Source organism: Caretta caretta, chromosome 4 (assembly GCF_965140235.1).
Source record: "Caretta caretta isolate rCarCar2 chromosome 4, rCarCar1.hap1, whole genome shotgun sequence".
In the NCBI taxonomy this organism is placed as follows: Eukaryota; Metazoa; Chordata; order Testudines; family Cheloniidae; genus Caretta; species Caretta caretta.
The window spans coordinates 58,713,099-58,857,277 of NC_134209.1; the positions used below are offsets into that span (position 1 = coordinate 58,713,099).

Below are 144,179 nucleotides of genomic sequence, written 5' to 3' on the forward strand. Positions count from 1 at the left end.
ATTGCCTATGGTGACACAGTAAATCTTTGGAACGTCTGGGAATCCAGATATCCTGAAACTCATTTCTATACTTGGACAACTGACCCACCCTTCTTTTTAGCAAAGAAGGAAATTAAACTAAGGGCTAGCTGGTGTCAGCTCAGAATAATGGGTAACAATGGCGTGCCAGCTGGAACATTGTCAGACATACTGCTCCCACTTAAACCCCACTGAAGGGCCAAATGCTGGCCCCACTGAAGTAAGTGGAAAATTTGCATTGTTCTTGAAGGGAAGCAGGATTTGGCCATACAAACTTAGGTGGACTATAGAGCCTTGTGTGGGCCATCACTTTGGAGTGTTTTCCATCTTTTAAAAGAGCAAGTGAGGTTGGAAATCTCTGTTTAAAATCTGATAATTTTTTACTGACAAATCTGAGTCTGCCAGTTCAGATTTTTTCTTTACTATTTTTTTCTGTTTTTTCTCAGACATGTCTAGTAGAAATCCTGATACTCTGTTAGATATAAAACTGGATTTTATTTTCTTTGCTTCCCCATAACAATATGTGCTCAATCTGAGACCTTTTCACTAAAGGATTAATTATACTTTAGCAGTCTCATGGTTAGATTTCTTTGTTCATGATCTTTGATAGAATTAACCACTGTATTTGTTAACCACTGTACAGGCATCTATTCCTTCATAAACAGAAATAAAATATTTCGAACAGTTACATTTTCCCCTGTCACAAAGTCGATAAAAATAGGCATTCATATATTTATGTATTCTGTATTTAATATAAGTCCATTACTAAATCCTGATGTTTCAAAGAGTAAATCATAAATAGGTATAGTGCAATTCTGAGTAAAAATTAAAAAAAAAAGTATCTTTGAAAATTCATCAAACTTGTTTTTACATCTAGGAGTCAAGTTTTTGAGTATCTTTTGGAGGGAGGGACTGTTTTTGTTTTATTTCATTTACGTTGATGTTATGTTATTGATCCAGTTGAAAAATCTTCTTATAAAATCAACAGAGCCGTTTGTATTTAGTCTCTTTCTTTGACAAACTTTTCCATTTCTTGATACTTTTCTGCATACTTTATTCTTTTGCAATAAAGGAAAAGTTTACAAGCCTCTTCTATTTCCTCAGTGAGCAAACTAGGGCTGTGAAATACTAGTTAGTTTTGTCCTGCAAAGAACTGAGAACTTTTTCTTTTGTATTGTTTCATGTAGGTTTGTTTTAGGATTTAGAATTCATAACCAGATTCTGTCCCCTCACTGATTTCAATATAAAGGTGGTGTACCAAGGGATATTTGGGTTTACATTTTTTTTTAAATACCCATTTTAAGTTGAATATTTAGGAGAGGTTTAACTCCCTGTCAGTGGTACGTGGAACATGGGTTACTCAGCCATTTTTTTCTCCCACCTTGCTTATAGCTACTTCTGCTGGTAAAAAGTGGGAACTTCTGAGAGGGAAGGTTACGATGAGGAGGCGCCTTTCCCTTCTGGTCTCTCCTTGCGGTACTGGACATTTAATCTCTCTTGTTCATGGCCAGTTCATCTCGAACCTTTACACTGCTATTTCTCTCTCACCCTCCTTCCTAGTATTAGAACCTTCTCCAGAACGGTATTCAACTAAGGAATCCTAGAAGAATGAAGATTGGATATGTGCTATATTTAAGGCTACGTTTTAGTCACAGCTGTTTTCAGTAAAAGTAATGGACAGGTCACAGGCAGTAAACAAAAATTCATTGCCCGTGACCTGTCCATGACTTGTACTATATATGCCTAACTAAAACTTGGATTGGGGGGGGGGGTAAAGGGTTCTTGGGGGGGGGGCAGTCTGAATGGCCATGGGTGCTCTGGAGGGGCAGTCCAGGGACACCATGGGTGCTGGCCTGGGACCCCCACAGGTGCTGGGGAGACTGGCAGCGGCATGCAGCCTGGGACCCCTACTAGTGCTGGAGAGGATGGTTTGGAGGGGCTGGCAGGCTCCCTTCCCAGCATGTCCCTGCAGCTCCTAGGGAAAGGGAAGGCCAGAGGGGCACCATGTGCTGTCCCCACCATGAGCTTTGGCTCCACAGCTCCCATTGGTTGGGAACCACAGCCTGTGGGAGCTGCAGCTGCAGTGCCTGCAAGCACAAGCAGTTTGCAGAGGCCCCTGATCCCTCCACCTAGGAGCTGTAGGGACATGCTAGATGCTTCTGAGGAGAACCCCCAGGTAGGCACCACCCCACACCCCAACCCCCCGACCCAGCCCTGCACCCCCCTTGCACATCCAAAATGCTGCTGCTGGCCCAGGGGCTGCCCGAGTCTTCGGGCAGCCCCTGAGCGAGCTGCACTGGATGCTGCAAAAGTTACTGAGGTCACCGAATCCATGAGTTTTGTGACATCTGTGACAGACATGCAGCCTTAGCGTTAGTCTATAGGAAACCTACTTGTTCTTGCAATCTTTATTTGAAAACTAAAATGAGACTATTTTAAACTAAAATAAGAATAGCAATGATTATGATTAGGGATCATATTGAAATTCCAAGCAATTTCAAATGTACGGCTAAAATGTATAGTGTGGTACAGTATGTTTTTTATATTTTAATAGGGATGAGAGTTATATCAAAATATTTTTCTGATTTTTTCACGGATATATATTTCATAGTGATTTCATAGAGAATTCTATATTAATAAATAGTTCTTTTTAAATGAAAAACTATGTTTTTATAACAAAAAGAAAAATAGAAGGTAGTGGCCTTATCAGATTTTCCTAAGGTATGATCTTATCAGAAGATAAATGAAACACTTCAGTAATCATTACAAATATCTTTCCAGCTTTCAAGACATATATTAATTGATCTTATCTTCTTTTAATTATGTTTCAGAGCATAATCTTCTGTTGACACAATTCTCAAGGCTCATATCAAACAGAATATGGGTTATACATCCTATTGATTTAACTATCACTTCTAGGAATTGATCTTATGTTCTTATTTGGCAGATTTTAATAGGTACTTTCAGTCAAGCTAACCCTGCAAATCTACATAACTATAGATAATATTATCCCAAGAAGGAGACTCATAATACCTTCTTGAGATGTGCAATAATCAATTAAAATTACATAGCATTCAAATAGATGCCCAGGTGCATTATGTCAGATGCATTAAATATAGAAAGATGTAAGATAAGAGACAATATCTATATTAGACAAGCTCAGCATAGAGCCTACACAGCCATAAGTAAATCCCTTTAGGTTTATCTTGTACAGATTCTGAATACAGACCACACGGGTTTTGTTTCCAGTCTTAGCTTCAGAACTTTGTGGGGTGCACTTTCAGGAATTACTATTCAGGCAGATTATGCATATATATTAATATTGGAATCCTTCTCAATTACTTTTAACTACTGGGCGTAGGTCCAGAATTGTCATACGTAAATTTTGTTATTTCCATCTCTATTTTCTTTCTTCATGCTATGGTCATTATGCTAGTTATGCAATATTTTTTTTTAAAAGACTGTGCAATCACTCAGACCTCAATCCTGACGTCCTTACTTAGGTAAAATGTGCACTGCGTGTGTGTGTGTGTGTGTGTGCGTGTGCACTTGCATGTCTGTGCGCACACATATACAGAGATATTTTGATAGTTAAGGCTGGCTAACACTTTTGAGTAAAGGACGCCATTTTCAGTTGCTTCTAATTTTGCCAAACTTGAATAATTTAGGCCAAAACTTTCCATACAGGTGTCTGCCTCAGGATCATTATTTTTTTAAAAAAGCTTCAGCAAAATAGTTCAACTATTTCTGATAAATGTATAGATATATCTATATCTATACATTTATCAGAAATAGTTGAACTATTTTGCTAAACAGTATATAGTTTTGTCCATGTTAAAAATCCTTACATTTATTGTGTAGAGAATGTCTAGTATCTCCATTCTTTGAGCACAGATTTGAAATTTGGCCATGAAAATCTACCCCAGTTTGGTTAAAGTATTGGACACTGAAAATCTCACTTCACGAATGCTCAGTAAACACCTGTTAGACTTACAGTTTGGCAAAACTTTTTGGTTTTTATGTTTCCTGTTCAACAAAAAGTTAAAATGTTCCATGGAAAGCATACACTTTTTGAAAAAAAAAATCAATTTGATGATATTTACTTGAAAAATAGTTTGTTTGAAAAATCGAAACCAGCTGTTGCCACAATTTAGCCCATAGTATATTACATTTTCTGGTGTGTATCCATTGAGACCAATTTGTTTCAGCTTAGGTGGGTGCCTATAATTTGGTATCTACATCTGTATTTGGTCTCTATTATAAATCAGCACTTAGATTCCTACAACACGGATCTAAACACTTACTTGTAAGCATTCAGATTTGAAAATGACACCCTTTACTATGTGTTATATGCCCACAATGTGCTGTGTGTTGTACAATACACAGAGACAATCATGGTGTTGGCCCAATGGACTTTAAAATCTAGGGATAGTTCCTCATCAAATCGGTTTAGGTCCATTGAGCTTAATGGAGCTATGCTAATTCACAGTAGGTGAGCATCTGGCCCTAAGGTTTCAACTGAGGCATTCAGCCTCAGTATATAGTAAATAATGGAGCAAATAATTAAACAATCAATTGTGAACACCTTGAAGATAATAAGGTGATAAATAACAGTCAGCATGGATTTGTCAGGAATAAATTGTGTCAGACCAACCTAATAGCTTTCTTTGACAGGGTAGCAAGTCTTAAAGATGGGGGAAAGTGGTAGATGTGGTATATCTTGACTATAGTAGGGCTTTTGATACTGTCTCTCATGACCTGCTCATAAACAAACTAGGGAAATACAACCTAGATGGAGCTACTGTAAGGTGGGTGCAGGAGTACTGTGGAAAGGGATCTGGGGGTCAAAGTGGATCACAAGCTAAATATGAATCAATGGTGTAACACTGTTGCAAAAAAAGCAAACATTTTTTCTGGGCTGTATTAGCAGGAGTGTTGTAAGTAAGACACAAGAAATAATTCTTCCGCTCTACTTCACACTGATTAAGCTTCAACTGGAATATTGTCTCAGTTCTGGATGCCACATTTCAGGAATGATGTGGACAAATTGGATAAAGTCCAGAGAAGAGCAATAAAAATAATTAAAGGTCTGTTATAAGAAAGAGGCAGAAACAATGTTCTTCTTTACATCTGAGGATAGGTCAAAAAGCAATGGGCTTAAATTACAACAAGGGCAGTTTAGGCTGGACATTAAGAAAAAACTTTCTAACTATCAGGGTACTTAAACACTGGAATTAGTTGCCTAAGGAGGTTGTGGAATCTCTGTCATTGGAAATTTTTAAGAGCAGGTTAGATAAACATTTGTTAGGGATGGTCTACAATAATATTTAGTCTTGCCATGAATGCAGGGAACTGTAGTAGATGACTATTCAAGATCCCTTCCATTCTTTACAAATCTATGATTCTGTGTAGAAGTAATCCAACTCAGGCAGAACTCCAGGAGACATTGTGTCACAAATATCTACGAGTCAATTTTCAAACAAATTTAGGTGCCTAAAGATGGAAATCAGTGGGAGTTATGTACCTAACTTACTCAAACACTTGTGGAAATCATGTTAAGGACTTATCTGCTGAATCTTTAGTTGTCTACATAACTTTGTTAATCTGTAAAAGTATTCTAGAGAAACATGGAGCCTACAGAAATGTGTTGAAATGTAAGTAGGCCCAAGAATCTAATTCCTAAAAGTTGGCTTGACGATAGTCAAGCAAGGTGTGGTAAAATATGAGTGAAGTAAAGCGAGACAGCTCAGAGGCTAGTTGGAGATAAGTTAAGGAATAACCCTAGGTCATGTGGTAAACATGTTTGAGTCCTAACAGCTTTTGACTAATGTTTTAGATAAAATGTTAATGTTTTGGAAAATGCTGTTTATGTTGGTAGTTATTGGTATGGCATTTATACAGATATTAACTAAAGATGAGTTAGATATTAAATAGACAATGAGGGCATAGAAGGTATTTTAATTCTGATAGCAGAAATATAGATATGGTAAAAGCAAACTTAATGCTAACTAATTAGTGGTGTTGTTATAATTCATTAGAAAAAGAGTAGCAGGCTAATTTTAGATTTGGCCCACACACCCACCATCAAGGTACCCTTAGAAATTATTATACCCATTCTTCCCATTCAAGGACTGATCATCCCTGGATGAATCATTTTATCTTAGAATGTAAGTGTCTGGTTACATTGTAATGCCAGTTTGCTTTAACTATTTTATTTTAAATAATATCTTTAATTTTATTACTCCTTGTTTCATTCAGTCTTCCACTAAATTAAACTATATGTAACCACCCTGGATGCTTGAACCTTAAATAATTTGGTTTATTTTTACTCCTTATCTTTAAACTACTAACTGGGAACACATAAATCAAAGGTTGCAAACAGCAGTATGGCTGCAGTACTATCCTTGGAAAAAGTTCATCGGGTTCTCCCCTCCTCCAGGGCCAATTCCATACACTTCCATGATAGTGGCACCAGACTAGAGAAGAAACAGATGCCACTGTTTTCAGTCCCTGAGGTAAGCAAAAGGGAACAATACCCGGCACTCATTTTCCTAAACCTCAGCATTTGCACAGGGTCTCAGCATCACTGAGCCCTACATAAAGAACAGCATACAATACACAGAATAGCATAGTGTTATTAAATCTCCTTCATGAGTGGAAACAAATGCATCTACTGTAAACTTTTCTAATATTTCTTTTCTTATTCAAGTTCAACAGACTATTGTTTTTTTTTTTTCCCACTTGAAAATTTGAGTTGATTTTACACATAAAGACAGAGAAAAGAAGATGATTTTTTCTGTTATTTCCATATTTCCTGTGTCTGATAATTTTCTTCATTAATTTTTTTTTCTTAACGGAGTTGAATAATTAATTAATGGTGGTTCAATCTCCTAGCTTTGTAGTGGATCATTATAGATCCTTCAGTGTTATCTTAAGGGAAAGGGGGAACTATCTTCAAAAATTTCCAATTACAGGTAAATTTGATTTCCTTTTCCCATAAAACATTCTTTTTTAGAATACAAAATTAAAGAGATCCCTGATATTTACCTACCCCTCAGAAAGAAAATATAACCGAAAGAAACTTCTTTTATGTTTTCTTTCCTAAAACTTTACTTTTCAAAATTAGAAGCATGCAAGTTTTATCTTCACTAAATAAATGAATGAATAATAAATGAACAGATTACCTGTGAACCACCGTGGGACTGAATTTTCTTCTTTGCCACTTATTCTGAAATGTTCTGATTAAAATGTCCAGTTGACAAATATCTCGCTAAGCCTCTGAACACAAGGCTTTTGACAATAGGGACCTTCCTCTGAGATACTACCCTGGCTTTGTTTGAATCATACATTATACAAAAATTCTGAAATATCTGAGCTTAATTTATTAATGGGAAATCAACATGAACTATACAAAGTTATTTAAGCATTGAAGTCAATAGCAAAACTTCCATAGACTTCTGTAGTGTCAGGAGTGCAACCTATATATTTCTGATTTGCATCACTGGCTCTTTTGCTCATTTTACACTAATTGATCAATTTTTTGCATAGACTCCTTTGTTTTTTTATAATTTTTGGCTTATGTTTTTACCATGTAAATGTCAACAAAACAACCACAAATGTGAAATTCTAATATATACATAGGCCTTGTCTACACTACAAAATTAGGTCGAATTTATAGAAGTCGGGTTTGTAGTAAGCGTTTTTATACAGTCAAATGTGTGTGTCCCCACAAAAATGCTCTAAGTGCATGTAGTCAGAGTGTGTCCACAGTATCGAGGCAACCATTGACTTCCGGAGCGTTGCACTGTGGGTAGCTATCTCACAGTTCCCGCAGTCTCCGCCGCCCATTTGAATTCTGGGTAGAAATCCCAATGACTGAAGGGGCTAAAACATTGTCACGGGTGGTTCTGGGTATATATCGTCAGGCCCCCTTTCCCTCCCTCCCTCTGTGAAAGCAAGGGCAGACAATCGTTTTGCGCCTTTTTTCCTGGGTTACCCGTGCAGACACTATGCCACAGCAAGCATGGAGCCCGCTCAGCTAACCGTCACCATATGTCTCCTGGGTGCTCGCAGACGTGGTATTGTATTGCTAAACAGCAGCAGCTTATTGCCTTTTGGCAGCAGACAGTGCAGTATGACTGGTAGCAGTCGTCGACGGAGTCCAGGGTGCTCTTTTAACCGACTTTCATGAGGTCGGGGTGCCTGGGCAAACATGGGAGTGACTCAGCCAGGTCATTACCCTTTTAAGTTTCGTCTCATGGCGATTCAGTCCTACCAGCAGTGCACTGTCTTTTAATCTGCAGCCAGCAGAAGACGATGGCCAGCAGTCATACTGCACCGTCTTCTGCCGAGTACCCAGGAGATGACGATGGCTAGCGGTCCTACTGCACAGTCTACTGCCAGCAAGATGTATAAAGATAGATGAAGTGGATCAAAACAAGAAATAGACCAGATTTGTTTTGTATTCATTTTCTCCTCCCTCCCTCCGTGAAATCAACAGCCTGCTAAACCAGTTTTGAGTTCTATCCTTGAGGGGGCCATTCTGTTTCTTGCAAAGTCACCCCCGTTGTTGATTTTAATTCCCTGTAAGCCATGTTGTCGGTTACCCTTCCCTCTGTCAGAGCAATGGCAAACAATCGTTTTGTGCCCTTTTTCCTGGATTGCCCGAGCAGGAGCAGGCACCAAAGCACAGCAAGCATGGAGCCTGTTCAGCTCACTGCAGCAGTTATGACCATTGTAAACACCTCGTGCATTATCATGCAGTTTATGCAGAACCAGCACCTGAAAAAGCAGGTGAGGAGGTGACGGAAGCACGGTGATGAGGACATAAACACGCTTTTCTCTAAAACCGTATTCCCGTAATTTGGAGATCATGGTATAATGGGGCAGGTTCATGCCATGGAATGCTGATTCTTGGCTCGGGAAGCAAGCACAGAGTGGTGGGACCACATAGTGTTGCAGGTCTGGGATGATTCTCAGTGGCTCCGAAACTTTCGCATGCATAAAGGCACTTTCTAACAGAGGATAACATTCTTTTTCAGTAATCAATTTGGAGTGGGCAAATCTACTGTGGGGGTTTCTGTGATGCAAGTAGCCAATGCAATCACTAAGCTGCTGCTATCAAAGGTAGTGACTCTGGGAAATGTGCAGGTCATACTAGATGGCTTTGCTGCAATGGGATTCCCTAACTGTGGTGGGGCCATAGATGGAATGCATATCCCTATCTTGGCACCGGACCACCAGGGCAGCCAGTACATAAACCTCAAGGGGTACTTTTCAATGGTGCTGCAAGCACTAGTGGATCACAAGGGACGTTTCACCAACATCAACGTGGGATGGCCGGGAAAGGTTCATGATGCTCACGTCTTCAGGAACTCTGGTCTGTTTAAACAGCTGCAGGAAGGGATTTACTTCCCAGACCAGAAAATAACTGTTGGAGATGTTGAAATGCCAATAGTTATCCTTGGGGACCCATCCCATCCCTTAATGCTCTGGCTCATGAATCTGTACACAGGCACCCTGGGCAGTAGTAAGGAGCTGTTCAACTATAGGCTGAGCAAGTGCAGAATGGTGGTAGAGTGTGCATTTGGACGTTTAAGGGGTTGCTGGCGCAGTTTACTAACTCACTCAGACCTCAGCGAAACCAATATTCCCATTGTTATTGCTGCTTGCTGTGTGCTACACATTTTCTGTGAGAGTAAAGGGGAGACATTTATGGCGGGGTGGGAGGTTGATGCAAATCGTCTGGCTGCTGAATACACACAGCCAGACACCAGGGCAGTTAGAAGAGCACAGCAGGAAGCACTGCACATCAGAGAAGCTTTGAAAACCAGTTTGATGACTGGCCAGGGTACCATGTGACACTTCTGTTTGTTTCTCCTTGATGAAAACCTGCCTCCTTGGTTGACTCTAATTCCCTGTAAGCCACCCGCCCTCCCGCCTTCGATCACAGCTTGCTTGCAAAGGAAATAAAGTCACTATTGTTTAGAAAACATGTATTCTTTATTAATTGATTATAAAAATAGGGTGATAACTCACAAGGTAGCCTGGGTGGGATGTGGGAGGAGGGTAGGAGGGAAAGAAAAGGCCACTTCAAAACTTGAATGGCAGCCTTCTGTTGCTTGGGCTGCCCACTGGGGTGGAGGGGTTGGGTGCCCGGAGCCTCCCCCCCTGCATTCTTGGGCATCTGGGTGAGGAGGCTATGGAACTTGGGGAGGACGGAGGGCGGTTAAGCAGGGGCTGCAGCGGCAGTCTGTGATCCTGCTGCCATTCATGAACCTCCACCAGATGCCGGAGCATGTCCGTTTGATCTCACAGTAGCCCCAGCGTTGTCTCATGCCTCCTCTGATCTTCCTGCCACCACCTCTACTCAAGTTCATCGGCCACTGTCCTGTACTCTGCTATTGTGTCCCTCCACACAGCTCTGTCAGTGCCGGACGACTGCATGAGCTCAGAGAAGGTGTCATCGCATGTGTGTTTTTTTTCACCACCTTATCTGAGATAGCCTCTGGGATGGAGGAGGGAGGCTTGAAACATTTGCAGCTGCTGGAGGAAAAAAGGAAGTGCAGTATTTAAAAAGATACATTTTACAGAACAATGGCTATACTCTTTCACGGTGAACAACACTATTCACATTAAATAGCACATGTGATTTTGGTACAAGGTCGCATTTTGCATCTTATATTGAGTGCCTGCAGCTTTGGTGTGAGAAATCACACACACAGTGCCAGGCAACAGAATTCGGCTTGCAGGCAGCCATGGTAAGCCATAGTCTTTTGGCTTCTGCAACCTTCATAACAGCAGCCCCCTCCTCTCCCATACCAAGCAAAGCCCATTGAGTTGGCCATTTAGTGCTGCGGTTTTCTTGTTAATGTGCGGCAGCAGAAACTAAACTAACCCCCTTCCCCCTTCCAATTCTCTGGGATGATCGCTTTACCCATCCCCCCACCACCTGCCTGGTATCAGGGAAGATTCCTGCTAGCCAAACGTGAACAGCTCAGCGGCAATGCCCCCCCCCCCGCATGGCTAACTGCGGGGAGGATTTCTTTTCAGCAACAGGCAAACAGCCCAGTAGGAACGGCCACCTCTGAATGTCCCCTTAATTAAATTACCCCATTTCAACCAGGTTACCATGAACTATATCACTTTCCTGAGGATAACACAGAGAGATAAAGAATGGATGTTGCTTGAATGCCAGCAAACACCGGGACCATACACTGCGAGGCTTTGTCATGCAATGATACCAGATTACTTGCTACTAGCATGGCATGGTAAAGTGTCCTACCATGGAGGATGAAATAAGGCTGCTCTCCCCAGAAACCTTCTGCAAAGACTTTTAGAATACTTCCAGGAGAGCTTCATGGAGGTGTCCCTGGAGGATTTCCGCTCCATCCCCAGACACATTAACAGACTTTTCTAGTAGCTGTACTGGCCACGAATGCATCCCAAGTCCTCAGGGCTACTTAATCATTAAAAAACACTTGCTTTTATAACACGTATTATATTTCAAAAGATACACTCACCAGAGGTCCCTTCTCCGGCTTTGTTGGGTTGGGAGGGTATTTCAGTCAGGGTGATAAAAAGATCCTGGCTGTCGGGAGAATGGTGTGCTGTGTGCTTTCCTCAAGCTCGTTGTCCTCATCATCATCTTCCCCGTCCGCAAAATCCTCAGGCATGGCAGAGAGTACCCCATCATCGGAGTCCACGGACAGTGGTGGGGTAGTGGTGGCGGCCCCCCCTAGAATTGCATGCAGCTCAGCGTAGAAGCGGCATGTCTGCGGCTCTGTCCTGGACCATCTGTTTGATTCTTTGGTTTTCTGGTACGCTTGTCTGAGCTCCTTAAGTTTCACGCGGCACTGTGTTGCATCCCTGATGTAGCCTCTGTCCCTCATGGCCTCAGAGATTTTTTGAAATGTTTTGGCATTTCGTCTTTTGGAACGTAGTTCCGATAGCACGGATTCCTCTCCCCATTCAGCGATCAGATCCAGTACCTCCCGTTCGGTCCATGCTGGAGCTCTTTTTAGATTCTGGAACTGCATGGTCACCTGTGCTGATGAGCTTTGCCTGGTCACCTGTGCTGATGAGCTCACCTGGCCAAACAGGAAATGACATTCAAAAGCTCCCGGGGCTTTTCCTGTACACCTGGCCAGTGCATCAGAGTTCAGAGTGCTGTCCAGAGTGGTCACAATGGTGTACTGTGGGATAGCTCCCGGAGGCCAATACCTTCGAATTACATCCACACTAACCCTAATTCGAAACGGCGATGTCGATTTCAGCGCTAATCCCCTCGTTAGGGAGGAGTACAGAAATAGTTTTTAAGAGCCCTTGATGTCGAAAAAATGGCTTCGTTGTGTGGACGGGGGCAGGGTTAATTCGGATTTAACGCTGCTAAATCCAACATAAACTTGTAGTGTAGACCAGGCCAAACATACCACAAGCTGGTTCTTATGCTCACTTGGTTTACATCTTTTTACTAATGCATTTTGTATATCATCATTCCAATCTAATCATAGCATTATGGAAAAATGCTATTTTATTCATAGGTAGGATAGTGTCCAGCTCTCCATAATATGCCCTATTTTCCTCCCTCTAACAATGTATTGGAGCAACCAATTTGCCCTGATCTTGCAATGAGCTCAACTTGATGCACATCAAGAATATACACATTTTACATTGATGTAGTTTGGTCAGTTTAGGATTAAAGTGTGTTATATGCTGAGTAATCATAATTGAACTATTTTTTTCCTGACATTCTAAATGGAAGGCTATCATGAAATTTCATCGTACTTTTTTTAACAGAACAATAGTTCTGTAACTCAAAAATGCAAATATTGGTAGTGATATAAAGACACTCAAACATAAGGGCATTTTTCAGAGACAGTGCATTTAAAAATAATTAATTTATTTAGTTATGGTCTGGATCCTTGGCACTATCCATACATTCATCATTGAAAGGCTGGTAGGACATTAATATATTTCATGTTTATTTCTCTAATTGTCAAGTCATTTTTATTGTATTGTTTACAATTGTAAAAATATTGTAAACATTATACAATGTAAAACATGTATAAAAAATAAATCTCATTTTTACATTCCAATTCCAATTCATTTGTTATATGTATCAGATTTTGTTCTTGCAGAGAATACTATGTACTTTATGTACATATAATCAAACTGATTCAAATAACATTAATGACTACCTTGAAGGCTTGCTCAGTTTAAAGTAGAGGTGGGCAAACTATTAGGCCGGATCCGGACCAATAGTGGGCCAGATACGGCAGGGGCGCTGGGTTGGAGGCCGCAGCACGCGGCTCAGCCCCGCTTCAGCCAGAATGCTGGGTTGGGGTGCTGGATCATGCGGCTCAGCCCCGCTCCAGATGGGAGCTCAGGGTTGGGGTCGCACCACGTGGATCCCAGAAGCTGTGGCATGCCCCCGCTCTGGCTCCTACAGGCTCCAATGGGAGCTGCAGGGCCGGTGCCTGCAGATGGGGCAGTGTGCAGAGCCGCCTGGCCGTGGCTCTGCGTAGAAGCTGGAGAAGGGACGTGCCACGGTTTCCAGGAGCCACTTGAGGTAAGCACGGCTTGAAGCCTGTACCCCCTGAGCCTCTCCCCATGCCCCAACACCGTTCCCCAGCCCTCATCCCCCTCCTGCTGTCCAAACCCCTCGATCCCAGCCTGGAGCATCCTCCTGCATCACAAACATCTCATCCCTAACCCCACCCAAGTGTCTGCACCCCTGCCCCAGCCCTGATCCCCCTACTGCCCTCTGACCCCTCAGTCAGAGCCCAGAGCACCCTCCTACACTCCAAACTCCTCATTCCCAGCCCCACTCCAGAGCCCGCACCCCATTCCCCACCCCAACACCAATTTTGTGACCATTCATGGCCCGCCATACAATTTCTATTCCCCAATGTGGCCCTGGGGGCAAAAAGTTTGCCCACCCCTGGTTTAAAGTATAATTTGCAAAATGCAGGTTTTAGAAAACCAACAGTACTCAAGTTATGGTTTATAAGATCAGGACCTAATTATGGAGGAAACTAATAGTAGAAGATTGGAGGGTGGTGCTGCTACAGAGCAGAGTTAAGTTTGTTTGGGTGTTCTTCATGGAGTGTTTAACTATTACCATCTATGTTTAAACTTAGTTGTTATTTTCCATAGTTTAAATGTTCGTTGGAGGACATTTTAAATTAAATATGTAATGGTTTGGGGTTTTTTAGAGTGACATTTAGCAACCTTATAACTATTACTTAATAAAGTTTGGTTTGTTTGTTTTGAAATTAAATAATGAAAGATACCAAATCCAGAGATGAATGAGAGATATGAAGCAACAGAGCCTTCTGTTTATATTCAGGTCACAAAACTTTCACTCCAGTTTTTCCGAACATCAGGTAAATAAAATTATGTTAGGATTTTTAGAGTGTTTTAGTAAAAGTAGCTAATCTGTTTAAGTAAAGGTAGTTAATTCACAATAAGAATCAGTCCAAACCTTAAGAAAATCCAATCCTTTAATTAGATTTCAAAACAGATGGATAAGTAGAGTACCATCTCTCACTCCTAGATTCTAGCATTCTACAATTGCTAAAATTCAGGTTAGGGTCTCAGTAGGTCTTGCAATCTCCACTGTTTTCCAAACTTGTTAGTTGCAGGGCTTCTAAGCACAGAACCAAAAATCTGAACTCCTCTGAATTTCAGTGCAGTTACAAGAAGAATGAATTTTTCCTCGTATGCCCATTGTCTATAAGTCTATAACCAAAGCCACAAGATTGGCAAAATCAAATCCCTGCTTGGTTTTGCCCACTGCTGCTTCCAAAGGATTAGAAAGAAGCAATGTATTTCAGGCTCTTTTTAAGAAGAGAAAGAACTACACTATGTGACATTTGAATTGAACATCTGGCCAGAGCCCAATAGGGAATACTAGAAGGAGGAACCGTGACTCTCCCTTTCCTATGACTGACTACCAAAGAGTCTCTTTGGAGTCAAAAGAAGAGTGGGTTTTGGTGTAGTACTGTTGTCTGCTTGATTTTTCTCCCTCTTCTCTTTTTCAGGTTCTTACTGTTAAATCACTGTTCATTTACACCAATTAAATACTGAACAGTCTGGTGGAGTGTTTGATATTCTAGTTGTTCACTGTAGATACCTTTACAGGAAGTTATATTTCCTCTTTACACGTATGTCCCAGAAGTGATGGTTTTGATGTGGTTGATAGCACAGAAAAAGTTTAGAAATACAGAAAATTGATTATGAAGAATTTAAAGGATATTCATAGATGTGAGTTGTCATATTTTTAAAGATGGATACTTACTGCAGGAATTCATTTAAATACAGATGAAATAGGCTACATAAATCTTGAAATTACAACTAACTGAGTTCTAGGCATACACAATTTTAATTCTGGTGCAGTCAGAATGTTCAGAGTAAGTATATCACAAACTCAGAGCAGGAAGGAAATGCAATTCGTATGGGTTCTGCAAAATGATACAAAACTTGGTCCTAGTTTCTGTCACTCATAGAAAGTGTTATTTGAGGGCAAAAAACTTATAGTATATTGAAAACTTGCAATAGCCCTCAGGTGGTAAGTGCCAACGTTTGCCTGTCAAATTTCTGACCACACTGTACATCATCAATAATTGAATACCATTTCTTTGAAAAGTCAGTCATTTCATTTGATTGAGTCTCAATTAGTTTTTTCTGCCACCATCTGCCATCCTAATCAACAATATTGCTACTACATTGAATCTCAGCAAGTACACACCTTTCCATTATTGGCAAATCTGACAAATTCAATTTTCTTTTATTCAATAAAAACTTGCTGTTGCAGCATCCTACAAGTAATTCTAGATATGATGCTTATCCTTTGCAAAACTTTCAAAATGGGTGTTTGGAAAATAATCAGTCACTTTCCCCCCCTAGTATGACAGGTTGATGAATTTTGATTTAACACATGAGTGATAGCTTCATACAGTTCTATCAATAGCTTATTTAAATGTGTAATACCAGATCCTCAGCTGCATTAGGGCAGTTTTGAGCTGCTCTGCCAGAACAAAGGATGTATTGCCAGGGCATCTCCACACTGGGGTGATCCCTGGCTTCTGAAATGACCCCTTGGGTCCATATGTAGCTGACACAAAGCAGCCAACAAACTGTTCTTTGCTGGGCCAGGGAGACTTTTGCAGTTCAGATCACCACAGGGTCAGGAGAACATAATGGTGGCTTGAGGCCACTAATACATCTGAGTCTGGAGCTATGCCATCTGCTCTTAAACTGTAGCTCAAAATCTGGCCAACCATTTCAATTCTCTGCAACGTTTAACCACTGGGGCCATATTGTGGTTGTTTGACAAGCAATTCCATTGATCTCAGATTAACTGCTAGCAAGCAAATAGGATCAGGCCTTAATTGTCTAGACCCCAATAGAACTCAGTGGAAGTTTTGCTATAGATTTCCATGGGAACAATATATGGTTTTTACTTATCATACACATCTGAAAAATCTTATGACAGTTGCTGAAAGGAAAAAGACCACTGACATGCCTTTAAATTACAGGAGGAAAATTGTGTATTAGAATAATTTTGCCTCTAGGTAAATGTGCAAGTGTGATGGTACTGAAATTTGGCTTCATTTCAAAATGCACCAATCTATGGCAGTTTGGTATAGAAAATCTATCTATCTTAGTGTGGAAGAAATGTCAAGATGGGACAAAGGACAAATTTGATTCTTTTCCAGTCGGAAAGAAAAGAAGACATTACATTCTTAGCTTTAAAAAAAACAACCACATCCTACTGATTGTCTTTCTAGGAATATGTTTATGTTAGTAAAACATCCTTTAAGCATCAATTATAAGTTCTTTTTTAAAAAATAGCAGAAATATGTTAAAACAGCCTCCTACTCTATTTATTTAGAGTGCACAAGAATAACTTACAGTACTGTATTACTGAAATATTATTTCATTTCTTGAAAAAAATAATCTTCTCTTATGGACAAATTCCAGCCTTTGACACATATATGTAGCTCTCATTGAAGACATTGAAAGCTCTTCACATGAATCCAAGGTCAAAATTTGGCCTTTAATGTGATGGTAAGTAATTAAATGCTAGCCTGGGTAATAATGGAATTTGTGCTAAGTATGCCTGAGTCCTGAATAAATGTATTCACTCCCCAGAAAGATCTAAATCTCACATGCCAGTAAGTCAATTACACGTAATAGCTGCATTTTCCTAACTTTTAGTGAGATCCATTTTACAAATGAACTACCCCATTTTGTTTGTCACATCCATTTATTGCCTTTGATGTCTATCTCCTTCCTACCAAGCATGTGTTCAAACTATTCTGTCTTCTGCATAAAGTTTAGCCTCGTACAAGTTGAACCAGAAGCAGGAGCAAAAAGGACAATCGTAGAGCATGAAGTTTCCTTGTGTTACCTCATCTGAGAAAGAGCCTGTAGAGGGAGTAAAATTTGAGAGGGAATACATTTTTGAGATAACAGTGTTGTAAATCATTGGTCAGTATGGGTTATGTGTCCCCCTCTGTGCTTGATACATATAAGATAAGGATCTTGTAACCTCTTATTTTATTTATAGTTAATTTAGTAATGTGGTATTATATGTGGGTTCGGTTCTGGTGGATACAATTTCAAGGTCAACAGAGTGAAGTCACTTCTGTTACTTGCTTCAGATTCTCTAGGAACACATAAAGATCAAGGATAGTCACCACACATACATTTACAAGTACAAAGTCTAGTCTGTTTTACAAGTTTTATTAAAGTTACAAGTAAAGTTATGATTACCCAAGCATATAGAAATTCTATAAAGACCTAGGGATAAGTAATAGATATGGTTATACTCACAGCCTCCTAGATAGTGTTAGGGTTTGATGGGTCCCTCATGGATTGATCATCAGTAAAGGGAGGAAAAAGAAAACGAGTACTTGTGGCACCTTAGAGACTAACCAATTTATTTGAGCATGAGCTTTCGTGAGCTACAGCTCACTTCATCGGATGCATACCGTGGAAACTGCAGCAGATATTATATACACACAGAGATCATGAAACAATACCTCCTCCCACCCCACTGTCCTGCTGGTAATAGCTTATCTAAAGTGATCATCAAGTTGGGCCATTTCCAGCACAAATCCAGGTTTTCTCACCCTCCACCCCCCTACACACAAACTCACTCTCCTGCTGGTAATAGCCCACCCAAAGTGACAACTCTCTTCACAATGTGCATGATAATCCCTTGATCATCATGCACATTGTGAAGAGAGTTGTCACTTTGGGTGGGCTATTACCAGCAGGACAGTGAGTTTGTGTGTAGGGGGGTGGAGGGTGAGAAAACCTGGATTTGTGCTGGAAATGGCCCAACTTGATGATCACTTTAGATAAGCTATTACCAGCAGGACAGTGGGGTGGGAGGAGGTATTGTTTCATGATCTCTGTGTGTATATAATATCTGCTGCAGTTTCCACGGTATGCATCCGATGAAGTGAGCTGTAGCTCACGAAAGCTCATGCTCAAATAAATTGGTTAGTCTCTAAGGTGCCACAAGTACTCCTTTTCTTTTTGCGAATACAGACTAACACGGCTGTTACTCTGAAACCAGTAAAGGGAGGGTTCCTGCTAGAGTTTCCTATAGGGAGTTCAATTTTCCTAATCTGGGCATCCTTTTTTTATCCTTTTTAACCCAGCATGGATTCACCAAGGGAAGGTCATGCCTGACTAATCTAATCGCCTTTTATGATGAGATTACTGGTTCTGTGGATGAACGGAAAGCAGTGGATGTATTGTTTCTTGACTTTAGCAAAGCTTTTGACACGGTCTCCCACAGTATTCTTGTCAGCAAGTTAAGGAAGTATGGGCTGGAAGAATGCACTATAAGGTGGGTAGAAAGCTGGCTAGATTGTTGGGCTCAACGGGTAGTTATCAATGGTTCCATGTCTAGTTGGCAGCCGGTATCAAGTGGAGTGCCCCAAGGGTCGGTCCTGGGGCCGGTTTTGTTCAATATCTTCATAAATGATCTGGAGGATGGTGTGGATTGCACTCTCAGCAAATTTGCGGATGATACTAAACTGGGAGGAGTGGTAGATACGCTGGAGGGGAGGGATAGGATACAGAAGGACCTAGACAAATTGGAGGATTGGGCCAAAAGAAATCTGATGAGGTTCAATAAGGATAAGTGCAGGGTCCTGCACTTAGGACGGAAGAACCCAATGCACAGCTACAGACTAGGGACCGAATGGCTAGGCAGCAGTTCTGCGGAAAAGGACCTAGGGGTGACAGTGGACGAGAAGCTGGATATGAGTCAGCAGTGTGCCCTTGTTGCCAAGAAGGCCAATGGCATTTTGGGATGTATAAGTAGGGGCATAGCGAGCAGATCGAGGGACGTGATCGTTCCCCTCTATTCAACATTGGTGAGGCCTCATCTGGAGTACTGTGTCCAGTTTTGGGCCCCACACTTCAAGAAGGATGTGGATAAATTGGAGAGAGTCCAGCGAAGGGCAACAAAAATGATTAGGGGACTGGAACACGTGAGTTATGAGGAGAGGCTGAGGGAGCTGGGATTGTTTAGCCTGCAGAAGAGAAGAATGAGGGGGGATTTGATAGCTGCTTTCAACTACCTGAAAGGGGGTTCCAAAGAGGATGGCTCTAGACTGTTCTCAATGGTAGCAGATGACAGAACGAGGAGTAATGGTCTCAAGTTGCAGTGGGGGAGGTTTAGATTGGATATTAGGAAAAACTTTTTCACTAAGAGGGTGGTGAAACACTGGAATGCATTACCTAGGGAGGTGGTAGAATCTCCTTCCTTAGAGGTTTTTAAGGTCAGGCTTGACAAAGCCCTGGCTGGGATGATTTAACTGGGAATTGGTCCTGCTTCGAGCAGGGGGTTGGACTAGATGACCTTCTGGGGTCCCTTCCAACCCTTATATTCTATGATTCTATGATTCTATTATCTAATTCTGACTATACCTCATTAGCATTTATGCACATAGTGCACTCTCCAATTAGGGAATATTTTAGAAACATTTGACTACTGGATATCTTGTGAGCAAAAAGTTATTTTTACTGTTAATTTTTCACATATCACCCAGTGGTACATCTTTTTCCGTAATCTTGTGACATAGGGTCATTCTTCGGTCACTTATGTCAAGCATTTCTTAAATCTATGGCCTAGTATGGCTAAGCTAAAATCTAACAGTCCTCCGCCTGTAGGCCTTGCATTTCAGCCTTACTTACCTAGGTACCTAATACATAATTATCCCTTCTAACTATTAATCAATCATATAGTTCTATAATCCTACAATTTAACTCTATTTAACATACAATGATTATATATAACATAACATGCTAGTTAACAATAACACCACACAATAAATGAATAATAAACTAAAATCATTGGTACTGTCTGTTATAGCTCTCAGTTGAGAACCTGGTTCTTTATATCATGCTGTAGAGATTCACAGATAGTGCTGAAGGTCCTGGGTTTTCTGCACAGTATCAGCTAAGATGGTGGGTGCACCAAGTGCACTAGGTTTTCATTTGGTTTTGGGACCCCTGGTGTTGGGAGAAGCAGAGTTATTCTGTGAGGTTCTATTGATATGAAATTCAAATTATGCATGGCTTATCTTGGAATGCTGGAAGTTTCATTTTGAAATAGCCATAATTTAAATCTGGGTCTGTAGTCCCTTTCTCTGTTATTAGTGTTTTGTTTATTATTTATTTTTAATCCACTCAGAAATAAGTTATTCCTACTCTTCTGCAGATTTACTTGGTTTTATAGGTGTCATCCCACAGTGACCACATTTAATTCTTGCTGCTACCTTGGAATCAAGTGACTCCTTTACTAAGATTCTGATATCTGTCCATTGCTGGAGCAGGGACAGCAGATAATACTTGCATTGCTTATTATTATTATTCATAACATACTAGGGAGGGATGGCTCATACAACAATAATCTGACCAAAACAGAAATACTGATCTACTCCAGATGAAACTCAGATCTGGCAAGGTTCAATGTTCTCTACTCTGTTCCATATGTATAAGAAATTTTGAAAAAAATAATGTTTTCCATAGTCTTTCTGCAGCAATTTGAAAGAAAAAATAACATTAAGTGAATTCCCAAGTGAGGGTTGCCTAAAAATAAGGCTCTAATTGATTTGAATTTAGATACCTGCAGCAAATCCAAAAAACAGCTGCTATTCACACATTAAAGCATTTCCCCCCTCAGCTTTCCAGCACTGTTTCTGTATGGTATGCAGCTTCAGACATACCGATGCCCTGAGCAGAAAAGCAAGCTCATTTTTATATTTTTGAGCTAAATGCAAATATTCATGAATGTTGATTTGAAGTCCCAGATCAACATTACTAACCAGTTTTTTCAGCCTTATGTTGCAAAAGTCATCCTCTACTTGATTGAACAGGTGGGAAATCTGGTGTTTACTGAGGTTAAAACTACTACTATTATACTTATAAAACTTCATTTTATGCTTAAAATGTGTACTTCTGTAGCATGAAACCTTACTAAGTTAAGGCGTAGTTTTAACTTAGTTGTAGATCCTTGGCTAAGTAGATGGGAGAGAGTTGTGAATCAATTTCTAGGTAGTATGCATGTCTTGAAAAGATAAGAAATATCAGCAGAATAAAAATTAAGGATAACTGAACTAGATGTAAAAATAGGCAGTGTTCACTAATAAACACAGGTACCACCAAAGATCTACAGCTTATGCAACCATCCTCTTATCTAAAAAGGCCAAACAGGTATTTTGGTTTTCATGTGTTAATACACATTTTTTCTTTGGTTTCTGTTCATGTGGGTTCACACATACTCTCTCAGTTTTAAATTTGGATTTGAAAACACCCCTCTTATGGGGTTAATGGGGCTTTACGTGAATTAGGGCGTAACTGGCCCATAATGATTCTGTGGGATACCCCTGGGAGCAACCAGGTGCTCCGGATGATGCCCCTTTAACTACTTAGTAATGAAGCAGCTAAGTTTATTGATAGGACGATATAAAGGGAAAGTTGCTTAGCAGGAAGAGGAGAGAAAAGGAGTCCTCTTTTAAAAAGTGCTGCAGCGGCTGCAGAGCCCAAAGGAGGTGAAGTAGAGCTCTGTGAGGGCATGTCCCAAATGAGGACTTGGAGTTGACAGTAAGAGCCCCATGCAAAATATCAGGGTCCCTGGGGGAGACAGTAGTGGAGAGCCTCTCATTAAGCTGTGGGAAAAGAGCTCACATAGGCCTCCAGACTAGAGTCATCCTGGGAAGGAAGTGAGAAGAAGAAAAGAAATCCGGTAGAAGAAACCCATGGGGAGGAGTACACTCCTTTGGGGGAACCCTGTAACCCTAACTGGAACATTGAACCCTAAATGGAACACTAAACCCAAAATCCATGTCCTTCTGTCTCCTTGTCTTTGAAGGGCCCAGGATCATCAGGGGAAGAACTGTACCTATTTTGGTTACCAGGCAACAGGGTAGCGGAGGTGAAGATGATCAGCCAAAAACACGAAAAGCTTCTGTTCTTCTGCCCACCTCCATCAATGGTGACCAATGCAAAGTAATGCACATTGGAAAATATAATCCCAACTATACATATAAAATGATGGGGGTCTAAATTAGTATTACCGCCCAATAAATCGATCTTGGAGGCATAGTATATAGTTCTCTGAAAACATCCACTCAGTGTGCAGCGGCAATCAAAAAAGTGAATAGAATGTTGGGAATCATTAAGAAAGTGATAGATAATAAGACAGAAAATATAATATTGCCTTTATATGAATCCATAGCATGCCCACATCTTGAATACTGTGTGCTAAGCTCAAAAAAAATATATTAGAATTGGAAAAGATTCAGAAACGGGCAGCAAAAATTATTAGGGGTATGGAATGGCTGCCATCGGAGGAGAGATTAATAAAACTAGGACTTTTCAGCTTGGAAAAGAGATGACTAAAGGGGGATATGATAGAGGTCTATAAAAATAATGACTGATGTGGAGAAAGTAAATAAGGAAGTGTTTACTCTTTCTCATAGCACAAGAACTAGTGGTCACCAAATGAAATTAATAGTCAGCAGGTTTAAAACAAACAAAAGGCAGTATTTTTTCACACACCACACAACTTGTCAACTTGTGGAACTCCTTGCCAGAGGATGTTGTGAAGGCCAACAGTATAACAGGGTTCAAAAAAGAACTATATAAATTCCTGGAGGATGGGCCCATCAGTGGTTACTAGCCAGGATGGCAGGGATGGTGTCCCTAGCCTCTGTTTTCCAAAAACTGGGAATGGGTGACCGGGGATGGATCACTTGATGGTTACCTGTTCTGTTCATTCCCTCTGGGGCACCTGGCATTTGCCACTGTCGGAAGACAGGATACTGGCCTAGATGGACCTTTGGCCTGACCCAGTGTGGCCTTTCTTATGCCCCCAAAGAGAAGCTCCCACTGTTGGAGCTGATGCAAATGGAGAATAGGGCCAGAAAACAACCCCCTTTACACTGCTGGTCCTCCCATCTACCTGCAGCCTATTTTTCATATTTTTTTCAGTGGCTCCAGTTATTATTCTCCAATTGTAGTAGCAGCTCTTCTAGCTGCCACACAAACTCCCTCACTACCTCCTCTTTTCTACTTTTGAGTTCCAAAGTTACCTCCCTTTCTGCTGTTTAGAGTAAGATGGAGCCTTAGGAAAGAAAGGAAGCAGCAGTGATCCAAAAGATCAAAATGAAATCCAAATTTGGACTGGGGGGTTGGAGGTGATGGATTAGGAAAACCGGCATAGGCAACAGTTGCCTCCTTTGCCTTGCTTTGTTGGGGATGGAATAATATTTATTCTGGGAGTATGGAGGACTGATGTATTTCAGAAACCATGAGATACAAGGGAGATTATAGAACCTGGGATTAAGCTGACATGAAGCCTGACATTTGGTTTCCATTGACTTTAATGGGCTCAAGATATGAGATATAACAGAGAAAAGAATCCAAACCCCAGTGTTACAGGTTTTTGCTGCTGTCCATCATGTATACAGAATATGTTTATGATAGACAATCTAGAAGAAAAGAATTGACACTACTAATCCTTAAGGAAATTACTCACCAGAAGGAAAGATGAGTTTTTTTGAAGGTTGGTTGTTATAATGGTGATAGAAAAAAGAATTACTCAGAAATAAATTTCTAAAAAGCAGAGGGGGTTAAAGTGTTGTTTAGACCTTTATAGTAAACTTCCTTGGTAACTATTTGTCTTCTTGACTTAGAAAGAATGAACAATCCTGTGCAGCTAGAATGGGTTTTGAAACTGAAGGCATGTCTACACTTACCTTGATTTAGGTAAGTTGATTTAGCCTGGGGGTGATTTAGCAGGTATAGTGAAGACCCTATAAATTGACCGCAGATTGCTCTCCTGTCGACTCCAGTACTCCACCGGAACGAGAAGTATAAGGTAAGTCGATGAGAGAGTTTCTACCATCTATCCAGCCTGGTGTAGGCACCGCAATAAGTCAACAAAGCTATGTCAACTCCAGCTACATTATCCACATAGCTGGAGTTGTGTAACTTAGGTCAACTTAACCCCGTAGTATAGACCTGCCCTGAGACAGAGCTAACAGAGGGCCTGTCATAAATATAAAGGGAAGGGTAAACCCCTTTGAAATCCCTCCTGGCCAGGGGAAAGCTCCTCTCACCTGTAAAGGGTTAAGAAGCTAAAGGTAACCTCGCTGGCACCTGACCAAAATGACCAATGAGGAGACAAGATACTTTCAAAAGCTGGGAGGAGGGAGAGGAACAAAGGGTCTGTGTCTGTCTGTATGCTGCTCTTGCCAGAGACAGAACAGGAATGGAGTCTTAGAACTTTTAGTAAGTAATCTAACTAGGTATGTGTTAGATTATGATTCCTTTAAATGGCTGAGAAAAGCATTGTGCTGAATAGAATAACTATTTCTGTCTGTGCATCTTTTTTGTAACTTAAGGTTTTGCCTAGAGGGGTTCTCTATGTTTTTGAATCTAATTACCCTGTAAGATATCTACCATCCTGATTTTACAGGGGGGATTTCTTTATTTCTATTTACTTCTATTTTTTATTAAAAGTCTTCTTGTAAAAACTGAATGCTTTTTCATTGTTCTCAGATCCAAGGGTTTGGGTCTGTGGTCACCTATGCAAATTGGTGAGGCTTTTTACCAAACCTTGTCCAGGAAGTGGGGTGCAAGGTTTTGGGAAGTATTTTGGGGGGAAAGACGCGTCCAAACAGCTCTTCCCCAGTAACCAGTATTAGTTTGGTGGTGGTAGCGGCCATTCCAAGGATAACGGGTGTAATATTTTGTACCTTGGGGAAGTTTTGACCTAAGCTGGTAAAGATAAGCTTAGGAGGTTTTTCATGCAGGTCCCCACATCTGTACCCTAGAGTTCAGAGTGGGGGAGGAACCTTGACAGGGCCTATGAGCTTATTGCCCTTCTTAAGTCCCTCCTCAGAGCCTCCAACTCCATGATCATCTGACCTTAGGAATAAGACTAGATCACAATAACTAAAAAAATCTTAGAAATCTCCAAGACAAATAAAATAAATTCAGAACAATAGCCCAATTTCCCAAAGGTTTAAAAACAAAATCTCTACAACTTGGACTGATTCAAAAGACCACATGTAACCTAGATACTCACGTTGTGGAGTAGAAAGGGGCTATATTTTATTATATTACAGATTAAAGGACTTAAAGCTTGTCAACCTTGTGCAGAATGTCTCCAGTTCCATATTTCCTGTTGTATTATATTTGTTTATATAAATTTGTATGAGGAAGAAATGTCCTTGTTTGTTCAGTATAAAGATTAACTTCATAGATAAATGTCAAGAAACTAAGGCAGGATTTTACTTGTTATAACAAGAATAGGACTGTAAATCCATCCTTCTACTTTTTTTTGTGTGCACCACAGCCTACCATGCATGCTCATTGGCATAACTGCATGGTTGCTAACAGGTGTTATATGCACTTAGTGACAACAGGATAGACTCCCTGTAGAGAAAATGTTCTGTAAAAAATAAATGGATCATGGAAATATACGAGAGCTGAAACTTTTGGAAATTGTATTGCATAATAGAAGGGCTCATAGATCCTCCACTCTTCAGCAATTGCCATAAAACAAGGTAATGAATCCTATAGCTCACGGTGCTAAAGGCTAGGAAACAGAAAGTTCTGAGTTCTAATTCCAGTACTGCCACTGTCTTACTGTAAAGGGCCATCATTTGACTTCCCCATGTATAAAATGGTTAGGTATATTACAATATGATGTTGTGAGTTGATTAATGTCTAGTGCACAGTTTTGACAATTCTAAGGACTACATCTCATTAAATGAAATTGGTAAGTACAGTACAAAGTCTGTAAGAAAATAGGGCAGCTATCATGTATTCACTAGCAGCTCACACAGTTCAGAAAATTAGAACTGAAGAAGAAATGCTGGCATTGGTATTTACTGCTATTTTAATCACAAGGTTTCATATCATAGTCCAGATTATGGATAGAAAGGACATAGATTCAAAGAACTTTGCAATGTACAACATTTTTCTTTCTACTCCCCACTAGTATGTGAGAAACGTGAAACAACATAAGTGCTGGTAGTAATAATCATTCATATGGGTAGGGTCTTGTTGTTCATAGTTTTTATTCCTAGACTCATAGATTTAAAGGTCAGAATGGACCATCAGGATCATCTAGGCTGACCTCCTACACATTGCAGGCAGATAATCCACCATTTATACTAGTTTAAAGCTGCAAGTAACCCTGCCCCATGCTGCAAAGGAAGGCCAAAAAACCCACTAGGTCCCCATGTGAAAATGTAATGAAGCTAAACCAGATCGAATCATAAATCCACTTCTGTGAAATTTTTCAGTAGATGTTTCTATATATCCATATAGATCAGTGGTTCTCACACTTTTATATTGGTGACCCCTTTCACATAGCAAGCCACTGAGTGAGACCTGCCCCCCTCATTATAAATTAAAAACACTTTTTAAATATATTTAACACCATTATAAATGCTGGAGGTGAAGTGGGGTTTGGGGTGGAGGCTGGCAGCTTGTGACCCCCCCATGTAATAACCTTGTAACCCCCTCAGGGTTCCCAAACCTCAGTTTGAGTGTTATACCAATAAAATAAAAACCAGTAGGATCTTATTAAAGGGGAAAAGGCAAAATACCACATTTATTGTGAATACAGAAAGAATCATAGTAAGCAGCTAGTTATAGCTATAACATTCCATTCAATCTCATATTTATTCATACATTCATTCATACACACACACACACACAGGTTCTGCAAGGTTGTTATCATAGTTACCAGCCTTAGAGTTGCTCATGCCAAGCCACTGGCCAGATGTCCTGGACATGAGGAGGGAGCAGAGCCTCGTCAGATGCACATCTGATGCTCCTGGAAGTTGGTTTGCAGAATCAGACCCCAAAGTTCTCACTTTCTAGAGTCCATTTTTATAGGAATTTCTTCCTATGCCAGTCTATGGGAATTGCTTCATCATGCTGTTTGCTGAATCAATCAGCAGATGTCACATTCCTGATGGCTCTGTGCTGCCATATGTTATCTTATTCTTTGGTTCTCCCATTCTTGAGGCTGTTGGATGGATTTCAGTCTGCCCTCCGGGGGTCCTCTGGTTATTTCCACTTGACGCCTTCTTCAGCCAATGGACACTGCATTCTTAGGCTGGCACCTCCCTGATCGTTCAATTATTATCCACACCAAGCATCCATCCACATACATCCTCTATCTCTATTTTAATCACAATTGTTAACTAAGCGAGATGAATACAACAAAAGGGCAGGGAGTGTCTGGGTGCTGTTTCTATTGTTACAGAGTATTGCTTTGAGTCTTTCTCTGTGTGAGTGGTTGTTGTTACAAAGAATTGCTTTGAGAACAGACTCTGTCTTAGAATGTACTAACACAATTAGCAGCTTGCAATTTTCACACATAGAGGGAGAGAAACAGTACTAAAAATCAAGAGACCTCTTAATTAGTAATACTCTGGAATTTAAACTATGGGGAAATCAAACTCATTTGTGATTTTAATACACAACTTCTTTAATATGCTCCAACATGAGAATCCCTAATATAGATGAAAACACTATTTCTACAATGATGTCTGTACAGAACTCTGAATATATAGTGACAGACTCTGTTCTCTCTTGTCATGTTGTGAACACAGAGTGTTCCCACTGATTTGAATGAAGTCACTCAGGATTCAGTCCATCTTTCCAAATGACCAGAAAACCCTGATATTCCTAAAGGTAAAGCTTTGTTGCCGGATAACAGATGATTAGCGGCACATCATGAGTAAAGAATTCATGCCTTTAATTATTTGACACTACTTTTTAGATTCCAGTAATGTTCACATTTATGATTTGCATAAGCTGGATGCTAACTGAAAATGTGATTCCTAACATACTAGCTAAAGTAGAAACTATCTTGCTTCCTTGAGTTTTTCCTGTACTGGAAAGCTTTACATATCATAACCTAAACTGTGTTACAGATTCTTTTTACAATCCATTTAACAATAACATAAGCTCCATTTGAGCCCTTTTATGGCAGATATAAGGTATTCTACATAATCTTCTTAGCAGCTTTGCGTGCACTGCTTTATACAGACAGAATAATAATCGCTATATTGACTTGCTTGCCAAGAAAAAAAATGTTATCAAATTAAATTTTCTTCTAAACAAGTATTTAATTAACAAAACAAGATACACTAGTTGTTGGTCAATTAAATGTAATAATTACTCACAATTAGCTGATTAGAATGTGATAAATAGGCAATTAACATAAACGAAACTATGAGTAAAAACACTTAAAACAGCAACTAAAATATACCATAAAGTTATGCTTTTTAATCTTCTTTTCTGTATACATGATTTTTTAGTAGAAATCTTTAAATGGAAATAAACAGCCCCCTTCTTTTTTCAAGTTGCCCTTTGTAAGACAGTAGAATTTGGACTCCCTGAGTGTGCTGGGCGAGCCGGGGGAGGAGGTCGTGGAAGGAGCTGGGGGAAAGTGTTCTCTGAATGGGAAAGGACCAATATAACTACCCTAAACCACATCTGCTGGGGTAACAATGTGAGAAAGTAACAACTGTGTTAGTCTGTATTCATAGAATCATAGAATATCAGGGTTGGAAGGGACCCCAGAAGGTCATCTAGTCCAACCCCCTGCTCGAAGCAGGACCAATTCCCAGTTAAATCATCCCAGCCAGGGCTTTGTCAAGCCTGACCTTAAAAACCTCTAAGGAAGGAGATTCTACCACCTCCCTAGGTAACGCATTCCAGTGTTTCACCACCCTCTTAGTGAAAAAGTTTTTCCTAATATCCAATCTAAACCTCCCCCACTGCAACTTGAGACCATTACTCCTCGTTCTGTCATCTGCTACCATTGAGAACAGTCTAGAGCCATCCTCTTTGGAACCCCCTTTCAGGTAGTTGAAAGCAGCTATCAAATCCCCCCTCATTCGCAAAAAGAAAAGGAGTACTTGTGGCACCTTAGAGACTAACCAATTTATTTGAGCATAAGCATCCGATGAAGTGAGCTGTAGCTCACAAAAGCTTATGCTCAAATAAATTGGTTAGTCTCTAAGGTGCCACAAGTACTCCTTTTCTTAATGTGAGAAAGTGTGTCAGGTGTGAAAGACATTGTACTCAAATCTTGTAAATTAGCTAACCAGGGTCACAGATCAGCCCATAAATTGTCCGAATGTAGAGCAATCTGTGGGACAACTGTAACTTCTGCCAGGGGTTGAGTAGACCCTTGACTCAGCCCCAAATCCTAGATATGCAAAAGTGACATGACGGCACCTTTCACACCCACTCTAGGACTGGTTCATGTGAGACAATACAAAGAACCTATACAGATTTTTTGAGAATCTCCTGCAATCTCCTCATGTAAAATCATTCTTATCAAAGTTATTTATTTCAACATCAACAAATGTATTGATTTTAAGTTTAGCACTTTTGCTACAAATGTATATGCATATATAATGTTATAAATATCAAGTGTTTTTAATAATGGATAAATACATATATACTTTTTAGACCAAGTAGTGCAAAGAGGGGTGATGTAATACTATTATCATCACCATGGTGAATTGATAGTAGACAGGTTTCAGAGTAGCAGCCGTGTTAGTCTGTATCCGCAAAAAGAAAAGGAGGACTTGTCGCACCTTAGAGACTAACATAAACTCACGAAAGCTTATGCTCAAATAAATTTGCTAGTCTCTAAGGTGCCACAAGTACTACTTTTCTTTTTGATAGTAGACATTTACAAATGTTAAGATTAATACAGTTATTGTATTATTCTCGAAAGATGAAGGTCAGCTAATTTTCTTTCTTTATTCTTGGTTTAATGAAATTAAGTGTACAGCATTGTTGTTCGTAAGGCTTAAATAATGGGCGCTATGTCTATTTAATGATATGCTGAGTTAAAATTTTTGAATTTCGCTTCCTAAAGAGTATATTGGTACTTTCAGATGGTTGCTTCTTTCTTTACTGTGCTAGTTATTAATGATTATTGATGCCTAGTCCCATTGTGCTAATTGTCCATCATTATAATCTTATTTAAACTATTATACTTAAAGAGTGAGCTAAAGTGGGGAAGGGATATATTATTTGCCTAAAGTGATTAGGAGACCTTCCTGCTCTTGAATTAGGTTAATCAATCACAAGAAACAAGACTCCACACTAGAAACTTAGAGAGTTCCCATGTTACTAAAGGAAAGCTGCAGGGGGGAAAAAGATGTTAGGGACTCCATCCAAGAAAGCAGGTGTTATGGGAATAGACTACCGCCTGGAGAGTTCATGCCAAGCAAGTTTTTCCAGAGTACAGACAGTAGTTGTAAGGATACTGGCACCAAGCTGAGGATCTGCATTTCATGTCCCATACAGCAACTGGCATGGATTATCAGTTATTTGCAGATAAGGGGATAGAGACTCAGATTGGTAGACATGGAAGTGGGTGAAGAAAAGAGAACTTTGGGGAACAACAAAGAGGGGAGGGAATGAGAGAAAGAAAATGGCAAATAAATGGAAAAGAGAAAAACCAGGAAAAAAAAAACAAAGGCTAAGATTCATAAGCAAATCTTTAATTCATTCATGGTGTTTCACTTTATTTCCCCAGTAGAAAATAGATTATTGAAGGTAGAAACAAGATCTCATTATTATGGGTGGTGTGAGGGAAGAAACTATTCTCACCTACACATCAGTTACTGCTTTAAGAGAGTATTCCCAAATTCACTTTTACTATGTTCTTGTTTAACTTTCCTTGGTCTGTAAATCTGATAGGGTCTGGCTTTCTCTTGAGATTTCTTGCGTTATCAAGAGTACTTCAAGAGCACTGATCTCACAATATTTCTGTAGTTTTGCTTCATTGTTCAGTTGAAACAAAGAATTTTTTTGGGAAAAAAACAAGTTAATTGAACAATTCTGAATTATGGTCAGGTTCAGGTTCTGTTGAGTATTATGATGAGACTTGACTCTGGAGTGCAATCGGAAATCCATTCCATGAATGCTCAGCTCAGACCCACTGTGTAGTAACAGGCATAGGCAGCAATAGGCTGTTAGTCAAGACACAGGGAGTTAGAAAAGCACTTGTGTCTGTTAGCCTGACCTAATCAGCTGAACGTGAGCTCCCACTGTGATGCTGTGGCCAAAAGGATTAATCCGATCTATGCATGTATAAGCAGGGAAATATTGAGAAATAGGCAGGTTACATTACCTCTGCATTTGGTACTTGTGCCAAAAAGCAGCTACTGAAAGTAGAATGTGGTCTCAAGTTTCAACTTTCCATAATCTACTCTACCCAGGAAATGTTGGACCTACAGTGTTTTATGCCTACTTTTTCCAGCCTGCTTGTTGAAACAAGGTATTTCTATAGATAAAATGATCACCCTTATATAAGGGGAAGCAGAAGTAGATACAACCACTGCTAGAATGCTCTGTTCAGTTCTAGTGTTAACATCCCTTTTTAAAGAGTTGACAAACTGGAGACAGTTCAGAGAAAAGCCATGAGAATGATTAAAAAGCTGGGGAAAGTGCCTCATAGTGATAGTCTCCAGGAGCTCAATCTGTTTAGTTTAATAAGAGAAGGCAAGTGGGTGACCTGATCATAGTTTAAGCTCCTACATGTGGAAGAGGAATTTGATAATAGAGGGCTCTTTAGTCTAGCAGACAGAGATATAACAAGATCCAATGGCTGGAAATGGAGCTAGACAAATTCAGACTAGAAATAATACACAATTTAACAGTGAAAGTAACAATGGGGTAAACTACTTACCAAGGTTTGTAGTGAATTCTCCATTACCGGAGATTTTAAAATCAAGATCAGGCGATTTTTCTAAAATATTTTCTCTACTTCAAACAGGAACAAATTCAGGGATGTTATATGGTCTGTGTTATACATGAGGTCAGACCAGATGGTGACAATGGTTCCTGGTTGCTTTATAATCTGAATGAATGAATCTGCACTGGGGTACTCTTTCATTTCTTCTTCGTGAGAAGACTGCTGTGTTGGTTCTTATCTTATCCCAACTTGTTTTCCTATCCATAATTGCAAGTGTCAAAAATAGAAGGTTCCTGATTTTTTTTTCCAAAGATCTTCTGGTTGGCTTCTGATGTTGCACCTGAACATTGAGGGTGTAACTTTGCCAGTTCAGAACATTGTGGGTTCAGATTACAGCAGTTAGATATCTACCAAATTTTAAACCACATAGTCATGTCTAAATACAATAATGTGCACCTACAAATATTTGCACTACATTATTTATGAAAGCATAATTGGATGCCATTTCTGAAAATCCGGCAGTAAATGTCTATAGCATAAAGACAAATGGTCTTGATCCTGGGCTGCACTCTGAATGCCTTATACTATTCCACTGGTGTAAAAAGTGCAGTGATCTTCTCTTAAAGGGTAGAGGAATCTGGCTTAATATACATGAATCTGAGAAAAACAATCCTTTATTCAGCAAGAAAAGCAAATTACAACCTTTTCAATCATAAGGAATACTTGCTGAACACTGTTTGGGTTTTTTTAAAGTATTTTGGGTTTTTGAGGCAATGTTAGGAATAGTACATTAACCCTTTATCCCATCCTCCCATTCTAATTAGCATAACTGCAAACATGCAGCTATTTGGCCTTGCCTCTCAAAATCTAACATTGCTAGCTATATGGTATTTAATTTTCAACTAGCAATAATTAAACACACAAAATAGCTAACTGCAATAATATCAGGTCTAAAATTACACACAGTAATATCAAGTCCTGGGGATTACATTTATGGGCAAACGATATCTCAAAAAATTCCAGAATTCTGTCTAGTCAGGGCAAAAGACGTAATTTGTTAATATGACTTTGGAGAAACCCGGTATCAGAAGAAATTAAAGTAACTTTGAAATTTTAGGTGTGTAGTTCATACTTACGAATCTTTAGCTTAATGGAAATTGGAGCTTCTAGGAAGACAGGTGGAGAAAACGGCAGGGAAACAATGAAGAGGAACCCAGCCATTTAAAATATATTGGAACGCAAATAAAGCTGTCCACAGTTCCTAAATCAGCTCCAACAAAACCCAATGTAGCAGTCCACTGAAAGCCAACTTTAAGTTGTTCAACTTCACATCCCTTAAAAAAATCATGACATTTATATATTACCATAATTGTAGCAAGGTTAATATGTCAGAAGGGATATAATGAGTCTAATGATGTACTAAGTGTTATAAAGCACAGTCATTTTGCATTTTCTGATTAAGTCAATAAGTGTATTACCATGTAAGCAATTTTCTTGACAGAAACTCAATAATTCTTTGTTTAACCTGGATTTGACACAACAAAGGTGTCCAAACCACAAAGCATGTCTAGCGCAATGTCATAGCACAACTGAATCCATAGTCACCATTCTTATTATTAGAAGTGGGTCATATAGGGCTTATGCCCAATTGTATAGCCACTGGTATCTATGAAATAATTTACTTACTGGTGAGAATCAAGTGATATTTACAGTCCTCAGTGTCAGATGTTTATTTTCAGAAGTGACATGTACAGTATCACTTTCTGGGGAGGTAATTCCAGTAATAGGAACCCTTTATTGATTTGTGTTAATTTAACTTAAGGGAGTCTGACTTACCCATTTAAAGGGCCACATCTTCAGCTCATGTAGATTGTTTTGACTTCTGACTGCATTGGAGCCCTGCTGATTTGCATCTAAGGAGGATCAGGCCCCAGAGTCAAACTAGATCATACAACATATAACTTCCGTTTGGAGCATCTCAATGCTTTCTCCTATGGATGCATACAAAGACGCACTCTGGAGAACAAAGCAGCTTGAGCCTTCATCTAATATTTGAAACAGTATTCACTACAAATTTAAACTTACAACACTGAAGTAAATTCCAATCACACATACGCTACCCTGTGGAGAGGCAGACATATTGGCTAATGCTGACTGCCTATTATATTGCAATTCCCAAGAATTTTCATTTTAAAATGAGTTTCTGGAGTGACGGTGCAATATGACAGATACAGAATGTTCCTGGATTTTTTTTTAAAGGACTACCTGCCAGAAGCCTGACAGGTTGGAATATTTCACAAGCTGTCCCTCTTTAGGACAGAGAACTCAGAAAGCTGTAGTGATAGATGTGGATGATTAGGAAAGAGCAACCTGCTATGTAGTATCCTGGCACTGATATCTGATCATGGAAGAGAAACATTTTCTCCCTAGTTGTCCTGATATTTTCAAGAGATCAGAAACCAATAAATCAGACAACCCATAAAGGAGGTGTTACTTCTTTTCATTGTGAACATGCTTTTGGGATGTGTGATTAGGGTGTAACTGCTTTATGGACTTTCAAAGTTGAGTACCACTGCACCTCTTGTAGTTACTGCACTGAAATGCAAACGAGATAATATTAATAAGATAAAATACATTCATAGTCCTTTACAAAACATCTTATAAAGGTCTATACATATTATACCAATCTTACACATAGGGGAACAGTGGTAAAATGAAAAGTCAAGATCAAAAAGTAAATTAGTGGCCAAAATGGGTAAACCAGGTTTCATGATTGGTGTCCTATTCATTATACCAGAGGGCATGCTCAAATGTAAATCCAGATCTGAACCTGCAGTCCTGAATCAGATACAACTCCCCAGTGAGAATTCTGGTGAAATCACTGGAGTTTTTCCTGAGTAAGGGTACAAAAATTGGGGCTGTCATTTCTAATACCAGTCAGGAATTCAAAGAGGAATTCTTTTGGGGACATTCTGTAGACTGTGTTATACAGAAGGTAAGTCTAGATGATCACAGCAGTCCATTCTGGCCCTAGACTATGAATCAATCATCTGTACTTGCTAACTTTTCGGATTTGTTTCTTTAAAAATATAATATGTATGAATGTCATAGTGGAATCAATTAATGGACAGAACCTAAAGTTCTGTGTTACAGACAACTGCTTTTTCATTTAATTTTTTGCACAGTATGCTAAAGCACAGTCAATACACCTGACAACATTCAAATGATTCAGTCGCTATTGGAGAGATACAATATTTTCATAAAAAGAAAAGGAGTACTTGTGGCACCTTAGAGACTAACCAATTTATTTGGTGCCACAAGTACTCCTTTTCTTTTTACGAATACAGACTAACAAGGCTGCTACTCTGGAACCAATGTTTTCATAAGTGACTAGTGACTTTAGATGCCTCTACTTTTGGATGGCTAACTTAGAAAACTTAGGTTTAGAGTAGCAGCCGTGTTAGTCTGTATCTGCAACAAGAACAGAAGTACTTGTGGCACCTTAGAGAGTAAAAAATTGATTAGAGCATAAGCTTTTGAGGGCTAAAGCCCACTTCATTGGATGCATAGAATGGAACATATAGTAAGAAAAGATATATGTATACATACAGAGAAGGTGGAAGTTGCTATACAAACTGTAAAAGGCTAATTAATTAAGGTCAGCTATTAGCAGGAGAAAAAAAAAAACTTTTGTAGTGATAATCAAGATGGCCCATTTAGACAGTTGACAAGAAGGTGTGATTTAGAAATGTTCTTCCCCAGTACATATTGTCCATCATCCTCATTACTTGCTAATGGCCTGGAAAGTATTTCATCGTTGTGTGATCAAAGTACGTCATCATGTTTCTTTTCAAATGTAGAAGAGAAATATTTAGTGAACACTTCTAATGAATCATTAACTATTCTTTCCATCTCCATCAAGTAAAGAGCTCACACCATTTCTAGGATTTCTTTTTATCCTAATACACTTAAACTATTTCTGAGCATCTTTTGCTGTACCCACCTGGGATTTTTCCCTGAGGTCTTAAGTTTCCTATTCAATTTTCTACACGTCACAACATCTTCTTGTTAGTTTATCCACAATGTGCCTCAGGTGGCATGTGACCAGGATTCATCACTGATTTTGGTCTGCTGGCTGGAATATTATCTGGAGGTGTACAGAGAAGCCTTTTTGAGACTGGATCTGGATGAAACTGTTTTTTTTTTTTCTCCAAGTGTCTATTATTAAATATGCAGTCCTCTCTACATGCAAAGCACTTTATCAGACCCCATTTAGTATCTTTATGCAATGCAGCCTTGGTCTTTATTCAGTGCTACAAGCTTGCACCAGAACCAAATCCCTATGTGCATACTTCCAGCTAACACACACAAGTAAAATGTAGGTGGAGTCGTACCAGAAAGTGACCTGTTTGTTTGTTTCATTTTTTGCTCTAGGCATTTCTGCCTTTATCACCTTTATTTATCACCTGCCTTTATTTAAGCAATCAACTTTCTGTTCTCCAAAGGGAGAGATGCACAATAGTTTTACTAGAGGAGAAAGAAGCAATGGAAGCATTGCTTCCCACAATGCTTCACATTTCACTATACAAGCTTTATTTCTCAATGGTAGTGCCTAGAGGACACCAAGGGATAAGAATATCATTAGTTCAGTAATTCAGATCACAGAAGACTGACCTGGCTGTCCTAGTTTTATGTAAATCCAAAGCTTGCTTACACACACACACACACACACACACACACCCTTGCATGGAATGCTTTGCATTTTATTTTACACTGAAACACATCATGCACTTTTAGATATGGATCAACACATTTCTGTATCTCTTGGTGGATCAAGGTTGTCACCTCAAATGGAAGGTATTAGAATTGTTTAGCAATTTTTTCTTATTATAAACCTCATACTCGTAACATTTCCCCCCAACATTTTGTGTTCATGAAGCAATTTTTAAAGTACCTCCATGTACATATAGGAGAAAACTTCTGATTTGATTGTGCCTATAACATGTATGAGAACACAGAGAGCTGGACAAAATATTCACATCACAAGGGGCTAGACTATGTACCCCCTACTCACATTAGTGAAGAGTAACTCCCAGAAATAGTCCTATTCACTTCATTAGGACTACACATGTGAGGGTGTCACAGTCTGTATCAAGAGTCACTAATTGTCTAGATTTCAGAGTAACAGCCGTGTTAGTCTGTATTCGCAAAAAGAAAAGGAGTACTTGTGGCACCTTAGAGACTAACCAATTTATTTGAGCATAAGCTTTCGTGAGCTACAGCTCACTAGCTCACGAAAGCTTATGCTCAAATAAATTGGTTAGTCTCTAAGGTGCCACAAGTACTCCTTTTCTAATTGTCTAGATGCATTTGTGGATCCAGGTCAGAAACTTAATCTTATATCTGCTACTATCCCATAACAATGATAAATTTCAGTTATGTCATTAGTCTCAGATCCCTTTTCCTGCAGCCCAGCAATATGTATCCTAAACTGGTCCCCTTGCAATCCACAGAAATGCAGCAGACCACCAAGAGGAAGAGGAGTTTTTGCGGTGGTAGGATTATCCCATTATAGATTACACAGACCCCACTTATGTCGTGGCACTTTAGACACAATCACTGTCAGGTGCAGGAAATTGCCCATTGGATATATAGTGGACTCATATCTCCGATTAATCATCTAGAGCTTCCTGTCCTCAAGTACAAGACGCTGAGCGACAACAATCCAAACATGATGGGAGATATAAGCTGGATCACTGCCTTCTGCCACTCCCCAGAAAGATCTGGCAGCTACTGTCCTGCTTGCAGCTGCCCACAATTTGGTGGATCATCACTTCTTTCTATTTTTAGTGTACATTGAAAAAACATAAGCAGTGTTACTAGGAGGCTAAAATCTGCATATTCATGAGTAAGGGATTGAAGGTTAAGCTAAAAGCATCCCTTTCTTGAACACAGGCTTCTTTCGGATTAAAATGGTAAAACTAAACAATGCTACACCATTAAAAGTCAACATTTGTGGAGGATAAGGAGATGTGTCACAGAAACTAACAGTAGTTTGCCTGTCAATCTAAATAATGGACTACTGTCAACTAGTATATTATGATAGCAAAATAGATCATGGGATAAGAGGGAAGGTCCTCTCATAGATCAGTAACTGGGTAAAAGACAGGGAACAAAAGGTAGTGAGAAAGGGTCAGTTTTCACAGTGGAGACAGGTAAATAGCAGGATCCTCTAAAGATCAGTATGGGGCCCAGTACTGTTCATAGTCATAAATGATCTAGTAAAAGGGGTAAACAGTGAGGTGGCCATATTTGCAGATGATACAAAATTACTCAAGATACTTAAGTCCAAAGCTGACTGCAAAGAGTTACAAAAGGAGCTCACAAAACTGGGTGATGGGGCAACAAAATGGCAGATGAAATTCAGTGTTGATAAATGCCAAGCAAAGCACACTGGAAAACATAATCCCCAATATACATACAAAATAATGGGATCTAAATTAGCTGTTACCCCTCAAAAAAGAGATCTTAGAATCATCACAGATAGTTCTTTGAAAATATCTGCTCCGCGTGCAGCAGAAGTCAAAAACAGAATCTTAGGAACCATTAGAAGAAGGAGAGATAGTAAGACAGAAATATATATAATACCACTACATACAGCTACGGTACATCCACACCTTGAATACCCTATTCAGTTCTGGCTGCCCCCTCTCAAAAAAGATAAATTAGAATTTGCAAAAGTACAGAGAAGGGCAACAAAAATGATTATGGTCATGAAACAGCCTCCATATGAGGAGAGATTTAAAAGACTGGGACTGTTCAGCTTTGCAGAGAGATGACTAAAGGGGTCTATACAATCATGGGTGCGGAGAAAATGAAGAAGGAGATGTTATGTGAAGGGGTAAATAACACAACTATCGGTCACCCAATGAAATGTATAGGCAGAAGGTTTAAAACAAACATAAGGAAGTACTTCCACAACTCACAGTCAATCTGTGGAACTCATTGCCAGGGGATGTTGTGGAGGCCAAAACTATAATGAGGTTCAAAAAAGAATTAGATAAGTTCATGGAGGATAGGACCATCAATGGCTATTAGCCAAGATAGTTAGGAATGCAACCACATGCTCTCAGTGTCCTCTAACCCAGTGCTTCTCAAGCTATCTGATGTGGAGGACCGGCAATTATTTTTCCAATGTGTGCGCAGACTGGCAGCCGATGGCTCACGGACTGGCACCAGTCTGTGGACCACCACTTTGAGTAGCACTGATGTAACCTTCTGACTGCCAGGAGCTCTGACTGGAGGAGAAGGGATGGATCACTCAATAATTATTCTGTTCTGTTTATTCAATCTGAAGCATCTGGCACCAACCACTGTTGAAAGACAAGATACTGGGCTATGTGGACCATTGGTCTAACCCTGTAGGGCTGTTCTTAAGAAAATACAATATTAGCACACAATTGTCCTGAAGCCCACAGTCACTTAGGATGGGCTACCAGCACTACACATAGTTTCACTCTGAATGACATTCAAACTTTTAGCCCTTCTGTCTTTTCACACATTATCTCTGACTAGGAAAGTAGTGATAATGAAGTCCTAACAACAGTATCATCATGTTAATCTTTCATCTGTAGCTGTTGGTCCCTGACTATTTTTTAAGTTCTTTTTAGTTTAATTCTCATGCTGACTTTATTCATTGGTTTTGTCTCATGCTAGGCAAAGCTCAGTCAGGAGATGAAAAAAGCTTGGAGCACAACAAACACCACATAGACTATCAATTAGTACCTCATTAATACAGAAAACAACAACAAAATGAACAAATAAACAAGGAAAACAGGCTAAGTGAAAAGGTGTTAATTGAGGGACATCTGAAATTCTTGAAAGATTTAACTTAAAGAATTAAGGAAGCAGTGAGAGTGTTCTTGAAGTGAGTGCACCTACTGGTAGGTATGAGCAACTGATGCTGCTATTTAAATTTCATGAATGCTGTGGTGTTAATGAGAGAAAATATATAGTAGTATACAGAGTTGGTGTAGCTGTATTGGTCCTAGGATAGTCGAGAGACAAAGTGGGTGAGCTAATATCTTTTACGGTACCAACTTTTACTATTGAGAGAGACACACTTTTGAGCTTACACAGACGTGAAGAAGAGATCTGTGTAAGCTTGAAAGCTTATTTCTCTCACAACAGGATATATAGTGGCATTAGGAGAATAAATACAATTGGTGAAAGAGGTGGGTGGTCAGGCAGGTTTCTCATTACTGCCTCAGGTGTGCCTATTTGGCACAGTCCAATCCAGGGTAAATGTGGAGCTGAACCCTTTACTGGATGTTTTAGGTGAAGGAAAGCACAATGCAGGCAAGGGGACTACAGCTTTTAAGGAGGCACATTGGGTGTTCTCCAATTGCTGCCCATTGTGCTGGTTCATATAGAGGAAGGTTGGTCCATGCCAGTGGATCCTTCACCCTTTGTTGCCACTTCTGGGGTTGTCTGTGCTCATGGAGCATAGCAACAAGCAATTCTTACACCAAGAAAAGTCCAAGGATTTCAACTGTGACTGACTCATATGAAGATACCCAAGGGACAGAATCTCCTTGCACATTATTTCCATCATTGTTTAATCACAGATGCCAGGCATGATCTAGTGCTGGGCATGAATGTCTATATTTTGCAACACCAAGGGATGCATTGGCAATTTCCCATGAACCTGTGGGCTGTATGTAACATACTTTTTCATATAGCCATATACCGACAATTTTTATCTAAAACCAATACATACACCTACGATATGATCTCATACATACAGTATGTCTTCTGGGATAGTTGAACAGGTACTGCTTATTTGTTCCACAGTCAGTAGGGGTCAAGGGAAAGAAACAAGGTCTCTATGAGAGAAATCAACTAGATTTTTCACCCAAATAAATAAAATAAAATCATTTTTATTCCTATGGTTTCAAAATGAAGATTTATTTCTTTATTTGTTTTCTTTCAAAAATGTCTGGTTCTGATCATTTTTAAAATTTCAATTACCCCTTTCTCTCCTCTTTTCTGTCTTTTTTCATTTTTTTTTTTAAATTACCACTGAAAAATGGAAGCAGGGGAAGGGGAGAAAAGGGCAAACACATTTTTTTTAAATGAGGAGACACCCCCCCGCCCGAACCAAAATTGTTTTTTCCCAAGTTTTATTGAAAAAAAATCATGTAAGCACATTTTTGTGGGGAAAAACATATTTTTATAATACTTATCAATTCTGTTCTGTATCCAGCCCCTGAAGGAAATGAAGAAGAACAAATTAGCATGTCTTTCCTCTCTGCTGCCTTAACAGGACAGAAGGGTGATAGTTACATATAAAAAGTGCAATTCAGTGATAGGAGCTAGGACACGTCTCAGGTCAGTGCATACCCACTTGCAAGGTGGCACTTGGAATCCAGACTAGCACATACTTTTATTTAAATAACACTGTGAAAAATATTTATAATGATCTCAGCCATATGAGAATTTTATGTTATTCTGTTAACTTTTTTTATTGGCAAAACTCACTAAGTGTTATGTGTAAAGATTAGACAAATATGTATATGAAGGTGATTAGCAAAAAAAAAATAAATCATGAAAAGGAATGGAAGGCTCAGATAATTTGTAGTGGAGTACAGGAACTGTTGAATTTGGGTCACATGTTTGAATCCAGCTCAGGTCAGCAGTGACTAATAGTGATTCCCATCTGGTGACTATTCAATTTCTATAGTATGTAAAATAAGCTAATATGACAGTGGACACCTGGCCACAGAACAGAAATCACCATCACAATTGATGCTGATTGGAATCACTGTTGGTAGTCCCCACAGAATTTAAGGACATTAAATGGAATTGTCTCAAGAACTGGTCTCTCTGTGTCAGGGGTGAGGCATCTTGGCACAGCAGTCGGCAAAACCTTGGGCCAGGTCTACACTGCAGACCTATATCGGTATAACTATGTTGCTCAGGGGAGTGGATTTTTCACACCGCTGAGTAACGTAGTTATAGTGAACTAACCTCCTGTGTAGACAGTGCTATGGACTAAGAGCTTCTCCCGTTGACATAGTTGCCACCTCTCAGGGAGATGGATTAACTATGGCAACAGAAGAAGATCTTCCATCCATATGGTAGCATCTTCACTAAAGCACTGCAGCTGTGCCGCTGTAGTGCACTACATGAAGACAAGCCCTTGCACTTCCACTGCCCATGCTGTACCTGGTTTGTATTTTTCAGTTGTGATGGTTGTCAAATCAAATCCTTTCCTGAGCACATAATTCTCTACATTAAAAAAAGTAAAAAAAAATTTAAAATCTTCATTTTAGTCAGTGAATAAAGATATAACAAACAAACTCTTTTCCAAGACCAATTTATTCTGTGCACCCTGTATGCAAACTATCAGAAGCTGTAAATTACTGGTCACCTCAGGCATTAGCAACAAGAGCTCCCATCGAGTCAGTCTTTTTCATCTTTGCTAATTAACACTTTTTTACCATTGCCCTATAGTAAATAATTGAAGCTATCACGTAGGACACGATCCAAAAAGAAAGAGAGACTATTTCAAAGTTGCTGCTATCTTCAAAGGGATCCTTATCTGATTGGCCTTTTCAAAAAAAAAAAAGTCTGAATAATGAGCAGAGACACCATTTTCAGGCTTTAAAACGTCTTTGAAAATCTGTATTAGCTAAACAGTGTGTGTACAGTATGTCTTAATAGAACTAGTAGAGTTCCTCAGGGATTGGTCTTGGGGCCAATGTTAGTCAATATTATCATTAATGACCTTGGGACAAAAAGTAGGAATTGCTAATCAGATTTGTTGGTTATTAAAAACTGGGTGGCATAGTCCATACAGGGGAGGATTGGAATAATACACAGGAAGATCTGAATGACCGTGAAGACTGGAGTAACATAAATGAGACAAAATTCGATAGTACAAAGTGTACGGTCATACACTTAGGGTCTAATAATAAGAATTCCTGCTACAAGCTAGGGGATCATCTCTTGGAAGTGACAGAGGAGGAGACGCACCTGGGTGTGTTGGTCAACCACAGAATGACAATGCACCACCAATGTGATGTGGCTGTGAAAAAGGCAAATGAAATCCACAGATGTATCAGGTGAGGCATTTCCTATAGACACAGAAGTGTCAAAGCTGTTGTACAAGACAGTAGTAAGACCTCATCTGGAATACTGCATACAATTCTTATCACCCAAGTTGAAGAAAGGTTAACAAGTGCAGAAAAGAGCTACTCAGGAGAGAAGGGGAATGGAGAATCTATCGTAAGAGAGCAGACTTGAAGAGCTTGGCTTGTTTAGCCTAGCAAAAAGAAGACTGAGAGAGGATCTGATTCCTGCCTACATAGCCATCAGGGTGTGAGTGAAGAGCTATTTAAGCTAAAGGACAATGTTGGCACAAGAGCAAATGGATATAAACTGGCCAGGAACAAATTCAGGCTGGAAATCAGAGTTTCCAATCATCAAAGGAGTGAGGTGCTGGAACAGCCTCACATTAGCGGCTGTGAGAGCAAAACACTTCATTAGTTTTAACAGAGAGAGAACAATTTATGAGTGGGCTAGCATAATGTGGGTGCCTTCCAGTTTATACCTTATTTTCCCAAAGCTCATGCTTCAGGACTTCAGCCGGTAACCTGCAGGGTACAGGAAAAGCGCTCCCACCTCCACCACCACAATATTGTATTCTTGGGGTTTTTGGTCACCTACTTATGAAGCATCAGATTTGGACATGGCTAGAGTTGGGACATTGGATGAGGCGTGCCAGTGCCCTGAGGTGGCACTGAGCATTCTCTCTCTCTCATGTGCTTGGCTGTCTGATTCTTGTTCACATGCTCGGTGTCTAAGTGATCATATGAGGTCACAAAGGAATTTTCCCATAGGTCAAATTGGCAGTGATCTTGTTTTGGTTTTAACTTTCCTCTGCAGCATGGAGTATAGGTATTATGTGGGTATATCTCACTTAGTCAATTCTCTGCCATTGCAGGGGCCTTGGGCACTGGTGTACCTTGGTCCTTCCTGTTCTCTGACTGGCACATAATTGTTTAGTCTCTTGAGGGCTGTAATACTTTTGTCTAATTTTTGTTGTTGGGTTTAGTGAGGAGTGATGGGTGATGTTGCTGTCCTATGATATACAGGAGGTCAGGCTAAATGATTTGTTGGTCCCTTCTGGCCTTAAATTCTATGACTGCGACACTATAAACTGAAAAAAAGTAGCCAGAGGCTTAATTCCGCATGAAATCAAGATGAACCACAAGACACACCCATATAGTAGAAGGTAGTTGGGGTTGTGGTTCTTCACCTTTCTCCCAAGATTGCTGACTACACTAAAACACATTCTTCTAATGCCAAACAGGAAACTTTTGCTACAACAAGGAAAGTATTATTCTTAAAGATACGCTTTCCCTTCTCCCTTCTTTACTGCCTTGAACTTTCTCCCATTTTAAAGGAGCAATATATATCTATATATCTCTATAGCAGTCCCTTCCATTACTGCTTAGTCCAGGTATAAACTCAGGAATACCCTATGTGAGGTGAGATTGGGCTGCACAACAAGCATTTGGTTAATCTATGATTTAGGAAACCAGAGATTATAGAGTTATATCTGTATTTTCAGTAACCTTAAAAAAAGAGAATCACCTTTACATTAATTACAAGTAATTACAAGTTCTATGGCCTGTGTTGTACAGATTAGATGATCGCAGTGGTCCCTTCTGGCCTTGGAATCTCTGAATCTATTAGATTTTTTCATACTCAGAGAGATCCATTCTACACAAAACAGGTTATTACAACCTTATCTCTATCCCTAAGCAAATATGTAATAATTGGACAAAAACCTGTATATACCTAATTTATTTTTAAAAAAGTAAGAAAAACATTCCAAAATATTGCAACTGATAGGATAAAGACTTATTTGATTAAGCTGTGATAGGCAAATGATGTGTGCAGAAGTCTAACATCAGGGTTGGCCCACAGAGCCTCAGAGATGGAATGCTGTATGAATAAATATAATTAAAGAGCGGGAAAATCTAATGGTAATTTGATAATCCTCTGGAGAATTAAGCAAGGAGTCTCAGAATGAAATGTTGACATTACTATGGTTACTTTACATGTAACAGATGTACCTTTTCCAAAAAGCAAAGCACTTATTAACATTCCTCAAAGGTGACTTCAGTGTTCTTCATTAGCTAAGTTTCAATTGCCCATGTCAAGCTTGTCTTCTTGGCAAAGGTCTCTGTCAACTGTAAAATCCACTTAAGATAATTAGTATTCTGTTAGAATTAGCAGAGAACCTATGAGATAGAAATATAACTAAAGTCAGGCTCGTTTGTCTGTTTTCAAACTAGGGAGTACCCAACTTCTTTGGCTGCTACTGATATGAAAAGCAATCTGAGCAATTAATATCGATGCACACACAGAGCTTAGCTTGCTGTCTCATTTATGTTTTTATTTCTTTTATTAAATATAGCTATCCTTTTCCCTAAGTGCCTGACAAATATATGCAAAAGATTAATTGGTAACTATGCTCAATTCATCCCGTCTATTCAATCTACCTTCTGAAAAAAGCTAAAGAGAACAGAGAGGCCTTTCCATGTGCACTGAAGGTCAACTAACGGCTCTGTCTGACTAAGGAGAGGCTGACCTGAAGAGGAGTTTTCTGTAAGCACAAAAGCTAGTCTCTTTCACCTACAGAAGTTTGTCTAATAAAAGACATTACTTCTCCCACTTTATATCTCCAAAGAGAGGGTATCATTTCAGTCACTAACCCTCATCCAAAATATCCTCCTATTACCTCCCTCCCAAGTACACTGGGGAACCATGAGTTTTATACCATTAGCTGATCTTAACTTCTGTGTTATCACAGAGGGAGAGAAGCAGTCTTGAAAGTAGAAAGGATCCAAACAATTTAGAGCTTTATAGATTATCAGTACCTCAAACTGCAGCAGGCAGAAAAACAAATGAACAGAAAGAGTGTCAGCAGAAGAGGAGGAACAGAAGAGATGATGAAAGAAATTCCAGTAAGGTCAGAAGAGAGCCCTGGAGGACAGGATCACAAGAAATCAACAAAGAGAAGAAGAAGAAGAAGAAGAAAATGATCAAGAATGCAGATGAGTATATATAAGTATGGCTGTCATGCTGATGCTGTTTTTATGCATGTTCTAATTTACATAATAAATGGTGTATTTTGCAACCTTTTTAATATTATTCCGCAGTAGTCCCAGGATTATGGGAAACATCATTTAAAGAGGAAAATAATTAATTTAGCTGAGAGTCACAAATGAGAAGGAGAAACTTTGAAAGAATTGCAAATGAATTTCGTTTTCAACAAGATGGCCACTCCTAACACTATTGTTATAAATGGCAAAAACTTTTAAAATACAGCATCTCATCATTTATATGTGATTCATGCTTCTTGTTGAACTTACATACCACTATATTGACCAATACAATTTTTCCAAGTATCAAACATGTACAGACGACAGTTCTGATATTTTAATTTCCTATGAATATTTAGGTAACAAATTGATACTTTACCAGACTAGAATCATGTAGACCCAGGAAAATAGAGCATATTTCATTGTCTTCAGCAGCCCACACTCACTGAAGTACTATAAATAATAACAAATGGTCCAGATCTCCCAGAGATAAAGGGTGGCAAGTCGCACAGTGGGATTGCCACCTATGATGCAATGCAAGAGCACTGACTGGATGCTATCAACTGAGAAGATTAGTGAAAATCAGGATTATGAACATCTTTCTGTAAAGCAACCACATACTCTATGATAAATTTAGGTCATTGTAAACTATGGGTGGTGGGGGAACAACACTCTTCTATATACTGAAGAAGTATTCATACATACATGTTTCTAGAATAATCATTCAATAGCATTTCTAAAAGTGCCAGGAGCTGTATTGCATATGTATTCATAACCTTTATAAGGAGGCAAGAACACTGTGAGCCTAATTTGCACTTCATAGCTAGAAAGAACATCTCCCCATATAATTTTTGTTATAATTTTGTTAGATCAGAGTTTTGTTAGATCAGAGTTTTGAGTCAATTCCTGTGGGTGAAGCTAGAAAGCAGGATCAATCATTGCAGATTACCTTCTTTTCTAAAAAAGGGCAGATGTGCTTTAGCAATGCTTTAGTTTTTGGGATAAAATTTGGAAGACAAAGATGGAGGACTCATCGTTATATCTACCTCCGCCTTTCTTGGCGGAACCACATGGCCTCTGTTTTTTTGATGCATTATCTCCTGTCATTTAGCAATGGTTCCAGGCTCTTGTGAAAAGCAACTCTGAATCATTTATAGCTTGGAAGTTGCAAAGTACTTGCACTGTTGGATCAGCCATTGTGAATGAGCTAACCACAATGTAATTCACTGAACTCTTCATATCATACCAGAGTATATTTATATAGTGTTTGTCTACAGTATTTTTGCTATAGAGTGTTTCAACAAATTCTGAAAATGAAGGTCCAGTAGCCTTGTAAGAACTTGTAACATCCTATAATTGTTTATTTTTCTACAGCTTTGCTTCTTTTTTTCCAGTCAAATTTAAATTATCCAAACTTTAGCTTTTCACAGGTCTGAGAGTTCTAATTTTCTTTCTTCCTCTCTCCCCAACCCCCATTTTTATCCCCAAACATCAAAACACACTCACAAAAGTAGTGCTGTCACCTGATTGATTGCACTGCAGTCAAATGGTTATGTTTTCAAATCTGACTTCCATTTGTAGGCATGCAATTTTGCATGTGGATACACTTGTATGAGGTATATATTTTGAGTGCTAAAATCTAGATGTGAATTATTCAGTCTTTCAGATGACATACAAATCTGAGAACCTAAATGCCAGTTGTCTTCAAAGAGCCCATGACACATTTTGTAGGAGTGAGATTGTCGACGCTTGGTCAAATTTGCTCTTGTAGCAACAGTCTGTATGCCTAAATTCTCTATGAGCTTTCAGTTGGACACCATGATTCTCTGAACCAACTGATTTGCATTTAGTATAAGCCTTTGTGGCTCTCCAGTTGTATGGCTGGGTTGCACAAGTTTGATCCCAGTCAAGACATAGCAATGTGAAAGCTACTCTATGTTACAGCTGGCTGCCATTGTTCCCAGGGGGCCATTCTGGCAGCCAGGGATCACAAGGCATATGGACCCATGCCAACTTGTCCCTGAGTATGGCTTGAAAAACGGTAAGAAACATTGTATAGGATTAGCTACTGCAGTCCCATTCCACAAGAAGATTTTCCTATGCAGGGGATCATCCCAGGACTATATAAAATGGGGTTATGGCTGATTTATTGTTGCCAGTGAGGCACCAAATGTCTGTGGGGCACTGGAGAATAAATTATAATTATAATAAATATAATATAATAATAATTATAATAAATTATTGTGTAGCATTGCTATATGCTGTCACTACCAATCTGGACTGGCTCCAGACTGTCAATCAAGAGGTAAAAGGCTGCATCTCTCATTACCAATCTGGTGGGCCATTCAGCCTCCCAACTCTTGAAAAACATTGATTTTCTTTTTCATGCCTGTATGGCCTTATGGAAAACGTTCTTGGAGTTTTACTGAATCTCATTATTAATATTATTCTGCAAAAAATCATCCTAGAGATGCAGATTCCATTGGATTTATTTTTTTCATAAATTAAATGACTAATTATTTACTAATAATCTGTTAGTGCAAAAAAAAAAAGCTGGTTTCTAAAAAGCTGGTTTCTAAAACCCATTATGTGGGTCCCTTTTAAAAAAAATCAGTCTCATTCTGGGACCATGCACCAGTGTAACTTACCAAGTTATTCTCGGCAGACGAAGTCTGTGTATGCTAAGAAAAGGTGTTATGAGCGGATTTTCATTCCAGGACCAAAACCAAATAAAGCAAGAGCTGAAAACAAACAGAAATGTATTAAGCTGACAAAAAGTTTTCAGTGGGAAATGGAAGATGACTAGAAACAATGAGGATAACATTTTGATGCGCTTTCATTAGATGTGCAATTTGGGGATGTGCTGAACAATTGCTGGGTATGTGACATAATTGCAGGTTTTACAAATATGTCATATCCTTTACCACTCAGCTTCCTTTTATCCATTGCAAACAACTAGAGATCAGATGCTCTCCATTTAAACTGCAAGAAGAAAACAAGTTCAATCCACAAATAGTTTTACTTTCCAGCATTTTACTGATTAGACCACTCAAGCACAATGGAACTCCAATGTTTATTAATAAATAACAATAAGCACCATGTTGGTCTTCATTATATCCGCACATTGCCAGGCTCAATGTAAAACTGTTAGTGACCTGGGACAACAATTAAAAGGGACATTGTCAAGGCCACTAGATCTAAACTTCTTATTTTGAATATATGTTTGTAAAGTACATATAAATACTGATCATGAGTATTTGAGTATCTTGGTATAATTTTATATATACATAAAATCAAAACAAGTGATTTAGCACCTATGAGCTTGTCTGCAATAACAAAACAATTTTATCACGCAGTAGGTTAACATCAATGTTGATACTTTTTTTTTTCTCTCTATGTTTTTGGGTGAATTTTCATGCTGGTGAAAGGAGATAGATTGACAGCCCTGGAGACTGAAGTCTTCTTTTTATCTATAGCACAGGTACAGCAGGGGCAGAGGCAATGGGAACGCCCTGCATTCTGACAGCTCACCTGGAGGGTCCACATCTAGAAGTCAGAAAGCAGTTTAGACTCCATGTTTATTCAGTTTTTGCCCTTGCTGAGTGTTCAAGATCCCCAGAGATGGTACATTGAGTCAAAACCAGGAATGAGACAGTCAGATCATGGGGGTAATAGCAAGTCAGATATGATAGCTAATCCATTTGTTCAGAGTCTTGGCTGCATCCAGGTTAGAGGCTGCTCTAATCTACTACAACTCCAAAGAACCATTCGCCAGCTGAGAATAGCCAGAAAGCAATAGTAACTGACCATACCCCTTTTCCAGCTCTGGCGCACCACCTATGAGAGGACCAGGAAGATAGGTGGTTTAGGAGATGGTTATGCCAGTTGTATGACAGCTAAGGAATCTCCCATACGGGAAGAATTCAAAGCTGGCAAGATCCAGCCAGTTGCCAGATCATTTCAATCATGAGAATGGCACAAAAGGGCTTGAGCCTATTGTCTTCATACAGCAAATTATCAAGTGTTTGTGTGTGAACCTTTCTAGCACTAATGGGAATTTTGAACTGTGTATTGAAAAAAGTATGTAGCAATAATTATTCTCACTTTTTTGCAACACCAGAGCCATACATTGAAGAATACACACTGCACAATGTCTGAGTAAACATTATATACAAAACATGCACGAGGAGTCATTTAAATTGGATAAAACACCCACTGGGGGTTTTAGAAAATGGAGAAAAATATTTTGTTGGGTTTGTTTGTGGAAGGTTTCAAAATCAAGGTTAGGAAAAATGTGAATGTAGTTATATTATTGTGCCACATTCTTGATAATCAGATATGCAGATATTATCAATATACTGTCTTGTTAGCTCATCAGTTTGAAATAATAAAAATACTGTATTAAAGTGTAAATGGTTGACTAAGTAGTATCTTTTAAAGCATCCATAGCCTCCCATTTCATCCTTTTGGCACCTTTTGCTATGTGACATAACTTGTTTATTTTAAATGGGTTCCAGAAGCAGATAGAGGTACACTACACATTCAAATGACTGCTTTCCCATACTCAGTATATGTCTGGGATGACACAACAGCATATATAATATTACAAGAACTACAAGCAAAGTTTTAAACAGAGGCATGATGGTTCAGAACTGGAACACCACTAGGACTGAACTTTGGAGAAGCTTGGATATGAGTTTGTTAGATAAGACTCATCTCTAATAATAACAATTATTATTAAAATTTCAGTGTTGCCTAAGCATCCCATTCATGGATCACAACCCCCTTGTGATAAGCACTGTACAAATGCAGACCAAAACACAGGTGCTGGAACTAGGGGTGCTGGGGGTGCAGTAGCATCCCCTGGCTTGAAGTCTTCCATTATATACTGGGTTTACAGTTTGGTTCAATGGCTCTCAGCACCCCCAATATAAAAATTGTTCCAGCACCCCTGGACCAAAAAGATGCTCTCTACCCCAAAAGAATTTACAATCTAAGTATGAAACAAGATACAATAGGTAGATACAGATAGACAGCACAAAGAGACATCTTGGTCACCATGATAGGCAGTGGTTACAGCACATCAGGGGCTAGAGCCACAAAGGCAACTACGTTCCTAACTGCTACTTTAGGTGGCCAAATCTAAAATTTAGATCCACCATCCAGCTGCCGCCTAACCTTCTAGGTGCCTAAATTCCCTAGGTGCTTATGTTTCCAGTCCACCAGTAAAATCTCATAGGTGCCTAAATTTCTGCTGGTAGGCATATGCACAGCCATGTACCTCCTGATGGTGCTGAGTCCCCCGTGGGATTCTTGAACTAGGTGTTTCCCCCACCTATCTTACCCAAAACAGTAGGTATTCTCACAACCTACCTGAAAAAAAACAGACACAGTGGTTCCCCCAATACTTGCTAGTTCAGTGGTTATTCCTCACCCAGATGTGAGAGACCCATGTTCAAGCCCCTAGATTGTCTGATGTGGCACAGGGATTGAACACAAGTTTTCAACATCCCAGGTGAGTGCCCTGCCTACTGGGCTATAACAATCTCAATTTCTTCGGTTGAAGCTGTAGCAGTTTTTATAAAATACTTAAATATTCATGAGGGTAAAGAAAGAGACTCTACATCTCAGTGGTTGGGGCACTCAGCTGGACTAGGGGACATTTACATTCAAGTCCTTGCACTAATGAGGACTTAAGTATTTTATACAACGTTAGGTACTCCAATACCAAGTGTATGTCCCCTTTGTGCATCTAGTCCCAGATGTCTAACTGTTGTCAAGTATCTTTTCGGCAAAATAAGAATATGCAAATGTATTACAAGCATGTGAAAATAAGTAACATACAAAAACCTGGCATTTTCAGGAGCAAAAGCAGGCTTTAGTGCATGAAGCAATCCTTGTCACAGTTTGGGTCTTTATATCTTTTCTTTACATTAGATGAGCAAATTCTGTCCCAGATCTAGGTAATGTGAGAGTATTAATAAGATAGAAATAAGATAATTTAAAAGGAAAACTATATTGTGTGTAAGTGATGGGACATTCACCCCACACCAGGCCTGAAGGGGTTAAGGTGGCTCAGAAGCAACCAATTAACTTTATAGGCCTCACCTGGGGGAGAGTCAGGCTTGACTAATAAGCACTAATTGAAGATTAAGTCCAACTGGGCAGGAACAGGCTGGGCTTGTATAAAGCCAAGAAGTTGAAGCTACTGGAGGGTTTTAGGGAGAGAATTAACAGCTATTCTCTGAGCACAGGGAGTGAGGAAGTCAACCAACACCCACCCAGGAGCAAAAGCCCTGGGATTCTGTCCCTCATGGAAGAGGTTTACCCAGAGGATTTGTGGGGAAGAAAGCCTATAGAAGATGGAGTATTCAGAAGCCCAGAGAATGAACACTGAAGGTGGAGGGAGAGTGTAGACATTGGTGACTGCTGCTGATAGGTCCCTGGGCTGGAACCTGGAGTGAGTGGAGGGCCTGTAGTTTCCTATCACTCACTAGGGAAGTGGCACAGACTGGGATTTGGCATGGAGGGCTATTTGTGACAAAGACAGTTGGTCTGGAGAGGCTCTGGTAGCCTAGAAGGGGAAGACTATATAGTTACCTAGTTGGAGGGCTGAGTCAAGAAGAGAGAGAGCATCCTGAGCCATAGTGAATGAGTGGGAATGTGAGGTGAATGATGGAAGGGGCTTCTAGACTGGATGGCAGCTGATCTGCAGACCTAGCCACAAGGCAGTGTTCCCAGTGGTGAGTGAACCCTGCCATAGCGTGCCACATGCAAATGGCAGTTACGTTATAATCGACTCTGAGGTGGCTGTACAAACCAAATGCCTGCATCAAACTGTCATGCAAACTTAAGGGTATCTTAGATCTAAATCCACAACTTTCACTTTCTTTCAGACAAGATATGAAAAAAGGGATTAATAACTCATATGAATTACAGTACTATGAAAGTATAAATTCATGGTAACTCAGAACTCTTGTATAGATCTTTACATAGAATACGTTTTGTAATATGTAACAATAGGTTGTTTGTGATCCTTATAGCTGTAAATGATACTCTTGCTGTATTATTGTCAACCCTATGAAAACAAAATATACATGTATATTATAAAAGTTCAAATTCTACTAGGAGAGTAGAGTTAAGAAGGTAAATTCCATCCCATTGGCTGCTTAGATGGCAGAGAGCTATAAATTGACGATGAGGTGTATTTCAGGGGAGGGTAGGCAGATCTGAGGAACTCTGTGCTGAACATTTCTAAGTCTGGTCATAATCTCCTTTAGGGTTATTTACTGCATTATTATTGCAATACTGTGCTCAAGACAAACTAAGAGTCCAGTCAAACTAGGATTTGTTTGACACTAAGGTTAAAATAAGTTAAATGAACCAATGTGAACGTAGAACTCTTGTGCAAATGGAATATCAATCTGAGGCCACGTTTACACAGTTAACTTAGTAGTGTATGAAAACTTTCTGTGCAACAGAAAGACTGAGACTTTTAAAGACAAGATTCATTGTAAATGTGGAAATTACATATTCAAGCAGCAAATAGGCTTCCCCATTAAGAATGGAAGTTTAACCTATCTTATTTGCTTTATGTTCTATGTATGACAATTGATCTGTGTAACAAGGTGTTTATATTAATTGTAAAAAGGCACAATTTTTATGCCATTTGAATACAATGCTGGGAGAACCCAGATGGTCAAATGTGAACAGATATATGAATTACTTCTGGTTTTTGTCAGAGTAAAATCTTATCTTTAAAATAAATAAAACAAAGAATAACTTGTTCTGGAATCATTCCAAAATAAGGAGGATATTACTCCTCCTCCTGTGATCTTTTTATAATACGATCTATTTATAGCTTCAATAGGCTTGGACTTTCTCAGAATAGGTTTCAGAGTAGCAGCCGTGTTAGTCTGTATTCGCAAAAAGAAAAGGAGTACTTGTGGCACCTTAGAGACTAACAATTTATTTGAGCATAAGCTTTTGTGAGCTACAGCTCACTTCATCGGATGCATACTGTGGAAAGTGTAGAAGATCTTTTTATATACACAAAGCATGAAAAAATACCTCCCTCCACCCCACTCTCCTGCTGGTAATAGCTTATCTAAAGTGATCACTCTCCTTACAATGTGTATGATAATCAAGCTGGGCCATTTCCAGCACAAATCCAGGTTATCATACACATTGTAAGGAGAGTGATCACTTTAGATAAGCTATTACCAGCAGGAGAGTGGGGTGGGAGGAGGCATTTTTTCACGCTTTGTGTATATAAAAAGATCTTCTACACTTTCCACAGTATGCATCCGATGAAGTGAGCTGTAGCTCACAAAAGCTTATGCTCAAATAAATTGTTAGTCTCTAAGGTGCCACAAGTACTCCTTTTCTTTTTTCAGAATAAGTTAGTGAGCCATTGTCCTGAGATCCAGAGCCTTTCCTGCTGTTCGAAACTGGATTATGACTGGATAAATCCTGTAATTGGAAATATGTACATTATGAAATGCTATGAAATAGGTTTTCAAAAATCAAATTGTAATTAAACCAAATGTAATGGCTAAATCTTCCAAAGTCACTTTTAGTAACAAATTTGAGACACCAGAAAGCAGCCAGCCTTTCAAAGGTTAGCTCAATGTTGTTAAACTGGAAAATCTTGGCCAATGTCTTATTGCAGGTATTAGTTTGAAAGGTTGTGGCAGGGAGGGGGGAGAGAGGGGATTGGAATTCTTCACTATAAGAGGGCTCCACAGAATAGTTATTGTCTGACTGATCTGCATAGCTGCTGTTCTGGTGATGTGCTAAGAGTTGGAGCCCTCAGTGGGCAGTATATAAAAGTTAATGGGTATCCTTTTATGTTGACTTTTTTATGATGTATGCTTTTTTTTTATGTACAAAAAAGTTTAAGAATGACAGCTGCACTGTGGAATTTTCTGCTAGGAAGATGTCTAAAACTTGAGCAAGCATTCGTCTGAAATTCTGGGATTTACTGAAAAAAATCGTAGAAGGCAACTATGGTTTAAAATGAATTTCACACTCTTAACAGTGATTTTTGGAAGTCTTAGAACATTAAGCATGTAGAACCACTAAAGTCAATCTTCATTGCAATAGCACTGTTTACATTTTAAGACCTTCTTTGTCACAGCACAGTCACTGCTCTTTCTTCAGTGAGTGCAGATACTAAGATACCACTTGCTGTTTTGTTAATATACTCTATTGAAACACTCTCACAACTTCAGTTCCAAAAGAGGTACCCTTGTGGGCTTTGATTAGTTTTATTACCAATTTTAATCTTTGATACTTGAGGTATACTGTTTAGTTAAACTCTTGAATGATGCATGTGTAGCCTAAATCCAATTATGTGGACTTGTGCCTTAGATGATTTGGCCCTGTTTGACTCAAACTTTCCTAGCTTCTTACACCCAGTTCCAGGGATTCTCCTGTCCTGTCAAGGTCCCCAGTTACTGTCTGAGCAGTTGTCTTTTATTTTGTAAGGCTGCACTGTGTTGACTACATGATATGGTGCAGAACAGCTGGAGGCTGCTCCCTGACCGGACACTCAGACACAAGTAGGCCAGGCTGAGGGAGGAGAGGAAATGGTGCCTGCTTTCGAAAGCTATGCACTGCAGCAGAATCAATGTTTTCCATTTTCTTCTCAGGTCAGCATAGCCTCCCATTTGCTACAGCACAAAAGAAAATGGGGATGGAAGAGGGACTGTAACTGGATAGCTAACTCCTTTAAACAAAATTGGACTCAGCTTTTCTGTTCCAGTCAAAGTGCAGCCTAGTTCAGTGTAACAAGGAGGGTAGGCCTGCCTTTGGGAGTTTTAAATGAATTCAAACCGCATAGTCCAGAATCATGACAGTATTGAAGGACAGTTAGGTCTTGTCTACACTTCAGAGTTAAGTTGATTTATGTTATGTTGACAATCATATGCCACTTTAATTACATCGGTTGTGCATGTCCACACAATGCTCCTTGTGTCAGCGGAGTGCGTCCACTGTCACTGCTCTTGCATTGACAGAGAGAGTGTTGCACCGTAGGTAAGGCTAAGATTTTGTCAGGGATATTTTTAGTAAACGTCATGGACAGGTCACGGGCTTTTGTGTACTTTTGTTTATAATTTCACAAAAGCCTGTGATCTGTCCATGACTTTTCACCTCATTTTGTCAGAGATATTTTTTGTAAAAGGGTCCAATGCCCAGAGCTGCTGGGGCTCCAGGGTCCCTCCTGCTAGGGAGGAGATGCCCCTGAAGGAGGAAGCACTGAAGGACTTCCTGGTTGAGCAGAGGAGTCAGATCAGGCTGGTGAAATGGTGGGCAAAGGGTCACCTACAAACTTCATCAGGTCAGAGAGGGATTGTGACACAGACCCACTGGTGCCAACTGACAAATGGCTCACTGTTCTGCAACAGTGACTCCTAATTGGCCTGACAAATGAACATCTAGCATGCTGCTTTCATAGTATTTATCCAAAAAGAGTAATGAAAGCCAGGATCATGCTAATCATTAATATTGGTATGAAATGTGTGTACAGATACTGTATAAATTATGTATATGCAATGAAAACACATTCCTAAAGGCTGAACTTTAGGACAGGGCTAACAAGCAGGTTTCTACCAGACAAGGAATGTACATTCACCTGTCTGCCTCAGTTATCTTACAGTTCTTACTTCGTACGTTAACAGAATGGGGATTCATTTTGAAAAGACACTTGCCATAAGATAAGCTTCTTTAGAGTGTTTGTTAGCCTGTTAAAGTTAAGTTTAGTTCCTATGAATAGTTTTGTCTCATATGTAACCCTTCTGTTTCGATCATCCTTACTCACTATCACTTAAATCTAAATCTTTGATAAACTTTTTTGTTTTCACTATAAATATCACTTTGCTGTGGTATACAAGGAGCTGGTCCTAAGCTGAATCTGCCAAGCTGGAGAACACTGTTCTTTCGGAGACAGCAGACCTGGTATTACTGAGTGCTCAATGAATAAGGGACAAGGTACTACAGGAGAATGCTTCAAAGGGGCTTAGGGAGTAGGATGCACCTACTGTTAATCTGCTAGGCAAAGTAAAGGCTGCCATAGCCCAGAGAAGAGTACTTGAGTGGTTGATGAGTACTTGATGGTGTCAGGGAGCTGACACCCAGTTAAGCATCAGCAAGTCAAGGGGTAACAAGCAGACTCACTGTCCTAACACCCTAAAAATTGTCACAGGGCTGAAGGCTGAAAGCTGCAGAGGGAGTTGCCTGTTCGGCTCTGAGGGTATGTGTACCCTATGAAATTAGGTCGATATTATAGAAGTCAATTTTTAGAAATCAATTTTATACAGTCGATTGCGTATGTCCATCCTAAGTGCATTAAGTCGGTGGAGTGCATCCTCACTACTGTGGCTAACATTGACTTATGGAGCAGTGTACTGTGGGTAGCTATCCCATAGTTCTGGCAGTCTCTGCCACCCATTGGAATTCTGGGTTAAGCTCCCAATGCCTGATGGGGCAAAAACATTGTCACGGGTGGTTTTGGGTTAATGTCGTCAGTCACCCCTCCCTCCATGGAAGCAATGGCAGACAATCGTTTTGCACCTTTTTTCCATGAGGACGCAATACTGCTTTCAGCACAGTCCAGTAGGACTGCTAACCGTCATCATCCACCACTTCCGATGCAACTCTGCTCTGCTGCTACTGTATCAATAGTGAATTTCTCCATGTTGTCTGTCATGGGCTCCCAGGTACGTGTTCTTCCTCGGGAAATGTGCATGGTGCTAACCGTCATCCTCCACCGCTTCCGCTGCAACTCTGCTCTCCTGCTCTCATGAATCCACCTCACAGGTCTTCTCGTCGTTGTCTATAAATATTTATTCTCATGGTATCCGTCGTTGGCCACCATTTCTGCTGCAGCTCTGCTCTCCTGCAGATGCCATATTATGGCAAGCATGGAGCCCACTCAGATCACAGTGGCAGTTATGAGCATTGTAAACATCTGTGCATTATCATGCAGTATGTGGAGAACCAGAACCTGCAAAGGCAGGTGAGGAGGCAACTGCAGCACAGTGACTAGAGTGATGAGGACATGGACGCAGACTTCTCTCAAAGTACGGTTCCTGGCAATTTGGACATCCAGGTGGCAATGGCGTAGGTTCATGCTGTGGAACGCTGATTCTGGGCCCAGGAAACAAGCACAGACTGGTGGGACCACATAGTGTTGCAGGTCTGGAATGATTCCCAGTGGCTGAGAAACGTTGGCATGTGTAAGGGCACTTTCATGGAACTTTGACTTGCTTTCCTCTGCCCTGAAGCACAAGAATACTAAGATGAGAGCAGCCCTCACAGTTCACGAGTGGTGATAGCCCTGTGGAAGCTTGCAACGCCAGACAGCTACCGGTCAGTTGGGAATCAATTTGCAGTGGGTAAATCTACTGTGGGGGCTGCTGTGATCCAAGTAGCCAACACAATCACTGAGCTGTTGCTATCAAGGGTAGTGACTCTGGGAAATGTGCAGGTCATAGTGGATGGCTTTGCTGCAATGGGATTCCCTAACTGTGGTGGGGCCATAGACGGAACGCATATCCCTATCTTGGGACCGGACCATGTTGGCAGCCAGTACGTAAATTGCAAAGTGTACTTTTCAATGGTGCTGCAAGCACTGGTGCATCACAAGGGACACTTCACTGACCTCAACATGGGATGGTCGGGAAAGGTACATGACGCTCGCATCTTCAGGAACTCTGGTCTGTTTGAACAGCTGCAGGAAGGACTTACTTCCCAGACCAGAAAATAACTGTTGGGGATGTTGAAATGCCTATAGTTATCCTTGGGGACCCAGCCTAGCCCTTAATGCCATGGTTCATGAAGCCATACACAGTCTGCCTGGACAGTAGTCGGGAGCTGTTCAACTATAGGCTGAGCAAGTGCAGAATGGTGGTAGAATGTGCATTTGGACATTTAAAAGTGTGCTGGCGCAGTTTACTGACTTGGTTAGACCTCATCGAAACCAATATTCTCATTAAGAAAAGGAGTACTTGTGGCACCTTAGAGACTAACAAATTTTTTTTGCGCATAAGCTTTCGTGAGCAATGCTCAAATAAATTGGTTAGTCTCTAAGGTGCCACAAGTACTCCTTTTCTTTTTGCGAATACAGACTAACACGGCTGCTACTCTGAAACCTGTAAATATTCCCATTGTTATTGCTGCTTGTTGTGTGCTCCACAATATCTGTGAGAGTAAGGGTGAGGCAAATCGCCTGGCTGCTGATTAAGCACAGCCAGACACCAGGGCGATTAGAAGAGCACGCTAGGGCATGCTGTGCATCAGAGAAGCTTTGAAAACCAGTTTCAAGACTGTCCAGGCTATGGTGTGACAGTTCTATTTGTTTCTCCTTGATGAAAACCCACCCCCTTGGTTCACTCTGCTTCCCTGTAAGCCAACCGCCCTCCCCACTTTGATCACTGCTTGCAGAGGCAATAAACTTGTTGTATCAAAATCATGCATTCGTTATTAATTCATCACACAAATAGGGGGATAACTGCCAATGTAACCCAGGAGGGGTGGGGGAGGAGAGAAGCACGGGGTGGGGTGGTGGATGAGGGGAGGAGGGAAGGACAAGGCCACACTGCATTTCAAAACTTATTGAATGCCAACCTTCTGCTGCTTGGGCAGTCCTCTGGGGTGGAGTGGTTGGGTGCCCAGAGGCGCCCCCTCACCACCTGCATTCTTGGGCATCTGGGTGAGGAGGCTATGGAACTTGGGGAGGAGTGTGGGTGGTTACACAGGGGCTTCAGCAGTGATCTGTGCTTCTGCTGCCTTTCCTGCAGCTCCACCAGACGCTGAAGCATATCAATTTGATCCCCCAGAAGCCTCAGCATTGCATCCTGCCTCCTCTCATCACGTTGCTGACACCTCTCCTCTTGCTCCCTCAACCTCTCCTCTTGCTTGTCCCTCCTGTCCTCGCATTCATTTTCTACTTTCTCGGACTCTGCCATTGTTTGTCTCCATGCATTCTGCTGAACTCTTTCAGTGCAGGAGGACTGCATGAGCTCAGAGAACATTTCATCATAAGTGCGGTTTTTTCATCTTCTTATCTGCGCTAGCCTCTGGGACAGAGATGATAGGGGGAGCATTGAAACATTTGCAGCTGCAGGAAGAAAAAAGGGAGAGTAGTATTTAAAAGACACATTTTAGAGAACAACGGGTAGACTCTTTCACAGTGAACCCAGTTGTTAACATTACATAGCACATGTGCTTTCAGTACAAGGTCATATTTTGCCTCTTATATTGAGGGCCTGACGGTTTGGTGTGAGAGATCACGCATGTAGAGCTGGGCAACAGAATTTGGCTTGCAGGCAGCCATGGTAAGCCACAGTCTTTCGGCTTCTTCAGCCTTCATAACATGTGGGAATGTTTCAAACAGCAGCGCCCGCCTTTCCCATACCAAGCACCTGTTGGGTTGGCCATTTAAAAGGAGGGGCTGCAGTTTTTGGGTTAAGGTGAGGCACAAACCTAACTAACCCCCCCACCCAATTCTCTGGGATGATCGCTTCACCCCTCCTCCCACCGCGTGACTAGTAGCAGGGAAGATCCCTTCCAGCCAAACACGAACAGCTCCCCGTGAACAGGCCCCCCCTCCACAACCGTGTGGCTAAAAGCAGGGGTGATTTCTTTTCAGCCACAGGCAAGCAGCCCAGCAGGAACGGCCACCTCTGAATGTCCCCTTAATAATGTCCCTGGAGGATTTCTGCTCCATCCCCAAACATGTTAACAGACTTTTCCAGTAGCTGTACTGGCCACGGATGCATCCCAAGTCTTCAGGACAAATTAATCATTAAACATGCTTGCTTTTAAACCATGTATTATATTGACAAAGGCACAGACACCAGAGGTGCCTTCTCTGGCTTCATGGTCTGGGAGCCCGCCTTGGGAGGTATTGGCTCCAGGATGATAAACAGTTCCTGGCTGTCAGGGAGAACGGTTTCTCCACTTGCCTGTTGTGTGCTCTCCTCCTCTTCCTCCTCATCTCTTCCTCATTCCCAAAATCCTCATCCCTGTTGTATGAGACTCCCCCCTTGCAGGTGTCCACAGACAGGGTGATAGGGGCACCCCCTAGAATTGCATGCAGCTCATCATAGAAGCGGCATGTCTGGGGCTTTGACCCGGAGTGGCTGTTTGTCTTTGTTTTTTTGGTAGGCTTGCCTGAGCTCCTTAATTTTCATGCGGCACTGCTGCGGGTCCCTGTTATAGCCTCTGTCTATCATGCCCTTGGAGATTTTTTTCAAATATATTGGCATTTCATCTTTTGGAACGGAGTTCTGATAGCACAGATTCATCTTCCCATACAGTGATCAGATCCAGTACCTCCCGTTCGGTACACGCTGGAGCTCTTTTGCGATTCTGGGACTGCATGGTCACCTCTCCTGATGAGCTCGCCACGCTGGCCAAACAGGAAATGAAATTCAAAAGTTCCCAGTGGTTTTCCTGTGTACCTGGCTAGTGCATCTGAGTTGAAAGTGCTGTCCAGAGTGGTCACAATGGAGCACTCTAAGATAGCTCCCGGAGGCCAATACCGGTAAATTGCACCCACACTACCCCAAATTCGACCCAGCAATGTCGATTTCAGCACTAATCCCCTCATCGGGGAGGAGTACAGAAATTGATTTTAAGATCCCTTTAAATTGACAAAAATGTCTTCATCGTGTGGATGGGTGCAGGGTTAAATCAATCTAACACTGCTAAATTTGACCTAAACTCATAGTGTAGACCAGGGCTAAGAGCTGGACGGAGAGCTGAAGACAAAAGGCCTGAGAGAGCTGAATAATGGGGCACAGGGGTGGGGGGGATGGGGAGAAGGTTGAGCCTATTGCTGTCTTCCAGGCAAGAGTTGAAGCTCCTACTTGGGAAGGAAACCAAGCTGGGCAACTTCCCAGGTAAAGAGATGAAGGGAGGTGTGGTGACAGAGGCTGGACTGATACTTAGTGATGAACTGTTGGGATAACTGTACAGTTTGGACTGTAATAGGGCAATTCTGATTCCTGTTAGTGGGACTTTTGATAATTACCCCTGCAAAAATCCTATCTGTGTACTCAAAGGCTATAGTGAGTTTGAGGAATCAAGGGGGAAACTGTGGTGAGGACTACTTGCAAGGCTGCCCTGAAATAATGAGGGAGTACCGATAAGGAGGGGTGTATTTACAAACTGAATGGTGGGATTGGGAGATCACACAAAAGAGCAAAGGAGCAGGCACACACTGCAAGGGGAACATAGAAAAGGAGTGAACATTGAATGGAGGGGGGCCTAGAGGGGCAGAAGGGGGAAAGATATTCAATTGTAGAAAAATGGGAGGAACCTCAAACATGGTCATCTGCAATAGGAGAAGCCCCAATCAGGGGAAGAAAAAAGGGGAAAACCTCTTCATTTCTTCTGTAAAATCCCCTTGGAGAGGAGAAACCAAGCTTTCCTTAAGAGAAGGAACTGCTGAAGGAGAAAAGACCTTATCCTCCCCTTAGAATGACTGTGTCCTCTCCCACAAAAGCACCCTGTGGGCTGCCTACCAAGAATACACCTGCAGGAAGGGGGACTTGTTGCAGGATGGTGTTCCTGGAGATTGTGAGGGCTCCATACTTCTGGAACAATATTCAAACTAATGGATCTTTATAGAGACTTCTTCTACCTTATTGCTGCTCTGAATTAGGATATTCATATTTAAATTAACTTAGAATTCATCTAATTATTTATACAACTTCCTGGTGGCCTGGGGACTAGTAACTCCTTGAGTTATTTGGAAACATGTCCATGGGGGGAAGTGGGGTGGGGGCTTGACAAAGTTGACAACTGTTTTAAAAGATAGGAGGAAAAAGTTCACTAACAAAGGGCCTATTCCCCAAACCTGTACATAGCTTACCTAATGCTATGCAGCTGCCTTGGGGTTTCCACCACACTCTCCCCACAGATTAGCCTGAGACAGTCATACCCACTCTTTTTAACATGCCCCCTATCCAGAGAAGACAAACGTCTGTATAACAGATCTTTAAACCCCATCCCTTGCTCATTCGCAAGCAGGAGGCTGCCATGGAATTAAGTTCAAAGGTGCAGGTAACATCTCTGCACTCCTAAATCTTCTCTCCCTCCCCCTTCCCCAGCCCAACTTTCCCAAGCAACATGAACTCATAAGTTCAGTTGCCTCTTCTCATACAGTAGAGATACCATTTGCTCCTCAGACTAAAATATAGTAGAACTGGGTGGGTCAGGACTTTGGAAATGGGACACGGGGGGCAAATTTTTAATGGTTTTTAGGGCCCTAAAGATGCAGATATGTGCCTAGTGGCCTTTTTTTTCCTAGAGAGCAAAAACCCATTTACTCTCATAAATCCCATTAGGTGCCTAAATACATTTAAAAATGTGGCACAATAGTACCTGTGTTAGGTTTTCAGTCCAAATATGTCCACTGGGGAGAAACCAAGATCGTCTGTCTGTCCTCTGGCTTATATACAATTAATTTGGTTGTCAATCAAGTTCTTATTGGGCAATGTGTCCCCACTGCAAGAATGGTACTCTCTGTAGAGGTCTCTCCAAAGACTGGATTGAAGGTTCATGGAGACTGACCTGAAAGGATACATCAGTGTTGATGGGGCAGTGTAGGAAAGATTTCATTGCCACTGCCCATGTCACAACTGTACATAAACAGAGGGATTTCACCCCTATCTTTAGCTCTAGTAACAACTTTCATCTAGCGGGGTCCCAGTTCATTTTACTTATTGTATATAGGGATCTGTACAGTCACTCTAGGGTGAAATTCAGAAGTTGTTTAATAGTGGCAGCAACACTACAGAAGTTTTAGGACATAAGTTATTCTTCTGTACTTCATCTAATTGAAACTACATGGGGAAATTAAGTAGGCAGAATGTAATGACTCAAGTTGGAATTTGGTCATGTAAATATTGAAACCTTTTTTAAAAAAAGTTAACTACACAGCTTCGTTAATATATCTTCAAATCATAATTTAAATAGACTAGAAAAGGGGGAAATTTAGCAGCTTATATTAGGATATACTGTATTAACTACAGAGGACAAGAATGAAGGTAAATAATTAACTACATCTGTTATTATGGGATAAGACTTTGATCTATCAATTCCATCTCCACTGAGCCTCCGACTATAAAAATACAAACCCACACACTGAAGTATGTCTGTTTTGCCTTTCATATGACAAGCAGATATCACAACAAAGGAAACTCACCATAAAGCATGGGCAATAAAAGATGTTTAAAAGAATAACATAGGGCAATGATTTTCATTAGGAAAAAAAAAATAGTGGAGCAGTGAGCAGATTCACAAACTAGCTTTTTCTTTTTTTTCTTTTCTTTTTTTCCCCCCAGTATACAGCTATAGAATCATCAGACTGGCAGGGACCCTTCTTACAAGATCCCCTTCTACTCTGGTCTCCTGCACTGAGGCAGGACAAAGAATTATCTCTAGACCATCCCTGACACCTGTCTGTCTAATCTGTTCTTAAAAACGTCCAGTGATTACTTGTTCCAGTGCTTAACTACCATTAGAGTCAGGAAGTTTTTCCTAATGTCTAAACTAAATCTCCCTTGCTGCAGTTTAGGCCCATTACTTCTTGTCCTGTCCTCAGTGGATAACAATGCATTTCCCTCCTCTTTACAATAGCATTTTTACATACTTGAAGACTTATGTCCCCCCTCAGTCTTCTCTTCCCCTGACTAAACAACCCTTCTCCCCCCCCCATCTTTCCTTTCCTTAGGTCATGTGTTCTAAACTTTAAATTATTTTTGTTGCTTTCCTCTAGACTTTCTTCAGTTGGTCCACATCTTTTCCAAGTGTGTTCCTAGAACTTGAGACAGTACTGCAGTTGAGGCCTTATCAGTGCTGAGTAGAGTGGAAGAATTACTACTTGTCTTGCTTATGACACTCTTACTAATACATCCCAGATTGATGTACACTTTTTTGCAACAGTATTACATTGTTGTCTCCTATTTTGTTTGTGATCCAGTGTACCTCCCAATCCTCTTCTGCAGTACAATCATTACCCATTTTGTATTTATGCAACTGTTATTCCTTCCTAAGTATAGTACTTTACATTTGTCCTTATTGATTTTCATCCTATTCATTTTTCCTATAGTTTTATGTTAACAGTTTTTAGTGCATATGGTTATTCCTCATGATAAAGAAATTGACATGACTATAACATCTGAGCTCTAATTTTATTCCAATGCAATTAGTCTTTTTTTACATGCAGCTACTTTACACTAATAGTTCAGTTTTCCAGAGAGGGGCCAGTCTTCTCATGGGCTCTCTCTAAAAGCCTGCACAGGAGTACTTTTTGTGGAACTTTTAAGGATATTCAGTTCATTTTAGGGTGCCTGTATGTTTTATTAGCATTATTTTGATTGAATGGTTTTGTACAACCAAACTTCTCTGCTGTTGCTAATTAGGGCTGAATATCAAAAGGTTTTGAATTCTGTTCGCTTGGATGTTTATCTGAGTTTAGTCAAATTGTCTAAATCTTAGGCCCAGATTTTTAAAGATATTTTGGTGTTGCTATATCATTTTCAGAAGGGATTTAGGCACTTAGTCCAAATTCCATTGACTTATTCATGGGATTTAGATTCATATGCCTAAATCCTTTCTGAAAATGAGATTTAAGTTTCTAAATACCTTAGGTGTTTTGTTGGTAAACACAATATCTCAATACCGTTTAAAATATAGGATTGAGTCCTCAAAACTTGAGCAGAAACACCATTAAAGCAGGCTCTCATGAGACTTGTAGCACAACCACCTTCTGTCCCAACTGAAAACAAGGCACACTTACCATCCAGCCAGTAAAAGTTTTGTTGAGTAAATTTTTAAAAATTGGTGAATGATCAGTGGTGGGTTTCTTATTTTTTTGAAAAAAGAAAAGGAGTACTTGTGGCACCTTAGAGACTAACCAATTTATTTGAGCATGAGCTTTCGTGAGCTACAGCTCACTTCATCAGATGTATACCGTGGAAACTGCAGCAGACTTTATATATACACAGAGAATATGAAACAATACCTCCTCCCACCCCACTGTCCTGCTGGTAATGGCTTATCCAAAGTGATCATCAGGTGGACCATTTCCAGCACAAATCCAGGTTTTCTCACCCTCCACCCCCCCACACAAATTCACTCTCCTGCTGGTGCTAGCCCATCCAAAGTGACAACTCTTTACATAATCAAGTCGGGCTATTTCCTGCATAAATCCAGGTTTTCTCACATCCCCCCCACCCCCATACACACACAAACTCACTCTCCTGCTGGTAATAGCTCATCTAAACTGACCACTCTCCAAGTTTAAATCCAAGTTAAACCAGAACATCTAGTTGGGGGCTGAAAGTGACCGCTAGTGGCGTTCTGTTATTTTCTTTGTTAGGCCTGTCCTGTAGTAGGTAACTTCTGGGAACTCTTCTGGCTCTATCAATCTGTTTCTTTACTTCTGCAGGTGGGTATTGTAGTTGTAAGAAAGCTTGACAGAGATCTTGTAGGTGTTTGTCTCTGTCTGAGACTGGACCAGGCTGAGGTTGGTGGTGGGATGGAACTTTGTCCTTACCCATAACTATTTCACATTTGGGGACAATGTATACCTTCAGATCAGCGGCACTGCTATGGGTACCCGCATGGCCCCACAGTATGCCAACATTTTTATGGCTGATTTAGAACAATGCTTCCTCAGCTCTCGTCTCCTAAAGCCCCTACTCTACTTGCGCTATATTGATGACATCTTCATCATCTGGACCCATGGAAAAGAAGCCCTTGAGGAATTCCACCATGATTTCAACAATTTCCATCCCACCACCAACCTCAGCCTGGTCCAGACAACACAAGAGATCCACTTCCTGGACACTACAGTGCTAATAAACAATGGCCACATAAACACCACCCTATACCGGAAACCTACTGACCGCTATTCCTACCTGCATGCCTCCAGCTTTCACCCTGACCACACCACACGATCCATCGTCTACAGCCAAGCTCTGCGATACAACCGCATTTGCTCCAACCCCTCAGACAGAGACAAACACCTACAAGATCTCTGTCAAGCTTTCTTACAACTACAATACCCACCTGCAGAAGTAAAGAAACAGATTGATAGAGCCAGAAGAGTTCCCAGAAGTTACCTACTACAGGACAGGCCTAACAAAGAAAATAACAGAACGCCACTAGCGGTCACTTTCAGCCCCCAACTAAAACCCCTCCAACGCATTATTAAGGATCTACAACCTATCCTAAAGGATGACCCAACACTCTCACAAGTCTTGGGAGACAGGCCAGTCCTTGCCTACAGACAGCCCCGCAACCTGAAGCAAATACTCACCAACAACCACATACCACACAACAGAACCACTAACCCAGGAACTTATCCTTGCAACAAAGCCCGTTGCCAATTGTGCCCACATATCTATTCAGGGGACACCATCACAGGGCCTAATAACATCAGCCACACTATCAGAGGCTCGTTCACCTGCACATCCACCAATGTGATATATGCCATCATGTGCCAGCAATGTCCCTCTGCCATGTACATTGGTCAAACTGGACAGTCTCTACGTAAAAGAATAAATGGACACAAATCAGATGTCAAGAATTATAACATTCATAAACCAGTCGGAGAACACTTCAATCTCTCTGGTCACGCAATCACAGACATGAAGGTCGCTATCTTAAAACAAAAAAACTTCAAATCCAGACTCCAGCGAGAAACTGCTGAATTGGAATTCATTTGCAAATTGGATACTATTAATTTAGGCTTAAATAGAGACTGGGAGTGGCTAAGTCATTATGCAAGGTAGCCTGTTTCCTCTTGTTTTTTCCTACCCCCCCCCCAGATGTTCTGGTTTAACTTGGATTTAAACTTGGAGAGTGGTCAGTTTAGATGAGCTATTACCAGCAGGAGAGTGAGTTTGTGTGTGTATGGGGGTGGGGGGGATGTGAGAAAACCTGGATTTATGCGGGAAATAGCCCGACTTGATTATGTAAAGAGTTGTCACTTTGGATGGGCTAGAACCAGCAGGAGAGTGAATTTGTGTGGGGGGGTGGAGGGTGAGAAAACCTGGATTTGTGCTGGAAATGGCCCACCTGATGATCACTTTAGATAAGCTATTACCAGCAGGACAGTGGGGTGGGAGGAGGTATTGTTTCATATTCTCTGTGTATATATAAAGTCTGCTGCAGTTTCCACGGTATGCATCTGATGAAGTGAGCTGTAGCTCACGAAAGCTCATGCTCAAATAAATTGGTTAGTCTCTAAGGTGCCACAAGTACTCCTTTTCTTTTTGCGAATACAGACTAACATGGCTGTTACTCTGAAACCTGTCATTATTTTTTTGAAGTAGTTCAGTCACCCATAATTTTTGTAGGAAGTCTCCTGGAAGACTTACCACATCACCAGTTAATATATTAACTCATTGTTGTCCTTCAAAACCCTCCACAAAACTCATTTGTCGTGTCTAAGAAGAACTTGACAATTGTTAGTCTGGTGTACTGAGATCATTTCCTATCATACTACCCCAATAATGACTTAGTGTTTTCTGGTACTCCCATTTCTGTATCCATCTCTCTCTTGTCTAGAAAGCTCTTTAGGGCACGGTACATCGTTTATGGGATTTTTTTTAACACCTCCCACAATAACTGTGTGAACACAATCATCCATGACTAGACACTATGGTAATACAAATAATACAAGTGATAAATTCTACACACTACCATGGATTTCCTTCCCCTTCATGAAGGCTGCTCGTGATGAGCCAGCCAAGATCAAGAAACTATGCCAGCCTTGAGGCAACGATGGCTTACCCTGCATCGTTCATGTCAAGGTTCCTTCCCCACTCTGAACTCTAGGGTACAGATGTGGGGACCTGCATGAAAACCTCCTAAGCCTACTTTCACCAGCTTAGGTTAAAACTTCCCCAAGGTACACATTAATTTTATTCTTTGCCCCTGGATTTCCACTGTCACCACCAAACTTTAACTGGGTTTACTGGGAAATGTAGTTTGGACGTGTCTTTCCCCAAAAAATCCTCCCAACCCTTGCACCCCACTTCCTGGGGAAGGTTTGGTAAAAATCCTCACCAAGTTGCATAGGTGACCACAGACCCAAACCCTTGGATCTGAGAACAATGAAAAAGCATTCAGTTTTCTTACAAGAAGACTTTTAATAGAAGTAAAGGAATCACCTCTGTAAAATCAGGATGGTAGATACCTTACAGGGTAATTAGATTCAAAACATAGAGAATCCCTCTAGGCAAAACCTTAAGTTACAAAAAAAGACACACAAACAGAAATAGTCATTCTATTCAGCACAGTTCTTTTCTCAGCCATTTAAAGAAATCATAATCTAACACATACCTAGCTAGATTACTTACTAAAAGTTCTAAGACTCCATTCCTGTTCTATCCCCGGCAAAAGCAGCATACAGACGGACACAGACCCTTTGTTTTTTCTCCCTCCTCCCAGTTTTTGAAAGTATCGTCTCCTCATTGGTCATTTTGGTCAGGTGCCAGCGAGGTTACCTTTAGCTTCTTAACCCTTTACAGGTGAGAGGATTTTTCCTCTGGCCAGGAGGGATTTTAAAGGGGTTTACCCTTCCCTTTATATTTATGACAGTTTGCTAGATGGAAAAACTATACTGAAAGGGAGGAAGACAAATGATTGCCCTTCAAATGAACATTAACATAGAATGCGAAATACTTTCAGGCTGACACAGCCAGAGATGTCTGAAGTCCTAATGATACTCTTCGCTTGTATGATTTTCATTCAAGGATTTCAAAGTGCTTTACAAAGTTTCTCTTTACGTAATTATTAAAAGCATAGAATTGTTCAGAGCCAAATTCTGTTTTTAATGGCATTATCTTATCATAGAATCATAGAATATCAGGGTTGGAAGGGACCTCAAGAGGTCATCTAGTCCAACCCTCTGCTTAGATTTACACTTCCATAAATGAGACCAGAATCTGACCCTGAGTAAATATGGCCTCTTTCAGTGTGTCAGAACAACTCAGTGGGCTATCTGAAAATAGAATCCAGACTTTGTGGCCCTTGGTTTGGTGGTAAGTACCAATGGTGAGCTAATCCCCAGCTGCATTTTTAAGCCCATTAGCATTCAACATTTACAGCGTGGGACCAACCCTGCACCAACTACCCACTGGGGCAGGAGAGTATAAAAACAAGTTTGATGCCAGCTTCTACACTTCTGCCCTTGGCTTGTATAAATGAGGCCTACTTGGTGTAGCATGATGTCCCCTTCTGGTGGCAGCTAGATCAGCCAGAGGTTGAGCCTGCTACAATCTTGGCTAAGAGATTGTTTTTTTAGCTCATGCAGTAGAGGCTCATGCATTAAACTCCAGAGCTCCTGGACTGACCCTGGCTGCTGACAACCAGGATCTGTCGGCAGCACACTTGCACTACATGCAATCTGATGATAGCAAAGGGATAATCCAGACTCAGAAACACAACGTTCCTGAGTCTGCTAGATCTGGACAGAACTGCCATTCAACAGTTTTGTCAAGATTTCATTTTGCATTAGCAGAGCCAGTCTGCACAGGAGCAGATCATATTGCTTCCCGTAAACTGCCACAGAACTTTTTGCCACCTTCCTTGCTCCCAGGCCAGCTATATGTATATTATTTGAAATGTACCACCTAATTTTCATTGAGATATAAATTTTGCATAATAGTCTCCATAGCTGTCAGAGGGGCTCATCATTTTGGATCTGTCAACACAGTTGAGAAAATTTCTTCAGGGAAAAACGAGTTTAAAAAAAAAACTACTTCTACTTCACTTTTTAGGTTTAAATTAAAGTCAGCCTATAACAAGGTCATAACAGTAATGAGGTGGTATCCTATGGGTATTACATTCTGTAGCATTGTTTACACAAGTTCAGCTCCACTGGTGGTGGCAATGTTGGGAGGGCTTATGTAGGCAGTGTGTCAGTGGCCTCTGCTGTACCTGGTAGCATGTGGTCGAGACCTCCGCTGAACTGATGGTAGAAATGGTGGGAAATTGTAGCAAAATTATCTTAAGAGTGCACAAACTTTTGTATGGATGGGCGTAAGAAAATGTTGCAGGGACTCTTCAAAGACGGTATGTTAATACTTTCCCTGTCAAAAAGTTTAGAAATTCAGTATGTTCAAATAATCTGTTGGCATATTACCATATATAAAACATATAAGGTAAAATAGCTTCTATATATTCTTGTTTGCTTGTCCTGTGATCAGTTTTCTTTAACTTCCTTCATCTGTTCCTGTGTATTAAAACTATTGTTTCTTTCGGTTTTAGTTTTTTATATATTATAATAAAATAGGAAAATCTCTAAGTAATTTGAAATAAATTAAAACTATGGAAAACTTATTTCCCACTGGTGTGATGCAGGTTTCCTTCATTTACTGAGAACATAAAGAGGTTGCCTCTAATATCTTATCACACTAAAATAAGTACTGCTACTAAAATCAGCTTACACCTCAACCATAACAAGCCGGCAAGGGAAAATTTTGCATTGGAAAAGCTGTAGGAACTAAGAATTTTGTTCCTTGTCCCTCACTACCAATATAGTAACACAGCGAGTCTGAAGAAATATACTGCCACAGATGTCAAAATTCAATGGGACTATCATGTGCCAGTACTGAGATTTACAGTTCTACATAATTATAGCTGCTATTGATTTCTGCACATCCCTGTCTTTCATGTCTATTTGTGATCCATCAGAGGTTTTCTATGAACATAGAACAATTAGGTGTTTGCTAAGGATTAGTATCTAGAATGAAAAGGTCAGATTGTACATTTATCCCAGATTCCGCAGATTCGCATGACTTTTAAAAACGGAAGCATCTAAAAACGCCTCCATAATCTGTATTTGAAAATGTCTACATATTGTTTGTTTCAGTCCCCAATACAATCTTCTCTTATGCACATCTGCACTACCATCTACTGGAAAGGTGAGTAACTATGTATCAGCAATCACTGTTTCTATCTGTTTTTACTAACACCAGGGCACAAACTGAAAGTTATGCTTCTCCCACCAAAAAAAAAAATGCATCTTTTCGAGCAGTAAATTGCACTGACTCTTACAATTTACACTTTTTATGAAGATGTACTAGAAATACAAAATTATATATACTCAATCATGTTTCTTAAAGTATTGCATATCATCATTTTTGTGTGTTAAAGAGCAAGCACACAGCTACTTCTCATGCAAATAAGGGACTAACAGCACTGAATAGAGGAGTGCATAGTGCTGATAGCTCCTGTGCAAGTTACTCATGTATGACTGCTATTGAACATTAGTAACTGCTTCCATTCCAGAATATCCTGGAACATTTATGACACACAGGCCGAATTATGTGGCTTAGTAATGTGGAGAAACACCTTCAGGTGTTGGATTAGACCAGTGGCTGTCAATCTTTCCAGACTACTGTACCTCTTTCAGTAGGCTGCTATTTGTCTTGTGTATCCCAAGTTTCACCTCACTTAAAAACTACTTGCTTACAAAATCAGACATAAAATACAAATGTGTCACAGCACACTATTACTGGAAAATTGCTTACTTTCTCATTTTTACCATATTATACAATAAATCAATTGGAATAAATAGTGTACTTACATTTCATGGAAAGTTTATACTGCTCTATATACAAGTAACTGTATGAAATTTTAATTTGTACTGACTTCACTTGTCCCTTTTATGTAGCCTGTTGTAAAACTGGGCAAATGTCTAGATGAGTTGATGTATGTGGTCTAGACATCTGCATACTCTCAAGGATACATATACCCCTGCTTGAGAACTACTGGATTAGACCATACATTTCATTTTCACTTTTAATTTAGTCAGCATTCACTTATTTAGTCAGATACACATACATGTGTGCCATGAGTATGCATCTATATATTAAAATGTTACCTACCTCTTGAGGAACCATTTGTACAGCTTCTATCCCTCTTCAATGTTACCAGCTTTCTAGACAATTTATATTACATTTGATATTGGCCATAGCTTTTGCTCTGCTTTTAAATTTCAAAAAATACAGTTAAAAATAATCCATGACTGCCAAACATGCATGGGTAGCAGCAATAAGCGATGTGCTGGAGTGTAAGATGAGCTTACATGAATGAAAGGCAGAGGATGGCAGCAGTGTTATTAGTTTCATCTGCATAGAAGGAAAATGGCTGCTTTCTCTATACATATAAAACTACATCTATGATAGTGTCTAAAGTTACTTTTAAAGAACATCATCCTATTCTTAAACACAAAGTACTGCTAAAATAAATAACTGATTAAATATTAGATAAGGAATGAACATATTTGGGTATATATCAGATGATGAAATGAAAAGATAGAGAAGTTGTCCAATATGTACTTTAAAGATAAGAACAAGATAGGTAACATTTCTAAAAAACAATTGCTGAACTCTTTTTATATATGAACCTTCCTACTTCCAGTAACTTGCTTCCAACAGCTAGAGAAGAGCCCTACCCTAGTCCCTATTAGCATAAAGCAGAACAGGAACCCTCCTCTGCCACCAGGAACCAGTTCCATAGCTGAACTTCCTGGGTGTGGGAGCTTTGGAGCCCTGATTCAAGAAACAGCATATCATTCACTTTTCTTGACCTCTTTCTAGGAAGAACCAGAGTGGAACCCCTCTTCCACAGTTAAGTACCCTAGTCAGTATATAGGCTAAAGCACCCCTTCTTGCCTCCAAACTGGACCTGTTTAAGACTCCTATATGCAACTCTGCTTTTTGCTATGCTGGAGTGAAGCTCACAAATTTTGCACCTTCCCACAGTATATCACCAACACAGGACCCAGGGATGTCAAGTGTATTTCCCCAATGGTCTTATCACCTAACCTCCCTCTTACACTTTCCCTCAAACTTCACCCTCACTTTTCTCCTCAGAGTCTTTTTTTTTCATGAGGTTCCTTCATCTCAAAGTACAAGTATGCTTTTCTTAAAGAAACTTATCCTAGGTTCTGTCTCACTCTCAAACAATCATTTCCTCCCTTCATCTACAAGCTTCTCAAATGTGACATCTATAACCCTTGTCTTCAGTTACTTTTCTCCAGTTTCATCACTGACTCTCTCCAAACTGGCTTCTGCTATGGTATTCCATAAAATTGCTCTCACCAATGTCCGCAATGAGCACTTCCTGGCAAAATCTCAGGGCCTATACTCACCTTTGTTCTCCTTAACCTTTTGATGGCTTTTGATCTTGTTGACCACTCCCTACTTTTTGAACGTCTATTCTCTACTGGCTTCCTTGTTGCTGTCTTCTCATGATTTTCCACTGCCTTTTTGATAACTTCATCAGTCTTATTTGGTGGGCCATTGTTATCCTGTCTCCACTCTTTCTGTGCACTTCTCCAAAGGCTTTATCCTTGGACCCTTTGTTATCCCAAATTTGGACCTCAGACACTTTAATATTGGCCTGCCTATAGCCATAAATTGTTAATTTATTCTGCCCAAATGGGTAATAAGGTGGTGGTCCAATCCACAGAGGACTCCCCAGAGCCGGTTAATCCTACTAACCCCTGGGAAGATACAGCCCTCTGCTCAAAGGATTGTCTCCAAGCAGTAATTCTTCAAAAATAAAATATTTCTTAAAGGAATTAAGCAGTTACAAAATAGTCAATAAAGCAAGAAAATACATCATACTTTAGAAAGAATACATTTAAAGCAGCACAATAAAATGAAACACAGACACCATAGGAAATGTAGCATACTTTGCAGTTACAATGTAATACTTAAAGTACATAGATCTTTTATACACATGTACAGAGGTTTAATACAATGTTATTTCAATACTGTAGTTAAGCAGAACTTCTAAACATAGGTATAAGAAAGCATTACGATATTACAATACAAGAAAAATAGTTACTATTTAACACTATCATCCTGTGAGCAGTGGCCAAATGGTCACAGGATGGATGGGGTGGGTCTTGATATGCTGTTTCTTGAATCAGGGCTCCAAAGCTCCCACACCCAGGAAGTTCAGCTATGGAACTGGTTCCTGGTGGCAGAGGAGGGTTCCTGTTCTGCTTTATGCTAATAGGGACTAGGGTAGGGCTTCTATAAATACAGGTATCCAGCTTTATTTACATGCACACCCAGTCATTCTTGTCAAAATAGACAGAAAATCAAACTTACACTCCTTTTATAATCCCTCTGTATCCTCTCTGGGGGTCCTTCTCCTATGTCAAGGTAATAAAAAATGGTTGACAGGACTGTAGGGCTCCCAGTTGCTGCTACTGTCTCCAGTTGCCACCTCAGACTGCTTCTTCGGCGTCTGTGGGTGCTGCCTTCTAGAAGTTTCTAGTTGCCTCAGAAGCTTTGGTTGCTGCTGCTTCTTCAGGTAGCTGCTTCTCTTTTCCTTGCTAGCTGATCTTTTCTGCTTTGTTCCACCCCTTACCCCTGACATCAGCCTGCCAGCTGTCAGCCTTGTATTCAGTGTCTGGCCTTCTTTGATTGGTTGCTTTGCCAAGCTCAGAAATTAGCATAACTGCTCCCTGCCTAATTATACCAGCTCAGCCAATCAATTTGAATTTATCAGCATGTACCCTAGTCCTGTCTAGATCCTCCTCCTAGCTATTAGCGGAAGTCCTCCTCCTATCTCCACCCTTCAGGCATTTTGGAGAGGAAGTTGGGTCATGTGTTGAACTCTACTTCAACCTCATTTCTTATCTGCAGATGGTCAACTTAGTCTGGGTCCTACATTTTGATGTTTTATAATAGAGAATCAATGGCAGTGGCCATTTTGGATTTTTCCCTAGAAATTATTTGTTACTTATCTAAAGCCTTAATTCTAAAACTAACTATTGTTTTATGCAAGCTAAAGCATTATGATACTGTCACTATCTTTGTTATGCAAACTTGGAGAGATGACTTTTATGATGTTTTAAACCCCTCTTTCTAACTAACTTTTTTTCACCCCTGCATATCTCTGTCCTATGTGCTGCAAGGGTTTTCTGAACAGCTAAAAGCAAAATCTCTGGTTTCACCTTCTTCTCCTGCTACACTATTTATCTAGGTGATCGAATCCAAAAGCATTACACTGACTTCTCTATACCAACGAGTCTCAAATCTACCTGTCTGCTGGTAAGCTTTCTCTCTATCTTATCAAGGATCTTAACCTTATTTTTACATCTATCATAAATGTCCAATCATCTTGAATAAAACATAGATAACTAAAACTGAACTTTTGATCTTGCTGTGTTAGCCCGTTCCTCTCCCCATTTTATCTATCACTCTGCATATCATCACCATCCTCCCTAAACATACAACCCAATAACCTTGGCATCATCCTTGATCTGATCCTTTCTAGACCCAGGTAATCAGGATGATGTAATTTTGTATCTTCTTCCTACACAACATCTTTAATATCCAGATTTTCCTCCTCCTCCAACTAAAACTCTTGGACAGTCCCTTATCACTTTGTATTTTGACTACACCAGTCAAAGATGTTGCAGTAAACACACAAGTTAATTAAAAATGCTGCTGCTAATACCATTTCTCTGGATTGTTGCTGAGATTACACAAACCCCCTCTTTGAATTCTGTATCAAACACAAACACACTGTCTTTACTTTTAAGACCATTCACAGTTTAGCCCGCCCTACAGGATGATCTATTGAATTATCATTATGTTGACCTCCACTTTCACCCTGTCAACTCCCAGCCTTTACCACCCAAAGAATACAAATAAGATGGGAAAACATGCCCTGATATTATTCGTACAAGATCTAGATTTTCTTCAATCCTTCTTGAGACTTTCCCCTGAATGATGAGGCTTACAAAAATCTAGCTGCTCTTTGCTATTAGACAGGTGATGTTCTTGTTTCCTCCTCCTTCCTTTTTTCTTACTCCTGTGTTCTTATTGACTCCCTTACTCTTATTAAATTATCCATTCCTGCTATTCCTCATCCTATCTTCATCCTCAATTCAAAAATGGAGAAAAAGTAACAATCCCAATGCCAATTCTTCACCATAGTCATATGTTTGTATATTAGTCATACATTCTTACCTTCATGCCTTTTGTGCCCTTTTAGTGTTTATGCCATCTGAGCTAAGCATTCTCTTATCCATGCTTGTACCGTAACTCTTACAATGGTGACCTATTTTTTACTAAGGACTTTGAGAATTGTCATAACTTAAATATTTATTACTAATATTGATACCCTGGGCATCTAGCATACTTCAAGACCTTCACAGATAACTCAACTTAATTCAACCCCTGGATAAAACTGAGCAGTCTCATCATTCCAGGTATTTGGCATAGCACTAGATCTCAATTTTGCCAATTTGACTGCTGGCCTGTTTTCTTCACCAGAACAAGTCAAACATGAAATGTGTTGCCTAGAGTACTGAAAATTTACTGTGTCCACTTTTTTTTTATTTTTATACATCTTAGAAGCAAAATGCTAACAGAATGCTGGGAGTCATAAGATAGGGATAAATAAGAAGACAGAAAATATCACATTGCCTGTATGTAAATCCATGGTGTGTACACATCTTGAATACTGCATGCAGATGTGTTTGCCCCATCTCAAAAAAGAGATATTGGAATTGGAAAAGGTTCAGAAAAGGGCAACAAAAATGATTAGGGTTATGGAACAGCTTCTGTATGAAGCAAGAGAAACAAGACTGGGACTTTTTAGCTTAGAAGAGATGACCAAACAGGGATATAATAAAGGTCTGCAAAATCATGGTGTGGAGAAAGTAAATAAGGAAGTGTTATTTACTTCTTTCCATAACACAAGTTCTAGGGTTCACCAAATGAAACTAATTGGCAGCAGGTTTAAAATAAACAAAAGGAAGTATTTCTTAACATACCACACAGTCTCTTTGTGGAACTCTTTGCCAGAGAATGTTGTGAAGCCCAAGACTATGTTCAAAAAACTAGATAAGTTCATGGAGGATAGGTCCATCAATGGCTATTAGCCAGGATGGACAGTGATGGTGTCTCTAGCCTCTGTTTTCCAGAAGCTGGGAATGGGTGATGGGATGGATCACTTGATGATTATCTGTTCGGTTCATTCTGTCTGGGGCACCTAGTGTTGGCCACTGCTGGAAGGCAGGATAGTCGGCTAGATGGATCTTTGGTCTGACCCAGTGTGGCTGTTCTTATGTACTCCATTTATATTGATAATCACCATTAGAGATGGGCTTGAATTAGAACCTGAAATCCAACACCCCTGGATTTTAGTAGGCAAAATGATTGCACCACAACTAAGGTGGTACAGAGTTTGTCTGGGCTTATCCAGGAAGGGCAGCTCTGCTTTGTGTGTGGGCGGGGAGGAGGGAAGGAAGGATGTCAGAAACTGCTGTAAAAAAGGTGGTCGGTGTTCAGCTTTGCAGCAGTGATTCACCCCCACCCCCCAGGAATGTGCATAAAGGTACAAAACCTGGGTGGGGCAAGTCTTTGCTCCACACAGCGAGGAAGCCAGCAAACAGGATTGTGAAGCAGCATGGCTCCAGGGGCATGGAGAAGGGTGAGCTCAGGGGGAAAAAGGGGGCTGTGTGAGGGGTCTGCACATGGGCTCAAGTTTGGGCAGCAGGACACAGGCAGGCCCACGGCAATGGTAGCAAAGCCCATGTTGGGAATGAAGCCCCTGGGCACATGGGGACTCATTGGCCATCAAGGCATGTAACCTCATGGGACACAGTAGAGACTCCTGGGGGATCTGTGGGGAAGCAGAGCTCTGCAGAACTCCCTGCATGCCATCCTGAGTATGGTTATACCAGGGTGGTTGACCCAATGGGAATTCACCTACTCAGTACAACTAAAGATAAAATCCTGAGAGGTGAATACGTGGATATATTATCCCTGTTGTACAGGGAGGTGTTGACAGACAGTAAACATGGGCAAGGCAAGCAAAACAACGAACTGCCCAAGAGGCCAAGGGTGCTTAGAACATGGAAAATCTATGTGGGTGTTATAGTACAGGCCTACTCAGAGAGGAGCCCTGCCTTGGTTAAGGATATAATTAGGCGGGCACACTATGTTTGGGGGCATGTCCTGCTTTGATTTTGATGAGCAGTTTCGATTAAGGGCAGCAACACAAACTGGGATAAGATGTGACATACCTCATCACACACTGTAGTTGGAGAGGATGACACCAAGGGAACCAGGAGTTGACATAGACAGTGGTTTGTTCATACCACAAGAAGCTTGGGAGGAGCCCCAGGCATGTAATAGTATTTGCTGGGCATTTAATGATGGTGGTTGTTTTTGCAAACCCTGTAGATACAGGCACGTTTGCGAGACATGTTTTGGGACCCATTCAGCCCATTCTTGCCAGAGCAGAAAGGAAAGATCACAGGGAGAAAACAGGAATGGGGGTGGTGCAAGCATCAAAAATAGGTTTGGCGTGGGTGGAACAGGGTCTGAGACACAGAGCATAAACTGGGGAGGGGAATGAGCTGGGGGTGGTGCATTGGGTGCGAGCGCCAAAGCGCATTAGACTGGATGTGTTAGGGTAATCCCATAGGAGAACACTTAACAGGGCAGATGGGGCATATTTATGGGAGGGGTTTACAACAGGATTTCAGATCCCTTTTGTGGGAGATTATTTTTTTTAACATCAAATGAATTCTAAGTCAGTAGCTGGGATGGGACATATTGTTCAAAAAAAAAAAAAGATTGCACAAGAATTAAAGGAGGGCAGGATAGCTGGGCCATTTAATCAATTGCCTATAGCTCATTTTAGATTTCCCCCCCAGAAGTTGGTCCCCAAGAAGACCCCAGGGATATACTGATTAATTCATCACCTGTCATACCCACAAGGTGGCTCTGTTAATGCTGGGATAGACCCGGCACTATATTCCATACTCTATTCCTCCATTGATGAAGCCATTCATATCATTAGGCTGGGTGGCCCTGGGGCGCTAATGGCTAAATGTGATATCAAGTCTGCTTTTCGACTACTGCTGATGCACCCGTTGGACTTTGACCTGTTGGATTTCTGTTTTGGGGGCAATTTTACTTCAACAAGGCTATGCCCATGGGCTGTTCAATATCCTGTGCAGCTCTTGAGAAATCCAGTACAATGTTGCACTGGGCAGTGGTGTGGTCAGTGAGACTAAACCAAGTAGTGCATTATTTGGATAATGTTTTGTTCGCAGGGCAAGCCGGGTCAGATGAGTGTCTTCAGCTGTTGGACACATTTCAGGCCCTGGCTAAAAAATGGGGGCACCCCTGGTGGAGGAGAAAACAGAAGGCCCTTCCACTGCATTGACCTACCTGGGTATTGAGCTGGACACCAGGGAGGGTGTATCTCAGCTCCCTCAGGATAAGCTTCAGGAGCTAATGGGGTTGCTCCAGAGAGCACTGGGGGCTAAAAAAACTCAGGCTGCAGGAACTGCAATCTATTATGGGGCACCTGAACTTTGCTTGCAGGGTTGTTGCCCCAGGGCGGGCATAGCCAGTCTACACCATTACATTCGATTCACTAGAAAGATGAAGGAAAAACTTGAGGGTGTAGGAAAGTTTTCTGAGTCAATTTTAATGGGGTATTGTGAAGGGAGGAATGGTTATTACAAAGGGGGTTAAAAATCCACTCACATGGGGCACGGGGCACAAATTTTGGGATTTTTATTAAAGCAAATGGTGAGCACAAAAATAGCCCGCCATCTGGACACACAATGGGGTTGTGCGTGACATGACCTTCTTGGAATTTTTACCCATTTTAGTTGCAGCGGTGATTTGGTAATCAGAGCTGGCTAATAAAAAGGTGAGCTTCTGGTGCGACAACATGGCAGTGGTACAGGTTATCAATTGCCAAACTTCCAGATCGCACAGGGTTATGAAGTTGAAAAGGGCGTTTGTTCTCCAATGCTTAACCTTCAACATCTATTTTTCTTCCAAGCACATGCTGGGGATAGATAATGGCATAGCAGATGCCTTGTCTCATTTCCAGTTTGACAGATTTTGTGAGCTTGCACCAGGGGCTAGCAGTCAACCCGAGCAGATGCCGCTGGCTCCCTGGAACCTCGGAATGTGATGTGGTCGGCAGAATGGAGATTTTTGGCTCCAGCTTACAAGTTGTTTGTTTTCTTTTCTTTTAAGGAGTCTTGTCAATTCAAGGATCCAGAGAATGGGTCACCTATGCGGTCCTCCATGGAGGGCGGTTGTTGCACTACCGGGTCAAGGACAATGCAGCTGCTGGTGCCCCTTGACAATCACACATGGGACAATGGGTTCTTTCTCCCCAGTAGGGCTGCTAGGCCAGAGGCCATTTGGAGATGTCTGGGAACCTGGAGGCCTCCTTGCTGGCACCTCCTTGTGGCGGATGTTCAGTGTAGCTACCCCATAGGGAGGGCAGCCAGTGACCAGATAACTGTCCTGGTAAAAGACTTTAAAAGGAGGAACTGGATAAAGGAACAGAATGGGGGAGGGGGTTGGGGACTCCTCTGATTGGTACGTCAGGGAGCCAAAACCCTGCCTCCCCGTTCTCATAGCCCTCCATAACCCTCTTATAAGGGTGGTGGATGGTAAGGTCCAAGCCTGGGGGACCTGAATGGAAACAAAGGGGGGCTGGTGGAAGCCCCGGAGAATTGATTTGAATAAGCATGTATTTGCCTGCACTGTACACTTTATCTGCCGGGTAGTCCCAGACATCTATATAATAAAGTTGCGGCCTGATTAAAACCCATAACAAGTCACCTGTCCTTCTTGCAGTATACCCAGACAAAGGATAGATTTTATTCTCCAGATCTGAAAGCGCGTCTGTGGTTTTGTTTTGTTTTTCCTGGATGTATCCAAAACTGATAAATTAGTTTTCTGCAACTGGTTCAAAAGTGATTCTAACTGATCAGGAATCTTTTTAAATCATGTGAGAATTCTGCCTGTTCAAACAATATGAGAACAAGTTGAGAACTTGTGGTGCTATTGAAAAGAAAACTGTTCATAAACCAGTCGGAGAACACTTCAATCTCTCTGGTCACGCAATCACAGACATGAAGGTCGCTATCTTAAAACAGAAAAACTTCAAATCCAGACTCCAGCGAGAAACTGCTGAATTGGAATTCATTTGCAAATTGGACACTATTAATTTAGGCTTAAATAGAGACTGGGAGTGGCTAAGTCATTATGCAAGGTAGCCTATTTCCCCTTGTTTTTTCCTACCCCCGCCCCCCCAGACGTTCTGGTTAAACTTGGATTTAAACTTGGAGAATGGTCAGTTTGGATGAGCTATTGCCAGGAGGAGAGTGAGTTTGTGTGTGTGTGTGTGTGTCCCGGGGGGGTGAAGGGGGGGTTGAGAGAGCCTGGATTTGTGCTGGACATGGCCCACCTTGATTACCATGCACATTGTAGGGAGTGTGGTCACTTTGGATGAGCTTTTACCAGCAGGAGAGTGAGTTTGTGTGTGTGGTTTTTGGAGGGGGGTGAGGGGGTGAGAGAACCTGGATTTGTGCAGGAAATGGCCCACCTTGATTATCATGCACATTGTGAAGAGAGTTGTCACTTTGGATGGGCTATTACCAGCAGGAGAGTGAGTTTGTGTGTAGGGGGGTGGAGGGTGAGAAAACCTGGATTTGTGCTGGAAATGGCCCACCTGATGATCACTTTAGATAAGCTATTACCAGCAGGACAGTGGGGTGAGAGGAGGTATTGTTTCATGATCTCTGTGTGTATATAATATCTGCTGCAGTTTCCACGGTATGCATCCGATGAAGTGAGCTGTAGCTCACGAAAGCTCATGCTCAAATAAATTGGTTAGTCTCTAAGGTGCCACAAGTACTCCTTTTCTTTTTGCGAATACAGACTCACACGGCTGTTACTCTGAAACCTGTTTTAAATGGACTTCAAATGCATTCACGAGTGACATGCTTATAAAGCCATCTCTAATCAAAATGGAGTAACTGCTCCAGCAAAGCAGCATTCATACAAAATATACATTATCACTAAAATTCAGTTTTTGATAAAAACATATTCATGCTTTAGCATTGAGGAAAATAATATGCATTGGGAAACAAAATGTTTTCAGAAGTAGAATTTTATTGTATGCAAAATGTACTAACATGAGAAGAAACAGTTGTGAGAGGAATCCAAAATACTTGTAACCAAATTACTTTTTTTTTTGAGGGCACCCTTTGTTTTTGATGCGCGCTCTGTGTGTGTATGTGTGTGTAAAATGCAGATTTGGCAACACCGAAACTTTTTTGTTGATTCACGTCAGTTTTGTCAAACTGTCTCAATCAGGATGGGAAAACACTTTTTTAAAGAATCAAAATAGTTCACTTTTACATTTTTATTTGAAATGTTTTGATTTTTATTCAACTTTTCTTTAAGGAACTTCCTTAATTTTAACTTTATTTTAAAAAAATAGAGTGCTTTAAAATGCTCAAAAGAAAAAGAAAATCAGGTTGAAGTTTTGATTGATCCAAAATGATTTCCCCTCAATGATTTTTTTTTTTTGGGGGGGGATGTTTCAGAGTGCTGGCAATTCCATTATTCACCCAGCTAGTCTTACATGTGCCTCACAACAGTCCTGTGAAGTGTTATTATCTTTATTTTACAGATGGGGGAACTGAAGCAGAGACCAAATGACTTGACTGAGGTTATGTAATGCATCTATGGGAATTTAAACTGGGTCTTCCAAGTCCCAGACTAGTATCCTAACCATTGGACCAAGCTTTCTCTCCTTTTCAAGGACATAGGATCCTAAACCAAGAAATTACAGCAGTATCTTATCAAAAAGAAGCTAATCCTAAAGCACACATTTAAAATCTGTATAACATTATGCCTACACTTTCTAATATGTTCATAATGTTCTAATTAATACTGAGCCAAGTTTCAGACAGCACATTCAGACTGAGATAAAATTTTATTTGGATAAGCTATTGCAAATTTGGAGGGGAGGGGATGTTTGCTTGCATAGCTGTGTAACTTAAATGTGTGTCCGTTAAATGCACACAGTTTGGATATATTTGAATTTGATCTGAAATTTGGGTAGGTGATACTTAAGACAAGAACAGGCAAAATGGAAAATCTACATAAAATTTTCTTGTAAGCGATGAAACTCTGTTTTTCATCTCTGTAGTTTCAATGTGGGGGGGAGAAGGGAAAGGACAATCCAGCTTTGTTGTTTTTAATAGATAAGTATTAAGATATGCTAAATTGTAAAATATTCACTTCATACAGAAAATTGAGAATTTGTACTGCATTAAGGACTCTTACATCCAGAGTGACATGTCAAAACAGACTATTTTTTGAAAATGTGTGGGAGAGATGTTTCCTGTGACTTTCCAATACTCAGAAGGAAGGAGTCTGCAATATAACTACCACAATAGTCTTATAAACAGGATAAAAACAGTAAGTGAGATGCTAGGTACCTTAAATTAGGTTGTGGATAGATAATAGTACATAAATATGGTACATTTTTGATCAGAGTAAGATTATGCCCAAACTCAATGCGAGCAGTTTGAGGGTCCTTTGTGAAACACCAATGCTGCTATTGAGACGAAGGAAGTATTTGGAACCTTGAAAGAGGAAAAGGGAGACAATACACATAGTCCTCCTTGAAACTCATCAAATTCTAGACTGTATATATTATAAGTAAGAAACAAGTGTTTTATATATGTATATATAAATTTAGCCAAACAGATCAAATTATTTTTGCTTTCACTTGAATCTAATTATCTGAAGACCTATTTATTTGTAACATGCATATAAATGTGTTTTCTTCTTTTTATTTCTGTGCATAACCTATTCACCACGCTTATTCTTCTGGACATCTTAATATATATAAATGAAATAATCAGAAGTGATTCTGATTCTTCTACACTCATGCAGATTCCTTGATCTTCAGATTTTTCTATTGAACTATCTTGCAACGTTGTTTTTGTAAAATTATTTTCTAACGAGGGAGGGAAACAGAACTTCAAGCAATATACTATTTTCCTAAAAATATTTTAAAATAGTTTGTCTGCCATTGCCACATCTCTTATTTAACATCTTAGTCAATATAATATGTAATGAAACAATTCAAATTCAATAGCCTTTCTTGCATTGTATTACTAATATTTGCTGCTTGAAATTTGTCATTTCACTCATTTGTTTGGATTGCCTCACCTCAATATGTCTACACTATATGTATTGCATCATGTGGAAGATTTCTTTTTTTTCTTGATATATGTTTAGGCCTTGCCCAAGTTGACAACAGAAATTGCATGTCCTGATTGTCACTATCCATGAGCTCGCTAGTCATATTGCAGGTAGCAGGAAGAGCTAAATCAATAGGGCTGCATCTCTTTTTGTAAAGTGGGTGGCAGGGATGGTGCAGATCCTTGGATTCCCTTTCTCTTCCCCCTGACCTCCCCTAAAGTATGCTGATCTTCAAACTGTGTCCCCCAGCTCTGCCACTTGCTTGGGGCTTACTCCTTAATAGAAAATCTAGTTCACATAAAGACAAAATCTCTGCATTAGAGGTTTATTTTTCCCTTGCTCGGACTAAATCTGTTTTATTAGCCTTCTCATTTCAATGTACTACTTAATACTATATTGATCATCTTCATAGAATATCAGGGTTGGAAAGGACCTCAGGAGGTCATCTAGTCCAACCCCCTGCTCAAAGCAGGACCAATCCCCAACTAAATCATCCCAGCCAGGGCTTTGTCAAGCCTGACCTTAAAAATATCTAAGGAAGGAGATTCTACCACCTCCCTAGGAAACACATTCCAGTGTTTCACCACCCTCCTAGTGGAAAAGTTTTTCCTAATATCCAACCTAAACCTCCCCCACTGTAACTTGAGACCATTACTTCTTGTTCTGTCATCAGCTACCACTAAACAGTCTAGATCCATCCTCTTTGGAACCTCCTTTCAGGTAGTTGAAAGAAGCTATCAGATCCCCCCTCATTCTTCTCTTCCGCAGACTAAACAATCCCAGTTCCCTCAGCCTCTCCTCCTAAGTCATGTGTTCCAGTCCCCTAATAATTTTTGTTGCCCTCCGCTGGACTCTTTCCAATTTTTCCACATCCTTCTTGTAGTGTGGGGCCCAAAACTGGACACAGTACTCCAGATGAGGCCTCACCTATGTCGAATAGAGGGGAACGATCATGTCCCTCGATCTGCTGGCAATGCCCCTACATATACATCCCAAAATGCCATTGGCCTTCTTGGCAACAAGGGCGCACTGTTGACTCATTGAGTGAGTCATCAGTGCTACATAAGGTCCTATTTTTAGATGCTCCACTCAAGATATATTTTTGTCCTTAAGAAAAAATGAGAGAGAGGTATACAGACATACCTCCAGTTTCTCAATTGACTTCAGTTCAGCTGAGCTATACTAGTTTATATCATGGAGGATCAGGCCCAAATAACACAAAAATTCTTCTGTTCTTAGAAGGGAAGGAATGTCCACTTAAAAAATTCTAATTGTAGTTAACTATGTATTTGTACAGTCTGAGATATTATATGTGTCAAGAATATATAACAGATGCACTTATTTGGAAATTTGAATGATGTTCTATGTGAAAATTGCCAAGGAACTTGGCCTGGATGAAACCTCTGGTATTTGAGGGCAAACTAAACACTTTCTCATCATAGTAATAGTAATGATATAAGTAGTTACTGTAAGTAGACTAACATTAGATGTAAATCCCTGTAAAAGTATATAAAAGTCTACATACTGGACTAAATCCTGCTTCCATTCACATGTAAGGAGCTGATTAAAGTCAAATCAGATGCTTAGGAGTGATTGAAATTAGGGCTGTCAAGCGATTAAAAAGTTAGTCGTGATTAATTGCATGATTAAAAAAATTAACCGTGCTATTAAATGATAGAATACCATTTATTTAAATATTTTTGGATGTTTTCTACATTATCAAATATATTTCAGGTACAACACAGAATACAAAATGTACAGTGCTCACTTTGCAATAAAAATAAATATAAATATTTGCCCTGTAAAAAAACATAAGAAATCATATTTTTCAATTCCCGCATTACAAGTACTGTAGTGCTCTCTCTTTATCATGAAAGTTGATCTTACAAATGTATAATTAGGTACAAAAAACATGCATTCAAAAATTTAAAATAATGTAAAACTTTAGAGCCAGAAGTCCACTCAGTCCTATTTCTTATTCAGCCAATTGCACAGACAGGTAAGATGTTTACATTTACAGGAGATAATGCTGCCCGCTTCTTGTTTACAATATCATCTGAAAGTGATAACAGGCATTCACATGGCATTGTCATGTTTGGCGTCGCAAGGTATTTACATGCCAGATGCACTAAAGATTCATATGCCTCTTCATGCTTCAACCACAGTTCCAGAGGACATGCGTCCATGCTGATGACAGGTTCTGCTCAATAACTATTCAAAACAATGTGGACCAATGCATGTTCATTTTCATCTGAGTCAGAAGCCACCAGCAGAAGATTGATTTACTTTTTTGGTGGTTTGAGTTCTGTAGTTTCTGCATTGCAGTGTTGTTCTTTTAAGACATCAGAAAGCATGCTCCACTCCTCGTCCCTCTCAGATTTTGGTAGGCACTTCAGATTCTATCCTTAGAAATCTCACATTGTTACCTTCTTTGTGTTTTGTGAAATCTGCAGTGAAAGTGTTCTTAAAATAAACAATATGTTCTGGGTCATCATCCAAAACTGCTATAACATGAACAATATGGCAGAATGTGAGTAAAACAGAGCAGGGGGCATACAATTCTCCCCCCAAGGAGTTCAGTCACAAATTTAATGAATGCATTATTTTTTTAACCAGTGTCATCAGCATGGAAGCATGTCCTCTGGAATGGTGGCCGAAACATGAAGGGGCATATGAATGTTGAGCATATCTGGCATCTAAATACCTTGCAATGCTAGCCACAAGAGGGCCATGTGAACACCTGTTCTCACTTTCAGGTGACATTATAAATAAGCGGGCAGCATTATCTCCTGTAAATGTAAACAAACTTGTTTGTCTTAGCGGTTGGATGAACAAGAAGTAGGACTGATTGGATTTGTAGGCTCTAAAGATTTAAACTGTTTTTTGTTTGTTAGTTTTGCATGCAGTTATGTACCAAAAAAGATTTACATTTGTAAGTTGCACTTTCACAATAGAGATTGCACTACAATACTTGTATGAGGTGAACTGAAAAATACTATTTGTTTTATCATTTTTACAGTGCAAATATTTGTAATAAAAATAATATAAAGTGAGTACTGTGCACTTTGTATTCAGTGTTGTAATTGAAGTCAATATATTTGAAACTGTAGAAAAACACCCAAAAATGTTTAATAAACAATCCCAAATGAAATGTAACATTTAAATTTAAATTTAACAAATAAATTGGTTAGTCTCTAAGGTGCCACAAGTACTCCTTTTCTTTTTGCGAATACAGACTAACACGGCTGTTACTCTGAAACCTGTCATTATGCAAGGCACTGCATTTAGCCGTATGGCGTGGAAATCTATCAACAGCATGAAAAAACTTGTACAGATACAGACAGACATCATCTTCATTTCCAAATGCAAACAGATGGACATCGTACCAAAAAGACTGAAGGTAAAAAATCCATTACAATCTACATACCTCACAGACTATGCTGACAGCTTGTGCCACACACTCTCAAAGAAACTGCGGAACCACCTGATCAACATCCTCTACAGCAAACAGGGAAAGATAAAGAATGAGCTCTCAAAAATGGATACTCTCATAAAAAAACAACCTTCCACACAAACTTCCTCGTGGCTGGACTTTACTAAAACTAGACAAGCCATTTACAACACACACTTTGCTTCTCTACAAAAGAAAAAGGACACTAAACTTTCTAAACTACTACATGCCACAAGGGGCCACAGCAATGGTTCCCTCAACCCACCCAGCAATATTGTTAATCTATCCAACTATACTCTTAGCCCAGCAGAAGCAGCTGTCCTATCTCGGGGCCTCTCCTTCTGCCCCTCCACCCCCACGAACATGATACAGTTCTGTGGTGACCTAGAATCCTATTTTTGACGTCTCCGACTCAAGGACTATTTCCAACATACCTCTGAACAACATACTAATCCACAGAGACCTCCCTACCAACACTACAAAAAGAAGGATTCTAGGTGGACTCCTCCTGAAGGTCGAGACAGCAGACTGGACTTCTACATAGAGTGCTTCTGCCGACGTGCACGGGCTGAAATTGTGGAAAAGCAACATCACTTGCCCCATAACCTCAGCCGTGCAGAACACAATGCCATCCACAGCCTCAGAAACAACTCTGACATGATAATCAAAAAGGCTGACAAAGGAGGTGCTGTTGTCATCATGAATAGTTCGGAATATGAACAAGAGGCTGCTCGGCAGCTCTCCAACACCACTTTCTACAAGCCATTACCCTCTGATCCCACTGAGAGTTACCAAAAGAAAATACAGCATTTGCTCAAGAAACTCCCTGAAAAAGCACAAGATCAAATCCACACGGACACACCCCTGGAACCCTGCCCTGGGATATTCTATCTACTACCCAAGATCCATAAACCTGGAAATCCTGGGTGCCCTATCATCTCAGGCATTGGCACCCTGACAGCAGGATTGTCTGGCTATGTAGACTCCCTCCTCAGGCCCTACGCTACCAACACTCCCAGCTACCTTCGAGACACCACTGACTTCATTAGGAAACTACAATCCATCGGTGATCTTCAGGACTTCCACACTCATTAGAAGAGTCACAAAGAGAAGGGATAAATTATTCTTCATGGGGCCCAAAGGCTTATCCTGTTAACAAAGGCTCAAATGAACAAGAGCTCATGAGTAGGGAGGGCCCAGGCTTCTACAATACCAGAGAGATAGGAAAGGGAACTGTAGAACCAGTAGAGCCCTCAATAAGCCACCTGGTTTTCCTCTGCAAATATTGGGGAAGGAGGGGTGTAAAAGCATAAGGGATACCGTCCCTCTGGGTTCAGAGGCCTGGAGCTGTCTGTCTGATTAACCCCACCTGCTACACCTGAGAGCTGGAACTTAATTAGCTGAGAGGTCAAGAGTGGTGCTCCTAATAGACTGCTGCTGGAGCTACTACAGAGAGGAACTGTTACAGAAAAACCCAACACAAGAGGGTTTGTTTGGAGCTCTGAGGTAAGAGTCAGGAAATCTTTTACTGGTGTGAGACATATTAGGGGAAAGGACAACTTTGCTTGCATAGACTTCGAGGGAACAGTCTGCAAAAGTTTGATAGGGATTGTTAAGAAGGCATAAATAAAGCAACTACCCCCTTGGATTCCTTTGAGGGGGATTAACCCCAGGGATAACCTGACCCAGCAGGAACAAAGTTTTGATAGGAGTAGAGAGCTTGAAGACAGGACACCCCCTTTTACAACGGGGGTAAAAAGTCACTAGGCATTCTCTTTCCCTTCATCCCCCCCACTCCGCATCTTCCCTCAAAAGCTGAATGTAGAGTGGGGCTTGTCCAAAATAAAAAACAGTCTTTTCATCAAAAATAGGGTGTTCTCTAAAAACACTTTTTAAAAAGTTTTTTTTCCTTTAGGATAAACTTTATTTCAAATTATTTAGGCCTTAATAAAGCAAAACACATTCTGCCCCCCCTCCCTCAAATTTTCATTAAAAAGAGAAGTTTTCATTAAAAAGAGACCAATTTTAGTACCAGGGAGTTTGTCACCTCATTTTGCTGGTGTATCCTGGGAGTATTTTTCCGTTCCTATAGCCCCCCTATACCAACAGGAGAGTTCCTGTGACTGCTGGGAGAGTAACGTGTGGTCAACAGCAGCTAAAACCAGCCATTGATGATTTCAGCTCCTGTTTGATTCTGTCAGCACAGCACATCTGACAACAAAGTTGAATGAATGTTTCAATACTATAGTAAATAGCATAAATAATGTTCAAAACCATTCAGTCATATTGAGATGGCCGAATCCAATACTCATGCAATTTAGGAAATTGTTTGATTCAGCCTTCTGTTTTTGTAGTGGCCCATCTAACTATATTTAAAGGTGAATGTCAAAGCTTTTGTACAAAATTTTAGATTTCCTAAATGGTTAACAGAATACATGCCAATCAACCGCCTTCTAATTTTTCACTTCAGTTTTGCACACGCTATCAATTATGGGAAGAGATAGTGGAATTGTGGTGTGTCTCACTGATTTGTGGATGCAAATGTTTGTCCATATTTTATTATTTGTACCGAACTGATTGGAGACCACTTACTAAAATGTAATCCTTACATGGATATTGTTTCTGATGTAAATAAATGAGGGGAGAGGCTATATTGTATGTATGTATAATGGGCCAGAACATTTAAAACTAGATCTATTGTGGGAGGGGGAGGAAATAACTGGTTTGCAAATATTATTTTTAAAATATATTTATTAGACTTTTTATATCTAAACATTTTCAGTTATTGATTTCAGATGAAACTTGTATTTTGTGCAAGCCTTAGAAATTATTTTTTTACCAAGATGCTTAGCCAAAAATCGGGTAATTATATGCTTTTAAGATTTTTGTATTGCTGTGCCTAAATGCTTTCCAGTTGGATATGTCTACAGTTTGTGCTGGAGATATGATTTCCAGTTCCAGAGTAGCCTGGGTAGTGGCAAGTGGCGGTATGGGCTAGCCGTGCTGAATACAAACCTGTGTGAACCCCCGTAAGGACATACTCAGCATAGCGACCTTGTGCCATTGTTCTCTGCTAACGGTACTACTCTGGCTACACTACTGTTTTTAGCACACTAGCTTGATGAGAGTTAGCATGAGTATGTCTACACAATCTGGGATTCACACCCACACCTCCACCTCCAATTACTGGCATACCCAATGATCATTTTTAAAATAATAATGCATAACCATTCATATTTATGTGTGGTAATCTCATGATTTTGGCTGGAGAATGAGCAGGGATACAAATACAGAAGGAATGTTTTAGGTCCCAATACAGAAAAACACTTAAACGTGCTTAACTTTAATGTTGACATATTAAACATCCATTCATTTCTCCATTGGTAACTTCTGGTGGGGCTACGCATGTGCTTTTCTGGATCCAGGCCTTAGTCTAGCATACCTTATCTTTGTATTTTCATATTTACTGGTGTTTGTGGCTTTTTAAAAGCATAACCTTAAAACTATAATATAGAATTTCTTGGCTTTCAGATTTAAAAAAAAAAAAAGACAAAAACCCTATCATGCAATGTTCTATAGATATCTATTTCCATTAAGTCAGGAGTTCTCAACATATTTTTGGTGGCCTCAGAGTGCGGACACCAACTCTTGCTGGTGGCTGCTCTGAGAATTTTTCCTAAGATACTTAATTGACTTTAGGAAAAACAAATATGCACATGTCTAGATCATTGTAATTTATTTATGTAGGGTTTTTTTTTCTTCAGACTCTGTAATAAAAATGATATACAGTTGTCTCTCTTCACTGGACCTAAACCGAATAGAAACAAAAATAAGGTGCTTTGCAAGTTTTGATTTTTTTAAATTTGTGTGTGTGTGTGGTAAGATGACCAGTGATATGTTAATATCAATTTTCACAGCAGTCTTACTCAGCGCTGGCATGGTGGGGGGACAAATTAAGCCCTGGATGAGGAGGTGGGTCAGGAGGCAGGAGGGCCAGGGACAATGGGGGTCTGGAGGAGGCAGTGGGGTTGAAGTGATGGCAGGTGAGTCCAGAGGTGAGTCCAGGGATGGATCCCAAACCTCTGCAGTTGGGGGACGGAGGCCACTCCTGCGTGGCCAGAGACTGCTGCCCCCCAACCCAGGGCGGAAGCCTGAAGCCCGAACCACACCGCCCCTGGGAAGGTGGGGAACTCTCACTGGTTGCTGCTCCTACAGCGTTTGTGGCTCCAGAAGGCATAGGGACCAACCCCTGCAGGCAGTGCCAGGGGAGGAGCTGCTGCTTTGCCTGCCTCTGCCTCCCATCACTACCTAGGAGGCTGCGGCTGCAAGAAAAGGCCCTGGCAGCCACATTTGAGAAAAACTGCATTGTTATGTATATGTGTGTGTATATATATAACTGCTGAACTATAGCTTAAGTGAAATTTCTAACAGTTTCACGTTCAGTACTATCTTTGGTGTACTAGGGCAAAGTAGCCTTAGCTGGATCCTATATCACTGAAGTTAATAGGCATTCTGTCTTTGACATCAGTAGGAGAAGGATCAAGCCCTTAGCGAATGAAGCAGCAGGTTTAAAACAAACATTTGGGCCTTATCTTCTTCTCTCACCAGTATGTCTGGAGTAACTCTACTGAACTTGGTGGAACTGCACCTATGTAACTGAGATTTGAATCAGATCTCCAGGCTTCCTGCGACTGCAGGCTACCATCCAAGCAATACTGACTGTTGCTCTCATACTTCTGAGGTAGATGAATTGAATGTCACATACTTTACTCAAGGTTCTTTAACTGAAATCTTCTCTATCCTGCATGCAGATTAAAGATCTCATTGCACTTTTTTTGTAAAGGTAAAGTTTTTTCCCTAATTTCCTTGGCCAAAGTTTCCTACACAACATACACATCATTGGGAAGCATAGTGTCTGCTTTTTGACTCCTGCCCTCTACCACAATGGTGGTTTCTTCTTCAGGAGTGCTAGTATATGTAGTTTTGTGAAGAATATTCAGCTCTTTCAAGTTGAAAGGTAGTGGTTTTTTAAAAAAAAGTTAGATTTGTATCTTTCCCCTTCAGTATTACTCTGCATGCAGATATTCAGAGATCAGGCAGAGACTTGATCAAGTGTTGTTCTGTACTGAAGGAACATTATCACTGGTTCCACAGTGGATACTGAATATAGTTTGATATTAGGGAAGACAACTGAGAACTAAGCTAACCTCAGAGTTCAGTTCCAATCAGTTTAATTGCAGCTCTTTTCTGGGATCAGAGGAGGCCACCTTATAGTGATCTGTATTGTCATTTGCAATACAAGCATCCACTTTGTTCATCCTTTCTAAAGCTATTTATATGTTTGGATTAGGATTCACAGCATACTATCTTTTGCAACCTATTTAGGAAATATTTGCTGTATATGTCGCAGTCAATGACTTTATAATTTATTTAATGCTATTGCCAGTGTTGGGCTAGATTAAATCCAGTACTGATGGGCATTTAAAATTGTTCCTTTTTGCTCCAGAAGAACCCACTGAATTTTCTGTGGGGTTCAACCTTCAGGGCATCAGGCAGTGTTTTCACCCCACCCTTTGCCTTCAGCATAGAGATCGGGACTTATTATTTTTAATGAAAAATAGCTTTTTCATTAAATGGAATTTGGGGAGGGGGGGATTTGGGGTTTTTTGGTCCAAAAATTCAGGTTTCTGTTGGGGAGAAGAAGGGCAGGGAAATCAATTTTTGAAAACCAAAGAAAAGTTATTTTTTTGTTTGACATTTTACACCTGTGTTTTTTAAATGTGAATATTTCTTGTTTTGTTTTCAGGAAATAAAGTGTTTTTTAACAGCTCTGTTCTGGGAGGAAAAACTTTAGTCTCTATTCAGGGAGTTCCTTAATGGTGAAGGTTGTTGGTTTGGGGCGGATACACTCGTTCATCACATCTACCTGCCACATTGGCTATATCTCCTTCCTATACAGCTCAATCACTATAAATACTGTGCTGGCCCTTTCTGAGCCCTCTGTTAAAAGAGAGGTTGCAACCATTTTGTTGCTATAACTGTCTCATTTTGACTTTCTACTGCCAAGGACGCCATACCTTGGTTTAATATCACTAGAGCTTCAGTAAACCAGAGGTTGTGTTTCTTTACTTGTTCAAAATGTTTACAGCAGACATTAAAACCACAGCTTTGTTGTTTGGGCTTGTGTGCATTTTAACTCTGCTGTGGCCACTGAGCCAGTTCAGAAAGCAGTGGCATCAGATTGTGTCGATTCAAGAGATGGCACCTTTGGTGTTCACAGTTACCTCACCTGGTTATCCTTTCCTTGTTGCTGAGTTAACTTAACTGTGCTCTCCTCAGAGCTATTATTTCCTTTTGATTCCACTTCCAAACTCAGTGTTTTGATTTTAAATCTGATGGACAGTGTGATCCTGTTGTATGCCTCTGAAAGATACCCCTTTGTGATCACAAAGGACAGTTGTTGTTTTTCCAACAGTCCTGTCTGTTTCTTGGGAAAACTCTGTAGTGTTTAATTTTCTTTTTGTCATCACAGCTGCCCACATTCTGGTACACAAGAATAGATCTGTAATGGTATTACTTAGTCTCTCTTGTGGTTGTGAATCAGGAGTAAAAAGCATATTATAAGACATGAACACATAAAAGCACCTGTTTATATAAATCAGTTTATATCACATTAAATATATTTTTGCAGCATTAACAATAGACAACATATATTTAATTTGATTTAAAGTTATATCTTTCATTTGAAGGGAATGCAGTATATTTTAGTGACTATCGAAGTGATGCTAAATTCTAAGCTGCTATGGCCACCACGGCAGTTTTAATTTTAACCACCAGTGGTATGGGGAACTATTGTTAAAACTACTGGCAGACTATTTTGCTGAGCTAAGGCTGCAAAAAGATAAAAGCAGTTAGTTTTTGCCCTTACTATTTAGAGTCAATAATTTGCATCACTTGCATCCTAGAGGAGTGACAAACTAGTCATTGAATGCTATGTCAACATGTATCTCATCTTCCATTATTATACTTGCCTGCTGTTTTTATACTGTCAGAAGTAGACTGCCCATTGAAATCCATAGCAATATGGAAACTGGGATAATTCGAAAACAGTAATTTCGTTCTATGAAGTTCCATAGAATTATTTTCTCTACCTTCCTTAGAAATAAACTATTATGAAACCTTCTGATTTGCAATGCTCAGTTTTTACTTCTTGCACGATTCTGAGCACTTAAATTCATTTCTATGAAAATGTGGTTGCAGACATTCAGCCCCTATCTTTTATGTGTAAGAGGGATCTATAAAATAAATTATGGATTACTGAGATCTTGGAGGTGCAGGGGAAGCTAGACCATGTTCATTCTCATTGCTTTCTTTTTTTGATTTATTTTTTATATATGTAAAATTGAAGGGTGAAATCATTTCCTCACAACTTCAAAGAGGTCAGGATTTCACCCATATTGTCTGTGTGCCAAGTACTGAAACCAATCCTTATTCAGTACAGCAAATAGCTGTTAAAAGCCCACAGAAATCTTAGTTTCCTTAAAAGATTATTTTTGTAGATTACAATCCTCCCCCCCCCCCACCCCCTTAAGCAGCAAAATCCTGTGTTCAAACAGGTGTAGTTGAAGATCCAAGCAATGCACTGGGAGTTTGGCTATAAGCTGGAATTAGAATCCAGGAGTTCCTAACTCTATCTGTGATCCCTGGCAACTCACTTCACAACTCTAATTCAATTCTCCTTTTTTAAAAATGGAGATATAAAAATGTACCTACCAAAATAACCTGTTTGCAGAATTTATTGCCTTTGGAGTCCCACTATGAGGTTGCATGCCCTGCTGCAGAGAGATGGATCCCACTTCAAAGCAGTTAGGGTTCAAACCATGAAGATGCTTAGGCATGCAAGTCCCATTTTTAGGCACTACTGAAATTCACAACACTCCTGGTTGGCTGCCACCTAACCCTGTAGATGCCTAAACTCATTCAACTCCTACATTTTTGCCTCTGGACACACCCATTGCCGTCTCACTGTACGTGTCTGGATGTGTATCTTCAACCTAAGCCCCGAAATGACTCACAAAGTGGCTGCCTAAATCATGAGTGGGGACTGAAACAAAACAGCTGGGAGGAGCAGGGAGAAGGAGAACCTCCATTACAATCTTTAGGCTAGTGGCTAGGATACTTAACCAGAATGTGGGAGATCCCCCAGTTCAAGGGTCCAGTCCTTATTTATAGAATCATAGAATATCAGGGTTGGAAGGGACCTCAGGAGGTCATCTAGTCCAACCCCCTGCTCAAAGCAGGACCGATCCCCGACTAAATCATCCCAGCCAGGGCTTTGTCAAGCCTGACCTTAAAAACTTCTAGGGAAGGAGATTCCACCACCTCCCTCGGTAACGCATTCCAGTGTTTCACGACCCTTATTGTCATTCTTCATTTTTTTCCTCTGGCCCAATTAATAGTTAAAGTGGTGACATTGAGGCAGACTTGCATCAGAATATTGCATAACCTGATGGTTAGAGCACACACAAGAGAAGTAGATGATCTCTGTTCAAATCATTTCTCCCCTTCATGAAAAGGAGTGACTTGATGTGGGGGGGAGGGAGGATCCTCCCACATCTGGGTAAGAACCCTATATGTTAGGCTAGAAGTTATAAATGGGCAGCATTGGTTGCTGCTGGTAGTGGTTTCATTTTACACTTCATGTTACTTAAGCATCTGAATACCTATATTTTCCTCGTTTGTGGATTGCAAACAGAGATAGGCATCTTATGGCAGCTAAGATGAGGCAGGGTTTACTTTACATCCTCCTTGGTCATCACTGCCTATTGGCTAGCTTGTTGGCTTTGTGGATCACGTTATATGGTGCCTGTCTCTTCCCATTTATTATGTAAGTGCTTACCTCAGGCTCCATAGGATTACAGTATTGTTCCTGTGATTATTTTTTTTTTTGTTTCCTTCAGGTTGCAGGATGCTGATGGTCACCTTTGCGGATCTGGCCCCTAGCATTTGGGGGAGTTTGTGCATGCCCTTCATTCAGCACTGTAGCTGCTAGGGGTAAAAAGCACCCTCTAACTGACTTTCAGTTTCTTTCTAACACTAGGCACATCCATTAAATCTTTGAAATAGTTGAGAAGAGGTAAACATGTATTTGTGGAGGCAATATTGTTTTGTACAGTTATAAAGTGAGCTGCACGTAATAGCCTTGTTGACCTCTGGGTAAATGTTGTTTCCTCAAGTAAAATGAGCTTCAATGTGTTTGGAACAGGAACTTCAGCTAGCATTTAGCCTGAGGAACTATACTAAAGGATCAGGCGTATTGGAAACTGTACCTTTTATGCCCACTTGAAACTCCATCATGCCCTGCCACTCACCTCCCTTTATGCTGGAGATGAGGCTGGCATGTGGGGCTTCACTGGCTATTTTCACCTGCTGTAAAACTACTTAATACCTCTTATGTCTTAACTGATCACGTGTTCCTTCTGCTAGCTTCATAATGAACACTATTGCCAGAATTTTTTTAAAAGAGCTCATTGTAATTCCCAATGCCATTTGAGAAACATGTAGTTTATTTTCCCACTGCTCCATTTTAACTCCAATAATGTTTGATAAGGGACATGTCAGCAGATTGGAGAAGTATTCTCTAATTATTAAAGGAAGTTTTTTTTTTCCCTACTGAATTTTGAACCTGGAAATTACAAGCAGTGAAGATGATTCTTTTTTTAAAAAACAGTGTTACAGCACCATAACAGGGATGAGTGTCCAATTTGACACCGCTCTACAATTTAAGCCAAAAAGAGGAAATTTTTCTGACTTTAGTGTTGTCAGATTAGTATTTATCATATGACCTTGTCCTTCACTGGGATGTCACCTGCATTATAGAAGGGGAAATTGAAGCAGCACTATCCCTAAAACATAAACAGAAGAGGAGTCATGAACCTCAAATACCTCTGTCCATTTTTCTACAACAACTTAGTTTCACTGGCTATTCTCCTGACTCCGTTATTAGACTCTTTAAAACTGTCTGGTTCAAAACGTTCTTAAATTTCTGTAAAATCCTCCTTGAAAGGAATGCAGGGAATATTCCCAAGCAAATTTATTAAACATTTAGTAAGAAGATTAATTTATAAAACGCCATTAGTTGGCCACCTCTTGATTTATTTAACATCGATTCTGAAAATACAATATAAACTTTAGTGCTCTTTTAATCACTCTTTCTTTATATTCCAGTTGTACTGAGTCTAAAGTTTATATGATTATAATCACTATGTTCAATATAAAAGGGATTTTCCCTTTGCCTTCCATTCCTTAAATTGTTTTTAGATTTCCCATGAGGTACATATTGTGCAAGATAATGATCAAGTTTTTATGGTAATTATGTTTCTTTAGTAGGAAACTGAATGTTTTTGAAGTTTACATTCCCAAGAGCCTTTGGAAGAAATAGAAGCTGTGATGCCTTCCTCTACATCTGAGTAGACCATCTGTCAAAAATAAGAAAGGAGGCTAGCATATCTTTGTGAACCACAAGTCAATTTTTCACTTAATATATCTGCTTTTGGTTGATTAGAAGATGTCTATAACAGAGCATTAACAAACACTGTAATTTGCTGGGGTCAACCAGATCTGTAGCTTTGTGACTCTGAACCCTCTTAAATTATGCTATCAGGTTTCAAAACCTGATTAGGCTTAACTCATTTAGGCACCACTAGCTTCTCGGAATCACCAATACACCTCTAATCAGAAAACCGCAGAGCAGCCAATTTGCTGCTATCAGAAACCACAGTACAATTTTGTGTATTAATATTTCAGAAAGCATGTAGGAACACATGCTCCCTGCTGAGCATTACAACCAGTCAAGCTACAGTAACAGCAGAGACTGATTGTCAGTATACCTGGCCAGAGATGCTTACTGCTGTCTCTTGTCTGGCTGTGGATTCCGTAACCAAAGAAGGGAAAATGAAATGACTTACTTGATTTGGTTTGTGATTGATAAATTCCCATAACTGTCAAGTAAAACGACACTCGGTTGTATTTTTTCCAGGAATAAAGAAGTCACTAACATTTAAGTTAGCATCTTCCTAAAGTGGGCTAACATTGCTTTTGTGCTGCTGTTATGGGGTGGGTTTTACAGAGCCTTGCTTTCATTCTCTCTCCTCCCCTCATAAATAGAAAAGGATTAGGCATTCTGCTTATATCTTGGGTATCACTGTGAGAGCCACTGAGAAGGCAGGTGGGTGGACTGGGAAAGGAAGGAAAGAAAGAAATAGAAATAGTAAAACAAATATGACTATGAATGAGAAGAAATACTAGCAATGTCACCAGGAAAATAATGTTCACACAGACGGGAAACAGTATATTTTGAAAACCAAAATTGTCAGTTACTTTTTGGCAAAATCACACTTAGTACAACAAAGGACAGGTCTACATTATAAATTTAGATCTAGCTAGGTCACTCAGGAGTGTGAAAAATCCATAACCCTGAGCAATGTAGTTAAGCTGACCTAAGTCACCAACTAGGCAGCGCTAGGTCAATGGAAGAATTTTTCTGTCAACCTAGCTACTGTGCCTTGGGGAGGTGATTATCTACACCAACAAGAGGGGTTTTCCCATATGCATAGGTAAGGTCTACACTGAAGGGCTGCAGCTGTGCTGCAGTAGCATTTCAAGTGTAGATAAGCTCTAAGTATAGTTTGACTTTATTTTATTTGGAATAGTTATTTTCTGAAAAGACAATATTTGAGTTTCTATTCACTTGTCAACAAGGTCAAGATTTTAGGTTTAACAAAGCAGATGAAGGCCATTAGCATGGCTTTTGAATGGAAAATGACCACAACAATTTAAGAATAAGAATACCTATCTCCTATGTAACACTTTTTTCTTCTATAGCTCTCAAAGCGCTTTGCAATTTTAATGTATTTATCTTCGAACACATTCCACACACCCTTTACATTTTGTAAATGAGCACCATCAATTTAATAGTTGGGTTGTTGAACACAAGGACTCTTTGCTTCTTTTAGAAGAATGTAACAGTTGTCACTGCCCAGTGGTGACTATGTATAGCTATTTTGGGCACAGTACAGTGCTTATACTAATGTATAAGTTGCCCTCCACATTATTTGGTACATGGTTTTCTCACAAGGCATCGTAATAGCCTTGCCATTTTTTGCAATTTTATTGCAAGTCTCCTGATATTTAGTGTGTTTACTTAAAGCCCCAGCTCTTGGACTAAAGTAGTTATAGGAAAATCTCAATTTTGATTTAATTTAATTTTCACTCTAGGCCTCATGGATGTAGGAAAAATCTTGAAACATATATCTTTAAAGGTTCCCAGAAGACACATAACAAGAACCACACAAACTTACAAATTATTTTTAAGCCAATTTCTTTTTTTTTTTTTTTTTTGGTGGCCTGACATGATTTTTTTATTATTATTTTATTTATTATTATTTTTAAGTTAGGGTTAGTAATATTGCAATCTACCCCAAATTCTGCATTGGCAGAGTGTGGGCAAGAAAGAGCTAACTCTTTAGAAGTATTTTCTAAAGTGATGATGATGAACTGGAAAAAAAGTTCAGAATATCTAAACTCTTTCATTTTGTTTAGAAACCTGTAAATTACTTTGGAGTAAATATAACTCTCTGCTTATAGCAAATGTGTCTTTGTTAAAGGATAACTTTTCTGTTTAATGCTGACGGTCATTATTTACATGTGTAAGTGATAAAATACCTACCATGTTGCTTTATTACTACTAAAGAACAAATATTTGTACAATAATTTGAGTTTCCTAGCATTATAACCAACTCTTTCTGTTACTTTTCTGGACAGTCCCATTAAAGTTATATCATAGAATATCAGAGTTGGAAGGGACCTCAGGAGATCATCTTGTCCAACCCCCTACTCAAAGCAGGACCAATCCCCATTTTTTGCCCCAGATCCCTAAATGGCCCCCTGAGGGATTGAACTCACAACCCTGGGTTTAGCAGGCCAATGCTCAAACCACTGAACTATCCCTCCCCCCCCATATCTAGATTTCCTTTCTGAACACCTGCTCTACTAGTTTATAACTTGTTTGTAAGTGACACCAGGCTAACACTTAGAATACAAAAATCTTGAACTGGGAATTTTTTAAAAAAATTCTCAAAATATAATGAAATCAGCTGTTTTAAAGTTACCTATATTATAAGAAATGTGTCCAAAACCCTGCCAGCATGGGCTGAGCACTGCAGTATCTACTAGTGCTTAGCTTGATCTAGTCTTGGGAGAGGGGCAGTGGAGAGTGCATTTTAAAAACACTTAAGCAGCTGAATATAACTGATTCAAATCTTATGTTACTTTTACACCAATTTTAGTTAACTTCAGCAGCTGTAGTATAAATGAAGTCTGGTATGTGATTAGAATCAGGCCCCATGTCTCTAAAGTAACAGTTCTGTCCAAAAAGACAAATATAAAGTAGTTTCAAATGTACTAGTTAACAAAGCTTTCCTGGGAGATTAGAATAGTTAAACAATATTATTTCCAAATGCTTATTCATATTGCATTTTATTTATAAATTCAGAATACTAATTATGACTTCAGTTCATAATGAAACAAAATTTTAAAGAAAACAACCTAAATTGTTTCTGATTTTATGGCATTTGGCTAGAAATATAAGGCCTCAAATCTCAAGGAAAAATGTAATTTACACATCTCAATTTTATAGTGTTTGTCATAAAGTAATTATCTTTGCTTGGATTAGTAGAAAAGTAATCGAGAGGTGGGAGGATTGTGTTAGAACTAACTCTGCTCACTTTTTTTCATATGACTTCAAATGAATATTTACATATTTTCATTATTTCAATAAGGAAAGGAGAAATAGTTAATACCGCTAATAGTATGCCTATTTTTGTGGTGGTGTTGCTAGTCATGGTTTACTTTTCAATGCTGAATACATGAAAATTGTATTGTTTAATTATTCATTAAGGTATAAGGGCTTGACTACACTAGTTCAGACTAAGGTAGGGGGTGTAATTTTAAACCACAATAGTTATTCCAGAATAACTCCATATGGACTCTTATTCTGGAATAAGAGTGTCTTGCTCCAGTTCATTTAATAGCTTAGTCCAGTGGTTCTCAACCAGTGGTACATATACCCCTGGGGTACTCAGAGGTCTTCCAGGGGGCATATCAACTCATCTAACTATTTGTCTAGTTTTACAACAGGCTAAATAAAAAGCACTAGCAAAGTCAGTACAAACTAAAATTTCATATGGACAATGACTTTTGTTTATACTACTCTGTATATTATACACTGAAATTTAAGTACACTATTTATATTCCAATTGATTTATTTTATAAGGATATGGTAATCAATTTTTCAGTAATAGTATTTTAGTTTCTGATTTTAAAAGAAAATAGTTTTTAAGTGAGGTGTACCTTGGGCGTACACAAGACAAATCAGACTCCTGAAATGGGTACAGTAGTCTGGAAAGGTTGAGAGACACTGGCTTAATCCATTGTGCATTAAGTATAACCAGAACAAGGCACTCTTATTCCTGAATAAGTGTTACAACATGGAGTTATTCTGGAAAAGCTATTTATTTATTCCTCAATAACTCCATGTGTAGATACAAGGATAAGATGGTTATCAATGTGTCAATGCCTGGCCCCAAAACTGCCTATTAGCTGTACAGGTATTTTTAGCTGTATGGTATGTATATAATGTGGTTCATCTTTCATCTCTGACAAAGTAAAAATGAACAAAACCCCTTTTAAAAATAATTTACAAATAGAGGTAAATTCACTTAGTTTAATTCCTAACATTACATCCATCAAAATGCAACATAGTTGTTAAACAGAAGCCACAAGGTATGCACTAGATAAGGAAGATTCATTGGTTGCTGTCATGCATCCTGAGTGCAGACAGATGAGTTTCTGCAGCCTAGTGAGTTATGCTGATAATCAGTTGACTTATTATTTGTTATCAAGAGAAAAAAGTCAGATATTTCATGGCTGATCTCATCAGTAACTTTGCCTGGCAAGCAATATACAGTTAGTGGTTAGGCATTTGTAACTTGGCATGCAAAGTGGGTTTTTTGTATGTTTGTTTTGTTTTTTTGCACTGCTGAATAATGAATAAACAATATCTACCAGTGAAATGTTTAAATAAATATTTTGATCATTTACTTCAATATTGGAGGGAGAGGTGTTTTTTTAAAATTTCATTCATTTTTTTTGAGAGGTTTCAGAGTAACAGCCGTGTTAGTCTGTATTTGCAAAAAGAAAAGGAGTGCTTGTGGCACCTTAGAGACTAACCAATTTATTTGAGCATAAGCTTTCGTGAGCTACAGCTCACCTCATCAGATGCATACTGTGAAAAGTGTAGAAGATCTTTTTATATACACACAAAGCATGAAAAAATACCTCCTCCCACCCCACTCTCCTGCTGGTAATAGCTTATCTAAAGTGACCACTCTCCTTACAATGTGTATGATAATCAAGGTGGGCCATTTCCAGCACAAATCCAGGGTTTAACAAGAACGTCTGGGGGGGGGGGGGTTAGGAAAAAACAAGGGGAAATAGGTTACCTTGCATAATGCCTTAGCCACTTAGCCAACAGTTTCTCGCTGGAGTCTGGATTTGAAGTTTTTTATTGTGTGTCCATTTATTCTTTTACATAGAGACTGTCCAGTTTGACCAATGTACATGGCAGAGGGGCATTGCTGGCACATGATGGCATATATCATATTGGTGGATGTGTAGGTGAACGAGCCTCTGATAGTGTGGCTGATGTTATTAGGCCCTGTGATGGTGTCCCCTGAATAGATATGTGGGCACAGTTGGCAACGGGCTTTGTTGGTCATGCGATTACAGACATGAAAGTTGCTATATTACAATAAAAAAAACTTCAAATCCAGACTCCAGCGAGAAACTGTTGAATTGGAATTCAATTGCAAATTGGATACAATTAACTTAGGCTTGAATAGAGACTGGGAGTGGCTAAGTCATTATGCAAGGTAACCTATTTCCCCTTGTTTTTTCCTAACCCCCCCCCCCCCCCCGACGTTCTTGTTAAACCCTGGATTTGTGCTGGAAATGGCCTACCTTGATTATCATACACATTGTAAGGAGAGTGATCACTTTAGATAAGCTATTACCAGCAGGAGAGTGGGGTGGGAGGAGGTATTTTTTCATGCTTTGTGTGTATATAAAAAGATCTTCTACACTTTCCACAGTATGCATCTGATGAAGTGAGCTGTAGCTCATGAAAGCTTATGCTCAAATAAATTGGTTAGTCTCTAAGGTGCCACAAGTACTCCGATTCATTTTTTTGAGAGAATGGAAGCTGTTGTCTCCTATCTTTACCCCCCACCCATTCTTTTGATTAAACTGTGACAAAATGTAAACGGTTCAATGAAATGTGAAAATGTTTATCCATGTGGCTCCTAATAATAATCTTCCTCTGACCCCTGCTTTTTGAGAGGCTTTTTCTAGTGGTCTGTTAGGCCAGAACTCCTAAAAATCTACATCCTACTTGGTCACTGTGGCCAGGTTCTTCAGAAATAGGTGCCTAAAGTTAGAGTAATAAATAAATATGAGATCAGATTTGTTCAGTAACACAATGCACTTGTAACTCTCTATGACTTCATGTGGAGTCATGGATGCTTAGCACCTCTGAAGATTGTGGAGAGTGGACCAGATGATACGTCTGAAGGAAGGGAGCAGAAGGAGACTCCACCGATTGGAAGGCATGAGATGCACTGTCCTAGGGATGGGGGTTCCACGACCACCGCTCCCAAGAGAAGGAGGTGGGTGGTGGTGGTCGGGGACTCTCTCCTCAAAGGGGACTGAGTCATCTATCTGCCGCCCTGACTGGGAAAACCGAGAAGTCTGCTGCTTGCCAGGAGCTAAGATTCGCGATGTGACAGAGAGACTGCCGAGACTCATCAAGCCCTACCTACCCCTTCCTGCTTCTCCATGTGGGCACCAGTGATACTGCCAAGAATGACCTTGAGCAGATCACTGTAGACTACATGGCTCTGGGAAGAAGGATAAAGGAGTTTGAGGCGCAAGTGGTCTTCTCGTCCATCCTCCCTGTGGAAGGAAAATGCCTGGGTAGAAACCATCGAATTGTGGAAGTCAACGAATGGCTACGCAGGTAGTGTCGGAGAGAAGACTTTGGATTCTTTGACCACGGGATGGTGTTCCATGAAGGAGGAGTGCTGGGCAGAAATGGGCTCCACCTAACGAAGAGAGGGAAGAGCATCTTCACAAGCAGGCTGGCTAACCTAGTGAGGAGGGCTTTAAACTAGGTTCACCGGGGGAAGGAGATCAAAGCCCTGAGGTAAGTGGGGAAGTGGGATACTGGGAGGAAGCACGAGCAGGAGTGCGTGAGAGGGGAGGGCTCCTGCCTCGTACTGAGAAAGAGGGGTGATCAGCGGGTTATCTCAAGTGCCTATACACAAATGCACGAAGCCTGGGAAACAAGCAGGGAGAACTGGAAGTCCTGGCAAAGTCAAGGAATTATGATGTGATTGGAATAACAGAGACTTGGTGGGATAACTCACATGACTGGAGTACTGTCATGGATGGATATAAGCTGTTCAGGAAGGACAGGCAGGGCAGAAAAGGTGGGGGAGTTGCACTGTGTGTAAGAGAGCAATATGACTGCTCAGAGCTCAAGTATGAAACTGCAGAAAAACCTGAGTGTCTCTGGATTAAGTTTAGAAGCGTGAGCAACAAGGGTGATGTTGTGGTGGGAGTCTACTATAGACCACTGGACCAGGGGGATGAGGTGGACGAGGCTTTCTTCCAGCAACTCGCAGAAGTTACTAGATTGCACGCCCTGGTTCTCATGGGAGACTTCAATCAACCTGATATCCACTGGGAAAGCAATACAGCGGTGCACAGACAATCCAGGAAGTTTTTGGAAAATGTAGGGGACAATTTCCTGGTGCAAGTACTGGAGGAACCAACTAGGGGCAGAGCTCTTCTTGACCTGCTGCTCAGAAACCGGGAAGAATTAGTAGGGGAAGCAAAAGTGGATGGGAACCTGGGAGGCAGTGACCATGAGATGGTCAAGTTCAGGATACTGACACAAGGAAGAAAGGAAAGCAGCAGAATACGGACCCTGGACTTCAGAAAAGCAGACTTTGACTCCCTCAGGGAGCTGATGGGCAAGATCCCCTGGGAGAATAACATGAGGGGGAAAGGAGTCCAGGAGAGCGGGCTGTATTTTAAAGAATCCTTATTGAGGTTACAGGGACAAACCATCCCGATGTGTAGAAAGAATATAAATATGGCAGGCAGCCAGCTTGGCTTAACAGTGAAATGCTTGCTGATCTTAAATACAAAAAAGAAGCTTACAAGAAGTGGAAGATTGGACAAATGACCAGGGATGAGTATAAAAATATTTCTCGGGCATGCAGGAGTGAAATCAGGAAGGCCAAATCACACCTGGAGTTGCAGCTAGCAAGAGATGTTAAGAGTAACAAGAAGGGTTTCTTCAGGTATGTTAGCAACAAGAAGAAAGTTAAGGAAAGCGTGGGCCCCTTACTGAATGAGGGAGGCAACCTAGTGACAGAGGATGTGGAAAAAGCTAATGTACTCAATGCTTTTTTTGCCTCTGTCTTCACGAACAAGGTCAGCTCCCAGACTACTGCTCTGGGCAGCACAGCATGGGGAGGAGATGACCAGCCCTCTGTGGAGAAAGAAGTGGTTCGGGACTATTTAGAAAAGCTGGACGTGCACAAGTCTATGGATGCGTTGCATCCGAGAGTGCTAAAGGAGTTGGCGGATGTGATTGCAGAGCCATTGGCCATTATCTTTGAAAACTCATGACGATCGGGGGAGGTCCCAGATGACTGGAAAAAGGCTAATGTAGTGCTCATCTTTAAAAAAGGGAAAAAGGAGGATCCTGGGAACTACAGGCCAGTCAGCCTCACCTCAGTCCCTGGAAAAATCATGGAGCAGGTCCTCAAGGAATCAATTCTGAAGCACTTAGAGGAGAGGAAAGTGATCAGGAACAGTCAGCATGGATTCACCAAGGGCAAGTCATGCCTAACTAATCTAATTGCCTTCTATGACGAGATAACTGGCTCTGTGGATGAAGGGAAAGCAGTGGATGTGTTGTTCCTTGACTTTAGCAAAGCTTTTGACACGGTCTCCCACAGTATTCTTGCCAGCAAGTTAAAGAAGTATGGGCTGGATGAATGGACTATAAGGTGGATAGAAAGCTGGCTAGATTGTCGGGCTCAATGGGTAGTGATCAATGGCTCCATGTCTAGTTGGCAGCCGGTGTCAAGTGGAGTGCCTCAGGGGTCGGTCCTGGGGCCGGTTTTGTTCAATATCTTCATAAATGATCTGGAGGATGGTGTGGATTGCACCCTCAGCAAGTTTGCAGATGACACTAAACTGGGATGAGTCCTAGATATGCTGGAGGGTAGTGATAGAATACAGAGGGACTTAGACAAATTGGAGGCTTGGGCCAAAAGAAATCTGATGAAGTTCAACAAGGACAAGTGCAGAGTCCTGCACTTAGGACGGAAGAATCCTATGCACTGCTACAGACTAGGGACCGAATGGCTCTGCAGCAGTTCTGCAGAAAAGGACCTAGGAGTGACAGTGGACGAGAAGCTGGATATGAGTCAACAGTGTGCCCTTGTTGCCAAGAAGGCCAATGGCATTTTGGGATGTATAAGTAGGGGCATTGCCATCAGATCGAGGGACGTGATCGTTCCCCTCTATTCGACATTGGTGAGGCCTCATCTGGAGTACTGTGTCCAGTTTTGGGCCCCACACTACAAGAAGGATGTGGATAAATTGGAGAGAGTCCAGCGAAGGGCAACAAAAATGATGAGGGGTCTGGAACACATGAGTTATGAGGAGAGGCTGAGGGAACTGGGGATGTTTAGTCTACGGAAGAGAAGAATGAGGGGGGATTTGATAGCTGCTTTCAACTACCTGAAAGGGGGTTCCAAAGAGGATGGCTCTAGACTGTTCTCAGTGGTAGCAGATGACAGAACAAGGAGTAATGGTCTCAAGTTGCAGTGGAGGAGATTTAGGTTTGATATTAGGAAAAACTTTTTCACTAGGAGGGTGGTGAAACACTGGAATGCATTACCTAGGGAGGTGGTAGAATCTCCTTCCTTAGAAGTTTTTAAGGTCAGGCTTGACAAAGCCCTGGCTGGGATGATTTAATTGGGGATCAGCCCTGCTTTGAGCAGGGGGTTGGACTAGATGACCTCCTGAGGTCCCTTCCAACCCTGATATTCTATGATTGCACCCATGAACACAGTTGGAGCCTCTTGAATGCCTCAGTATGGGCTTAAGGGTGTACATTTAGGCACCCATTCAATATTTTGGCTCAACAGCTTTCATGGCTTGGGAACATCATCTAAAACTAAACTATACCATTAAGACACAGTCTGCAGTATTGCATTAATGAAGGACATCATCACAATAGGGGCTTCTTTAGGCACTATGCCTTCAAGAGGCACATAAGGGTTAGGATGTGCTATCTCTCTTCACCCTCACCCCCATGAGGCCAGCACAGAGAAGGAGAGATCATTAGTACTGTCTCCCCTGTGCCCTTTGGGCAGTGTAGTGTCACTGGCAACACTAGCCTTACACAACCCCTCCACGCAAGATTCATCAAGGACTATCATGCTTGGCCTCTGTATAGGTGTGCTAGGAGGGAAACCTCCCTCACTTATAGTGCAGTTGCTCAGATCCTAGCCTTCACTCTCTCTGCCTCATTTCTACATCTGTAACCAGGGGAGAATCCTTCTTTTTTACCTATTCACAGGGGGAGATGTAAGGATTAAACTTTTCAGAGACCTGAAAATCAGTTCAGTATGGATGTTGTGTTGTTTATTCATGGTAGTGATTCACTGAGCACCTATTTTGGTAGCAACTAGCAGAGGAAGCATTTAGATGTTAATTTACAGTGTTAGTGTGTAATTAAATCAAAACTACCCTCAAAGAGCGTTGTATGGTAGTGTTAGAGAAACTCTGTTTCTGTCTATAGTGATGTTAGCAAATGTTGTCATTTTATCTAGTATTAAACAAAAGCTTAGGGGGAAAATATCAAATGAAAGCTAGATTTACTTGGTTTATCTCCTCCCAGGTTAACCTCTTGTTTGTGGTGTCATGATGTGTGGATTTTCCCCTCCCCCTCCGCGCACACACGCTTTGGAGGGAAAAACTCATTGAAAAAACTGTAAAAAGAAGCATTTGCTAAAAGGAAGCTGCAAGTGGGATGGAGGAGATTTAATATTAAGAGAAACATGTGAAGGGGGGACTACTTCAACATTTAGCAGTTTGGAACTGTCATGTTTTTTGCTAATGATACGTTAAAAGATAAAATAGGAGCCACTGGTGCTGTCTTTCCAATGAGATGTAAAACAGGTTTTGTGAAGGTAAAGAGAGCTAATCTTTAAATTCACAAGGACTACACAGACTTGTGAGGATAACTCATTCATGTCAGTCTGACAGAGGCATAATATAAAGCCATCTAATGGCATCCCAGCTCATGTTCCTTAGAATTAGACTAGAGGAGTGGACTATATTGCTTCTCAGTTAACAAAACTGAGCCACATTCTAATCTGTTATGCAAATCTTTGCATGACAAGATTATGGAAATCCCCCAGTTCACCAATTTTCCAGGATTGGATCACCCGAGTTTCAAACTCAAATATTAAATTAAGAAGTGTTTTCTGTGTGAACAGAAAGAATGTCACAAATTTATTATGATCATGTAACTTACTCCTGTGAGTAATCCTTATGCAGGCTAGCAGACTCACTGATTCAGTTCTTACTCATGCAATTACCGTTATCCCATTGCCATCAATGGTGCAGCTGGCCTGAGTAAGGATTAAAAGATCAGGCACAATGGAATTTCTGGAATGATTAAATGTATTAACTCTTTCATCTTTCTTTTCTCTTCTGGAAAAGTATCTATATCAACCTAATAATTCTGGGAGAAATGTATTTCTCCTATATTCCTAAATTAATCAATGCAACTAAAGCAGAAAAAACTTTATAGGAAGTAACCTGTTTTTTTGGTGGTTTTTTTTTTAAGTTGAAGAAAAAATTATTTTCAATTTTTTGTATAAGAAAAATGTTGAAGGAGAAAATGTAAATGAAAGATATGAAAAATATTTTAATATAGAATCATGCATAAAAAACCCATGATCATGCTATTTTGCAGAAGTGCTAAGGAAGTATGCTCTAAAACCCACAGATTGAAAATGACAGATGGTTCTAATTCTTGTTTTACAGTATTTTCTATTTTCTCATTCAAGAATTATCCTGACTTAGTAGGATGTTGCAAATTTAAAAAACAAAAAACAACTCTTTACATTCTTGTTGAAGAGTGAAGGAATACATTTTCAGGCCACAGTTTAAAAAATCCAAAATAAAGGTTTAACTAAGGTGTTAAAAATAAAAGTAGCCCAGATCATCCCTTCCAACAGGAAGAACTCAGACTGGGGGGATGTAGGACACGAAGACCACTTAAGACTTCCTTACAGAGGTCCCCCCCCCCCAATTATTCTGTTTAAAAGTGGGACAGGTTCGCTTTTTGCTACAGAAAAGGTGGATAATCCCTTCAAAAAATATTTTAGGTCTCTAGACTTCAGCTGACCAAACTGGATCAGTCTGCAATGGGGCCCAGCAGAGTATTAGGAATCACTATTCTGATGATAGTGGCACCTTTCAAATGCGATGTAAACCAAGATTCTTCTTGCCTCTGACAACTTGTGTGTTAGAATCTGATGGCACTTTGCACAAGAGGAGTAGTTTGTAGAAGCAGGAATCTTAATTTCAGGAGGACACTTTACTCGTGCAGCTAATGCAGACCTAGATGGATGATGTGAATGAAGTGTGTGCTTTCTTGCAATCCATCACTTACTCGGTCTTTCTTCCAACTGCTAATAATAACCTCTTGAAGCCAGACTTTTACAGTATCAATACCAATGTAACTGCAAACTTCTGGGAATCAAAATACACTTTCTTTGCCTAATTGACACACATCCTGTTATATGCACATTAAGTTAACTATTACCTACATGGTCTCATTTTGTTCACTGTATCTCACGAATGATTCTTGATCAGTCTCTCTCTGCTTCTTCAGTTGTGTAATTTTGCAAACATCCAGACAAAGGTGTCGTGCTTTGAAATAAAAATATATGGATGTTCAGTTGTCTTGCTGACATTACTCTGGCTCAGCTGTTTGAACAGAAGAAATGCTTTGGCACCAACCATCCCAGACAAGCCTGCCCATATGGATTGGGATAGTATTAAAAGACCTGCAAATAAAGTAATCAGATGACATTCTTTTAAGACAAAGGTTTGGAGCCTTGAGGAGCTCAGGACATAAGGTCTGGATCCTGCACCACTGAAGTTACTGAGAGAGATGCTATTGACTTCATTGAGAGCAGTATCAGGCCTCTCACATTCTGTAAGCAGGTAGTGAGCTGTAGCTCACAAAAGCTTATGCTCAAATAAATTGGTTAGTCTCTAAGGTGCCACAAGTACTCCTTTTCATTCTGTAACCACTTGCACATGTGTGTATCCCCACTGAGTTCACTTGTATAAAGTAGTCACCTGCATAGGTGTTTACAGGAACAGGGCATTAATTACCAACTTTTCATTAAGCTAAACAGAGTGCCTAAGATCCTTTTGAAAATGGGACATAGGCCCCCTCTTAATTTTTTTATTATTATTATTTTAAGGTACATTTCATGTCCCCGTTTTCTTCAGTCCTACAGAGCAGTATTGACAATGTGAAGGTTATGTCTGGAAAAGATAATGGTCCAGGCCTTTGTAATTTTAATGAAATGTAAAAGAACTTGCTTAATGAAAATTATTGTTAGTATGATTAACACTTCTACATGGACATTGTGGCATGATTATTTTGCATTTCTCTGTGTCTTTGACACAGTTTTTGCTATTTCTGGTCTGACACCCTTTAGCACTAACACTTTATATGTGGTTACTTCTTCCACAAATAGCTATATATAGTGCCATACCTTCCACTTGTGATCAACAATAATTTGTTCTGGTAACTGCTTGTAATAGGATATGCTACTCTGGAGAGCTTTCTTTCTCTAGATTGGTTGTTTGTGTAGATTCACTTAAGCAGAACTGAATGAATTCTAAACTCTTAGTTTTACTTATTGCTGTCCACACTCTTAAATATTTCCATTCCAGACAAGGAGACACATCCTCTGCTGAGACCTTCTACAAAGTGCTGATCACCATCAATTCTCATTAACATCTGTGGGAGTTGATGTACCGTCAGCAACTTGCAGGAGGTACTCAGCACTTTTCAGGATTAGGCCCAATGAGGATATCAAATATGTAACATCAATGTATTCAGACAATTTCTGAATAGCTATTAATGGTATTTCACCAAAGCAAAATTAGAAATGCAATTCTGGTCAGATCAGCAAGTGACATTCCTATGTAACATCAACAGCAGAGATTAAAAAATGTGTGTTACTGATTAAATGTGCAGAAGTTAGTAATCAGGCTAATGATGATGTTGACCTGTAGGCTTTCAAAGCATAAAATATAACTTGTATAAACATCAAGATCAGAAGTAATGAAATCGAAAAGCTGCACTCTTCAATGAAAAATATTCATTTTATATTGACAGATTAATTCTTTGAGTGACTGGAAGCTATCCAAGATCTAGTTTATCATTGTCAACAAATGCTGCTGCTGATATCCTGAACAGCTATTAAAGCTCAGGTTTTTAAAACAGCCCATTTACCCCTACAGAAAAATGTCTGTACACCTATATGTGTGTGTCCAAATAACACAATTGGACACTAGCAGAAACAAGCATATGTAATTGTGTGCTTCTGTATGTACGCTGGTATATACACAGATACATCATCACACATGGACAGAACATATGTATTGTATTACCCATGTGAAAAATTGCAGAGACAACTGAACAGATGCATATATTCTGCACCTGTACTTCACATATGCATCCACAGTTTCTAGAAAATGGTGTACATTAAAACTCAAAGTTCATATGTGAATTAGCTTTTTAAACTTTTATTTTGGTAGAGAGTATCTGTCTGCCATTGTGTACATGCTGTGTACCCAGATCATATATATAAGCTCTCTATTATACATTATAGAGCAAAATTGATCAAAGCACAATTTAATTGGCCCATAGTGTGTATATATGTATATATGTAAAAGTATGCGCCTCCCCTCCCCCCCGATTTTTTTGATTGCACCCCCTATAACCGAGACAGACTGGAAGGCCCACTGAGGTGAGTCAGGGGATGAAAGGGCGCTCTTTCCAAGCCCTGCCATGCACCACCCTCCCCCCTGAACATTCCTCTGCAAGACCCAGGAGGGCATGCCCACACATTGAAAACCTCCATGGGATGGTCACATGCCTCCCCCCAAACTTTTAAATTATACCCACCCCACTATCAACAGTTGTGTGTTGCCCCTGAATGTGGCAGAGAAAAATTACCAAAAATAAAAAGGTAGAAGAGACACATATGATAGCTCACTCTGGGTGCTAAAATGCCTAGTTTCAGCTCTGACTGATCTAGTTAAGTTGGTGAAAACCCTCTCAGGGCTCATTTAAAAACTGCTTTAAACCTTGCTTTAAATAGTTTAAAGTCAGTAATTTTCTGACTTCAGTTAAACTGATTTAAACAAGGATTATGCTGCTTGAAGTGCATCAGCATAGGAGTTTGCACCAGTTTAACTTGATCAACTCAAAAATAGTTAAACTATTGCATCTTTCCTTGTACAGTCAGGGCCAAAAAATGGGGATCACCATGAAAACAAGTAACCTTATTTCTCCCCGATACGTACAAATGGTGGTTCATTGGCTATGAAATTTGAGAGACTGAATCTCAAATGTTTGGCAATTAGGTGATGTTCTCCTGATGGAATGTTATCATATACTTCCATTCGAGAGCATCTTTATTTTATTAATATTAGATACTTCTCATAGCATTGTAGATTTACAGCACATTCATGCAAATACGGGGATTGACGTTAAGTGCAGGTCAAATAATACCTAGCTTTTGCATCAGTCAATCTCAGAATGCCTCACAATTTTTATTAGATTTTTATTAGATTTTATCCTCATGACACCCTTGTGAGGAAAGGAAAATGGGGAACTGAGGTACAAAAAGGCTAAACAATTTGCCCAGCGCCACACAGACAGCCGATGGCTGAGTAGGGAAATGAACTTCGGTCTCCCAAGTCCTAGGCTAGTGCTCTGACCACTGGACTATTCCTACCCATACAGACAAGTGAGGATGTCTAGCCTGCAATTGGGAAGTGTTACTGCATTATTGGGAAGTGTTGCTGCATTATAAGTTGACCTTCTGAACACATGCTTGAGTGGCCTCCATCTGTGCTTCCACAGCTGCACTGCTATTGTTCAAGATAGCTTTGATGTATTCACACCTCCCATTTGCAGTGTAGACAGAAACTATGTCTTAGAGAGCACCTACACACTGTGGGAGCTACAGTAATAGAAAGTTCTTGTTATTATGGTAACACTGAAAAGCACTGACAAATTCTAAGCATTGTAAGCCTGATTTCCCTATTACGCTGTGCAGTTGTTTAAATCTGTTCACAATGGGTGTAAAACAATATCAGATGAGTCATGCATTCAAAGCCACCCTCGCATTTTGTGCTCACTTTGCATGGGTGTAGATGACATAAGGTAAAAGGCAATGGTAAATCAGTCCCAGAATGTCTTCTCATAACTGTCCTGACTAGGGCAGTCATGAGAAAAGGAATTCATACTTCACTTGTAGCTTTCTTTTGTTTAAAAACGCTTTTATCATGTCCGGTGAGAAACCCTCGAACATTAGAACTTTGAACTGGTTGAAGGGACTTCAAGAAAGAAGGGTTATTCACATTGCCTGCCTGCCTGCCTGCCTTACAACTAGCAGAGAATTTACTATTTGCAATTATCTCCTGATTGTGCTTTACAATTAGCACAGCATGGCCTTCTGCATGTCAAGTTACATGAGCAATACACACTCAACATTATTCGTGAGAATCCCCTGCACAGCTGCATATGACATGCAATAATCTACTAACCACACTTAATACATCTAGCAGATCATGAAATGAAGAGAGAGAAGGTGGCTAATTACTTAATTATCACTTTTTGTGTGTGTGTGTACGAATGCCATTATAGCGCTACATTGGTAAGGAGATGTGTGGAGACCAATTTTATTTAGAAGAAAAAAAAATCAGATGCTGTATTGTCGCAAGACAATGATATTTTGGTCCTCTAACAAGTAATTAATTCATGCACTGTAATGTAATCTCTCCTTTTTACTGAAAATATTTCTGATACACATTTTGTAGGATTTTATAGTTTTATAAAAAAACATCCATGGGTTTTGTCAATATATATTAAAGGAGAGACTTGGATGGTTGATGGGAATTGATAAAGGTATATGAAGCTTTTTATGTTTAGTTCAAATCCAGTCTGAACTGGTAATGACCTGAAATTTGTGATTATTGTGAGCTCTTTGAGACAGGGATTATATCTTTGAAGAGTGCCTTGCACATTTTGGGAGCTGCCATAATTGAGAAGTGCTGCTGCTGCTTTTGGTAATCTGGCACTGCTGAGAGGCCCCAGTCTGAATCAGTAGTGCTAGGTGCTGTACATGCTGTACCTATACTGAGGGGAAAAATGACCTTAACTAAATTGTAAGTTATTTGGAGAAGGGACAAGAGGCAACAAATGAAGATTAACAAATAATTGGAAGGAAAAGAGGGGGGACAAGGAAATTCCTAATAACATTAACAAGCTAGACTCAGTTACACTAAAGCTTTTCTTTGCCCCCTCACAACAGATGGAAACATCACCCTGATAACATCCTCTCCGGAGTAGGCCTCACCAAGTTGTGTAGAGCTAGCATAAAGATAGCCCAACACCCAGTCCTCATTTTAAAGCCACTTTGCTTTCCCATTCACCTATGCCTCAAGCAGACAAATGGAGTAGGTAAGTATCCAACCTCAAGCATATACAGACTAAACAATAGGATGCAGATAAGAAGTCTGTAATGGCCATCCGCCTAGCTATTTTCAATATGTATTTTCTCATAGGCATCATGGTAGAAGTGGGTCTTAAGGAGGAATTTTCAGGATGAAAGAGTAGTGACTATAAGGGCTACTTCATGGATGATCTTCATGCCAAAGAGCTGAAGATGCTTGTAAGGGAATCCAACAACTGGACGATAGAGGCTGGCATAAGTGGAACAGCAGAGTGGGGCATGAGATAAGGCAATAAGAGACTGAATATGTAGAGATGGGGTGAAGACATTAAACATGAGGACCAGAATCTTGTCTGTATGTGGTGAAGAAATGCACTGGATGTACATGGAGAGGCAGGTGGGGGTTACATAGTCCAAAAGGCTCAGGAAGATGCTCTTAGCAACCTTTTAAATGGATGTGAGGAAAGTGAGGTGCATTTCAGGAGGGCCAGAGAAGATGCTGCAGTACTCAAGATGGGATAATGAGGGCCAACCAGAATTTTAGTCATTTGGGCAGACAGAAAAAGGGAGGAAGAAACATCAAGATTTAGATATGTCCCAGATGTGTTGGCCTAAGGAGAAGGAGGAGTTGAAGATGACATGCAGGTTGTAGGCCTAATTGAAAGGGAAGATAGTATTTTCACCAGTGATGTGGAAGAAGACCTGAAGTGGCCTTCCAATCTTCTCTTGGATAAGATTCTGCAATAAGACAGGGAAGGTTCTAGAAAGGATACCAGGTGGTGAATAAATTTTGTGTTTTGTGGGATTCCGTGAAGGTTAAAAATCATATAATATGTAGAATAGATTTATTTATTTATATTTAAGAACAAAATACTATTATCCCTTCCTACTTATAAGGTTAAGTTGTAATGAAGGTTGTTTTTGTTTTTTTTAACGCTTTTCCTTTCTAAACACAGTTAAAGGTATCTTAAAGATTTTATCAATAAGAAAAGCTACTTAGGCAGCTAAATCCCTACATACTTGTCAGTTCTCCAGTAAGTTTCACTTATTTTGATGGGAACCCACAAGACACACACACATTTGAAAGTATAAATAATATAGTGAATCCTTGGAGTGAGAAGGAAAGCCTGTTTCCAAGCATCTGTGCCACTCTATGAGCATACAACCAGTGTGTCTGAAAGGCTAAAAGTGAGACGCTTCTGAGTTGGCTGTACGGAGAACTCTGGATGGGAATTCTGGCTCTTCCCCAAGAGCAGCATCTGTCAATTAGGAAATGAAAACAATTTATTTAAAAATCTTCTAAAAGCCTTAGAAGTGGCAAATAGAAGGAGCTATATTAGGGACACTGAGCATATTTTGCACTTCCGCTTTTCTGCAGTCTTGAATTGGCTTAATACAATATTGTTCTAGATAACAAGTCCTATGCAAGTTACTAAGATCTTCTACATCATTGTCACAAATCTGAATCAAGCTGACCTTAGTTGCACACCTAAATCTCTTGATTTCTTATATATCTCGATATAATGGTAAATTAGGAATGAACTGTTCAAATGCTTCCTGTTATCCAAGAGTATCCTTCACAACACCTATATACTGTATTCCTGTTTTCTCTAATTAGTTGCTTTGAGATCACTTCTTAGTGTTCTACTTCCAGAAGGTGTCATTTCCACAAATGCTGTCATAGCACCATCTAATCCAGCAGTTCTCAATTTTTCCAGACTACTGTACCCCTTTCAGGAATCTGATTTGTCTTGTGTACCTCAAGTTTCACCTCACTTAAACTTCTTGCTTACAAAATCAGACATAACAATACTCATGTCACATCACATGAAAAATTGCTTACTCTCTCTTATTTTGTCTGTGTGAAATTTAAGTTTGTATTGACTTTGTTAGTGCTTTTTATGTAGCCTGTTATAAAACTAGGCAAATATCTAGATGAGTTGATGTACCCCCTGAAATTCCTCTGCAAACCCCAAGGGTTATGCATACCCCTCGTTGAGAACCACTGATCTAATCAGTACATGTGTTATCAAGACTCATCCATGCTTTGTTTGACATGAATTTAATGTCCTCAATAATTTTGACAAAATACTCACAAGGTGGGCTTTGGAGAATTTTCTCAAAAAATTGACATCAATAGTAAGTAAATGTTTTTTTGGGGGGATTTTTTTTTGTTTTTGGTCATTCACCCATACTCCCCTGTGGGAATCCTCTTTAAAGTCTCAATTTTAGACCTAAAACTGAAACTTCTTTATAAAACTAGCTCAGAAAGTAATAGATCTAGGAGTGAGGTAACTAGACTGGATATTTTAAGACTCTATACACACTTTCACCTAAAATTCAAACTGAAGGGTTAGGCAAATTCCACCCTCCAATTATTTTTCTACATTTGCATGATTATCCATTCCATTTCCATCTAGAACTAGAAATTACAATGATATAGTAGAACCCATGGATTTTCTGTAATAACTTTGGCTCAGTGACATAAACCTCTCTTTTTTAGTTTCTCCATCTGTACCATAGGCTGGCAGTGAAGCTTAGTTCATTGAAATTTGTAAAGCACTTTGTTATCCTCAGGTGGAAAGCACTGTAAAAGTGCAAAGTACTGTAATATTAGAATTCCAGGAGAGGCTGTTTTCCAGCCCAGTGAGAAGCAGGGAAGTCCAGAAGTCATTCAAGGAGCTGTATTTCATGAGACTTGCAGCCTTTGTTGATTGACCCCAGAGTTCAAATCTGGTTCTAATAAATAAAAGATCTTGGCTCTTGAATAATGAGTGAACCTCAAAAGGATCAGTCTGAAAGAAAACCCTTTGATGGCATTAATTCCTGCCTCTGAGTTGCAACTTTCTTGTAAGAATAGTTGTCTTTATGCTAATCCCTGGTAGCCTAATAGTTAGCCTGGATGCTCTTGAAGTTGCCTAATCATTTGTCCCTGTCTTGACACTCTATTCTTACTAGAAGTCTCATGTTTCCTTATTTTCACTATTTACGTTGGAATAGTTGAGCACAGAAACCTATGACTTGTACTGTAATTTTATTATTTGTTTGTAGCAGTGGCAACTAACATGAAGCTCTGTTGTGCTAGGCACTGAAAAAACTAGTCAGGCAGTCCCTGTCCTGAAGAACTTGCATTTTGAATACATAAGGATGAGAAATCGTGAGAGATTAAAGATGTAAACTGTAAAGATTAGGAACTGAGAGTATAAGAGATTTGCACAGGGTCACACACCAAATATGTGGCAGAGCTGGGAACTGAATCCAGATCTCTTGAGACCTCGTCCAGTGCTTAACAACAGGATCAACCTTCCTCCCAAAATACACGAAGAGACTATGCTGAGAAAAGCAGCCGTTTGCCAACCTTTTGAAATAATAAACTCACTCCAGGATATAAGAATACTTTAAAGCCAAAAGGAGATGAAACATTTATAAGGCTCTAGTTAAAGAGGGCAGGTACGTGAATCAATTTAATCCTTAGGAGCTGGCCAGTCCTGAGGGTTTAAAAACCCTCAGCATTAACCAGAATCCTAAGTGTCTGGGAAAACCTTGCCAGAGAGGGGAGTGTTTTGTGTCTGGCTGTCAGGTTTGGAAAGTAGGTAAAGCTATCCTCTTGTGGCTCCTCCATGGAGAGAATAACAAGACTTACTGCTACTGTCATTTCAAGGAATTCACCTTTATGTCATGTGGCAGAGGTCTGTAATTTTGGAGCTTGAAGGACTTGGATTTGAACCCCAGATCCTCAAGAGTATTTGGGGGTGTGCACACCTGCATGTCTGCAATGTAGTAATGCAGTTTGTTTGTTGGTGATGGATTGGTAGATACTCAGGGAAGAGTTTCTCGGTCAGGTTTCCATGGCAGAGTCAGTCCTAGCTAGAGTGGTTTTGTTTGTTTCGTTGTTTTTTTTCTAAGAGGGCTTTTTGCTAACTGAGGGAGACACCAGTGGATGGATCTTGAGAGACCGATGTGATGGGGAAGGCTCTTCTAGAAGTATAGCTGGATGGAGAATTAGGCTAGAGTAAGTGGGTAAGAAAAAGGCATGGGAACAGAGAAGAAGCAAGAGAGAGACAGGAGCTAAATTGTCTCAATACCTAGATCTCATCTTAGAAAGTTAAGACACATTTACTCATCCTCAGTGTTCAAGATTAAAAAGTGCCAGGGACTCTAGTGTCCTTTTACAGCAAAGGTTTAGGATTTAATCATTTGTGGAAGGAAAAAAAAAACTGTCCTAAAAGGTCCCAAAAGGTATAATTTTTTTGAATGTTACTTTCCACCAATAGAAGGACCTTAAATGACCGCTAAAAAGAGTATTTGTTGTACCATAATAGCTGTGAAATACTGGCTACTTTGTACTTTTGCTATTGCCTAGACCAGTGGTTCCCAAACTTGTTCCGTCGCTTGTGCAGGGAAAGCTCCTGGCGGGCCGGGCCGGTTTGTTTACCTGCCGTGTCCACAGGCTCGGCCGATCGCGGCTCCCAGTGGCCGTGGTTCGCTGCTCCAGGCCAATGGCAGTACGTCCCTCAGCCCACGCTGCTTCCTGCAGCGAACTGCGGCCACTGCGAGCCATGATCAGCCGAACCCAGGGACGCAACAGGTAAACAAACCAGCCCAGCCTGCCAGGGGCTTTCCCCACACAAGCGGTGGAATAAGTTTGGGAACCACTGGCCTAGACCCCTAGCAGATGAAAGGTGAAACTGCTGGAGGTGTTTGAAAGTTTGGGGATGAAAAGTTTAGTTGGAAAAAATGACCTTTTTACACAGACAAAATGTTTTATTCAAATTTAAAATAAAAAAAATCTGATTTAGTGAAAAATATAGTGCCTATTCTATTTTTTTTTTCTTTTCAAAATGTAATTGAAAATGTTATAGAAGGGGCTATGGGATTTTTTTGTTTACCAAAAGTGGTTTTTAATAAACGAAAATGTTTAACTATTTTTGATCAAAATGTTGGGGGGAAAAATGGCAATTAAAACCAACAGAAGAGGATAGATTTTTTTTTTTTCAAGCACTGGCATGAAAACAACTTTTGAAATTTTTTTCTTCATGGAAAAGGAATTTGTCAACAAGTTCAATTACAAATAACAAAGGTTCTGTCTTTTATTTTGCAAGTGGTAGTGACATATATTCTGTTTGGAAGAGAAGGGCCTAAATCCAATATATGATTATTCTCATAAAATCCAAAGTGTCTTCACTAAAAAGTAAAAAGCAGCAAAAAGACAATGGTGAATTCCTGGCTACCCATGTAGCCATTATACAGTATTTATTCTTTTTAGGGCACAATCCAAAAGCCATTACTTCATTTTAATAAGAGTCTTTCTCCATACATTTCAATGAATTTTGGATCAGCCCCTTAATCTGTAATGAAGCATATGTCATTACCAGTGAATCTCACGTTACGTTGAATGTCATACATTGTGGGTAATAAGCAATCATCATCTTTGGATATGACAAGACTGTCAGAAATTTTAAGAAAAACACAATATTTTCAGGATTGGTAACCATGATCTGCCAATATATGATTAAAAATTCAGTGAAACAGATGGGAACAGAGCAAATAGGTACTGTGCATGCCTGACATCTCTGCAAAACATGGTTCACCAAATACTCAAATTAAACTACTATTTCCACTTCTCTAATTCACATCTAATTTCAGTCATCAGAATGCTTTCAAGATATATAGTATGGTTTGTTTCCCAGAAATATGGCTTTTTGAAATGTTTTTATTGCCTCTGGATTAAGGGAGAAGCTACTCTTTAGCAATCAATTGGATGTGCAAGCATTTACAGAATGGATTGAAAGTTTCTTCCCTCTGACAAATTCAGCCCATGCCAAATGTATTTAAAGGCAAATTCTTTGTCATTGCTTTTAACCTGTTACTTGTTTCCCAGTGGAAACTGATATTCTGTACAAAGAGGGATTTAATTATCTAAGGAATGATGTAGTGACTTAGTGTAAAATGAAATATTCCTACATCTCTGATCTGAACATTTTGCTGGTGTGTGTGCTTTTTATAAATATAAAAATACACACTTGACATAAGATATGACACATTGCACCACCACAATATATTGCCTGGTTATTTCATCATTGTGTCCTATTCACTAAGGAAGATCTTCATGCATTAGCTTCCTTATTTCTTTGCTAACATTTACACCCAGAAAGAGAGTTCATATTGTAAAATATGAAAAAAGAGCAAAGTAGAACATTAAGACTGGCTGCTGGGTATTGACTGTGTTTAGGCAAAGAAATATTTCACAGATGACAGATGCAGGGTTATTCTGGGATGGGTAAAATAGCTCAGTGTCCTTTTCAATATACTATATGATCCATTTTTATGCCACCACTGGCAAGTTCTTGGAAAGAAGTGCTTTATTATAGTAGAGCTGCAATGAGCTGATTGCCAGAGACAAATTCTGTTGGACAAGCCTCTCTAGATTAGCTTTGAAACTTTAACTTTCCCAACTTTAACTCTGTCTTGAGCTTAAAGGAAATGTAAACTCTTCGAAGGATTATGAATTTACATTTGGAAATTCACTTGCTTAATCTAATAGGATTTGTGTGGTGCAGTGGCATCCCAGCCATACCCACTTTTCCCTACTGCACTGGTAGCATCGGGGGGGGGGGGGGGAATAGCAGAAGAGCCCCTATGCTCGATGTGGGGGGAACCTCAATATTGATGCAAAATTATTTATTTATTATAAGTTATTAAAACTTGCCTTTACTGAATATTACAAATATGATAACTACCTTGCTTATGAGCCCAAATATTCAGGTTAGTAAGGAAATTCCCATTAAATTTCTGCTTTCTGTCAACAATAGACAGGCTCTAAAGTGACAGAGAAGGGGACACTTCCTCAGCCATATAACTTTTATTTTGCTTTATTATTCTATAGTATTTTCTTTTACAATATGTTTTGAAAGATGTACAAAGTGTCATTGTGACTTTTGCCTTGTACCGAATAGTTGATCGGAGTCTTTAATTGCAAGTTGTAAATTTTACTACAATCACAATCTATAAACTTCGTAGTGAAAAGGCAAACAAACCAACAGGAGTGTCTTTTCAAAGGACAGGGTACATCCCTTATCTCAGACACCTGTCTGGTGTAGAGATTCTCTATTTCAAGAAAACAGATTTTGTATGGATGCTGTCTATTCAGGATCAAAGAGAAGTGATGCTTAGGGTTGTCTTGTCTTAGAGCTGTAAACTAGGTCATAAAAGTGAGCTTCTCTTTTCCCCTTATTCTTTAAAAATGAAAAACCTTAGTATAAACCCATATAAGGAATTTTAGAAATATCCTTATTGAAATTTAATTTCTTTTCTAAACACTTTAAAGTTTTCATTCTTTAAATGTTAGAGAACATTTGTGGCTGGAAATTTTTTTACCGAAGATATTGGATTATATGTCCACTTAAAGGAGAAAATCTTTAGCTGTTAAAGATGACATAAGCTTCTTTAGAGAGGTATATTTGCAAACATGTTGTTTCTAAATTGAAGCTTTTGTGTAATAAGTTGTCATGTGAATAGTTGGGTATTTTATGTACAAAGGTAGCTGTAACTGCTTACGAAAATAAGGAGCCCTTTGAGTATAGAGATATGTTTATTGATTGGGAATGAGATATCTGGCAATGCTCAAGCAAACACTCACCAAACTCAAGAGAAGAACTCACAAAAGAATGGTAAAAGGAAAAAAAACCACAATAGCTTATTTGATCATTTGAGTTTAAAGACTTTCTTTGAGTCACTTAATTTTAAAAAATATTTTGAGAGCTGAAAGACCTTTAGGGAAAAAAAAATATGGACTCATTCGAGGTGGGGAAAAATCAACTTCTACTAAATCCCTGATGTTACTGAAGGAATATCTCAGAAAATGCACCGAATAAAAGAAAGAGTTCGAGGTTTAACTGTAAAGATGTCCAGAGAGTTACTTGCCACAAAGACGCAAGGAATTACAACGCTGTTGCCTATTAATTAGCAGGTTGTATATGAATGAGGCTTTCAAAGCCGTCCCACAAGAGTGTTCAGCCAATGAAAGGTGACAACAGCTGATATTTGAATCCAGCCATGCCCCTGAGGAGGTGGGCCTCCCACCTTCAATAGGATGATGGAAAGAGAAGAGTATGAATTCCTCTGAACTGAACATACATTGTCTTACAGTCACACTTGTTATACTCTGACACTCATAATGTTATCCATAAGTGTTCTTAGCACTTCTCTCGTCTCACCCTGTTCACCTGATCTCTAGAAGCAATTTAACAGCAGCAACCAGACAGCTAAGAATGAAGAAGCAACCTTTCAGCCCAGCACTGCTTCTGAGCATGAAGACATCAGACTGCAGGGTTACTGGACATGGAAAGGGATTAGATTCAAATTTTCTTGTAATAATTTTAAGGGTATGTTTTAATGTTTGTGTAGTTTGACAGTTTTCCTATTAAACACCTGATCATAAGGGCAGTGATGTCTGGAAAGAAGACATAAAATAACTTTGGTAAACAGAAAGAAGTAGTGGGATTTAATTTGAAATTAAGATTCTTAAGAGTCATTTGTTTGTCTCAGGACTGGTCCTTGAATGGCTTATTTTTAAGTAACTGAGTTAAAACCTTACTTCAGTTTTATAAGACTTCCTTAAGATCACTTAACTCTGTCCACTTAGAAACTTGTTTGATTTATCCTGGATAATCTAAAAGGAGTCAACAACTTTTAATGGAATTCGTTTTTCCATCTATGAACTGTTCGGTATCCACTGACAGAACTCACTGTAGATTTTGAAAATCATGTACTTTGGTTTTAATTCACGTTAAGTGTGTCCCGACCAGGGTAGATCCACTCGTAATGGTGTAATCTCTCTTGAAAGCTCTACGCAGTGAGAAATACAGAAGGAATTGTCCATAATCTCATTGCTGCAAATCCATCCACTCTGTCCTGAACATTATGGAGAGTCATAGTCCTAAGCAGCAGGAGATGATTAAATGGTATTTCACACTTGCATGACGACAAACCCCACTTTGTGAAATCATTTTGGAGTTGAAAAAGCCACTGACCAGAAGCACTTGGTGTTGCAAGCTTCCACACTGCGATTACCACTAATTTCTGAACGGTCAGTGCAGCTCTTATTCTGTTGTCCCTGCACTGGAGGGCTGGTGTGAGCATGACAGAGATCCAGGAAGGTGCTCTTGCACATCCAAATGTTCTGCAGCCATTGCTTATCATTCCAAACCTGAATTATGATATGATCCCACCAATCAGTGCTCTTTTTGCAGACCCAGAAGCAATGCTACACAAACTGTAGCTGCTCCATGAGCACCACCAACAACATTGCATTAGTTTTTGCTGTGTCTCACAACAATCTGTCATCCACAAAATCATGTTTCCTTCCCTCCTCCCCCACAGTTCTCTGGTATTTGCTGAGCCACAGGACATTTGTCCTGTGTTTGCAATGCTCATGACAATTAGTATAGAGCTGAGCAGGCTCCATGCTTTAGTCAGAGATGGGGGACAGCAAGAATTGTCATGCATTCTGTGGGATTTTTTTTAATTGTGAAAATTATGGGATATAGATGACATTATGGAATGGAGAAAATGGCATGGTGGGAACTTGACCCCTTTTCCCAGTCATCCGTTAGCGACTTTTCTGCTCTGCTAAGCACAGACAAACTTTCCCAAAAGACAGTGCAACATTCTGTGGTGAGTTGCACACTGGGGATACTAATCCATGGTACACCACACTATGCATCAACCCAAGTGCTTCTGGTGAGTACAAGTAGTGTTGATGCAAGAAGCCAAGTATGCACATGCACAAGTAATATACTAACTGTGGTGGCTTTATGCTGATGGAACTTGGCCAACCAAAGTTTGTAATGTAGACATGGCCTATGCTTCTGTGGTGCCTAATGTACTCTAAGAATAATTAAATAGAGCTTCCAGGGGAAAAATATATTGAGTACTGTAGTATTCAACAATTCCATAAGATGGCAAAGTCTCTTTCTCTTATAAGAGGAGATGAACTTCCTAGGGATGAGCAAATCAACTCATACAGTTCTCAGATATTTTAAATTGGAGATGGTTGAATTCATAAGCACAGCTGTACAAATATGAGCAGAGAGGGAGAGATAAAATACTGTGGGGGCGGGGAATTGTGTGTATAATATTCCAACATGCGCGTGCGCGCACACACAGCTTGTTAACTATGATGGAGTTAAGTTACTGCTATGTACTTTCAATTTTAAAGTAAATAATGTTGTGGGGGTGTTTGTGATTTTTCCGTATCTAAGCATTCAGAAATCCAAGCATATTAAGATATGGAAATGCACAGTTAAGACACTCAAACAACCCTACAAGTTCTGTAGTGATACCATGAGGAACAATAAAAATAATAAAGGTATATTTAAAAAAGGAAGTATCATTAAAAATTTCCTCCAAGCCAGGGTGATAAGTGATAAAAATATATTTTATATTTGTATGATTATTGCATGGTATCATTAACACGGCAGAGTTAAGGTTTTGTGTGCTGCAAGTGTGCATTTCCATACTCTAATTCTGACTTTCTGGGTTTCTAATGCTTATTTTGGGGAGAATCACAATATCACTGTAATGTATTCTATCTCTAAATTACTGATATATATTTCAAACCTTAAGACCATCTTGACCCTGGTGGCTTTTTGGTTGGTTGGTTTGACTTTTCTGGGGATGAAGCAAAGAGAAGTATGGAAATATATATTCTATAATGTAATATACAGTGTGTTTGAACATATTTTATGCATATTGTATGATGGACACCCACCGATTGATTCCATTGTTTTTAAAATAAATGCCCTTAAAATACCCTTCTTGACTGGTGTATAATTTCCTGGGGAAGAAGATTCTCATACTGATTTTAGAAAAACCCAGAAAATAATTTTGCACAAACCTCACATTTCAAACTGCACAAGACACACCATTCCCAGCCTGTGTATCAGAGGTATTAGAGTTCAGATGGACATTCTTTGAACCATTGATATTAATAAAAAGGAAAATTTTGTAATTATGGTATGACACTGTTGAGACCACATCAGTGTGTCAGTTTCCAACCAAAAGAGTAGCTTATTAGTGTTTTTGTGTTTTTGTTTTTTTTTAAAGCTGGTCTTGATTACCAGACACCAGGTAGAGCAAGAGAAGTACCAATGAGTGCCTTTCTCCTTTAGGCTGTAAAATCCAGTATCAGGAGCCACCAAGTTACTTTCCTTTTTCCCCAGCTCATGGGGTGGAATGAGGCAGAGAAGAACTACACTGCTTCTCTGCCTTTTAGCCTCAGCAGAGATTAATGTAGATCCTCATACCATACTCTTGTCTTCCCATCTTCAAATGCCTGGGAATGGATAGGGAAATGGATTCTGGCCTGATGATCCCTTCTTAATATATGGGCAAGAGGGTGAGAAAAGAAACTTGACCTGACACCTGTTCTCTGAAGAGAAGTGTACTAAAGATTAATGGGAGCAGAAAATAGGAATTCATGGACCAGGAGAGGGGCCATTCAGCCAAATTGAATAGCATCCAAATTCCCCAAAGATATAAGGCTCAACATTTGGCAAAACACTGTTACCACTTTATTGAGTGGCTAGACAATGGTTGGGGTCCTGGGGTTCCAGCTAAAACTAGAAATTGATGGAGTCTGGTATTTTTCTTTGATGCAAATGTGTTTGTTTACAAGGACTGGGTGAAATCCTGTGTGTTTGAATGCAGGAGTCAAGAACAAAAGCAGTTTCTTAGGCTCCAGCGCCCAAGCTTTTTTACCCAACATGAGATCCAAAAGTGCTTTCTCTAACATTTCCAGGACCACAGTGTGATTACAAGCTCCTGCTTGGTTTCCTTACTTCTCCATCTCTTTCTGTTCTTATCTGTTCTCAATTTTTGTGTGTGTTCTCTTTCTACACACACATCCCTTCTGTCTTAGGGGTGTGGCGGGAGGGGGGAGGGGTCATGCTCAAGGGAATTTTAACTCAACGCAAAACAAGGTTTCTCTCAGTTCATAACCATTCAAAATAGCCAAATACTGGGCCTTATGCAAATGTGTAGTAATTTATTTCTAATAGATACACAGTTTTTAATATGAGTATTTTGTTTTGAAGCAGGGTGCCCCATAGCCTGTACCTTGCTTCCATGTCCCAAATAAGAGAGCTTGGGGTTCAAGAATGGGTCATTTTAAATCGTGCATAGTCATGCCTAGGCGTGCCCCTGTTTAAACATTTAAATGATGTTAGTGTTTTAAACAAACATCTTGCTTAGACTACAATGCTGTGTATGTGGACCAGTCCTGCAGACTAATTGAAAAATTTATGGCATAATTACAACTGAGAATCTGACATCGCACATATTGATTTTTCTGCTCTTTATGATATGATAAAACTTAATTCCTGTCTGTGTGTTTTATAAAATAAAGTTTAAAAAAGAAGATTCTGGCCAGTTATCACTTGTTTTAAGATGTGAGCAGTGTTAGTGATTGATTAGTTTTTTACTGTAATTATTAGTATTCATCATTTATCTTAGTTTGTGGTGAGTGGACAATAAAATGCATTTTGTTTCAATAATAAATGGATTCTGGCTTGTCCAGTGTCCTAATTTAAAACAATTTAATGACTGTTCAAATTTTTAGACTCATTTAGCTCTCTTCTAATGAGCAAGCAATTACTGTTTCCTTGGTAATCCTATATCTCCAGTATTGTTTAATACTTCAATTATTTATTTCATAAGCAATTTAAATCAGTTGGAGGAAAGTGCTAGTTTGTGCCATTTGTTTTATGATCTCAAGATTTGTGTACCTTTAAATCAAAAGAAAAGTGCCTGAATCCAAAGTACTGGGGGAAAAAAAGTGTGCTTTGTATATATGAAGCTTTAAAAAATGGTCAAATATCTAGCTATAAGATTGTCTGTTCCTTGAGGACTTCAAAATAAATTTTTGTATGTTAATCTCCTCTCAAATGATACCAGCACCGGTATGCTACAAGCTGCATATTCTATATGTCTGAGCTTAATACTCCCAAACCCCATTAAGAAATATTGCACATACCGCCTTGTATCAGACACCAAGCCAGGCACACTTCTGACACTTACCAATATCACTCTTTTTTTTTTCTTTTTTCTTCTTTTTTCAATCTAGACTGAATTTCAGCCAACCCACACTCCAGACTAGTCAAGCACTGAGAAAATGAGTTAAGCTCACCATGTGGATCCCATGAAAAAGAATAAGTAATTGAGCTGAGTGTCATCTACATTTTGACAAAACAGCCCAATTCATCTCATCAACTCCCAGAACAGCTTCACATAAACTTTGAACAAGAGAGGTAACAGAGTGGAGTACTGTAATACCTTCAAGAGAGAGTCCTCAGGGTAGATAAGCAATGTCCAATATCACTCTCCGAGATCTTTCAGAGAGGAAAGATGGAGCCACTGCATTTATTTTTATCCATCCTTGCCAATGTCTGCAGATGACACTTCATGGTTAATATTAACAAAGGTTGCTGAGTGACCTAAAATCATCAGCATAGAAATTTGACCTCTGTACTTTGCCAGGAGATGATCATAGATCAATTAAACAAATGCAGAATCTGTATCATACCCAGGCTGAAAGCTACGCTGAAGAGTTTTGGAAGTCCAGGGTTCCAGATAGCACAAGAGTGGTTTCCACCACCTTCTTCAAAAAAAGAGAGGTCTAGAGAGAGGGATATAATTGATCAGATTGCAAATGGTTGAGCAAGGAAGGCAACTGCTTATTGGAAGGATGCTGGCACTCTGCACTCCTATATAGATGAGAACAGTGGAATCGAAAACATGTTTGTTTTAACCTGTGTTCTGTTACCTCATGTGCTGTAAAATAGTCTCATGCAGCCTAATTTCACCATGCATATCATATGACTATCAGAATGACAATAAGTCTGAAAAGGTCCAGAACTCTTAGAATTGATCCATCCACCTCCCAGTCCTCCAATCCCTAGCTAGCAGAAAGTAGCAACATGTAGAAATAATTTCAGGACAGCAACATAAGCCCTTTGTCCACATTTCACATTCTAACATTCCTTTCAAATCTTCAGATCTTATCAAATTGTTTCTCCAGAGATGTTGTCCAGTGGATATCACTCAGCTATCCTCTTTGAACTGGGTTGAACCTAGACTGTGGCTTCTCTCTACATGTAATAAGTACTGGGATTCTCTCCAAGACCTCTTTCCACTCAGCTCCCCAGCAACTCAGTTTGACTCCAGATTTTGTCACTTGGGAATCTCTATTTGGCATACAGCAAAGCTAAGTTGGGTCAGTCTGGATCAGACTCAAGCACGGGGGATGGGTATAGGGTATACCATATATCCAAAGTTACACAGAAAACCTCTTCATTTGTATACATTTACACATTCCATTTCATTTACCTCACATTCTGTTGGTTACTTTGTAGGAACCAATCCCTGAACAGCATGCTCTGTCCACACTGTCCATGTACAATTTTACATCATCTTATGTTCCAGGCTTATCTTGTCCACTGAAAATGATTTCTTGAGAATTCCCATTTATCTTCGCTAGTACAGACTTTGTCTCTTAGCTTACTGACCCATTTACCTTAGTTTGCACAAACATTCTAATACTAGCCTACTGATCCATTTACCTCTATAATGCTGTCTCCCCAAAAATGAGGTCCCGCCCACGTCTGATGTCTCATATCAAGCCAGGCCTACAGTAAGCAGTTATGCAACCATTTCATATTGTTGCAGGAGCCATTTTGTCCAAAAAGGAAGTAGAACTATATTTTTAGAGAGTGTGTTGTATTTATCTTTTCTTTCCTTTTTTTAAAAAGAATGTTTGTTCAGCAGCAAATTTTTGAAACAAATTGCACACATTGTAAAGGATTGAAGAAAGGGGAATCTCAATATTTTATTTTCTGAGAAACAGTGGGGAGTTAGTTTTACTTGTATATGCTAATCCATAGATTTTTAAGGCAAGAAGGGGCCATACTGATCATCTATTCTGACCCCTATTTAGCTGGGAGGAGGGATAGCTCTGTGGTTTGAGCATTGGCCTGCTAAACCCAGGGTTGTGAATTCAATCCTTAAGGACATCATTTAGGGATCTGGGGCAAAAATTGGGAATTGGTCCTGCTTTGAGCTGGGGGTCTAGACTAGATGACCTTCTGAGGTGCCTTCCAACACTGATATTCTATGACCTGCATAACATAGGTCATAACATGAAGTGAGCTGTAGCTCACAAAAGGTTATGCACAAATAAATTTGTTAGTCTCTGAGGTGCCACAAGTACTCTGTTTCTTTTTGTGAATACAGACTAACACGGCTGCTACTCTGAAACCTGAGTAGCAATTTATGTTTCAAAATCTGTAGTTGTGGTTGAGCTAGAGTGTATATTATAGGGGGGAAACCCCTACCAAATCATGATTTTAAAAGTTCTAATGATGGAGAATCCACCACAACCCTTGGTAAATTGTTCCAATGATTAATTACCCTTACTGTTTAAAAAATAAAATAAAAAATTACATCTTATTTCTCATCTGAATCTGTTTAACTTCAGCTAATGACCAGTTTTTTAATTTTGTACACTTTTTTTTTTTAGGTCAGACCATACAAGAATAATCATCAATAAAGAGACGTTTTGGGAAAAGAAAAGGGAAGGAGAAAAGCCAGAAGTTTTCTTCACTGTACTGAGCAGGATACAGAAAGAAAAGCAGAGGTGAGTTGAGTTGGATTTTTTCCCTTTTAACTTCCTTCTAGACTTTACATTAAAATATAACCATTTAGAGAACTGCAGGTGTGTTCTCCTTTTTCACCAGTTATCAATGGTATCCTTGCAACAATAGCCGTAAAAGGAGTGTTTCACTGTGACAAAGCAGAGGTTTAATGTGCTCCCTTTGCTTTGGTATCCTGTGGAGCTAATAGATATCAGACAGGAGCATGAGGTGACAGCTTTTGCACACATGCATTTGTTTTCAGCAATGCCAATATGTTCAAAAGATAAGTCACTGTGGGACATATGCTTTTTTTTAATGTGATGATCTTTTGTCACATCAATTGAGAAAGGAAGTAATCACTTGGGAATAGCTACTTTATACATCTTCAAAAGACTTCCAGAAGAGAAGAAAGCCATGTGTGACTATAAAATATAGTAAATGCCAGAAAAGGTGGGTCATTCTCACTACAAGCAATAAGACCCCTCAGGCCAAATTCAACACTGGTATAAATCCATTGAAGTGACTGGAGTTATCCCAGGATGAATCAAGTTCATCATCTGTGAGGGGAAAAATAAAATAGAGAGAACATTTGGAATATAGTCTTTTATGCCAGAATGTGCTATACCTGTGTGTACTCCAGAAACAAGTGGCTTGTCTTGTCTAGTACTATAAACCTTCTTCCCAGATAGTGTTGGTTAGGTGTTTGCTTGACTTAATTAAACAATACTTGTCAATCATTCTTGTGTATTGACATTACTTAGGCTGCAAGGGATTTGGCCAGACATTGTCCCTTTGTTCTGTGTCTATACAATGCCAAGCCCAAAGGGGTCATGGTCCATGACTAGGATTCTTGGTGCTTCTGCAATTCAGTGACTAAATAATCATAATAGGTGTGGGCAAACCACCCAAGGTAAAATAATGCTCTTCTCCATGAGGACAGATTCTGCTATACTTATTCCCATTTTGTAGTAACTTACTCTATAAGTTGAAGTTTATCTTATTAATATAAATGTAATAGTCAGACATTGTCATCCATTTAGACCTTCACTGTGGAATTCTGCTTGCCTCGCTTCAGACCCATATAGAGACTGCATAGTAATTCTGGTAGTAGCGCCACATGCAGACAAAATAGTCTCCTCCTATAGATCAGAGTGGATAGTTACCGCTGCTGTTGACCAGGACAGGATATTGTGGAGACATAAATCCATATTTCTGTAGATTCAGTGGCACCAATACCCTCACAAAACGAGTGTAGAGAGGCTGTGGCTACTATTACAAGCCTATTTTCTTACGATGGGATTTTCAAAAGCACTCAGCATTAGCCTAAATCTGCTTCCCCTTCATATCAGTGGAAATTTTAATGCTGAGCACTTCTAAAAATCCTACCCTAAACATATAAGGTCTCTGAGCAACATACCTTCTTGTTTGTGTGGAAAAATTTAACTATTGTATAGGGCCATGTACAAATAGAGCACTAACAGATTTATTTTTTAAACTGATAGCATTGTATATATGTCCAACATTTTACCCAGTCAGAGTGAAACGTACTTTCAGCTCTGAAACTTTCAGTTCAAAATGACTCAATCACAAGTTGAATGCGTTTGGTGATTAATTCCTTGGTGGTTCTCATTTTTGAGTGTCAAAAACCATTCAGTGGTCTAGATTAACAACTCCTGCATAATAAAAGTTGGGAGAGGGGTCTCAGAGGCATTTTCTGCAAAGATTTCTTCAAGAGTCCCGCATAAAAACCTCCTTGGGGTGGGAGAAGCACATCTTCATTTGCCCTTCAACAGAAAAGACCATGGAGCCTGCCTTCAAAACTGGCAGATACTCACAAATCCATGTGACTCTGATCCTGGTAGCCCACTTTCCTTTCCCCTTAGGTTCCTGGCAACACATACCACTGCCTCCCTTTGGTCACAGGATCCACAGGGAGAGAAGAACTCTGCAGAAAATATTAGACAGTAACTTTTCTGACTTACTTCCAAAGGGCTGGAAGGGGGGAAAGTTGTGCATTTCACTCCTGTCCCAGGCCTAATCAATTCTCACTCTTAGGCCAACATGAATGCTAGACTAGGGCCTGGAGTTCTATGAAAGGGAAAAGGATAGTGCTGTGGAAGCAATTGAGCCTCACTTCAGCACCAAATTGGGAAATCGGATGCCTTCTGGTTGCAGATGTAGAGGGAATGTTCTTGGCCAGTAGGATGTTCTTCTGCTTAAAAGAGGCCCAAAACTGGACAAGCAAAATGTTGCATCTCAGGAATGTTTTGATCTGTGGGAGCTGAACATCTCTCCCACTTCCAAGTTATAGCCTGACGCTAGTTTCTCATGTTAAAGAGCATGGACTGCGGATTTGCTAGAACATATTTTGTATACTAGAACCACATAATTCATTGTCAATGAGTACTTTGGGAATGTATTGCTAAGATGAACTTCTGCCCTTGCAGGCTGTTTTGTGGCAATTAACAGTGAATATACAAGTCTACACCGTATATTGCCTATATACAGGTATGTAGTTGTAGATGTTTTGTTTTTCAGTTCAATACAATAATTAAAATTAATTGTATCATTTTTCATTTCAAACTTGTGTCAACTACTGTGTGTTACATTGATTTGGAATTAGCAGTCATAACTATCTAGGCATTCAGAGATGTTGAATTAGCATTAACTGTAATGGATCAGAACTATTTTTTTTTCTAATATGTATCTTAACAAGCTATTCAAATTCTCCTTGCACTCTCTTTACTGAGTGACAGCATGTACAGACCTTATTTAGTTTTTATTTATTTTCTCTTTTAAAACCAAATGAATGAGCTTGTAAATTGTTTTTTGGGGGGAAATGGTCTCTATTCAAGCAGAGGTGTTTTTCAAGCAGTATAAGTTTTATAGTCTAATCATTTAAGACTTCATTGTCTACTTAATTTACATATTAGTACTTTCTATTCTGGCTTTTTCAGGATTCTTTATGCTACAATATACCTGACTTTATATAAATTTGTCTCCTATTCTAGTTATGTACATAACATTATCAGTCTGTCCACATTTTGATAAACGTAGTCAAACAAACACTAAAAACTTCACTAGTGCTCCAGATTTTACTATTGCTGTTCTGAGATTTTTCTCTGCTATAGAAATATAAACATATTCCCCAGGGTTCCCAGAAAACATCACCCCTGTGTTTCTGCATGTGTATTTCAGCAAAGGGGCTCCAGCAGCAATTTTGAGTGTTTGCAATTTTCAGCCCAGCTGGTAGCAGAGGGGCTACAGTGACAGAAATGAAGCCAGTACTATGGTTTACAATAAACACTTTGTGAACTCCTTGATAATTAAATGCACTCTCCTCTAATTCCTACTTTTCATTCTGAAGAATGCAATATTATCTACATTATCTAAATGCACTTTCAGTTAAAAAGCAATAAAATTAGCATTTTAGGCGATAATTCAAATCAACGTGTAATTCTTCTATACACTACTTTTTCTTTAAACCAGAGCAATCTGGGGAAGTTGTTTTGCTGTCCTTGGTCAAACTTAGTATAATTAACACCTTGCCCCATGTGCTTCTTTATTGTCCATAATACAACATAATGGCTATGGTGACCCAGTGATCACACAAGCAAAATGACAGATTGCTAATCCTTTCACATTTTAATACTGCCTTTCTTCCTATTTCAGTAATTATATAGTTTACTTCTCTGGCTCTACAACAAAGTCAGTTAAAGAGCTAAATTATTTCCTGGTATCACAACCCTTATTGAACTATTTGTATGGGCTTTTCTTCCACTTTCTAAATGTGTGAAAATAAACTGCGGAGAAGCAATTTACTTGAAAACCATACACTGCTTTTAGTTGCTTCCCAGTTCACATGATGGAAAATTTCTATTGCATTTTTGTTTGATAAAGTAACAAATTGAATTAATTTTACAATGTAGCCCAGTTACTATGCAATCAAGAAAACTCATTTTGTTCTAAGTTGCTCCTTTGGTCAGAGTTAGACACCAGAGATCATTCCATGATTCTCTCTGGTGCTAAGGTCATTTACAATGAGCAATGGGAAAGCACTAATCCTGCCTCATAGCCCTCCATCTGCAGGAGCAGATGACTATTCATTTCAGAAATTTGTCCCAATATAGGGCAAAGTGCACATCTGCTTAATCATCCAAATGGCCTATTTTTATAAATAGATTCTTTCTTTGGTGGAAACACAAACACACACATACAGTAGAGTTTGTTTGTAGTTTCAACTATTGATTTCATTATTTTAATGGGTGATAATCCACATTATGGAGTAACACAGATCTTTCTGAGTAAAGCTTTCTCAAACCCCTTTATTAGAATATGCTACTTAAAATGATTAAGTATTAGTATAATTTTGTTTGAATACCTGAATTGATGGACATTGGCAGTTGTTTGCTGCTGTAGGCAGAGAAAGAATTGCATATATAAGATATTCCCAATGACCCTAAATGGTGCATTCACTAAGGAAGATGTAATATGATGTTGGTGGGATCTTTTATTTGAAAAATTGCTTCCATAAATCACCATTACAACCTCCCTCCTCAATTCTGTTACTTCATGCTAGAAGGCAACTTTTTTCATCTAAAGGAGATAGATGAAGAGCTTTGAAACAATTTTTATGCACACAGAATCGGAACATGCTGGTTCTACTGATAACAGAACACAGTTGTTTTGTAGTGAAAGTGCACTAAGGGAACTATATTGAAATAATATGAGGGTGTGTATCATACAGAGTTGCTGTGGAAAAAGCAGCATCCATCAGGCAAGTTATAGTAGTATTACAGAGCTATGTGCTTTTCAGACATTAACAATATTTCAAAGGAATACAAAGTTATTAATGCATTAAAAAGATAGACCCCAACCCTGCACAGTGTTTCAGACACAGTGAGTCACTCCACCAGTGCAAAGAGAGAGACCTTAAACTGACAAGATATGGTTCATAAAGGATCTATACTGGTTTTATACCACTGTATGCACACTATGCTGGCTCCCCAGTGCTCCCGGGCTAGATTAATGCCCTCCTGGCAAATACAGTTGACCCCAGAAAGACCAGAACAGATCTGTCCCTAGATCTGTCCCTATTCTTTGTGTGGCACAAAATTGTTTAATCTCCTAAGGGCTGTATTACTTTGGTCTAATTCTGGTTGTTGGGCTGGGTGCATACATGGCAAGACTTGCCTATGGTGTACAGGAGGTCAGACTAGATTATCTGCTAGTCTTTAAAGGTCTTAAACACCATGACTGTGAGGGGCAGCTTTGTACTCTTCCCAGGTTGCACTAAGCTCACCTCAAATATAGTGAAGTATATGCCCCCTAACTTTTTTTTTCTGTTAAAAGTGCTATATCTTGTATTAGAATGACTGAGGGGGTACTGGTAACTAATGGGATATGTTAGAACTTTTACCGGATGTCTGCTTCACATTCAGTCCAGGTGGGTAATGGTAGGGGGGGCTTTTTATCATTTAGTATAAACAATATCTAATGTATTTTTGTACATTATATTCCAAAATAAAGTCATAAAATGAAGAATATTTTATACTTGTGTTAGCAACTTACCATGAATTTTACTTGAATGGTTTACAATAAAATGTTAACAATATTTTACTTGTCATAGGGAGAAAATACAGCAAAAAGGTGTATGAATAAATGAGTATAATTCACTCATGCAGACCATATTTCCTCCAAGCAGTGCCAGAATTGACATGTTGTTAGAGTTTGGATCTCTTACATAGCAGAAAGATCTAAAAAATCAAAGGTAGATCTCTTTGTATGACATGCATTTGAGAAGGTGTGCGTATCATTAGTATCTGCCAATGTTGGTATAGCAATGACCCATTTCCTTTATTTTCAAACACATCTAACCAAACAGCAGGTTGACCAGATGTCCCAATTTTATAGGGACAGTCTTGATTTTTTGGGGTCTTTTTCTTACATAGGTTTCTATTGCCCCCCCACCACCACCACCCCAGTCCTGATTTTTCACATTTGCTATCTGATCACCTTACTAAACAGATACTTCAGAGAAGGACAGAATCCTGAAAGAGCAATGCTTACCTCATCCTTACCTCTAAGATTACTCTGCATTTTGTTGAGAAGCACGTGCAAACCTGATGACAGAACTGAATGAATCATCATGAATAGAAAGGGGAACATAGAATAATTATAGATTTCATTTTGAATAAAGCAACGGAGATGGTTGATGCTAGAGAAATGTAAGCATTATGGCTTATCCAAAAGTTTCTGACTGCAACATTGGGCCAGAAATCACATGAGAACAAATTTTCCCTGATAAAATTCCCCTGAGCTGAAAATTAGAGGAGCATCCACTCAAGTAACCCTGAAGTTCTTGTCAGAACTTGTCAAGTAACCCTGAAGTTCTAAGTGTTAGACTGAGCCTTCGGGTCCAGCCCTGCATAGTTTGAAAGCTGCACAGCCCCCAAACTCACCTCTGCCTATAGGGATGATGTATTTTGCAACAGCCCTCTTTGTCCACTCCTGCTCCTCTCATTCCTTCCGGGGAAGAGTAATTGGTGTGTGGCTTTCTACTCAGTGTCTGGAGTCACAATCTCAGTGAGTCTGTCACAGCACTCTGTACAGCGTGAAGGCCTTGCTCCCTTAGATGCGTTGGACAAAGCTGCAGTCTAGTTGTAAAGCAATATTAAAGAGTACAGACTCTCATTTTCAGCAGTGTATGTTTAAATGAATGTAAGAATATAAGAATGGCCATATTGGGTTAGACCAAAGGTCCACCCAGCCCAGTATCCTGTCTGCCGACAGTGGCCAATATCAGGTGCCCCAGAGGGAGTGAACCTAACAGGTAATGATCTAGTGATCACTCTCCTGCCATCCATCTCCATGCTCTGACAAACAGAGGCTAGGGACACCATTCCTTACCCATCCTGGCTAATAGCCATTAATGGACTTAACCTCCAAGAATTTATCTAGTTCTCTTTTAAACCCTGTTTTAGTCCTAGCCTTCACAACCTCCTCAGGGAAGGAATTCCACAGGTTGACTGTGTGCAGTGTGAAGAAGAACTTCCTTTTATTTGTTTTAAACCTGCTACCTATTAATTTCATTTGGTGGCCTCTAGTTCTTATATTATGGGAACAAGTAAATAACTTTTCCTTATTCACTTTCTCCACACCACTCATGATTTTATATACCTCTATCATATCCCCCCTTAGTCTCCACTTTTCCAAGCTGAAAAGTCCTAACCTCTTTAATCTCTCCTCATATGGGACCCGTTCCAAATCCCTAATCATTTTAGTTGCCCTTCTCTGAACCTTTAGAACCTCTGAAACTGTAGAAATTATTGAAAAAAAACTTACTGAAGTAAAATGTGATTGGCGGAAAGGGGAAAACTCAGTACTATGACACTAATGTTCCAACTAAACAATAAAAGAGGAGTTAGAAATCTAAGATGCATTGGTAAAAGAAGGATCTGAAAAGCATAATCAAGATTGTGAAAAAGGCATATGCTAGTCATCTAATTCAATATAAGCTTTCGTGAGCTACAGCTCACTTCATCGGATGCATACTGTGGAAAGTGTAGAAGATCTTTTTATATACACACAAAGCATGAAAAAATACCTCCTCCCACCCCACTCTCCTGCTGGTAATAGCTTATCTAAAGTGATCACTCTCCTTACAATGTGTATGATAATCAAGTTGGGCCATTTCCAGCACAAATCCAGGTTTTCTCACCCCCCCCCCCACAAATTTGGATTTGTGCTGGAAATGGCTCAACTTGATTATCATACACATTGTAAGGAGAGTGATCACATTAGATAAGCTATTACCAGCAGGAGAGTGGGGTGGGGGAGGTATTTTTTCATGCTTTGTGTGTATATAATAAGATCTTCTACACTTTCCACAGTATGCTTCCGATGAAGTGAGCTGTAGCTCACGAAAGCTTATGCTCAAATAAATTGGTTAGTCTCTAAGGTGCCACAAGTACTCCTTTTCTTTTTGCGAATACAGACTAAGACGGCTGTTACTCTGAAACCCATCTAATTCAATGTTACCTGTGCATTCTTGCAGATATTTCTGGGGGGGGGGGTATGATTTATGCAATTATATTTTCAAGTTTGACTAAGTAATTACATATGCAGTTTCAGAAAAATAATTTAAAATTCAGTATTTTCAACTACTATGAGTTCCGATCTCATCTGCCAGGTGCTAAGCCTTTTGCAGTAGCTTAAGGATTCTACAGATGTATTATGGTTTTAAATTTTATACAGCTGTGAATACACTTGCTTCCCTTTTAAATGTGCACATTCAACTAGATTTCTATGTTCTTCTCCAAAAACACCATAATTGCATAAAAGACATACAGAAGAGAATTGTGAATGAAGTAGTACTCCCTGGATCTGTGAAATTAACAAAGATGTGCAGTAAATATTGTTCATTCTGCATCAAAGGGACACGAGGTAAATACAATGAGTGTTGAGAAGAGGTCTAATTGGTAAGTGGTTTGTGATAAATATTTAATCCATAAGGGAGAGACTAGATAAATCTCAACATAAAATAAATGACTTTTTTTCTAGCTTTCTATTGTTTTTTTTTGTTTTTGAAGGGGTGTTTAATAATTCTTTTTTTAAAAAAATCCAGTAAAAATGTAATTGTTGAAAACTGCTGTGGATGCCAGTAAGGGACAAATGTAGAAGTGTGTTTTGGTTTTAATTTCCCAGATCAAAATGGAAAAATCTGAGTTGGATACAATTCCAAATGACTAGAAATACTTTTTGACAATGTTGTACTACTAAGCTGCACCCGTATTAGAAGCACTTTGCTCTTGTAGCATACTGATATAACTGTGTAGACCTGGCCTTAAAGATATAATCAGTATATTTATACTCCAAGAAATGTGTAGGTGAAAAAAAAAAATATGGATAATAGCAAAATGTTGGGAAACATCAGTAAATAACATTACTCAGATTTTCCATCATCTACGTTTAGGAAAAAAATTGAAATGTAGTCAGAACAATTTTTAAAAGCATAATTATCTTGACACTGTCCTTTTGTTGGTCCAACTTAAAATTCAACATAATTTGACAAAAAAAGTATATAAATACTGTTAAAAATTGTCTGTACTGAAGCAACAGAGCATGAGTCATGGACTCTGTATAACTTTAAAGTGGTTTCTAGATAACATATTTTGAAATATATTTGGTTAACTAGCTACAATTCTAAACTCTGAATAAAACACTAGAGACAACTGAAGAGTGAATGTGTGTGTGTTAAAGTAGAACATTTGTTCAATGTTCTGTGCATTCTTATGAGGATAATAGTATTATAAGCACTTGCCAAAAATGTAAAATCTATTTGTGTGATTAACTGAATTTGGTTAATAACTGGCATTGCTTTAAGGCTCGTTTTAGCAGTGATGTGCTCATAGAAGTCTCAATTTACATTCTACCACCAGACTGAAGGAAGGGTCAGGCTGATTTCCTTCATTCTGCTGGAGTCCCCCAAACCTGGATTTGGATAGTGTGCAGGTGAAGACCTATCTTTGGAGTTAACAAATGCTTCTGAAGAACAATTATTTTGCCCTCATAAGAGTCCAGATTGCACCCAACGACAGTTTTTTAAAAAAGGCTGCCCTTCCCATAGCACATCCACCTCATTTATATGAAGTTTATCACAACTGTCACTGGATTTCAGTGAGGTGTTCATTTTATTGTATGTTTTAAGTGCCATTCTAACCTTTGGGCCAGAAATTGTCATTTACTACAGATTCTAGCACAATGGGGCCTCAAACAGAGATGTTTCAGTAGCACTGCAATGTAAACATTTCAAACAAAACAAAACCAACAAAAAAATCCTATGCCCTTGGCGACATCTTTCTCTCATCTCATCTGCCACAAAGCTGCAGTGGTAGGATTAGGACCTTCATCTCCTCTTTGTGAATTATTCTGTGATGGGTTTCCCCTGGGGTGCCAGTGAGCCCCTCTGACCCACCAGCCTGGGCTCCCTTTACACTGTGTTGCTGTGACCAGCCTGCCACATACAGGAAGGGACACCCCCAGGTTCTAGCCTGCACACATACAGGAAGGGACACCCCCAGGTTCTAGCCTGCACACATACAGGAAGGGACACCCCCAGGTTCTAGCCTGCACACATACAGGTAGGGATACACCCAGCTGCAGTTACATACAGATGCTGTGATCAACTCTGCATGGGGAGGCACAGCTATCCCTAGGTGTTTAATTCACAGGTTAAACATCTCTTAAACTGGGTCCAGCAGTTCAGTCTTTGTTTCTCAGGTGTTTCCAGGAGTATCTCTGGGTGGGGAGTCAGTGAAGAACCACAATTAAGTCACTCCCCTGCCTTAAATAGCTTTTGCATATGGCAGCAACCCTTTGTTTCAAAGCTTGGTTCCCACGCCTGTCAGTGGAAAAACAGTGGTATTCCAAGATGAAGTCGAGCACCAGGTGACCTGGTCACATGACCTTGTAGTGTCATAGCCACCATGAGTCAGGCTGTTTAAAGCATCCTCAGGAAGGCTTCCCAGTGGGAGATTCTTTTAAGGCCTATTTTATTCTCCTAATGGCCCTTTAACCTGAATGAGCCCTTCACAGCCAGCCACCTAGACTGAGTGCATTCTTCCTAGTTCCATTCCCAGATGTAAACACGTTTGTAATACAGCTATCTAGTCAATATTCCTAGCTTCAGATACAAAAATGATACATGCATACAAATAGGATAATCGTATTCAATAAATCATAACCTTTCCAATGATATCTCACATGAACTAAAATACATCAGAATTATGCCATAATAATATCATATCACATATGAAGAATATGGGGTGCAGTGTCACAACTTCCTTTCTCACTTTCCCATAATATTTCCCCTTTGAAGGTCTTGTATATGCTTTTCTAACACATTCATTCTAGATGTCCATGAACATTCTCTCTTTTTTCTTTTTCTTTTTCTTTAAATTTTCCCATCTTAAAACTGCTCTTTGCCTCCATGTCCTGTGTCCTTCCATAGGTGGCTTAATTTTTCATAATTATTTTAGAGCAAAACGAGCCCACCACTCTTCTTTCTATGGTGGAGAAAGTCTGAGGGTTAGCAGCACCAGCATGGGAAAAGACAGTAACCTTTAAGGATTGTTCAGGTGGATGGACTATAGAAATTGCTAGACCTTGGGGCCCCTTTGGCAAAATATTCAGCCACTGAATATTGCAGCCACTCAGGTCCTGAGCCAATGGTCCCAGTGGTCTCCCCATCAGATGGGGAGAAATGGAAGCCTTCTGACATTTTAGCTCTGAAACTTGGACTCAAGGTTTTTTTTCTTCCCTGGTGTGTTTTTCTTTGTTAGTCTGCCTTCATCCTTTTTTCCCCCCATAGTTGACATTTTAGCAAATATGATAATTAAAGAACACCCAATGCAAGTGTGATTTTAATTAAATTATTGAACCAGAATACTTCATCATGCGTATT

The 144,179-nt window shown here is 39.8% G+C and overlaps 2 long non-coding RNA genes across 3 annotated transcripts; both read right to left on the reverse strand.

Moving 5' to 3' along the window:
• Positions 1-32,958: 32,958 nt before the first annotated feature.
• On the reverse strand, positions 32,959-34,894 carry LOC142071864 (uncharacterized). Its single transcript, XR_012668082.1, has 2 exons — positions 34,139-34,894; positions 32,959-33,636 (listed from the first exon to the last, which is right to left on the reverse strand). It is a non-coding gene; the product is annotated as an uncharacterized LOC142071864 (long non-coding RNA).
• A 1,414-nt stretch (positions 34,895-36,308) lies between these two features.
• Positions 36,309-73,602, reverse strand: LOC142071757 (uncharacterized). Of its 2 annotated transcripts, XR_012667948.1 has the most exons (4): positions 73,398-73,602; positions 49,128-49,220; positions 46,859-47,042; positions 36,309-36,449 (listed from the first exon to the last, which is right to left on the reverse strand). It is a non-coding gene; the product is annotated as an uncharacterized LOC142071757 (long non-coding RNA). The 2 variants fall into 2 exon arrangements; XR_012667949.1 differs by lacking the exon at positions 46,859-47,042.
• Positions 73,603-144,179: the final 70,577 nt, after the last annotated feature.